The sequence below is a fragment of the Phallusia mammillata genome, chromosome 7 (genome assembly GCF_965637545.1).
Source record: "Phallusia mammillata chromosome 7, kaPhaMamm4.hap1.1, whole genome shotgun sequence".
Taxonomy (NCBI): Eukaryota; Metazoa; Chordata; class Ascidiacea; order Phlebobranchia; family Ascidiidae; genus Phallusia; species Phallusia mammillata.
Genome location: NC_137258.1, coordinates 15,596,504 through 15,737,074, shown reverse-complemented (window position 1 = coordinate 15,737,074; position 140,571 = coordinate 15,596,504). Strand labels below are relative to the sequence as shown.

The window sequence follows — 140,571 nt, the reverse complement described above, 5'->3', positions numbered from 1 at the left end:
CCATACTAAACAACAGTATGGACCCTGTGCCAAATAGCAGAAAAAATATAGTTGTAAGAACGCTATAATTATTTAGAAAGTAACCTTTATGTAAACTTGATTGGCCACATAATGTACAAAAAGATTCAAACACAACTAAAAAGTAAATTTGAAATATGAGGAAACCACAACAAATCATGTTGTATTCCACAATTTATCACACTTGCTCAATGAAACATTCTTTTTAAAAACAAGCCTATATTTTTCAACAAACACACATGCCTGCAATGTAACCATAACTATATTACAAAAATCCACAGTCAAACACAGATACACCTAAACCAACTGCTAATTTAGTCTGTCTCAGTTGTGACCACAGAGTAACCTAGGCTTACACCTCTTGTCGTCTAGGCATACAGGAAGCTATTTTATTATTGTTTCCTATGGTTTCTTCTGAAACAATTACAAGGTTAAATGCAGATTTCATGTTCTATTATCATTCTTTGTGTAACCACAAAAGGCCATGAAGGACAATACAAATGTTATTTGAGGTTAAATGCACTGCAGCTAAACTGTCATTTAATACGCTTGTTTTGAAAAAAGTTTAAAAATTGGAACTAACTTTTAAAATCTTGCACTTTCTTTGAGAGTAGCACTACAATGATAGTGATACCATACTGAAAAGAACAATGTTTGGGAAAAAACTTCCAGACAAAGCAAGCACCTAATCGCGCTCACAAAAGTTGACAATAAATGTTCATGTACAAAGTACACATGACCTGAAAATTTCCAACACACTAGGATATAATATTTAGTTTACTTTTGGCAGACAAAGATAAGTCCAGTAATTGAAACACAAAACAACATTTTGGCATCTCATTCTAACACAAATTTTGTGGTTCCTAAAGTATAATCATATCAATATGATTCACATGTACAAAATGAAAAACAGGGCAATAGGCAGTTGTTTTATTCCACTGAACCAAGTCTAGTACAAGTGAAGCACTGTGGTCAGCAAGGACCATACACTGAAGCCTCACTCCAGGGAGTTCAATAATTCATTGCTATTCAGCATTAGACAGGATATCAGAACACGCTGCACGAGAGCAGCAAAACATGCCACAGGTATAAAAATAAAGTAATAAACCTTATGACAACTGGTTCTATATTAAAATTTGATTCCTTAAAAAATTAACGTTAAGAGAAAGAGGCCTAGTTGTGTAAATCAATTTTATCAGCCTATTGTCTCATTTAAGTAAAAATTACAATTATGGTAGCAGTTGTTTGATCGTTGGATACCACAAGTGTTTAGGCTTTGAGCTGGTGTAAGTAAAGTGTGTCATGGACTGCAACATAACATTACTAATCCGAAACAAATTTAAAACAAAAAACTTACTCATTTCAGTGAGGCTTGGCATGTTTGTTGCTGATTTATGTTGTTCTTCTTGGCTTGACATTACATTTAAAAGTTCAGGAATCAATAGATAATAAATTTCATCAAGTTTTGTTCATGGTTGCTGTGAATGGCCATAGGTCACCACAATATCACTAAGTTATTTTCATCCCTGTCTAAATTCAAGTAATTTTTAAAGAAAGTTTTCTCTGAAAACAGTGAAAAGAATAGGATAAGTTAAGCAAATATTTGCTTGTGTGTGATAGGATACATTCAGTTTAAAATATTGGGATTAGCACTTGCATTAGTAGTGAAAAAAGAAAAAGAAAATTCTGCAGTGCTATATTGTTTTCGGGGTCCAGGACTCCCAAGCCTAGTTGGGTACCGCATAAACTTATATGCTTATGAATAGTATTTTAAATAAATTTTAGCAATATGTTTTTTCTTTGGATTAAAAATTTACCAATAAACCTGTTCAGATACACAAATTTACCTAGATAAATTACCAGAAATTGGTTTTGCCATATATTGCAAGTTGCAACAAGGTTGTGTTGTTCTGTTTGTTAAAACTTTAAATGCCTTTACAACAGACCAGGGGTTGGCAACCTATTAAAAGCAACATGTCCATTTATTTGGTATGTAAATAATGATGGCTTGCAACTTTTTGTGTGTAATATTGGTGTGTGCTGAATTAAATCGAAAAGCTGACATGATAACAAACACAAAACAAGCATTATAATAGTTTAAAATATGAGAAAGTGATTGCACAGACACTTATCTTGCTATACCATGAAATAATCATTATGTGCCAGAAGCTTGTTTGGTATGATTAAAAAAGTACATGTGAAGGAAAAAAGTGAGTCCACTCTCAAAAGTTGGTCCCTAGTTTGTTTTATAACATGATTGAGGCTGCAAAAGGAAGAAAAAGAGGGTATATTTTTAGCCAAGCATTTAAAGTAAAAAAATACATAGAATGTGGCATGAGAAACTGACCACTGGAGTAAATTTGAGGGTAATTTTTGAAATCTATCACTCATGTGCACATACTTCTTGATGCAAATAAAACCAGACAAACAAGTATATTCAGAAGCCTTTTTTAGAAATGAATTGATTGGCATGGCATGTTATGTTATAGTTCAGCACATTTTGCACAGTTATGACTTATTACAGTAATTATCTGTCAATTTTTATTTCTCTAGTTGTTAAAATCGAAAGTTTTTATTTCCTAAACCACATCACTTTCATTTTTTTCTATTATTCTTTCTCTAAGCTTCTTTCAAATAACCTTCAATGCGTTGTTGCATAACTTTATGCACATTTTCCAATTTTAAAGCGTCTTTTGGTCTTGGGACAGAGGTTGTCGTCCAATAGAAAACAAACAAGGCTAATGTCAGTTTGCCACCATAACCAAACTTGCTGCTGAATTAAGAAACCCAAAACAATTTAAACTTTTACCAGACTTACATGGAGAACAAACAAGGCAAACGGCATCCGCGTATTGTACGTTACCTTCGTATTCCCTGTTTTGAACTGACCACCGCAAACTGCGATTAACAATCGTGTGATATAAATATCTTGATCTTTGTGCACTGAACCATAACCACCCAGGCTACTGGTCATCGGGACGTACGTAGGTTGAGTTGAGTTGAGTTTGTACAAATACAAATAGGGCTGTCGAATGTCGATACAGGGCTAGCCTAGCCCTAGGCCTACTCTAAAATACGCTTTTTACGCGATCTAGTAATGAAACTTGTGTAAACGCAAACAGATACAAAGGTTAAGTTCGGATAGGAGATTAGAATAAAATTGCATTTAAAGTCTGAGTAGAGAATTGACTGCGCATAATAATGAAGTAGATTCCGTGAATTGCATGTGTAGACTGTAGATAACGTTGACAAAATGACAACCGAAGAAATTCGGAAATCCCGGGATTTTAGGTTATTGCGTGCTAAGTTATTTTACTGGGGAGAGAAGATTTCCTTGCGCGTGAATAGTATTGCTCCAAAGTAAATGTTTCGTGTTGCCATAAACACAACTACACGCAGTATAGGCTATAGTAAAACTATCAAGTGCCGCGTTGCGTATATGTATATGAGGCCCTTTGCTGAAAAAAAAACATAAATGTGATTTTAGCGCAGTATCTTAATATCTGGAAATCTAGAGATTTAGTAAAAATCGCAATCCAGGAATCTTCCAATTAATACACAATACCATTCCAAAAATTGAGGCTATTATATCATACAACAATAAATCAGCATTTATTTGAATGCAATTCGAATTAGAAGTGAATTTTACTAACTTGACCTGTGCCACCGAAAGAATTCAAAAAATTGAAAACGGTGGCTAGGCTACCATTCTTCCGAATACAATTCGAATTGTTTTCGGCCTTTGCCAACGAAAGAATTCGTAAAATCGAATATACATATCAACTACATTTATGTAAGACAATTCGAATTATTGTCGGTTAATTACCTTCGAACGGGTAGTATTCGGTAGAGCTACTAACACTGGACTTTGGCTTGCGCCCGGTCTGGGAATTTCTGGTAGGTGGCGCAACGGAGCAAAGGCGTTTATGGTGCTGATTCAGCAATTTGGGTTAGTGGTAAGAATGATTGCTGAGTGAGCACCATAAACGTCTATGCTCCGTTGCGCTACCTACCAAACCGGGCGCAAGCCAAATTCCAGTGTTAGTAGTTCTACCGTAGTATTCGAATAAACGAGAAGTATGGGCCTAATTACGAACAGTGTCAAAGAGAACTTCGGTTGCTACACAACGTAGGCCGATAATATATTTGTGGCGTAGCCTAAATTAACAATATAAGTGGTCCTAATAGTAAGGCAAAGAAAGCGTGTCAAGTTTTTTTAGCGAATACCCGCTGGATTCAACAAAATGCAAACTTCCATAAGCTGCACCATTTGTGGCTTTACTTTTGTCCGCTTTATAACGTTTGAGTTGCCCGCTGTTTCCGGCTTGTTTATTGTTTTAGTACTTCGATTGTTTAATATAGCCTACTAGGCTACTACGTGTCGGTGTGTTTTCTTCACCAAGCGAAACAAACTTAGCCAGGTGTGTGTCCGTGTCTAGTGGTGACTGAAAAAGTAATGTTCATTTGCTCGCATATCATCTTCGTGGCCAAGTTCTCGTCTTTTCTATCAAAACTATTAAACCGATATTTGTGTGGGCTCATCATTCCACTTGCTCTACATTAACCAAATATTTTATCATGGTTACAATTCTCGATCGATAACAGAATTACCGGATTTTGAAAAATATTTAATAGCTTGCATCTCAATCAAAATACGCAAAGGTAAACCCAATGCAGCTAGGAATAGAAAGACAATCTCGTTTTCTTAATACTAACGATACCATACAACACTACATGCGCAGAAAAAGAGTAATATAAAATATACATCGAGCTATATTTAAATTCTTTGTTTTTACAAGAATGTTTAATTAAAATTTAAAGAGAGTAATAATGGTCGGATGCCATGTCGTACAGTAAGGGGACGTGTTCGTCGGTAGAGCTACTAACACCATACGTTTCTCCTGATCCAAAAGTGCTTAATTTTCGACAGGTGGCGCAAAGAGCACTTTTTTCATTTAAAACGGTATATCTCAAAAAATGCTAACGGTTAGGGCTATTAGGGTTGGGGTAAGGCATTAGCACTTAAAATTCAATAAAACTAACCCAAAAAATTAGTTACTAATGCAAAAATTTTATGTAAATATTTCCCAGCCCAACCCATTTATAGCCGCTAAATAAATAATTCAGCTCTTTACGCCACCTATCGAAAATTAAGCACTTTTGGATCAGGAGAAACGTATGGTGTTAGTAGCTCTACCGTGTTCGTCATTTGTTAAACTAATCCTGGTCCGTTTGATCCGGCAAACCTATTTTTAATCCAAAAGTATAATTGTCTTAAAACTGACAAAATGTATTAGATTTTTACCAACGTACTTGGTCCGAAAAAATACTTATGGCTCGAGTTTCAACTCATAGTGGCCGAAACTTCAATTCTATGTTTGTTCGTATTTGGCCCACACTGATCTGGATCAAAAATTTTATCAGCTGTAGGGCATTTCTCCTAAACGCAAGGAAGCCTGAATGGAATGGTGTTTGTTGTTAGAAATTCTCGTTTGGACTTTTGTACAGGATATGTACTGGTGTTTAAACATCGAAAACTAGTTTACACAGAGTTTAAACTAGGATTTTTTCTCAGTTTTTATTTGTTTTGTGTTAAAAGAATATTTGGATTGGATTCTCGTTGTTTAGTTTCACAAACTGTTAACATGACTGCCCCGTTAGAAGATATAAAAACCATTTTCAAAAGACTTCGTTCAGTGAAAACCAACAAGGTAAGGGACTATAAGGTTTAACCGGAATTCCATAATATTAAAAAAATAACAAAACTGTGTATTGCTTTATCAGACTTGCTTTGACTGTGGTGCCAAAAATCCAACATGGGCTAGTATCACATATGGAGTTTTTCTTTGTATTGATTGTTCAGGTGTTCATCGCTCACTCGGAGTTCATTTAACATTTATAAGGTAAATTATATTTCTTTAAGAAACTTGCTCAATTTTATTGACTGGATTATTACATTTTACATGTCTTATTTTACTTCAAAACATTGCAACATACCAAATGCTAAAATTATTGCAGGTCAGTTGAACTTGATCAAAAATGGACTTGGGAACAACTTCGCTCAATGCAAGTGGGAGGAAATGCTGCTGCCAGAGCCTTCTTCCGATCGCATGGTAGCTCAATTTCCTCTGATGATTTACAAGCAAAGTACAACAGCAGGGCTGCTGTATTGTATCGAGGAAAACTTAACACTCTTACCACGGAAACAATGAAAAAATATGGATCTACAGTATGTGCCTCTGCTCAGATTTTATTTTTACTCGTTTGATATCTGCTTTTTTCTAGGTTTTGCACATTCCATCAAAAATGGACGATCATTTAACCAGCCAAAATAGCAAATCTGCAGAAGAAGATTTTTTTACCAAGTTCAGTGGTAGCTCACTTAGTCCAGCAGCAAAGTTGGGTCCCACCAATGGATCCACAACCAATGGAGCAAGCCCAGGATTAAAGACAGTCACATCATCACCTGCTATAATGTCAATGAAAATTGAAGCAGGTATACACAATATATATAATTCCAAAAAATGCTTTAATAGTAGTTACCGTGTTTTTATTTTATTTTTTTACAATTGCTTTTAACAGCTGAAAATGATCAACTATCCCAAAAGGAAAATGCTTTTTTTGAGAATTTTACCTCACAAAAATCCACCTCTCTAAAATCTTCTCCTGTTACGAACAGAAAAACTGAAACTACATCAGGTATATATTCGTTTTGTCTTTTGAGTGTTTTTTTTCTCCTTGAAAGTGAATTGCATCACATTGCTAAAAATGTAACATGCTGTGATTATTTTTATGCCTTCAATTTAATGCAAATACTGATATGTTTTCAATGGTAGCACCCACAAAAGGACCCAGCATTGACAGTGCTTTAACATCATGGAACAGCTCACTATCTAATGATCAATCTTTGGCAAAACATGATGAAAAAGAAGTGCTCTCCCCAAACACCGTGCGCTCCAAAGAGGATGAATTCTTTAGTTCTTTGGGAGTTCCTGCACCTGTTGTTAAGACATCTGAAACTTTGGTACTCAAAGATTCCAAACAAGATTCACCAGCACCTGATACTGAAAATAATTCTGAGGAATCTGATGACTGGCCTGATATGGGTGAACAAGAAACTGAAAAAGCAAACACAGTAATTCAAAAACAAGAAAGTGTTAAGCTTCCCAAACCATCAACAGTTGTGGAATCAAGTTCTGTTTCTTTGGCAGCTCCAAGTTCAAAACAGTCAAGTCTGCTGTCCAAGAAAAAAAAAGGTAAGAAAACTGGTGATTTTTAGACCTTGTTTGACATGCCTCATAAACAATAGTCCAAACAACCTTATCAATAATTAGTTGTCCAAAACTGATCCTCTAAATCAGGGCTTCTCAAACTGTGGGTTGCGACGGAATATTATTTTGGGGTCGCGAAACATTTTGCCAGAAACTTTTTGCGCGAAACATTATGTCAGTCACAATAAATGGTATACATGCGTACATTTATTGTTTACACATCATTCCCGTGTAGAGGCTATACCAGGGGTGCACAACCTTGCGGCCGTACAGAGACGAATTTGTGCGGCCGTGAACATGTTTATTAGAAAAAATGTACTGGCGGCCGTGGCGTAAATAAATAAAAAACTCTTTTGTCAAATATTTTGATTTTCAAACTGCTCCAAACACCATTTGTGGAACTTAAAAGAGTTTACCAGCCTAATCGATATAGGTGCCAGACTTTTTTCATGCCTACTGTGTGCAAACAATGCGAAAAAGCAGATACCACAAACGTCACAATATAGATTATGACGTCATTAAAGCTAAGACTGTCAATTTGTGTATCAAGTTTTAAATTAATTTCGGCTTTTTAGGTGCCATTAGGCATTAGATAGTGTATATATATATATAATATATATATAAGTATTTCTTTACATCAGTAATTTTAAAACACAAGCACGCAGGCAACAAGCAGCCGCAGGTGAAATAAAGATCTGTGATGCGGCCGTCATAGCGAATGGTTGTGCACCCTATACCCATCAAGGGGTCGCGTAGAAATTTATGTTGTAAAATGGGGTCGCAGAGCAAGAAAGTTTCAGTAGCCCTGCTCTAAATGACCCAGTCGTTCACTCACCACCCACCTAAGTGTGACATTTTAAATGGCTACACTAATTTAGGCAAATGACCCAAGAGTTTCATGCTTTGTTGGTTGTGGCAATGCAAAGTATCATTTAGGCATTTTATAACTTGTAAATGGATTCACCCATTTCACAACTATCTTACTTGCAAATATTTGTTTTTGTATGGGCAGGTTAAGGTTGAAAATTTGCGTTGTTATTTTTTTTGTTTTAGACCCCATGGTCATTTTTACAGCTTTAAATATGTGTTTAAACAGTCATACCTAGACACACAAGAGGTCCCTGAGTGTGATTCCCTGGTTTACAACTGTGGCTGCTTACAGTGGGTATAATAGCTGTTTTTGCGCAGCAGTCAGTAACATGTAGTTTTCAGCCACTAAGTTATGATGTGCATTTTCAGTTTCAGGCAAGCCTACATACGCTATTATTATGGGTCCCTTTCCTAATAAGTTATGTAAAATGTTGTATAACATAAAAATTAACTGCAAGCTACTGAAAACCTCGCCAAATGCCACATGGATGGAGGCTACTACAAGTTAACATATTCGTTTGACGAAATAAAGTTGACTCAGAAACAAATTGTTTGTTATACCATCTAGGTTTTCTAGGAGATTTTTTTGCCTGTTTTAGCTAGAGATTAATTTCTCAAGAGGATTGGCAGTATTTTTTTCATACTTTTTTGCTACCTTTGCAAATTCACAAAGAAATAAAGAATATGGACAAAAAGTTTAAAAGTTTAGGTGGATGCTTTCTGCTAACCTATCCTTGGAATCTAAAAATAATCTTATCATGTTAATTCCATTACTAATTGGCACATATATACACAAGGGTTCATTGGGTTTGCTTGCAATAACAATTATGTTAGTTGTAAAGCCATGTTTCTAGTTTTGCATAAAATCATATATATATATGCATAAAATGATGTTGTTGAACATGAAGGATGAACTGTTGTAACAATCATTGTGCTTAGCCACCATGCGGGGAAAATTTAAAAGTTTGGGTTGATGCTTTTATCAGATTTGTCTTTCGAAAATCTAAAAATAATTGCACCATATTAATATAATATATTATAGCCTATTTCAAAATACTGTACATGTGTGTAAGGACCTATTTAATGACACAAGGAATGTGTCAAACAAATTGGCAATATTAGGTACATGTAGGAAAGCCACCTACCTAGCTTATTGTGTTCCTTTAGGTGCATCATCCAAGAAAGGTGGTTTTGGAGCACAACGTGTGAAAACCAACTTCCAATCATTGGAAGCAAGTGCAAAGAAGGCGGAAACAATCCAGGAAAGCTTGCCAACAAAATCGAAAGAACAGTGGGTTTTTTGTCAAATGTAGATTGTCCATGGCAATTTTTAACATATACACCATTTTGTGTTAAAACAGTGAACTTTCTACAAGACTGTCTTATTCTGACAACAAGAAATCTCCGGGCAATGTCACCAAACAACAAAAGGAAGTTTCTGAAAGACTTGGAATGGGAACAAGGACCACTAACATGTCTCACACTGCAGCTATGCAAACTATTCAACAGGTACTAAAATGTCAGTTTGGTGCTAATTAAATTACAAGGGAAATTTAACATGTTTGCCAAGTCATTAGTTTATTTGATAACTTACTATGGGTCCCCTTTCCTGAATCGGACATATATTGTTCACTGCTTATAAAACCTTCTCCAAATCTGAAAATGTGCATGCTAACTTAATAAAAGCACACAGCAATGGTGCACAAAAACACCTGGTTTCTAATCACCAAAAAGACTGTGTAAAACGCCTCTTTATTCTTGAAGCAGAGACCTCCCCCTCTGCATGAAGTCGCGATAATTGAAACCAATCACTTCACTAGTACTTCTGTCTGTTTGACTGTCCAGTGTACCCATAATATATTGTGTACAAATTGTGGGCTGTCAAGGTCCGATCAAGCTAAAATTGTAAATAACAAGTTAAAGCACATTAGAGCTTGTACTCCTTACTCAAAGGAATGTTGAACCTAAAAATGTATACTTCGGAGTTAAGGGGTAAAAAATGGGTGAAATCAACTAAAGCTTACAAATTCAAGTAATATACTTTACATCGCACCGGCCAACAAAGTATGAAACTCCTGGATGATTTACTTGAGTAAGCCATTATTATGGGTCCCCTTCCCTGAAGGGGACACATATTGTTTTTGTCCGTATTTATGGGTCCCCTTCCCTGAAGGGGACACATGTTGATTTTACTCGATTTGTTTTTTTTCTTTTTTGTTTTTCTTCCCTGAAGTTTGTCCACCCCACTTTGCCATGAAATGTTTGATGGATTTCGATGAAACTTTCAGAGATGGTAGATATGGTTATGCAGATGTGCCATCTACTTCGTTTGACTTGATAACCCCAGTATTTACCCCGCTAGACCCCGAAATGTAAAACGTTTTTGTAGGTTGCTGCGCACCACAAACAGAAAATTTCTTTGGTGTAATAGTATAACATAGGCAACAGAACATATGGTACTTGTGTTTGTGCAATACTTGGTGGACGGTTTTGCACATGTCAGTCAGAGGGGGTGTGAGCAGCCTTATGACGTCATATGTGTTAACGAATGTTGATAATGACGCCTCTAGTGGTCAAAATTTTAAACATTGACCGATTTAGATAAAATTTTACAGGACTGTTGCTTGGGTCATTGTGGTTTCATATTTTATACCTTTATGTGTAAAACCCCATCAGTTACCCCACTAACCCCGTAAAAATGTTGAAATTTTTAACAGTGTTGGAATTAAATGAAATTTGGACAGTTTGCAGAGTTTGTCATTTATAGGTGTCGATTGTTGTGTTTAACCCTGAAGTCCCAATATTTACCCCTCTTGCCCCCTAAAATGGGGGAATTTTTTAAACAATGTCTGAATTGGATGAAATTTGGACAGCTTATAGAGTGTGCCATTTATAATTGTTGATTGTTGTGTTCAACCCTGTCTTCCCAACATTCACCCCACCAGCCCCCCAAAATGGGTCCATGTTTTTAACAATGTCTGAATTGAATGACATTTTGATGGTTAGTAGATTATGTCATTTTTAGGTGTCGATTGTTATGTTTCACCCTATAGCTTTAACATCTACCTAACCAGCCCCCTAAAATGGACGATTTTTTAAAACTGTGTCGGAATTGAATGAAATTTGGACAGCTTGTAGAATTTGCTATTTATAGGTGTCGATTTTTGTGTTTCACTTTATTTTGCCACTATTTATCCCTTCTTTTCTATAAATAGAGCACTAAATAGGACAAACTTCAAACAATGTGTGAATTGAATCAGATTTGCATTGTTATTACTTTTAATAGCATGATTATTTAAGCGAAGATCTGACCACAGTTTTTCTTAAAATACCAAACTTTCTGATGGTTGTCTTTTGAAATGCATAGTTTTTAACTTTGCATGTGTGGGGGACCCATGAGTTTCTGCCTGCAGAAACAACTAAGGTTATAAAAGACAGTGGGTGGTATGGGACCCAATATAAAAAAGTGTAGGGAAAATATTAACGTTTCAAAACAGGTTATAGTGTATGTGCAATTGAAATATGTGCTGAGCCACCCTTCTAGTTTTTTTTCGTTTTTTCTTTTTTTTCGTCTAACGCGGATTTGTTCCCACGTTTTGGTCAAGAAAGAATGGTTCAAACTTTTTCAAATTTACACACATTACAGATATTGGTCTAAAGATGGTCCATGTGAATTTTGACCCCGTTTGATCCCTCGGTTCACCCACAGGCCCCCGAAACGTAAAATTTTTAACGCTGGTTTGTAATGCTCGTGTGGTAAAGAAAAAGTGCTTCAAATTTATTCAAATTTGGACATATGTTAGTTATTAATCTGAACTTGATCCTCCTGAAGTTTAACCCCGAATCACCCAGCGATTCACCCACAGGCCCCCGAAATGTAAAATTTTTAACGCTGGATTTATCGCTCATGTGGTAAAGAAGGAGTGCTTCAAATTTATTCAAATTTGGACATATGTTAGTTATTAATCTGAACTTGATCCTCCAGAAGTTTAACCCCGAATCACCCAGCGATTCACCCACAGGCCCCCGAAACGTAAAATTTTTAACGCTGGTTTTTATCGCTCGTGTGGTAAAGAAGGAGTGCTTCAAATTTATTCAAATTTGGACATATGTTAGTTATCAATCTGAACTTGATCCTCTAGAAGTTTGACCCCGAACTACCCAGCGGTTCACCCACAGGCCCCCGAAACGTAAATGTGTCTAACGCTCGTTTGGTCAAGAAAGACACTGTAGGCAGAAGTACCAAGAGAGTAACTCACTGGTTTACGATAGCGGGAGGGCTCAGCTTGACGTCGGACAGACGTTTTACGAGACGTCGTTTCAGTGATTAGAAATCAGTTGTTTTGCACAGCTATGTCGTTTTATTAAGTTATCACTCACATTTTTGGTTTTGGCGAAGGTTTTACACCTATGACGTGTTTTAAACCTAATAACCGTGCTTCGGTTTTGTATATGTCAAGCAAAACTTTGTTAATCAAAGTAAACATGAAAAAATGAACTTGACTTTTTTGCAAAATAAATGTTTTTTTAAATGCTCGTTGTCAGGTTGGCCGCCGCATGATCACGGGTTACTTAAGGTCAACTAGTAGGTATTACAAACACTGTTCAGAACTTTCTTTCGTCAAAAGGTAGCGTTTTTTTTGACAATCAATTTAGGAGTCAATGCTCAAGACATGTAAAAATTAGGCTTAACGCAGGGGTGCAAAATTTTTTTACGAATCTGGTAGCGCGCCGAAAATTTTAGTAGCACATACGTTTTGTGTATGTGTCTTTTTCTACCCAATGCACAACTATTTTGCTACTAATAGCTATATCACAGGTTCCTATTTTACAAACTGCTACCAAATGTCTCAAATTGTTCACAATGTAACGAATTTTGATTTATCTCACAATATCCCATTTGCTTGTGCCTGAAAGTTTATGGCTAAACTTTTGAACTGAACAGCTTGATGATCGGTCTTAATTGTGAATGACGTCACTATCTCAATTGTTACGATGTTTGTTGCCTGACATTTGGCATTGTTTGCACATAACACCGTACAAAAAGTCTATCACGTATTGCTACCGAGATCCCTTTAGTAGCCCCGCAAAATCTATTTGTACCAGTTTTATACCCTAAAAAGTAAGTTATACTTCCATATACAGTTTCGCGGCCGCACTAATTCGGCTCTGATTACGCATATGACGGCAGGTTGTGTAGCACTGTGCTTCCATCATCACGACATAGCCTGTTGCCATAGGTTTTGGTATTGGGGTTTGCCTGATATCCAGTTTTTAAACCGACACCTGACGAATCGCCGTTAAAACTGGTGATTCGGCAAATCGGTCTTTTGGATCTTCTCTTGTTCTCTGATAGAAGCAGCAAACGTTCAAACCCGACGCAGAGATTGTGTTGCAACGGCAACTGAGTCAAAAGCCCGTGTGAAGTGATTGTTTACAAAATTGCAGAAATAGCAGGCTGAAGCACGTTTTACTCGTTTATTAATGTTTTGAAAATTTGTTCCGATGCCATAAAGAGTAGCGATGCCACACATAGCATCAGGTAATATAGTATTATCGGGCTAACCATAAATACAACAACATGTCTTGATTTATGTGATGAAGATTGGAAATTATTACCTCAAGTTTATTATGGGTCCCCTTCCCTGAAGGGGACGCATCTTGATTTCACTATTTTATTTTATTTTATTTTTCTCCGGTGAAGTTTGTCCATGCACTTTTGGCATGAAATCTTTGGTGAATTTGGATGAAACTTTCACAGATGGTAGATATAGTTATGCAGATGTGCCATCTGCTTTGTTTGACTTGATAACCCCAGTATTTACCCCGCTAGAACCCAAAGTGTAAAACGTTTTTGTATGTTGCTGCGCACCACAAACGAAAGATTTCAGTGGTAGAATGGTATAATAAAGGCAACAGAACATAAGCTACTTGTGTTTGTGCATTACTAGGTGTGCGTTTTTGCACATGCCAGTTGGAGGGGTGTTAACAGCCTTGTGACGTCAGAAGCGTTGACGAATGTTGCTTATAGCACCTCTAGTGGCCAGAATTTTAAACATTGTCTGAATTGGATAAAATTTTACATGACTGTTGATTGGGTCATTGTGATTTCATATTCCATACGTTTGGGTGTTGAACCCCATCAGTCACCCCACTAACCCCTAAAATGGGTCAGTTTTTTAAACATTGTCGGAATTAGATGAAATTTGGACAGCTTGTAGAATTTGTCATTTATAGGTGTCAATTGTTGTGTGTAACCCTGCTAGAGGGGTATCTAGCCCCTTAAAATGGGTGAATTTTTTAAACATTGTCCGAATTGGATGAAATTTGGACAGCTTATAGAGTGTGCTATTTATAGTTGTTATTTGTTATGTTCAACCCTGTCCCCCCAACATTTACCCCACTAGCCTCCCAAAAAGGTTATTTTTTTAAACAACGTCAGAATTAAATGAAATTCAGATAGCTTGTAGAGTGTGCCATTTATAGGTGTAGAATGTTGTGTTTTACCCTGTAGCTCTATCATTTACTCCACTAGCCCCCTACCATCATGTGAAATTTGCAATTAATAGGAGCCGATTGTTGTGTTTTAGCCTATTTTCTTACTATTTAACACTTTTTTCTCAGATAGACCATAAAATAGAAGAACCATCAAAAATGTATTAATGGAATGAGTTTAAATAGTTTGTACTCCTTATAACATATTTATTTATGTAAAGTACCGATCACTGTGTTTGACCTAACAATACCAAACTTTCTCATTGTTATCTCTTGAAATGCATTATTTACAACTTGTGGGGGACCCATGAGTTTCTGCTTGCAGAAACAACCAAGGTTATAAAAGACAGTGGATGATATGGGACCCAATATAAAATAAGTGTAGGAAATGTATTAATGTTTTAAAATAGGTTATAGTGTATATGCAAGGGAAATATGTGCTAAGCCACCCTTCTAGTTTTTGTAGAAAACTTTATTTTGCCAAAATATTGCGTCGCTACAAATGTAGTACTGCAGCTACAAATCCGCTGTAAATGTTTGTGCGGCGTGAGTGACATGTTGTTGAGTGCATGTGTGTTGCAAATTCTTTTTGAGACTCACATGTGTGATTGCCTCATACGTATGACGATTAGCATGTGCCTTCACATTCGCCCCCAACGTGTAAGAATGCTTATTATAAGAGTGAATGTTCTTTTTAGGTTATAAAAGAGTGATGACAGTCATGTAATGTCAATTGATGAAGGCACCTTTTACACAGTTACCGTAGCATCGCGATAATGCCTCATAAAATATGGGACTAACGTAATTCGGTCGCGGCTTAATCCAAGCGCCAAAACAATATTGGCAAATCGTTGCCTGATCTTTGTTTTTCTGCTAGTTGTGCCACTGCATCGGTACTTTATTATTATTCTGAGAAAATTATTTAAAAAATATATAGACCACCTATAAGCGTGACCACAAATTGCGGTCGCGCAGGCAAGTTTGTTGGTCGCGCGACCGTGCGACCGCATTTTTGCACCCCTGGCTTAACGGTATTGTTGAACACTCGGCGTGCTATTGCAAACGGTGTCAAAAGGTCAAACAGTCGTTTGGCGTGTGTACCCTGAGAAGTTACTACAGGTCAATGGTACTCGTTTTGCGAAACAAAGTTAAATGAAAAACAATTTGTTATGTATACACTTGTAGCAAATTGCTTTTTAATTTAAAGTGTCTGTAACACAACTGTTACAGCTTTCTAAAAAAATTGTGTTCAAAACCCGACCTTGGACGACAATATCTGGGTCAAAGCAAGAGAGTAAATTAAAGTATTTGTTACGTTTTTTTAATGTTTTTGTAATTATATGACAATAATAGTGCAAAAAGAATACGAACAATTTTTTTTATTGTTGGGTTAATGCTTTCTAAAAATTTGTCCTTAAGAATCTAAAAATCACCGCAACATTTGTTTACTGTCAATTCGCACAAACATGCGTGTGGGGACCCAATCATATGTGTAGATCAAATGATGTGTATAGTAAATTGGTAAATATCATATAGAATATATAAAATGGAAGTATATCAGAAAGCCACTCTTCTAGTTAAAATTTTACGTTTTGGTGGTTTTGGGTGAAATGTTAGGTCATCCAGAGTGGAACAAATCAATCAAAAAATTGGACAAACTCAATACGATTACCCTTACAGCCCTAAATTTGTGTAAATATGATAACTTTTGTTTCCTCACTGTCGCTCTTTTCCAACAAGGCGCCATGTAAGTGATTAATAGGTTTATAATTGAGTCTCTGCTACATACATGACTTTGCATTGCTCTTGCGAAAATTTTGCTGTTATGTTTTAGATTGTCCTTACAAACTGTAAAGCAGGGGTGTGCAACCTTTTTCGGCGGTGGGCCATATAACCAATTTCGGACATCAAGCGAGGGCCACACAATTTTTTTCATGTACCGTATTTACATTTTTTACACTACTGTTTGTGTGGCTTGCATTATAATTCATGTCGATATTATTTCCACACCCCTGCGTTTTGTTTTATTTTGCTTTTAAAATCAACTTTAAAATGTTAGGTGCAAGTAAGTTTCGTCGCAACACTGCCTTTCACAACAAAGTAATTGTTTACTAGACATAGAGGTATATTACGTCACATTCGGTATAGATACACAACAAGCACCTAGTACGAATCGAAGACCATAGATCTGGGTGAATTAAGTTCCATGCGCTGGTTTAGCTTATTCTTGTTACATATAGCAACAATTTACCGAAAATTAATCAGAGTGTTGTTGAGGTCCACACTAAATGGCTTGGCGGGCCGGATTGTGGCCCACCCCTGCTGTAAAGGGTAGTGGTTGTTACATTTATAATTGGACTTGGTATTCTGCTGCAATATAGAGTAATTGTGTGCTGTACAGTTGTTTGTTTTGCAGCAATAGTCCAAAAAGTTCCAGGTTTAGTTCTACCACATTTTTATGTTGTCATTGACAGGAAAATCCAAACAGCCGAAAATCGCGTAATCAGTTTGGGGGAAGGAGAAAGAATCGATATCTGGATTACGATGATAGTAGTGATAGTGATGGGGAAGTAGATGATTTCTTTGTTGTCAAAAAGTCACCATCATACTTGCAAGACATCAAGAGTGACTACAGTAAACCAAAAAATACTTGGTCAAGTGAAAACAATGGTAGTGGAATGGACTCATACAGATCAAAGTGAGTTTCCTGCATGTTATTGATTAGTTAGAAAAGTCAGTGTTGCAAGAAGTAGAATGGGGAACTTATCTAATTCACCAAAAATATAAAAAAATAAAGGAATTCCTTTTTACCCTTTTACAGTATTGCTAGGGCAACAGATTTTTATTTTTCATTTGGACATTTGCTGTAAAAAATGTTTGCTTGTTTTGTAAAATTGTTTAAACTGCACACTCATTTTTCATCTGTGATAATGCTTAATGCATGCGTGCTTGACTCAACAGGCAAGCAACTTGATCAGAAAAAATGTTGACATACATTACGGCGATTGTGCTTAACATTTTTCAACATTATAATAAAAAAAATTGCAGGCCATCCAGACCTGACACTCTGAACACTGGGATGCAAAATGACATGAGAGATAAACTGAAAAATGCCAAATCCATCTCATCAGACATGTTTGAAAACTCGGCAGACATTGAGGTAAGCATATTTGTTTACTGTTCTGACAATTGTAGATCGTCACTACATGCACCACATTGTTGCAAATTGCCCCTTGGCAAATTGGACCAGTTGGTTTCATCAGAAAAGAAGAGTTTCCATTTTATATGTTTACTAATTAGGCATTGGATATTGTGAGGCAGCAACCTCACAAAGCCATGCACAGACGAAGAATGACTGTTGCTGGTTTGGTTGTGCCTTTATCTGATAATGTGCAGGAAACAGAGGAGGTATATTTTCCACAATCTGGGGTGGTTGGGATAATTAGTTTAGCTGAAAAGTTCTTTTCAATCTTATATTTGAAAAGAAAAATTACTAAACCTATTCTAAAGTTTGTTAGTACAGTACCTCCAAATTGTGCTCTTTTGGTTTTGTCTTCAGAAATATGAATTAAACAGGTGGTGGCAATGTTAACAAATTTTTTTATGCACATTTTTGTTGGTTAATGTTTATCATACTGCTACTTTATACAGTAAGAAAGGTACTGCAAGATTTGTCACAAGATTAACATAGCTATATATTGTATATCTGTTATTATAGTACAATAGTTACATTATAATGCAATGAATAACATTGCTTCCAATCCATCACATAGTCTTGTCAAGTTGCTGACAAGTAACACAAGTTTAGTGTTGTTCTGTAGCTGTGGGTTTCCCAGATTTTTTTGTTTTAGCTTGCAAATTGTTGTCATAGTTAAAACCAAAATCAGTCTATTGCTGATACACTAAAAGGTCATCAAGGACGTGTTGTTTGATTGGCTACCATGCAGCCCTGAGGCTGTTGCATGTCAGGATCAGTGTTTTTAGATAGTATTTTCAAAAAGTGCTACAAGAAGTAAAAAAAATACAACCTAAAAACCAAGCCAAATTATACTGTATAAAATAAGTTGTAATGACTGGAGCAGGTCAAAATGATTGCAAGATAAACAAAACTAGTGTCATCAAGATTAGTGTTTATTGAACAAAAACGTTAATACTGACAAAAAAGACTTCATGTTTCATGTGAATTAAGGATTTATAAACAGGTGTTACTGATGTAGCTTCACTGATGATGGCATAAGAATTTGCCAAAACGTTAAATAATAAAGCATGTCGCTTTTTGGCCTGTTTGGGCCAGTATGTTCAGCAATAAACTTATGAACATATCAATGTATAGTGTTCAAAAGTCTTCATACTATATTTGCACATCTAAAAGTTAACAAGATTATTACTAACTTAAAAGGTTTAGTTCAGCAAATGTGCCCTTTTTTTCTTTCCATGGTTTTGGACTTTAAATCTGCTTTTATATTAAATTGTGAAAATTAATTCCAAATACTAACAATGCATATTCTTGTCAAAGGACTAACATAAATTTGCTTGAGATTATTATGCTTAATCTTAAAATTGTATCTTTGATATTTAACTTTTTTTATTGTGAACAAGTCTCAGCATTTTTCATGGAGCAGTGATCGTCCACAGGTATTATGTTGCATGGAATTGAAGAAAAGTGGCCAAAGCTCATTTTATGTTTTATGTTTTTATCCTCATTCTGTGATTGTGTCATGTGTTCAAAGATTTTTGGTATTTTTGTGCCCAGAAATGGAAAAAAAACTAGTGATTGTAGATAGAACATTATAGAGTATACATTGCATGCACAAACAGAATTTATAGAATGTAAGGTGGTGGAGGAATGTGTACAAATCTGCATATTAATACTTACGGCTTACAACACACTTATGTTTGATTATTTAAGTGCTTAATAATATTTTATCAGGCCCGAGCTCGTTTGAACAAGTTTGAAGGGCAGTCTTCCATCAGCAGTGATGCATATTTTGGCAGAGAAAGCAAGTATGTTCCCAGTTTAAGTGTGTCATTATTATCATGCCTCTTCAATAGGAATATTACTTACTGGTGTCAAAAATACTAAATTTATCAATGCCTTCATGCACAGTTTTGTAATTGGTTTATGAATGTTAGAACTTCCTCACATCACACCTCATCACCCAACCTTCCCTCACCAATCTTATCTACTGACATCACCCAGCTTCGAGAAGGAGTAAAAAACATGGCAGGCCGTCTATCAAACATGGCCAGTGATGTCTACAATGCCATACCGGTATGTAAAGCAAAAGTTATATGAAACTAATTCTTTTTATTTATCTGCCCTATTTTTAAGGAACATGTTAAACTGTGCGAACAAACGGTAAAAAATCCATTTCATCACTAAATCATTTGTTTGTTCCATGCAACGTTATTCTTTAGCAGTACAATGTTATTTTTTAAATGCTACAAAAAGGGACTGGTTTGAAAGCTAACTCAATGCATAAATTATATGTCACCTGAATTTTTTAAAAAGCTATGTGAAGCAACCTGTATATATACTTGGTCTGAATTTCTGTTTTCCTTGCAGATTAACAGATGAATAAGCATTTTATTGAATTTCATGAAGAATTATCAGCATGAAAAACAAGCTCTGGGCCAACTACATCATGACACTTTTTTGAATGCTTGCTGCTCTGCTTTGTTGAACTTACTCCTACAATTTTATGCTTGTTACAGTTTTTGAGATTTTTATGACAAACCTGAACATTTTCATGTTGTCTTCCAACAAATGTTTGATGGAATTTATATCTGTGTGTATGAATTTAAATCCTACTGTAATTGTTGAATTGCCAGTCATGTAAGTGATGAAGCCTGGAAGTAAAATTCTGTATATTTGGTCATAAACAGCACAGCGAAGATTTGTTTCTTTAAATTGCTTTTATTTTTGCCAATTTCATCTTTTAGGCTATTTTATTTGCTCTTGTCAACCACTTTGTTGTACATATGTTTAAGCCCCCCATGCCTGTTTATTTTATAACGGCAAACTTTTCCACCGGTTCGGAAGGCCATTCTATCATTGCTGTTACTAGTAATAACATGTTTCCGGAAACATACTACTGAATATATCATTGGACATTTGAAAAAAAAGCATATGCTTAGCAGCCTTATATGTTTTCTTGCAACACGTTATGTTTTTTTAGGTGAATTTATACTTAATATTGTTTTTTTGTTTGTCAAAAGCTGGGTGTGCTTAAGGTGCTATATATGTGGTATTAGGGAATCGTGCATCGCGTAGAAGACAAGTGCCACACATTCTTGTTATTTCCTATTTATTCTGCGATAGGACCAACATAAAACAATCGATGTTAACGTTCTTTAATTACGGCGTCGAGTCAAATTCGACTGTGAATAAGTTGTCAACAATTTTAGGCAGTCTATTGAAGTTTTCTTTGTGTATCCCTTACGTACATCATGTTTGGTCGCAATTGAAGACCTATTTTCGTGTATACTTGGAAACTGCGTTTTGTGGAAGAGAGAAGGGTTATTTGATTGTACGTACAAGAATTGTTTTTGTTATTTATCTTTTAAGGTGACAAATAAATCTTGTTTAGGCTGTGGAAAAATGTTTTATGAACGTGGTAGCAGGTACGACATGGACATATTCCTATAAACACACACACACATCGAATATTAATCAAGGCATACAATCAAGGCAGACTTGTAAATTTTGTTAAAACCATCCGTTGCGTGGCCGGTCGTCCACCTTGAACATTCGTTTTACTAAGTATATCTGCAAAACAAATAAGTTTGGGGTTTTTATCGTACTGATAGTTAAGTTATGTACAACCAACATGCACTACAACAAGCCATTTTCACAGAAGACGCGCCTTTTAAAAAAACTCTTATTTGTAATGTAGCTAAGATTTCTAAGCAGTTACATTAGTGGTACTTGCCTGACCAAAAGTTACCGACAGGACGAGACAGATCGTAAAAAAAGAAACGACTGTAATCATTTTGTTGTTGTACTGCACAATATTCCAATCCTTGTCACCATAAACTTTTTCTTTGATGATAGCAAGCTTCATCAGGGCAACATCACGAGCTCTTTGGTAGAGGTTATCCTGGATTTATTTATGCTTAAACTTAAGTGCTTAGAGACAGCAGTATTTAAACGTGCCACCAAAATGTAACAAAAAAACTTTTCATTTCTCAATTTTCAGTTGTGTTCTTGTATCTAATGTACCACTTTGACTGATACTTTTTCAGTTGCGTCGTATTATACAGTAAACATCGCAACAAAACAACAAATAACTTAATTTCAGCTTTCAAGTTCGCTTTACAAGTTGTCCAATTCATTGTTACGAGATAGAGCTTCGCAGACGAAGTTAATATTATGTTTTCATGTCGCATTTAGATCCAAAATATTACAGCGGGTAAGGGAAAAACACTAGTGCTGCACCGAACCCGCCCAAACCTCAAAAGATTCGGACCGAAATCGAATATTCGGCCACAATACCGAATAGCCGATCCAGGTACTTAACTTAATACTTGTTGTCATAATAGATATTTGGAGTAAATTTATATGTTGGAAATACAAGCAAACTGGTTCATGACGCTCCGACATACCTTTTTTCAATGGCATAAGCTGCACAAACCAAAAAAATATTGTGCAGAGAATAACCGTTCGTAAAAATAATGCACTTCATTACAGTTCAATTTGTCGGTTGTGAAACTTTAGGTTATTCGTAAAAGATACACGACCAGTTGTGTATATAGCTAACATGTGGGCAAATTTACTCCCAAAAACAATTTAGCTTACAATATTACGTTCAAATGTTTGAACCCCAAAGTTTCATTTAATTTCGCCAATCAAAGTGCGTTTCCGATCACCAGTTTGTAACATCAGTTATGCGTTTTTTTATGCCCTTTGTATTTTTTGAGGCACTATAATGACGTCCATTACTGGGGTCTTTCGTGTAACAATTGGTTGGAAAACTTATGTTTTAAATCGAGTTTGCTCGCCGCCAATCCACCTGCAGCCACAAATCGAGCTACCAATTTATGAGGCTTAATTTAATTATTAGGCTATGTTATGATAGAAAAACTTACATATATGTTGTACATGGTGTCGTTTTCGACATTTTCTTGATATTTGTAGTGGAAGTCCGTTATATCTTGGTGATGTATGACAATTATCTCCAAACGAATTGTTTTTTCGTTGCTGCTGCCGGGAACAGTGTTGTGAATGCAAAATTCATACGTCCCTACCATGAACACAAAAATATCGTGTGAATTCGAATCCTTTGCCTGAAATATTGTTTGGGTACAAATTGTACGCATTGCAAAATTAAGACTGGGAAACGTTCTATCATAAACATAGTTGGAAAAAAGAATTGATCATGTTTAGATTTGAATTAACGTCTGAGTGTCTAGCAAAACGTTTACTGCGAGAGAATTAGTATCTGTATGAAGTGTTGGCTATGTAGGCTACACTTCATTCACGTTCACAAACCTGGTAATGTACAAGTGTGATCAAAGTCAGCTTTTTTTCCTGGTTCTTTCAGCATTTCTACAAGAGAGCCATTGGGAAATCTTAAACTTGCTTGCAGCAAACCGTTGGAGGTAACTGACGGTTTAGTTTCATCCTACAGCATTTTATGAAGTTTATTTGAATTGCACTTCCCATCACTAAGGACATTGTGGAAAATTATATTAGGATAACAGATAGTAAATTACAGTAGCCTAACTTAGAGAAAGTAGTTCATAAAAACCTGGAAAGAAGTGAGAAGCTGGGCATCCTCATCACACTCTTCGTAATAACACTCTTCTGTACTTTTAGGTATGGTTATTCTGACAACGAATTCATGAGTAATGTCCTTTTTCATCAACTTTTCAAAAAACTTTTTTGCCGATGCGGTGTTGTACATTTTTTCATAATGTTCGTGTTCAGTTACTACACACAAAAAAGACTGATAACTTATTGAAAGCTGATTAATTGCTAGTAGGCTACCAAGCTCACGTAAAATAAGTGCCGATGACTAAGCCAAGTAGGTCAACGTTGATTTACTTTTGGTAAGTGACAACTTTGAAATGAATTTCAATTTTGAAATCAATACCGCAAAAAAGCATAGTTTTCTGTCGCTCTTGAAAAGCTTTTAATATACCAAACTACGCGTGTTTCCTGCGCTGAATTCCTTATGGAAGCGTCCATGAATAACTTCTTTTTAAAAACATATGTTTAAAGCTTGTTTACTATAGATTTTTACAGCTTACCATGTCCTTTTTGTGCAAAAACGATGTTGTAGTAGCAAAGTAGGAAAGTAAGTCCGTAAACGAGATTCATCTTTAGATGTTTTTATTCCTTATCGTATATTTACTTGTTTCAAACAAAATCAGCCCGTATGAGCAAAACCTTTATCCCCTAATCAATACAAAAAAGGCTTCATTTCTCAAAAAACCTGTCACACTTTATTAGAACGCAATACGACTTAATACATAAAAACTAACAGTATAAAACGCAGCCTCGTGTTCAATAGAACGTCTACATATGGAAGCTTTGATTAACGTCCGCTATACAGATGGAAATTGATGGGAAATTTGCTTGCAGATACAATGGGAAACAACGATTAGTGATAAAACGAGACAGGCTCAAACCGGGGTGATTTTTGTACAGTCGTAACTCTTTAATCAAGGAAGTCAAAGAAAAAAAAGTAAAGAAAGGCAGTTGTTTGAAAAAAATCCCGCATTTAAAAAAAACGAATAGAAGCAAAATTTGCCTGGCAGCATAATTACAAATGTTGAAACAAAGCGATTAAGGTCTGGATGTTATGCAAAGTTATGTTTGTTATAAAGGTTGTTCTTGATTCATCACAACTTCACTGTTGATCCGTTTCTGTGCCGTGTATCAACGACAAATAAACGCTTGAGGTAATACACCTGTAGAAATGAAAGCAAATTATGGTATCAGATTTACATCGTCAATCAAAACAGATGTGAAACAGTATACACCCTACAACAGTGCTCTTTAACCGGGGTTCCGTGGAACCCTAGGGTTCCGTACAGCCCTTACAGGAGTTCCGTGAACTAGTCGCACAGGGGTGCACGGCGGTTTGGTGTAGCAATTCAAACAAGAATGATTCATAATGTCATTGTTGTGAACAGAAATGCTGGCCTGTACGATCTATTTCAGTGCTCTTCAACCGGGGTTCCGTACAACCCTTACAGGGGTTCCGTGAACGTTAAGAGTTACACAGGGGTTCACAGCATTTTGGTGTAGCAATTGTTGTGAACAGCAATGCTCGCCTGTACGAGCTAGTTAACCTTGGTTACACCATTGATCAATTGTGACATAATAAACACAGTTTTGATACACTTTGGCTAAGTTGCGAGATAAATGTACAAACGACCGGTCCAAGTAACATGGCAATGCGTTCAGTGAATTGTTTAATTGAAGTCAACTTTTGCGCTTGGGGTGTGTTAAGTGAAATGTATGTTTTTTCTTTGATACTTGTATTACATTAAAATTATTTTATGGGGGGTTCCGCAAAGTTTGACAAAACACCTTGAGGGTTCCGTGCCACTAAAAAGGTTGAAGAGCACTGATCTACAAATAAGTGTGATTCATTACCTGGCCGTACGTCACTATGGTGATTACGATGATCATAAAGATCGACACTTCAAGTACAAGGTCATTGTTTGATCTTAGTAATTCCCAATCCCGCCGGGCCAAATTCTTCTCGTGTCTCACAGCAAGTTTCACCATTGCCACGTCATGGAACACTTGGTACATCTTGTCCTGAAAAGGTATTTAAATACGTTCGAAGTGTTACAATTATAGATTGTATGAGATGGAGGTAGTTTTCGGAACAGCAGTAGTCAGTGGCGTATCTAGGATCGTTTTTAGGGGGGGGGGGGCAATAATACAAAATCATTTGCGCCACCTTGCGGCGGAAAATGCGCCACCTTGTGGCAGAAAATGGTTTTTTAAGTGGTACGCGAGTAGCTTTCGTTTTTTTTTCACAAAAATTTGGATTCACAACTTTCTATTTTGTTTATCTGGTTTTGTTTACAAAAAAAATTCCCCAAGCCTCCTCTTATTGTTACGTAACTATTTCTGTTGTTTCGTATCATTACGATCTACAAACTACAGGTCATGTCAATTGCCAACAAGAAGCACAGTTGCTTTGAAAAGCCGTACAACGCTGTGGGACAGTGGGCGTTGATTACGGCAAATGATTGCTCAGCCAATTGGTGGACAGTAAACAAAAGCAAAAATATCATTAAATTTGCTTTAGTGTTATTTTAGTAGGCCAATATTATTATTCTTAATAAAATATGATTCGATTAAATAAGTTGTTCTGCAAGAAGTGGTACGCGTGGCAGTACAAAGCGTCGAAGTGGTACGAGATCGAAAAAAGGTTGGGAACCCCTGCGTTACGCACATTGCTATTTACAGTTTTGTCTGAAATTGCAAGATTCAATACTAAAACAGCCGGTCAAAATTTCTTGAGGGGGGGCCATGGCACGTTGTCCCCCCCCCCCCCCCCCCCCCCTAAATACGCTACTGCCAGTAGTTTATCTAATCCAGGTCGGGAAACTTTTTAAACGCCGCGTGTCAGTTTACTTGTCAAATTAAATGTCAAAATGTCAAGAACTTCGGATGCAAACATTTTGTTAAAAAAAAAACTCAACAGTTTTCTATTCTGAAGATGTAATTGTGTCAAACTGTTCTTGAATGTGCTGTCGAAAATCGCATATCGTGACATAAAAACACCCCCCGCACACAATAGGTTGCTGACTTGCTGATCAATGAATGACTTGGTCGGCTGTTTATATCTTCGTTATTATATCTTTGGGTGGTTAACTGGTCATACCGAGTGAAGAATTTGTGCAACTTTCGTATGTTTACAAGGCAATGGCTGTTGTTTTTCAGCGAATGCAATCGAATTTACTGACAAACACATATTTTTTCCCGACATTACAATAAAACCTCGACTATAATTGTTTAATAATTTAACTTTAATTACTACCAGTTAACTGTGCAAGTCTTTAAGATCATCTTGTTTGGCCTCCTTTCGATAAACACCGTATTTTCTGGAAGCAGCAGCACTTAAATAAATTCTTACATATAAATTGTAGAAGGTGTCGGTTTCGTTGTCTTCTTGGTGGGCTCGGTGAAAGTCAACAACTTCCGAATGGTGAAGAATCATTAAATGCATCTCGACTTTTTTAGCGGTCAGGGAATCAACAGTGTTTTCAATGCAGAATTGGTATAACCCTAAAACAGGAATGGACAAGTCACAGGTTTGGGTATAGGGTTAATACTCGGACCGAAATTGTGTAGGCAAAGAAATGCGACCTTTAAAACAATTGCACAGCTTTTGTTTCAAATATATATATTTAAAAACTTTTAACTAGATATATAATCGTTCATGAACAAAAATGGTATATTTATTTTAGTGGCATTTTACCTAAGCTTTGACAAAATATAGCCTATTTTTACAGTACTAATTACAGTGTATATTTGATAACTATATGAACACTTCATTTGACTCATGTATTATTCTGCTGGTATTTTAGAACCTAATTGGCTAAATTGCTTCTGACAGCAGAAAAAAATTGATAATTGTGAGGCTAGATGGCGTCAATTTAATCCTATTTTTGACGGAGAACAGTACACAATTAAAAAATAGCATCCCCTGACCACATTTTTAATGCAATGCTCTAATATGACAGAAGAATTTGCCTGAAAAGTTTGTACCTTCAGTGGGACAATACAGCTGCAAACGACCTTCAATCGCCGGCTCTTTTAACCATGTGGCAAGGGAGCCGTTAGGAAATCGTATACTGGCACGAAGAAGGTTCTTTGACTTTACAGATCCGGGTGTTTCTGACTAAGCAAGAGACGTTCGATTAACTTTAAAAATTACATAATGTTAAAATTTTACAGTTTAACCGCGAAATTCAAAAATTCTAACTTCAACAGAATTCACTTCTTGTTTTAAACACAGAAATATACCTGAAAGGAGGCCATAAGTTCCGAATTTTTCTCGCAATCCTCTTGATAGCAGTCGGCAGTTCCACGCGGAACGTGAACGGTTGCTCTAAATTCGTGAAAAGTAATATCTTTCATCAAGTTATGAAAAAACTCTTTGGCTACAGGTCTGTTGTATTGCTGAAGATGATCTGCAAAAAATGTCCAAAATACAAACCGCGTTTAAAAACAAACCAAAATTCACTTTTTGGGCATTGCCGTTACAATTTACGACAGCAGGCTAGCATGTCTGATAGCTGAATTGGTTATTTGTTAATTTAAAATTAAAGCTGTGAAATTTACTGTTTTTTCGCACGTATATCGTTTTGCATATTTGAGTTCATACATATAGAAATTGATGTTCTTAATTTAATAGTAGCTTTGTTTAAAAACATACTGGGAACTTATATGTGGTGTATATAGTACGATGCAACCGTTTAAGCAATATATCAAAGAGATAACAACTGAATGGTCTGTAATTTTAGACGCAATTCAGGTCAGGTTTAATTTTCCGTCAATCATTCCTACCATATTCTTTCCTATCTTTATTTCCATCCAGGCGTTGCGAATCTCTTTCATCTCTCAAGTTATTTTCCTCTCTTGCTACAGATTCCCGTGCCTCCTTTACACCTAATTTTTCAGCTTCTTGACCATGAACGTACAACAGCAGGCTCATTAGCAAGAAAAACTTTAAACCATTCATTATACCAATCTGATTGTCCTAATTACTGAAACAGACTCAATAGTTAAAATACTTCATCCATATCTGCGGTTTTGGAACAATTCTCTTTTGGTTTCACACCGACTTTATGCAACGTGTCCATGTATTAACAACTAACTGAAGCCATATGGGAGATGGCTGGAAAAACTACACTCCGGAAGCTGGCCAGCCTGTGATACGACAGCGTCAGGCGTTTTAATATTCCACGGATAGCACCGACAAACTAATTCACAGCCTAACAGTAGACCGCGGTATATTGTAGTGCTTAACTGTTATGACATGACATGTGTTTTCCTCGACAAACGCAACCAAGTTGGCTAAGTTGTTCGCTTAACCGTCTTGCGCTCACAAGGCATATTTGTTTCATTTTTATCCTTGGTGGGGTGGCCAACTTTTGAATGCATCATGTTCACAAAAGTCCGCCATCAAGCTTCTTGTTTCATTGCAAGTAAATTGAATAATTTTAAGATATTTGTGACTTAGGGACAGAAGTGGGTAAGACGGAAATCGCAGATGTAATGATGGGAAATAACACTAGTTATTATTCTGTCTTTTTTATGTCAGATGTTATTGCTGTATAAAAGTGAATTTATACCAACAACATGTGTCACCTGGACCAAACAAGCAGCGCTTCTTTGTTTGCACACATTAGTAACATTTGTTTTATTTTGTCCAGAACCGCATTTGGATCATTACTTAGATATGCAAGAACTACTTTCAACTTTTGTTTCAAATTACAATGTGTTGGTTGGGTTTAGTAGAAAAGAAGCCTAAATTAATTCTTTACGTTTATTAAGGGTTTGCTGTTAGTGGTGCTGTTGCAAACTGTTGGTATAAAATAGATTTATAATATATCACTGGTATGACAGAAAGGGCACTACTGGCACATTTTTCTAGCCGTCATATTAGATTGCTTAGGCAACCCTTTAATAGGCCTAATTGTATAATATGATTCCATAACAATTTAGGTTCAAACAAAATAAGCCTTCTTTGAAGATTGTGAATTGGACTGACTCTAGTCCAGGGGTATCAAACCCGTGGCCCGCTACATAATTTATGCGGAACATTTATTATGAAAAATTTGCATTTATTGTTTGCTTTGTTTCTTTGTTAATAGAGTAGTTATACACAACTTTGAAGTTACTTTTATTGCGTCCCAATGCGCATTGTTACGCATCACAATTTTCATATTTTTATGTCACAATCTGACTCGTGCTTCAAGAGTCAGTCAGTAATATTTCTTGGTTCATTGAGATACATCTGGTATCAGAGACTCGCGCAAAACGCATTTAACAGTAAAACATCTTCCGCACTCTGCAGTGATATAGATTATGCCAAACGGGAAACAAAAAGCAAGTAACGCTAACAGAACTTTCCAAGAAAGGTTGACATGTGACTTTAAATCAGGGAGTCGAACCGCTTGCCATATGGGTTCAGGTTCGGTTTTGGTTCACTTGGTTTTGTTTTTAAGGGTTCGGGTTCGGCTCCGGTTTTAAAAAATGTATATTTTCGGGTTTTGTTCCGGTTTGGGGAAATTATCCGGTTTGCGGTTTTTGAACCGGTTCAAATTTGTATTTGTTTCATTAAATGCAACCCATCATCTACCTGGCCTAATCAAACTCCAAAAGAACTTTGCCAATGCACTATTATTTTTGACACGCCCTGTAAGTGTTATCTCGTGTGTTCTTCAGTGCGCTGTTTTTAAAAAATCACAAAATTTAGAACAGACTGCAATTTTTACTGGTTCGGTTCCGGTTCGGGTCCAACGCCAAACAAAATATGGGGTTCAACTCCGGTTCGGGTTTTTAGAAAATCGTAATTGGCGGTTCGGGTTCGGGTTTAACGAAATTAACCGCTCAAACCGGTTCGCGGGTTCGGGTTCAGTTCCGGTTCGACTCCCTGCTTTAAATCCCCTGCGAGATCAGTAATTTCTGACAGCCATACGGAAAAAAATCGCTTCGCATTGCTCCATCGTCCATCTCACCGAATATTGCCAAACTTGTTAGAGAAAAACAGTGCCAAACTTCACATTGAAATCTCGACGTGTGGGAAAAACTTTGTTGACTTTACTATATCTTGGTGTGGTTATTGTTCTTATAACTGTAAACGAGGATAATACACATTTCTAAGATTAGAATTTCGGTGTAAGGATTTTAATTAGAAATTATAAGACAGCTATTTTTACGATTCCAAACTAGCAGTTAGCCTGTAACACTTAAGTGGCCCGCGCAATCATTCGTAAACCGCATGCGGCCCTTTGGCCAAAAAGGTTGGACACCCCTGCTCTAGTCTATCAAAACAGTGTTTCTCAGCGATTTTTGCTCATGCCACCTCAGATGTGTACACCAATTTTCCAGGACCAGAATGTTGTATTTAAAAAGGATGAAAACAAATTCAACACACAGGTGCAAATTACCAAGTTTTGAGGCATCAAAATAAATGCCCAAGCTTCAGAAAAAGTGTTTCTTCCATGTGAAAAATATGGTTATATGCAATTGTGTTGCCTGGCCAATAGAGAAACATCATCTGGCATCAAAGACAACCACTAAACACAAAACAAATTCCATCCAAAACATTGTTATGTGATTTGCATTGGCATTAATATAATGCCATAACTTACTTCTTTTTGTTCTTTTTTTGTACATTATCCGACAACCACACTCTCTGCATCGGATTGGGTCTCTTGCACGAATTTCATTTTCCTGGTGACATTCTAAATGTACGTGGAAAAATGGGAAATGGATTTCAAAGCATTAGATACAATAAAAGAAATGATTACTCAATATGTGAGTTATTGCTAGTACAAAATATATCAGTTGGTCATACAAATGCACATTTTTGGATGAAATGTTTGATTGGTTTGAGTATGAAACCATTGTGTCTTTAAGGCTGCATTATAGTTGCACTAAATTAGCGCATTAAAAGAAAATTTCCATAATGGTCTATTGCAGTGGTTCTCAACCCTTCATGGACTGTGCCCCTTAAAAGTAACTTTCGGACCTCATTGCACCCTTCAAATAACCAGGTAAGACCTGTAGCTCCCTATTAAAAATGTAGATGGCAAACTCAACTAAGTCCAGGATCTATCAGCACAAGTATTTTTGCTACATATAGGCGAACAGTATAAATTGTTTGAGATGAGTTAGGGCCTACAAAAAGGATTTGGTTGTGTTGTACTAAAAATAAATCTGGATATCTTAAGTTAGATCTTTTAAAAGACGTAGAATATGCATCATTCATTGCATTAAAAACTCATTGTCAAGAACAGTTTTAAAATACAATATACATTTCTTGGTAATTACCTCCACAAATATAAACCATTGCCTTTGGTTGGCCGGGAACTGGAACTTCTCCTGGTCTAGGTGTACGGCCCGGTGTTCGACCGGACGGGGTGCTCATCATTGAGTTTGGAGTTTCTGACATTTTTACACCTATTTTTGGCACATCTGCTATAATATAAGTACACGATTAAAGCAGTATCAAGCACTTATAATTCCGGATGCAATTTTTAATTTTGATAAAAACTTATTGTGAACATATCTTACGTAAATATGAAACTACGACTAAACGTACAGCACAAAAAAATGCTTTCAACCGAAAATAAATAAAAAATGTGCACACTTTCAATCTTTTCTGTATTTGGACACAATTAATAATATATTACGGTACATGATTAGGTATATTACATTGCAGGTTGGAAAATTTCTCTCTTTTCCCACAAATCAGTTTCCCATTTCAGAAAATGGAGAAATACACAACATTTTATATTTTCCTTCGTCACAGTGTTGTGATTTAGTACATTTCATTTTCCACAAACCAAAGTCTAACTCTAACAACAATAAAAAAAAATGTAAACACTATTCATGTGTTTTAAGTGATGACTTTGACCTGTCCATTACGGTAACATCAAAACAAAAGTCCCTCGTTATGTTCTTCAATGTGTTATGTTTAAGTGATTATGTCAAACCATAATAACGGAGCTTAAAGATCCGTAATTCTTCTGATTTCATAAATAGTTTCTTTAATTGTGTGGAAACTAATTCACATATTTGTGCTTAAAAACACTTTAAAATATTTTCGGGAACATAATCAGAACTCCAATAACAAAATATTGCTCCAATTTTCAAGTCTAAAAATTCAGTTGAAGCGTCACGAACCGAACATTTAAATAGTTTGCGACAGCCTTTATAAACATTATGCCAGAAATTTACTTTTTTAAGGGTGGCTATATCTTTGTTATTGTTGTCTTTACATAATTTGTTTCGACTATGCACAGATATTGTCCATAACAGAGTAGGACCAAACCAAAAGAAAAAGGTATGTTGTTGTTGTGGTTGATAATTATGTTTTGAAATTTATTTGTTTTGTAAAATTGGAACTCTTCATGCCATTATTTTGTTACCTTCTAGACTTGCAATTGCCTGGTGCCCATGTATTTGGTTCTGTTTAATGCTTTTGTTCTGTTAAAATTGCAAGTATGAGATTTGCTCAATAGCATTTAGCATTGTAATCAAGATTGAAAATTGAAATTTTATTGCAGCCTAAATTCTGCATTTTTTGTTTGTTGCCTGTTGAAACTGATAAAAAGTAATGATTCTTACAGCAAACAACTTTGAGTGTTTCAAATGCATCGCACATGTTTTAACAAAATGTTTGGACATTTATAAAATTGATAGTTTGCTTTTTACAAAAATTGAGGCCAAGTTACATAATTTATTCAAAAATTCATTCAAGTGGTGTATTTTTTGCAGTTTGGTACAAAATTGAACAGGAGCAAGCAACAAATTTGTCAAAAGTTGTTGTAATTACCACTTTGTAAACTAAATGCACAGAAACAAAATGTAATGTTTCTAATTTACATGTGGTTTAAACCATGGAAAATATGTGCCTGAAACAAACATCAATTTGTACACACATGCACACGCGATTTTTTAAATCCTAATGCCAGCTACCAGAATTAATCTATGCTAAGTTGGAGCGTTCGATATTTTTACCCAGTCACTTCTCAATTTACTTGTATGCATTGCTAAAAAAAGACTGGAGTAGCAATTAAGCTAACAAATGTGGTTTTGGATTGTTTGTCTACTTGCGTGGAATTTGGAACTAATCACTGCGGGAGAGGGTTTACAGGCTGGTACGTTGTCACGAGCCTGGGCTAAAATTAGTTGGACAAACAGCATACAGCACTATGCCATACCCCCGGGCGTCATGTCTCAGGTCTAGCCTACGCACAAGGTTATTGTCGCTGTTTACACGCGCATCATTTGTGTCTCGTTAGCGAGCAGTAATTTGCCAGGTTTTTATGCCATTGATCAGTGACGCATGTGTACTGTGAAGTGTGAACTGCAGTTCGATAAATACAGGAATGCATAGTGAAACGCTTGGTAGGATGGATTTTACTTTCAGACAACGTTGCGAAGTAAAGGACCGAACGTTTACAAACTGTTACTAGTGAACTCTTTGGTTCGTAGCGTTATACGTTTATCGCATTTAATTTCCTACATGGCAAACGTAAAAGTGAAAATTGCGTCATCGAAATAAAAGTGAAAATCGCGATTGATAATTTTGCTTCTTGTGAATAGAACTGATGGTGGCCGACGATAAATAATTTACAACGACCAGACAAATGCTTTCCAAACGCGTCATAAGAACACTGTTTGTTTTTTTAAGGATATTCTCGACTCTCGCTAGACAATTGCGTGGTGTGATGATGCTCAAATTGATATCACGGTCTTCTTATTTATTCTTAAAAACTCTGAAACAAGAGTAATGTAGTTACAATTCCTAGGTATGAATTATTATGTGCGAAAGCAGCGTTAAATGTTTGAGTTTTACGACGGAAAATCGTAATGAAATCGATAAGCGTTGCGCTAACCCCAGCCGCCCCGCAAACAATGACGTCAGCACAGTTCTCGCCAGATTACCTGTGATCGGGTTTCGCAAAGCTTGTCGCGTTTCAGTGCTAGACTGTACTGTCTGATCTCGCGCTAGCTCTGCTGCTGCGGTCGGAATGCGACGCAGTCGGTTTCCGTCCGTGTCGTCTGGTACAAACTGTCAATTTGTGCAATCCAGGAAGCGATCAGCTTTCATTTGTGCCCTATTGTCGCTTGACTGATACCACTTACCAAGGTGTCTGTGAACTTGGGACACAAAACACCTGCTAGGGCGATTGAAAAACATTGCCGCTTTGGGAAAAATCATATCTCACGGATAAAATGTTGTGTATCGTAACCAAGTTCCAACAACATCGCGTCGAATTTTTTGTCGGCATCTACACAACAATCGCCCCTTTTATGACGACAGAGGTAGCCAAACCCTCTCGAACATCGGAAAGTGTCTGAGTGTGACGTCAGAGCGAAACGCCCGTAGTGTCTCCTAACGTAGAGGACGCTTGGGCACAACAATCGAAGTCAGGGGTCTATTGTTTTGGTGTGTATCGCCACTAGTCGTTGTAGCGTGGAAGCAGACGTCGCCCTCTCACTCAAGCTAACTGGGCCCGTCACGTCTGAGTGCACCTGACTGGCCGTGATCCTTGTTTACCGATGATTCAACTGCTCTGTTGTTGTAGCGAAATGAAGTCGTTTATTTAGGCGCATTGGCCGCACGGCAAGGCGCGTTTCGTTTTTAAAAAAATTGACATGCCAGACAGCGCCTGACCGCACGACAACAGACAGTCAGTCGTCGGTTTACTATTGATTTTGGTAGACTAAACGATGACGTGTGTAACATAAAGGAGAGAGTGATTAATACTACTTAGACAAGCCATCAGTTATCACTTAACCTAGCATGCAAACGTCTTTCAAGAACGTTTCCTTTAGGCGATATGCGAGTCGGATTTGTTGGTAAATGTTGGTAAATGTTGCGTATGTTTTGTTTTTTCGTACCACTGTACGGTGCTATGTCAGGCACGACTGTTAGTTGGGTTTTTCACGCAATCAATAACACCTGCGTGCTGTAAAAAGCCAGGCGTCTAAAGCCAATCAGGCAAACAGCTAATTGCACGTGTTGACTGCTTGTGGGTATTTGCGTGTTGCGAGTGAAAATCACCTTATGTGGTGGTCAGCTTGATGGTGTAGTTATGTAGATTGATGGTTTAGAGAAGCATTGAGAAATAGCTAATACATATGCAGGCAAGGTCACACAGCAAAAAGGTCATTTTACTCTAGGTTACATGGCTAAAACTGATAGAAAGTTTGCAGCGAATTTTTAAATACCTTAGAATTTGTTCACCTATTTGGTAAGGCGGTAAATCTATGACGTCACAGTAGGGGTTACAGGGCTTGTGTTTTCTGTAGGCATATTACGTAAATCGGGTGTTAGTTTCGTTGTCTCGGTTTAGTATCCATTGTAACGACACTTCGTTTATTTCAGCGTTTGTCATTCCATACCTTATGTCGCGAATTCCTGGATGTCAAAGCATCATTGAGCGTGTTTGCGAAATTATATCCGTGCCGAACATTCCGGCTTTGTTATGGTGTTGTGAAGATAAAGTGAAGGTTTTGTTATGGCACGAGTAAGGTGTGTAAAATGGAATAGGTGTTAAGAACAAAAAAGAATCTGTTATCTGGGGTTGTTTGTTTTTTGTCTAAAGTGTTTTATTTTTAATATCTAACCCAGCAAAATTTAGTGCCTTGTAACAGTTTACCTACAGGAGAGCTTGATGACGTAGTGTTTTCCTTTATTACGTTGCAGTATTTTTAGGCGTCATGTTTGAATTCGCCACCGCGAGTAACATGGTATTCAAGTTTCATCGCGCCTTGTAACGTTTTTTTAGCAGTTAACGCGCTTGTCTGAATACCACTTCTCAAAACATACACGTCGATTTGATGATTACGGAATCAGGCTGATCGTTGCCTTCATTGGCCCCTTCTCCTCCAGCTGCTTGTTTGGACAATCTTGGTATCGACGCATTCAATCTCATCACCAACCATATCATACTTTTCGCCCAAGTATCATCTCATGCAATAGATTGCCGTTTATCTTGAAGTTGGTTGGCGCATCAAGATTATCATCACTTCCATTTTCCATTACCCATTTCCAGTCACGATTTGATTGCATCTTTGTGCTGATTACTTCATTTGTTTTTAAAAAACTGCCTGAATAATGTTCGCATAATTTATCTGCAAAGGCCCTAACATTTTCGACGGGACATTGGCCTTGTTCTCCTCAAGTTGACGTAAACTACGACTCTATGAGGTTAACTGTTAAGTGCATCCGAATCATTCTGTTTTGTGCGAAACTATCTTTCTAAATCATGGCATGCGTTTGTTTGTTTTTGTACTTGCTTATTTTTGTTTCAAAAAATCCCCAGAGCGTGTTAATGTTTTTGCAACTGAGGTAGTGGATTAATAACCACTAAAGCATATAGCTAGATAAACAATATTTGCATTAAAATCAGCCCCCTTGACTTTCACGAAATGGTACATATGGCTACGTTTTCGAAATTTTGTTTCGGTTAACAAACATAGGCCGAAGTAATAATTATGGGTCCCCTTCCCTGAAGGGGACACATATTGTTTTTGTCTATATATATATTTTTTTTTTCTTTTTTCTTTTTTTCTTTTTTCTTTTTTCTTTTTTTCTTTCTAACGCAGATTTGTTCCCACGTTTTGGTCAACAAAGAATGGTTCAATCTTTTTCAAATTTACACACATTGTAGATATTGGTCTAAAGATGGTCCATGTGAATTTTGACCCCGTTTGATCCCTCGGTTCACCCACAGCCCCCAAAACGTGAAATTTTTAGCGCGGATTTGTTCCCACGTTTTGGTCAAGAAAGAATGGTTCAAACTTTTTCAAATTGACACACATAATAGGTATTGGTCTAAAGATGGTCCATGTGAATTTTGACCCCGTTTGACCCCTCGGTTCACCCACAGCACCCCAAAACGTGAAATTTTTAGCGCGGCTATTGTTCCCACGTTTTGGTCAAGAAAGAATGGTTCAAACTTTTTCAATTTTACACACATTACAGATATTGGTCTAAAGATGGTCCATGTGAATTTTGACCCCGTATGACCCAGAGATTCACCCACAGGCCCCCGAAACGTAAATGTGTCTAACGCTCGTTTGGTCAAGAAAGACACTGTAGGCAGAAGTACCAAGAGAGTAACTCACTGGTTTACGATAGCGGGAGGGCTCAGCTTGACGTCGGACAGACGTTTTACGAGACATCGTTTCAGTGATTAGAAATCAGCTGTTTTGAACAGCAATGCCATGTCGTTTTATTAAGTTATCACTCACATTTTTAGTTTTGGCGAAGGTTTTACACCTATGACGTGATTTAAGCCTAATAACCGTGCTTCGGTTTTGTGTATGTCAAGAAAAACTTTGTTAATAAAAGTTAAGATGAAAAAATTAACTTGACTTTTTTGCCAAATAAATGTTTTTTTAAATGCTCGCTGTCAGGTTGGCCGCCGCATGATCACGGGTTACTTAAGGTCAACTAGTCGGTATTACAAACACAGCTCAGAACTTTCTTCATAACGTAGCGTTTTTTTAACAATCAATTTAGGAGTCAATACTCAAGGCATGTATAAATTAGGCTTAACAGTATTGTTGAACACGAATGACGGCGTGCTATTGAAAACGGTGTCAAAAGGTCAAACAGTCGTTTGGCGTGTGCACCCTGAGAGGTTACTACAGGTCAATGGTACTCATTTTGCGAAACAAAGTTAAATGAAAAACAATTTGTTATGTATACACTTGTAGCAAATTGCTTTTTAATTTAAATTGTCTGTAACACAACTGTTACAGCTTTCTATAAAAAATTGCCCGACCTTGGAGGACTATATCTGGGTTAAAGCAAGAGATTAGATTTAAGTCTTTGTTACGTTTTTTTAATGTTTTTGTAATTACATGACAATAATAGTGCAAAAAGAATACGAACAATTTTTTTTATTGTTGGGTTAATGCTTTCTAAAAATTTGTCCTTAAGAATGTAAAAATCACCGCAACATTTGTTTACCGTAAATCCGCACAAACATGCGTGTGGGGACCCATTAGTTTTTGTTTACAAAAACAATCATATGTGTAGATCAAATGATGTGTATAGTAAATTGGTAAATATCGTATAGAATATATAAAATGGAAGTATATCAGAAAGCCACTCTTCTAGTTTTGCATGCGAAAGCCTGCCATGTTTGTCGTATGGCAAAGGAACAGGATGTTGCAGTCTTCACAATGGCTGCTGTTTAACAGCACAGTGTCAGTTGCAGCGCCAGCGTAGTGCAGGCAATTAATTATTACGGAACAAAACGCATACGCTGTGACGATGCAACACTTCCTTCGTGAAATAGGAAGCGGTTTTGCGGATGTGATGAGCTCACTCCGCTTGTTCTCCCACTCGCTCTTTTCTTTCCTGTCGTTTTGCTCATACTATTTTAGTTTCATGCTTTATCTTTGCCTTCATTTGTTTGCGTACGTTCGATTTTGTCGTATCATGCAGTCCCATTTTGCTAAAAAAGAAAACAAAAACAACTCGTTTTAAGTAGGATTGGATTGCCGCCACTTAATTTTTACGCTTCAAGGTGGATTCGCAAAGTAATTTTTTTTTAGAAACGGAAAGCCGTCGCATGATTTGTGCCAAACCGCCTTGGTAATCACCCTTGTATCCGAATGCTTTGGCCCCGAAACCTGTCATTACAGGTGAAATTGGAAATCGTTGGTCGGTTGGTAAATGTAAGTGGCGCTATTTCGGGTAGCAATCAGCAATCTCCGTGTAGTAATCACGGTAACTGTCCATGCCACGCGTTCACAGCACAGCCGACGAAAAACACTCCTTTAACAAATTGCGCAGACGAGGACGCAAGCCTTACGTAACATGTGAGCAAACGCCCCAATGCAAAACAAATGCAGTGCAGGCTGGCTTAAAATTTGAGCTTTGCGTCAAGTTACAAAAGGCTGCACAATAACAGTCACGTCGTTTCCTTCGGATTGTGACGTAGTCTATCTGCTTCCTGTGCCATTCTCGTGAAACCGCTAAATAGAGGCCTCGTATTACAGACGCGTTTGGCGGCACGGTATGTCGACACCCACACCGATCCTGTGTTTAAAAACTTGCTTGTTTTGCTGCGCGTTTGTTTTGGCGGATTTCGGGCAGACGTGGTTAGTGAAAGGGCCCACTCCACGTTTTGGGATAGGCCAATGACCTAGGTCAATATACTGCATATACATGCTAGATGTGTAGTGTTTAGATTGTTAAAGTGATAATAAATGATAGGTTTTGAATATGTTGCTATTTGTTTTACAGATATGTTATAAATGTTAAGTCATGGAAGTAGCCATGTTGACCACAACACCTTTGTGCAGTAGACTTTGTTGCTTTGCTGGCAAGTTATGGCAGAATATGGTTTAAATGCAGATGCTTTGGCAGGACCAAGTTTCAAGCCAAGAAATGGTATGGATATGCTGTTCTCTGGAATTCCCCGTGAAGGACAGGCTTCCAAAACGCTATCAGATCAAATAATTCATGGTCCTGTGGAACGGGGTTTAAAGCATCATGGCCAAGGTGTAGAAACTTTTCATAAACCTGATGAGAAGATCACCAGTGATACATCAAAGTTGACTTCACTCTCAACCACATTACCAGGCTATTTTAGACAGGGGGGTTATTCCCAGCCTTCACTAATGTACCCAATGTTTCCCTTGCCTGGTCAGTCCATGTTGTCCACTCCAGGATCAGCTCTGTCTAGCACCATGTTCCCTGTTGCACCAGGAGCTAATGGAATGTTCAACCTCCGCTGCATTGCCTGTGGTGTCATGTGCAAGTCAATGGTGGACTTGCACCAGCACATAATGAAGAAACATTTGAACACTGAAAATTTTACCGAAAATGACAAGAGAATGGTTTCTCAGGAGAGTCAAAAATCTTTACACAATAAACAAAGTTATGTTAAAGATTCAAACAACATTGCTCCTCAAGAGACTGGACCAAGCTCAAAATCAAAAGATTTTGCAATTCCAAAGCCAAATTTTGCCTTGTTAACATCTGGTCAATCACCAAAAAATGAGTCCAGCAAATCTGTAACACCATCAAAATGTCCAGATGTAGTTGCAGAGAACCAGGAAGAATACATAAGGGCAAAGATACCCCAACTCCCAAATCACCTCAAGACGATTCCTTATCCACAACTGCATAACTCCTATGGCATCATGAACCCTTTTGTTGGTTTGCCATATCCAAACATGATAAATCCAAGTAGCATTTATGCCCCAGCCTCTGTTTCAACTGTTGTACCCTCTGCTATGAGCATGGGTAGCATAAACCCCTATCTGGGTTATTCACTACCCCCTGGCAGTGGAATATTACCAAACCAATTTCCTTACATTCCTGGTTTACCGATGTTACCCAACAATCTACCTAGAAGCAATAGCACAACTGTTCCTAAAGACAACAATAAAGTATTGGATGAAGATTCAAAGTTGACAAGTCATCTGTCAGGTAATGCCAATGGATATGTAAAAACTCCTGAAAAGCAAATGTATGCGGATACCAACACTCAGCAAAGTCGCCATGCAGAGTTGCTGAGAAGAAGAATGTCTGCCCCATTGATAGGTTTAAATAAGGACTATAGATTCCTTCATCCGTACAATAGGTTGGGAAAAAGCACAGGGGCTCCGGGATTTGAAACAGTTGCGGAGCAAACCGAAATTGTTGAAAGTAATCCAAACAGTGTAAGGGACAGTCGAAAGATAAGGAGAGAGTCTGTGCCTGACAAGTCTTCATCAAGTCGCATTAATGCCAAGTCAATTGAACAACATATAAGCAAACTGATTTCTAACAATGAGAAAGTACTTTTAAACCCTGTTTTGGAAAGAGTAAAACCAAGAAGAGTTTTTCGAAGAAATAGCTTGGATCCTGCTTCCCTCGCATCATATTCATCAGCAATAACTGGAAAAAACAACACTGAAGGATTACCTATAAGGTACATAGAAGAAAATGCTAAATATGCAAACAAGCCTTTGGAATCAATGGGACCTGGTATTGCACAATCACATGGATTTTCTCAGGAACAATTACCTGTGCCCCCTGGCATGACATCTTCAGAATATAACCAAATGATACAACTGACCCGGGCACCCCATTATGGTCAGGTCCACATTCGTCACAATTCAAGTGTTGATGATCAAGCTAGTTATGCTCACAACCATCAGGGAAATGAACATGGAAATAGTGATGTGTTTTTGGGAAAGCGTTCCTTGTCCACTTCGGTGGCACCCAATTTTCAGAAAAAGGCCAGAAGAACAACATTCTTTGAGTGTAACGATTGTGGTGTCCGATATAGAAAGGAGGAAAACTATGTCATTCACAAACAAGTATACTGCAAATACCGTAAAGAAAGCACCAGCTATTCAGTTACTTCTAATCATGATGGATTTGGAAACTTAAAACATCCCATTCAAGCAGCTGCCACTGAAACAAATATCAGGCAAAGTGTAATTCACAGAGCTTCTGAAGATGTTGAATCCAGTGCATCCAGCAACTTGCCAAAAGCGTACAGTGTGAGTGACAGTAATTACACAAAGATTGTCCCACCATTTATGCGTAACAACTTTTTAACGGATCCTATGAAGTTCATTCACCAAGACCTTTGTCGTACAAAGAGTGCTGATGCTGCATTGCAGTCTGATTCTGCTCAGGAAAAAACAAAAGATGAACATAAATTTGGTGAAAGCTCAAACTGTGTGGAACCACAACATCAGTTGCTTTCAACGGAAGCCGAAAGTTCACCAGCTCAAAGTTCTGTCTGCACGATTCCCACAAATAAGTTGCCACCAAATAAACGACACATGCATTTAATGCGCTGCTCTGACTCTTCTAAAGAAAGACAAAACGAATCAAGTCCTCTATCCAGTGACCAATTACACAACAAAACTTTGTCACCACAAGCATCAAATGCTACTTTAGTGCCACAAGTAACAACTAGACCTATCACAAGTTTTGCCAACAATTTTGCTAGTGCACCAGATGGTGGTACAAGCATACTTGGTTTCAATGAAATGTCTGTGCCAAGAAGCAACTATAAGTTACTGCTACATCAGATAAGCTTAAGAAACATGCAGGATATAGGACTCATGAGTGATACTTCTGGAATACAGAAAACTCACTACCATAGTAGACGGGTGTCAATGGACCAAACAGCCTCTCAGCACACTCCACATACTGACAAACATTCTAGACATTTTCGGTCATTCTCTACATCCATCCCTCCAACTCCCAGCAGTCTTATAATCCCACCACAAAGCAGTCAAGGAGACCTTTTACAGAAGCCAATCCCTCTAAAGCAAGATGCTCATTCACACTCTGTGTCATTTGGAAGATTATTAAAAAGTAATCGAAACACGGAAAATCATGAAGCTGTTGTATGTGCCAGTGAAAATAAAATAAGCTGTGCCGATGAAACCAACCCAACAACTGGGAGAAAATGTTCAGTTTTGCAGCACATAGGGTAAGTAATTTGTAAATAAACCATTGTGATAGCCTATTGTGTGCAACTTTCCCACAGTAAATTACAAATGATGAGTAAAGTGATTTCTATTAAATATTTTTCCCATTCTTATTTAGGTCTAAAAATGGCGATGGACAAGAATTGATTAAAGACAAAAACGTGGTGAGTAAAGTGGGGCTTCTGCGAACGCCACTAATGCAAGGCGATCTGTGTGTATTTGGTACTATTTATAACTCACACGTGATACGGCGAATCAAGACGTCATGGTGCGTTCATGCGAATCGCCAAAAACCACTGTCTGGTCTGTTCGGTAATCAAGAAATATCTAGCTGTTTCTTTTTGCTAACTGTAGCAGTTATATTTGTAAAGATACCACATGACGATACAGTTGACTCTTCGCAAGGTCCAAAGATTGTTACGTTACCTGACTCTAAAGACAATGGAAAAATAAATGGTAGCCCCGCAAAGCATGATCCATGCAGTTCGGTAAGCAAATGTCTACATTTTTTCATCAGCAAACACTTTACGCGAGAGCCGTTTTTTTTTATTTTTTGTGATATTTGACTGAAAAAGCATTTTAAAAAATATTCACAAAATTGCGTCGATCCGATTGGAAGGCTGCAGATGAAAGTGTACTAACGTATTGTATTTGTCCACTTAGGCGTTTTTTTCAAAAGTAATAATTTTTAACAAGCTACATTCACCACAGGAAACACGGACTGGGTCTGCGTCCGCATCGTCACCTTTACTCTTTCCCCATCTCCAACCAAGCGTGGCGAGTGGCAGTCACGTGACGTTTTGTTGTGTGCTGAATCCGCAACCGGCGTACGTTGAAATCCAGCAACAGCAAACCAACGCAGGCGAGAAGAAACCTTCTGGCCAGCAGATGTCCATGTACAGCGAATGGGCTGTTTCGGAACCGATTCTTGTTCCCACCGATTTGTCAATTCTGGACCTGCTCAATGGTTGGAGGTAAGAGGTGTATTAAAATTACCAAATTGACTTTACCACTATTCGAATACAACCGACCTAAATCGTCTTTTGAGTGTGTAGTTACATGTTTAAAACTATATCTCCTGTTTTTTTGTAATTGTGGCAGATGTAAGACACAGCATGTATTTTTGACCAGAGCATAATATTTTTACCAATACCAACGAAAAAAACATTCTTTAAACAAAGTACAGTAGAAGTGGTCGCATGGTGCAGTGCACCGTGGTTTTGGAACGTAATTCTGTTAAGCGGCTTTTCTACAAGTTGTCGGGCAAGCCGAAAATATTTGGTTACATGACTGGCATATCGCCAAGGTAAACCAATAACAAACACGTGGAGTTGAGAAAATCTTCTCTGATCCCGAGTTGGTGAATGATTAAATTGTTAAAAAATCTGGATGTTTCTGCCGTTAATTTTAGGATTTTTAACAAACCGCTTCCTTTCGTTCATATGAGTGAAATTATTTTAAAAAGTGTACTGGTTTGGTAGGCACCACCACCGCAGCAAGCAAGTTGTTTTATAATTCGTGTAACAAAGTCTTTCAAATCGGGGAATTGTTGATTGATTTTGTCGTAATAAACTAATACATATATCGTTTACAGACGATCTAAGCCAAGCTGCGGCGTTAGGAAAAGTATTTTCGTGAACACCGATCGAGCGTCGGATTTGATTTGTACCGACAACAAATCGTACGAAAAGCAGAGGAGCGAGCAGAAGAGTTCAGCAAACCCAACCCCGTCCGACGACCGTAACTCCTTGCCTGAGGCGGATTCCACTGAACAAGTAGATCGGATCTCAGTTCCTGTGCGTTATCCCTCTCACCTCGCCCAAGCCGCATCCGCGATTTTTGCATCATGTGTTGACAATCGCGGCCGACAAAACACTTTCTCGATTGCACGTAAAACATCGAAAACTTCTGCTTCAAGCAAGGATGTTGTTGTGTCCTCTGCATCACAAGCATTCGACTCGTCCCCTCAATATGAACATCGTCATGGCAACGGCTTATCCAATCAGCATCGTCAACCACTGCGCAAGTTAGCTCTCAGTGAATCCGACTCGAATTTGTCACCGTCTCGTCAGTCGCCGCAAGTGGCCAAGATCAAGAGGCGTAAGAGTCGAAAGGAAAGATCTGCTGCATCTCCTAGGTTAGTACTTCGTGTAATAAGTGAAGAGAGAATGTTTTCAAGGCAGATTCTGTTTTGGTTTCAATATTTTTGTAGAATTCATGTCGATAGCTTTAGCTCACCACGTTTATTTTTCTTACCAAACCCACATAAAGATTGTTTTCGACCTTATATATAGGGCCCCATATCTTGACCAAAGGTATTTAAAAACCGCCCAGCCAAAGCTTGCTATATATGTAACATGTTCACATATCAAACCACATGTAAAGATAAGTTCAGGCTATTCACAAATAAGGCAGTGGAATATTTTTTTTCAGGGAACAACGTCGTTTTATGCACAACCGATCACCACCTTCACCTTGCCATCAAGTAAGTTGTTGTTTTCTGGCTTGAACGCCATTTTTGTTTCCACATACTGATAGGCACCGTGCCGTGGTTGTGGACGCTGGTAATTCCCTGGTGACGAAGTCGGGATTAAGTGGCTGTGTGATGACGCTTGTTGTGCTTGGCAATGTAATCCTACATACATGGCGGGATTAGATAAAACGCAACCGTCTTATTTGCTTCAAATATGGATGGGTGGTTGTTACCGGGGGCACTTAGTGTCATTCGACTTTATTTACCTTGCTTACTAACCATTCACAATAAGTTTTCCACTCGCTTGATTGTGAAACAACTAGTCTCGAACTCGAACCATTTGTTACTTGTATTCATGTTTCGAATAATACACACTGTAATGTATTAGTTTTGCTTTTCTATGATATTCTAAACTTGTTCCTTATAGGCGGTTCATCATAGCAAGACCTGTTCCAGCGAACCAGAGGAACGGTTGCGTGGCTGTGCCTTGTGCAGCATTAAAGCGGGACGATCTGACCTCGTACGTGACGTCGCAAATGCTTGTAAACCTTGTCAAGATTCAGCTCAGACCAATGGGCACAACATCGCTGATGGACACGTAGTAAAAACTACCAGTGCTGTTACGACACCTTCTAGCAGCAAAAGTGTCCACTATCTTTCACCACCTGCACAATCCAGTGCATACCTGGACAGAACGAGAGGTGGGTTGCTTGTTATGTTATCGTTGGCTTCATTCTTAGGTGAGTTGCGAAAATGTAGCGGTTCAAGATCGACCTCACATTGGCTATGGGAATGGTCCTAACTACAAGTGTTCTGTTTAGCTCGTTGTACTAGAATGTGACATATGTGTAGCGATCTCGTTGAAAAAAATATGTAGTTGTTTGGTAAGAACAAATAGCGATGCTCAGCACATAGACATATGCATAGTATACACCCCAATACAAACTTTGTTTCAATAGATCAATTTGTTTCAATAAGCTGTAGCAAGCGCACATTGTTTAGACCAGGGCTTCTCAAACTGTGGGTCGCGACCCCAATTGGGGTCGCGGAGTATAATTTTGGGGTCGCGAAACATCGTCCGTTATTATGTCATTCAGGTATTGTCACAGTAAATGCTATATGTGCGTAAATTGATTGTTTAAACGTCATTTCCGTGCTGTATAGTCTATGCCAGGGGTGCACAAGTGCGGCGATAGAGACGAGTTTGTTCGGCTGTGAACATGTTTATTAAAATGTATGTACTGGCGACCGTGACACAAATAAAAACTCTTTTGCCTAATAGTTTGATTTTCAAACTGCTCTAAACACATTTTGTGGAACTTAAAAAGTATTATCAACCTAGTAGCCATTTGCGCCCACTTTTTTGTGCCTATTGTGTGCAAACAATGCGAAAAAGCAGATACCACAAGCGTCACAATGTATATTATGACGTCATAAAAGCTAAGACTGACAATCCGTGTATCAAGTTAGAAACTAATTTAGACTTTTTCGGCGCCATTAGATGGTATATATATAATATAAGTATTTCTTTACATCAGTAATTTTAAAACACAAGCAAGCAGGCAATTGGCGGCCGTTGGTAAAATAAATAGCTGCGATACGGCCGTCATAGCAAAATAGTTGTGCACCACTGGGCTATACCCATCAAGGGGTCGCGTAGAAATTTCTGTTTGTAAATGGGGTCGCAGAGCAAGAAAGTTTGAGTAGCCCTGGTTTAGACCAGGGGTCACCAACCCTATGCCCGCGGGCACCCTGTCGCCCTTTTTGCCCTTTTTAAGTCGCCCGTAGGACTAGTTCCAAAATTGCAAGATTCTTTTGTGATTGGCAAAAACATGCTGCGTCTTATGTTGATTCTGTTGAAAGTAATGCAACATATTTATTTAATGTTCTAAACTTATAACCACAGCCACTTACTACAAAGTTGGGTGACCATCATGACAATTGACTTTTATTAGTAAACGTGAAAATGTTGTATCAAAGGAATCACATGAAACCCTGGTTTTGTGAGCTAATGATTATACGCGCTACAAATCCTAAAATATAGGCACTTGTTTACAAATACTTGTTAGTTTTTGTGTATGCTCTATAATTTTTTAAATATGTTTTTAACTGGTAGCCCTCGAGCTGTTTGGTGATATGAAGGTAGCCCTCGGCGATAAAAAGGTTGGTGACTCCTGGTTTAGACGTTAAAGGTATCACCAGCGCAGCTGTTGACAAGACATTAGGATATTGCAATCAGACACAATAAATTTTATTTCAGTTTCACCATTGAGCTTTGCAACAAACCATTCTTTGCGTAATTTGCAGTCGATCCCACACCCCCATGTCTGACGTCATTTCACTTTGTTGACAGTCATAACCGTTACTTCCCGCTATTGTAGATTGTTATCATGGCTTTTTCAGTGTTAAAATCGATTGCAGTATCAGGGGATCATTCGATTCACACCTTTGATCGTTTAACATAATATTAAAGAAAAGTAAAAGATTGACACAGAGTTACGTGACTAACTTGGAAATTAACATTGCTTTCACATTGTTATAACTTTTTGGTATTATTTTTACAGATTTGCCGTTATACCACTGTTGCCTAACCTACATAGTGGCTGTATGATCACTCAGTTTTGCACAATTGGTGTCAGAAATTTTTCACATTTGTCATAAATCAAAATTATATTTTGTACGTCAGCATCAACGGGCAGTACACAGCACTGGATGTCGACGATCGCACAAGACGCACACGACAACGTATTTCGCTATCCATCGCCCAACTCAAACCGCAGCAGCGTGTCAGACAAGGGTGCTGCTGATTCCGCAAACCCTGTAGTATCTCCTACTGCTCCCAACTCGTCACCTGGAGCCTTGTCGGATGTGGAAAAGAATCTTGGCGAGACAGTGAGCGCTGTGAGCCCGTCGCTAGCCGAAGTTGTGTCTGAGGTGATGCGAACCGCCGCTATGCAATCCAAACGTCACACAAAGTCCCGAAAGCGCCACCCACTGTCTGGAAGCCGGGCATTGCATCCTATGCAAACATCGCCCACGGAATACGTGCTGCCCTGGACTTGCTCCAAGACACCTTCTGGTAGCAAGTCGGACAAACCGTGGCTTTCAAACGACTTCGGTGCACCTCCAGAGAAGAAATCCAAACACCATGGTAACAGACTTGTGATTGAACGATCAGAACCATGTGATATCGTATTGACACCAGCGACACCTACCGACGACAAAGGTCTGGTCGCGGAAAATTGCTTAACTAAAGTCAACGCGGATATTACAGACAAGTCTCTTTTGGAAAAGCAAAGAGTCAATATTGCATCAGAGCGCCAATCTGAGAACCTCACTGACAAGACTAATCGGACTGAGACGTACTATTTATCGAAGGTGAGCAAATGGCCTCACTCATTATATCCCTAAATTGCTTCACTGAAATCCACTGTTGTGGTTTTTTCCGCCTTCCCTGCTCCAATCTAGGGTTTTTGGCCAAAATGATCTTTAACGTTTCTCGGATCCCATGAAATTAAGAGGTGCTGTTGATAAGATGCTGCCACCGATAAGCGATTCGCCGTTGAAACTAATGGAAGTTTTGCGTCAGATTCGGCTGTAGATTGTTGCTGCGAGATCCGAACCACTCTGTGTCGGCTAAAAATAGTGACACGCTTTGATACTAAATATCCACAAATGGATAATATATTCAAAACCATACATATAGATAAATGAAAACCTTAACAACTAGAGTGTTTACATGTGTTGTATACAAAGAAAAACCTATTACTGTACATCTACTGCTATTCCCAGATACTGTTGAAATACCATATGTCATAACTAACAAGTAAGCAAACCTCTCACGGACGTAGCTCATATCCCATTTGTTGGTACGTTACACCGAACTTTACTCTGCTATTTACTTTCTAGGAAAAAGACCCGAGCTCCCCGCGTCAACATGGCGCATCCAGTCAGGGAACCGATGTTGGTGAGTGATAAAGCGAATCAATGGAAAACTGCGTGCTCGGATATAGGCATCTGTATAACTGATTATCACACGATTCGATAATGTGCGCAAAAGTGGTCAAATTTGGACGTTATGTTTTTTATGGGCAACCGTATGTCCCTGGAGTGCTTATTTTCTGTTAAACTGGGCATCTAAATAGACTTGTATGTCTGTCGGCGAATTTGCAGCAACAGCATTCTGCTTTGAAAGCATTATTTCAAGCTGGAAAACAAACCTGAATGTCGTCGTCAAAATAAACTTTGCCGTTAGACGGTTTGTAACGTCACCAAATACGGCATTCAACCAAAACCGCACTGCTTTGCTCCAGCTCAGGAAATGCTACACAGGCTGTGGTAAATAAAAGCCGGAACACGTTTAACGGTGGGGCGAGTTAGTGACGTCACGACGGCAGTGAGCAGACTTGCAAAGTGCACGGTGTGACGTAGATTGCCGAGCGCAACTGTAAACATCAGTGTGATGATTTAAGTCACGAGTTGACACATTGTGACAAGGTCGGCTACGTTGTATCTGCTGTAACTTGAAATAAAGTAGATCGTGTGAATCTTTAGCCATCACCCAGCACCTGTGCTTGAAAAACGACCCACTGCATCTATATACAATTCAAATCTTAATATTAACAATATTGACGTTTTTTTAATCGGGAGATAGAATTAAAAATAAATTGGGTAAAGGCGAAAAAACTTGTTTAATTCAGTGGGAATTACGGTTAAATTTGTTTACTTTCAAACTTTCAATGGGTTAAAAATGTGAAACATGTAATAAACGGTCATAGTGCCAAACGAGGTCACAAAAATATTGTTATATTAACGTGCTTTCCATCAACGAGTGTAAATAAATTGTGAAAGCAAATTCGGAAAATGACATTTTAACCCATGACATAATATAAATGCGTTTTTTGTTTTGTTTTTGCATGTTATTCGCCTTATAGCGGTTACATTATATGCATAGGTTATGTTTCATGATACGGCCTAAATCTGTCTCCAAATCGTTGTAAACCAAACCTTGCACATCACGAGCTGATATCAACTTGTGTCTTTTATAGGGAACGAACTAAACACAATGGCGACATCTGGTGACGAATCATGTGGTGATGAAGCATCGAGCGAAGGAGAAGACGTGAGGGTACGATTCTTGATTTTTATTTATTCTGCACGCAATGATACTTCTGTCACATAAAAGTATTAGCTTGTCAACAATTTGCAAACAGCCAGTGAAGCAACAATCGAATCTAACACACAATGCATCATAACCAGACAACAATGAAATTCGTAAATTTGCTTCCGTGTTTCGATCCTTGATCAACGTTCAAATTTACACATACAATTTAATCTTTTATGTCTCAAATTGTTTGTGATGGAACACAGTTTTGAATATTATTATACGGCAAATACGTATCTGAGTTAAAAAAAACGAGTTGCATAATTGAACAAAATATTCAACCTCCCTAAAGGAATTTACTTTTTCTTAACTGTTTGTTTAAGTACCTTTGTGTTATACTACGAATCTATCTAGTTGCTTAAACTCGAATTTGATAAATGAAGGAGGAATCGGATGGTTGCCAAGCAACAAACAGAGTGGCCCGACCATACCGCTGCAACGAATGTAAGGTGGCTTTTCGAATCGGCGGACATCTTGCAAAGCATCTGCGTTCAAAAGGTCAGTTCACGAATTCGTTGACTCACTATGACGCCACTTGCCCCAAACTACAGGATGTAAACAACTGGGGGGTGCAGTGCCCAGGCAGCGTTTTCGGTGACGTAAAGCACACTTTTCCCTGTTTGTAGAATAGCACAGGAAGTAAGTGATCAGTTAATTAGGGTTTTCTTCACGTATGATGTGAAAGAAGTGGTACGTGACTCATTTAGGACTGTTAAAAATGTGCCACACATATCGATGATACAAATGTATTAATAAGTTTAGTTATCACTTTTATAAAGCGTGAAGGAATTATGTAGCTCGTGTTCACCAGATTAAAAAAAATTGTAACATGATTTTTGTAGTTTAACATCATTTTGCTATTTGCACTTGGCAATGCTTTTACGCTAAGTGGGTTCTGTTCTCATAAATTGACCCGATTATAATTGCTTTGCACTTTGCCAACTTAACGACTCTTTGAAGGACACACGGTTGCGATGCAGAAAAAGACCTTGAATCGATTAAAGCAACAACAACATCGTCTCGGTTTGACGCCCTCGGCTTCTGTGACAGACCAACCCGAATGTTCACCTGCACTTCAATCGCTAGATGGCGCTGTACATATGAATGGAATCGAGACAAATGCAGCACCGAAGCCTGGAAAACCTACACAACCCACCGAGGTATAAAGTAAAAAACAAAGAAAAACGATATTTATCGAATGTGTTTGTCGAAGAACTGAGGTATTTACGTCGATTTATGTGACAGATCCTCTCTGGCACCGAAGGTCTTGCTCGCTCTCAAGTAAAGGCTTTATTTGAGGGCAGCGATGAATATGCGTGTGTTCCCCCCGTGGCTTGCGATGACGTGTTCTCCACTGACGTTACTGACGAGATAGTCGGCTCGCAAGATCCGCGACCATTTAAATGTATCGCTTGCAAAGTTGCGTTTCGCTTTCAGGTAACTGTCTAGGTTTTCATAAACCAACTTTTCTTGACACTCACAATGTGTGTGCAGAGTATGTCAACTATGTCTTTTTACGATAAATTTTACTGATTTTGTGACTTTTGTCGTTAATATATGCGTTTTTCCACATCAGGGTCATTTAGATCGTCATTTCCGTTCCAACCTCCATCTTATAGCGGTCGGTCATTACGAACAGGAAGGTTGTCCAACTAGCAGCTCCACTTTAGAAGAAAATGGTACGAGTGTTGCCACTCTTCCACTTGACCCACGCGAAACCCAATCATCAGGTACTAGTTTTTTACATTCATTTATTTGTAGTTTAAAAATTGCAAAACAAAAGTGACACGTGATTGTAGGTTATTCAAGACTCGCCTGTGGATTGTGGAATAACTACAAAATATTTATGTTTTGTTCAGTTCTTTTTCTTATTTTTGGACAAAATTTTTTTTAATTTATTTTCACATGAAATAGGCGCCGAAGTTGTCACTATAAATCTCAGTTGACACGTCAATTTCCCGGCAATGTACCGATAATACTGACAAACGTTTTTAAAAAAATCTTCGCTGTAAGCAGTCTCTAGTAACCTAAATATGGATGTCATGTGCTTGTGCTTTATATTCTCCCGAAACTAATTGATTAGTGTTTGAACAAAGGTTGATCTTCCGAAAACCCTAGCAGTAACGACAAAACGAGACTGATTTTTGACATGAATGGCACAAAGCATGATCAGTTCTGACATTTTGTTTTCTTTACACAGAAAACCCACTACAGAGTGGCAGCAAAGCCAGCACAAGCAGCGCAAACGACGCAGGCGATTCTGTCGACTCATGTTACCGTGGAAACCACCATAGTTCAAGTACCTCTGACCAGGAGATCGAGGTGGTAGCAGTTTCCTCTGAAGCTGAAGACGAATCACCTTCCAAAACATTCAACATGAAACCGAGCCTTGCTAACGGTTTGTCATTGCCCCGCCAATTCCATCTACCGCACGGTGGCGCTGCGGCGCTGGACCACAGGACAAATGGACACCAACTCCTAATGCGATACCAGCAAGAGCGAAGCGAGCTTTTAGCCTCACAGCAGTCGCCGCATGGGGACGCCTTAACTAGAAGGAAGGGCGATGAAGGGGTTTCAATGCGTGTGAGCGAGTCTACGGCACAAGCGCTCATAGTTCCCCTGTAGCCTACCTCGTGCTGATACCTCCTCCTGACTCCCCGTGAATGTACAAAGGTGTCTTATTCGTTTTTTCTATTCTGGTACTCGCCCCATTTTTGTGAGCTTGTTATCCAAGAGCCTGTGTTTATATTACGTCAATGGAATATCGGAGTTTGTTAATTTTTTCTATCCTGAGAAAGTGTTTTGAAACGTGTCTTCCTTGTATGCGAATGGTACGTTGCTTTTTTCTCGCCATTTTGTGAACCGCCACTGGGAACGTTACAACCTAGACCGCCATACAAAATTGCCATACACTGGAATTCACCTGTCGTGCGCCACAAATGATCTTATACCAACACCGGTTTGAGGCCACAGTCGCCACTAAATCACCATTTAACTATCGTGTTTTTCACACTAACACAAATCGTTCCTAATAAGGTGCAAACTTCTGTTTATAACCGGTGTTAAAAGAGATCGAATATTTTCAAGTAAAATCAGGGTGCTTTCGTTCAAGCGTAATCTTTTCAAGGTATTATTTCACTGATTTTTATCCGATCACCTTTTTAATGTAAAACAATTCAATCTTCTTATCCTACATCGAACCATGATTAAACTGTTAATCAACATTGTGTTGCGTTTTCCATTCGTTGTATTCTGGCGGTTACTTGTACACTCTGTGCAATTACGCATGACATGTCACGTGACTATTGCAGCAACAAATCAGTTCGTTTTCGCCTTGCCATTGGGGCGTTCAGGTACAGAAAGCATTTTCTAACACGTGTATGTTGTTTTTATTTCGCCATTTGCCTCGAGGTGGGGCGCGTGTTTTTGAGATTAGGTGTGCTTTAATTGGTGCTGTGGAATTCTCCCCAAACGCCCTGACCTTTTGCGGCGAGTTCTCTCGTTCAATGTAGATGTGCCACATCCCGTGACCGCTTTTGGGTTAAGATAAGAAAAGTTTGTTTTCGTTTCAAGCAGTTCCATCGTGTTTCCATTGTATTTGTTCAATCCTTAGAGCAAGAGTTCCCATTATTTGTCACCGCCCGCGCTCTTCCATTGGTTCCCTTGAGATCACGTGGCGTTTGCGTCACTCTGATCCGTCAACACCCGTTCCAAGCGCCTTGTTTGTCTGTCTGTCAGATGTGTGCTTTTTTGTACCCGAAAGAGATTCCCCATTTGCATTTCCTATTCATTGTTGTGAATTACTCTTGTGTACGTTTATTTGTGTTTTTGCGCTCAGCGTGATGCAGTTTTTGTCTATTAATAATAGCGACTGTTCCAGATCACCGGCGTGTGCTAGTTATTTTTTTATTTGTGTGATAGTTTTGAAAGGCGTGTCTCCGTTTTGAGAAAAACGGCCAATTGTCATTAAGAAACGAACAATACTCTTGTGGAGCAAACATGTCTACCCGGACTGGTTTAACACGACTCATACGACACCAGCCTTGTTCTCATTCCGATAGAAGTAAAATCTCAGTGCAGTACGATACCACATGGCCCTGGAGCGTTGTAATGTATCCTAATCATGCAATGGGCGGAAATATTACTTGAGGGGCCTTGTGTAAAAAAAAGGCCCTTGAAGGGCCTTGTGTAAAAACTCGTTTGACCTGCGGAGCATTGAGCAAATTAGCTGTGAACAATCAGTTATTTTTACTTTAATGCCAGCTTCAGTTTTGTAAACCCAAACGATTATAAGTCATTACTGATTTCAATAGTTGTGATGCATCAAGGTAATCACAAGCAAACTGTTGTCCAAATGTTTCGTTATTAGCTCCAGCTTGATTTCGAAGTTTGTGGCAAAAGTCCAAGTTTATACGTTTTGCAAAAGGTAGGTTTTAGGAACTGGAAGATGTCAATAGTTCCATGACTAAAGTCTCTATAGGCCCCGCTGAATGCCTCTGGTATTGTTTGTATATATTTTATTGGTATGAAAGTAAAGTTATAATAACTATGATTTTAAGTGCAAATTTGCCTCTCAGTTTGGTGTAAATTTGGTTATTTGATTGGCATGACAGTAAAGTTATAATAACTATGATTTTAAGTGCAAAATTTGGTGGTAAAATGAAGATAAAACGGGCCAATTTGCTGAACATTCATACATTGCAAAACATTTTCTGTCGACATTAGCGTTTGCCTATGTAAATAGGATGTTGCAACACGTCACTGCGTCCTTGTGTTTGACTTTGGTTTGTACTTGTTTGCGTAACTTTGGGCGTTTCCAATAATCTGACTTTGCAAGTTACACTGTCGATAAACCAATCCTTAACTTTTGAAAGAAGGTTACCCCACAAATTTATTTTCAACAGATAAGTATCAGCTAAATTGAACAAACTAAATCAGTTTAATTGCATCTCTTGCTGAATTACACAATGTTGTGGTAAAGTTAAACAATTACAGAAAATCTCACAGTAGATGATAGATTAACAGACCGATTTTTAACGTGAGAGAAAATTCCCAATGATAAATATAGAAGACTGTGTTCGCAAATTACTAACGTTATAACCAAGTTGTTAATGATTCGAATACGTCCGCAGGCTTGTGAAAAGTCACATCTGGTGTGCCAAGCGTTCATGATGGGTTTGACAAAACAAGCCTAATTAAAGAACGATAGATAAACCAGCCGTCGGCGACAAGCTCATCGCCGAAGCAGTACAGAACAATGTGCTTAATAGCCCAACACCCTGCCACGCCCCATTTGAGAACCAATCAGCGCACAGCCATCTTCTGACGAAATTGGCGTAGGTCGGGTAGAGGAAAATGATGACTATAAATGCTGTAAGCAGTACGCTACTAGTTTTATTTATGCGCGTGTTGTTGTTTGTCGTAATTCGAATGGCTCTAGGCTAAAAAAAGATTTTTTTGTTGTTTGTAGATCATTGTAGCTATTATAATGAACGATGTACAGTATAATGTGCTGCGTCGTGTATGTGTTTCTCGTAGTTTTCTCTTAAAATAATTTTAAATGTTTGTATTTGTTAAATAGTAGAACATTATTATGTGGTATTCAGGATGCCAAAGATTTGTTTTGGGCAGAGCGTGAAGGAACGACGTGCGCACATTTCCTGCGAAAACAATGCGTCATAACCGCGTGATGCGAGCAAATGATAACCAATGCATTGTTTCAAAACAGTGAGCTTGTTCAGTCTGGTTAACATATAATGCTTGTTTCACGCCTCTAAGTTTGTTTATCTTGGACTGTTTGAAGTGTACCAATTTGTTCAAATAGCGTTTAGACAGTTTTTCGTGTACCAAATGTTGTAACAACAAGAACAGATTGTCTTGCGAGGATGTCCGCATCATAATTCGAAGCAACTATAATAGGACCAGCAACAGCAGTTATACTGAAAAGTCAGCCAGAAATAGTATGTTCGTCAACATAACAATAAAAGTAAAAGTACATGCTGGGTCAGTGCATTATGTTGTGTTGATGTGTTTGTAGGTATCTAGTTTATTTTGACGTGCGCGAATTTAAATATTGTAATGGACGGTGGAAGTGAATCAACAGCATCTGTTGACCAGGTAATTATGAAAAACATCCTTGAAGGTCGTAAAGTGTGCATTTACAAATATAATGCAATTTCAGACATCATATGTTAAAGATGTGCAACATAAGCCAGTATCATCATTGATGTTTTCGGTCAAAGAAGGCGTGGGTACTTTAGCAGGGGCTCTCAAAATTTTTAAGGTGATGATTTAGAATTATTGTTGTTAACCTTTTACTTGCACAACTTGGATTGCATGTTTTGGTTCAGCATGAATCGTCATGTCATGCATAAGTATAGTGTCAGCTTTTCATTACTTGAACTATAACGTTTTTTGGCAGAAACATGGCGTAAGTTTAAACTACATCGAGTCACGAGTTTCACAAAGCAAAACTGATTCCTACGAGTTTGTGGTGACGTGCCAAAATGTAAATGGACAAATGAATGACGTCATCGCCCAGCTAAAAAGCGACTTAAAGTCTGAGGTTCTATTGCTTACTTCAGACAAAAAGAACAAAGATGGAAGTAGGCAATTTTTTTTAAATGAATATTAACCTTTTCTGGAAAATATTTTTTCTTCAGGTTATTGTGCAGCGGTCGTATTCGATCCAAAATAACTTTTTTTCTTGAGCATATTTGTCGTTGCTCTCCCAACGATATTATAAACACATTTTAAACGCATTTTGTTGAGTTCGAGATTGATGTTTTGAAAGTGCCTTAGATATCAGTGTTGACCCTCAAAAATGTGTTAATTGGTGTCATAAGAAGGTCATAAGAAATGCATTTACTCTAGTACTTCTACACTGCATATTATTTGGCGTGGACATAAAATTATTTTGTTGCCATTCTTTGTATCCTATGTTCAGCTCTGTTTTCTGATGGATCGTCATCAAGATCATTTGCCGGTATGTGCTACAGCAGGGGTCTCAAACACGCGACATCTTATTAGTACCAGTTACAAATATATTGTTTTTTTTGAAGGATCATTGAAATAGTCTACTCCAGTGGTTCTCAACCTTTCATGGACCGTGCCCCCTAAAAGTATATTTTGGGTCCCGTGGCCCCCTTTAAATAACAATGTAAGATCTGTGGCCCCCTTGCAAAAAAAATTAATGGGAACCTCGTGAGTACGCTAAACAACAGTGATAAAGAGTGTTAGGGAATAAAGATGTTTGCAGCACATACTCAATTCTGCCCATTAAAAAAGAGAATGACTCACTGTTTTTCAGTGGGTGTTTCTGGTGAGGCTACACCCTTGTTCCCCGGAATACAGCTCGTGCCCAAGGGGGGGATGGGTCGAGGGCCCCGGTTGATAACCACTGGTCTATACTCCATTCTATTAAAAATTACCAATTGCGATTGTTGCGTCATTTGTATTATTGTTACGTCATTGTATGCCATTGTTTTCACACGTAGTTTAGCACTGCTGCTTCTTTTACTTTGCTATGATGCATTTATTATTTTATTTAAATATAGGTAATGGCGTGAATGCACAATTTAAACTATCATCATAAAACAGTTTTGTTGTCATGTTATCACTGTTACAAAAGTTCCTAACGTGCGGCCCTCGACTTATCTTTGATTTTTTGGTGGGGCCCAAAGAAGTTTGAGACCCCCACGCTGCACCTTGCCTTGGCTTTCGCTCATGCTATCCACTCATGTTCAATTTCTAAATGCCTGTTCACGTTTATCAATCTACGTGGCATGTTTAATTTTATTGTGTTCAAAACCTTACACATAATTTTTCATCAGTTTGGCTTCCGTTACAGCAAGCAATGATTTTACTTGATGGTTAAAAAATGTAACTTTGCAGCACCGTGGTTTCCCAGAAGAATCGAAGATTTGGATCATTTTGCTAACCAGATATTATCCTATGGCTCTGAGCTGGATTCAGACCACCCAGTAAGTATTGTCTTAACTGAGCGAACTCGGAGCACTTTGTGTCTATTAGTACATAACGTACACACAAATAAATTTATCAAACTATAAGATCATTTATGAATAATAAAATAAACATTGGTGTGGTTTTATACAAAATACTTTTGAACAGGGTTTTACTGATCCGGTCTACCGAAAACGGAGAAAGGAATTTGCAGACATCGCTTTTAATTATAAGCAGTAAGTCACGTCACACAGCGTATCGTTTAAAGCAAACCCAAAACGTGTCTAAGTGCTTGTTTGCGTAGACTGGTGTTTCCCAAAGTATGGGTCGCGATCTAGAGTTGGATCGCCTTAAAGCCAATTTAGGGTATCTACTTTTCTACTTTGTTTCGAAGCGTTTTTATTTTCCGGCTTTAAACTGTTGCAAAATTTTTTTTTGCCTTTTTTGCGTGATAACGGTTGAATTTGTTTGGGATGTCATACGTTTTTTGTCACTGCTATTTTTGTTTTCTGGCCGATAAAGCCTTAAATTCGCTTTAAAGTTTAGGGTAAATACTGTTTGGTCAAAAAACCTTTTTTAAGGTAATCGTTTTTTTAGCCAGACATCTCCAAACTGGAGTGGTAATTTTCAAAAACAACAAAAGCTTTTCTGTCTTGCAAACAAAAATGCAACCAATTATGCTTATCTATGGGCCACGAGAAACCATAAAATTAAATTTTAGAAGCATTTGGGTCGTCTCCAAAAAAGTTTGGTAACCACTGATAAACTATCTCAAAATAATCTAAAACCACACGACTTCATTCACGTGCCTTGAGGTTTAGAATTACTTTGTTATATTCGGATTTTTTTATGGCACAGTTTGGTAATCACTTATAGCGTCTAATTCTAAAATCTAATCGATCAAACAATGTGCTGCTTATACATTTCTCTTTCTGTCTCTTTTTTATGGTGTCGTTTTTATGATCATGGCACATCACTTCTACCGTTTTTGTTCAAAGGCAATGTCAAATATTACATACAGACACGTTACAAACGAAAGCATGTCATTTATTAGCGCAATACCATATGCATTATTGTGCCATTTTTTATGTGCGTCATATGTGCCATTTAATGCAATGTCCAAATCGCTCGTCGGCATTGTAAAAATATAATTCTGTTTAGGTCTATCTATACTCCATAGCATTACAAAATATCTTCTTGTTTTTAGTGGGCAACCTATCCCAAGCGTTAAATACACAGATGAAGAAGTCAAAACCTGGTGAGTGACGCTAGACTAGAGCTTTAATTCGCTTGGGTTTGTTGCGAAGAGTCATGACCGCTTAATTGGTTGATATATAGTAAGTTACATTCAAGGCCTTGTTAGGTTTTTGGGGATTCGGGACTGCCGTTACCCAACTGTTTAAACTCTTTTTGTGTATCATTACTTAGGAACACGATTTTTACCAATCTCAAGAATCTGTTTCCAACGCACGCCTGTCGCGAGTTTAACCGGGTGTTTCCCCTGTTGGAGGAACACTGTGGTTACAAAGTGGACAATATTCCTCAGCTGGAAGACATCTCAAAGTTTCTGCAGAGTAAGTAAGAAAGGAAATAACTTCGGTGACTCGTCGGTAGTAACTATTTACAAACGAACGTGCGTGTTTTTTTTCATGTTTTTACTGTAATTCCTCATTTTACTGTAACGTTTTGTTTACGTGTTTTGTTGCAGAAACCACCGGATTTCGGTTGAGGCCAGTCGCCGGACTTTTGTCGTCACGTGACTTTTTGGCGGGTCTCGCGTTTCGAGTTTTTCATTCAACTCAGTACATACGTCATCATTCAAAACCACTCTACACCCCAGAACCGTAATTTTGTTTTTCAATTCTCTTTTTCTATTTTCCAAAGTATAGATTAGGTTCGTTATATCTGCGGAATCGCTTGCTTTGGGATGGTGACCTGAACGTGCAATGTCGAATTTGTAGCAAGTAACCTGGAGATTTGATTTATTACCATTATCTGTTTTTTTTTTATATATGAAGACGCACAACATTAAAAAAACATAATATTAGTGCAATGCCAAGCTCGCTTGCTCATTGTAGCGTCTCCAAATGAATGTGCGAAAACGTACACTTAGTACCTGTTGGCATTGGATGGTGTGGACAACATGAGTTAATCTTATTGGAGAACTATCTAACGGTTTGCGTTATGTACACATTGGATGCTTCATGACTAGCTGTTGTGTACACAGACAGCACTCGTCTGTAGTTGATCCCATAATTCGTTTATTTTACTGCTGCAGCGACATTTGCCATGAACTGATCGGTCACGTGCCATTGTTTGCCGACCCGTCGTTCGCGCAGTTCTCGCAAGAAATTGGTTTGGTATCCCTCGGTGCCCCGGACGATTGGATTCAAAAGTTAGCTACGGTAGGGATCTAATTACCAAAAGTTGAAATTGAAGTGTATATTCTAACGCCAAACAATGGTGCATTTCTGAAAATAAAATAAAATGTTGTTATTTTTGCAGTGCTACTGGTTTACAGTGGAATTTGGCTTGTGTCGGCAAAATGGTGAAATAAAAGCTTACGGCGCCGGTCTGCTTTCCTCGTTTGGCGAACTTCAGTACTGTTTGTCTGACAAACCTGAACTTCGTGACTTTGATCCAATCAAGACCGCGGTGCAGGTAAAAATGTGTGTAATGCTAAACTTCACATTTTTGTTGGTTTTGAAAGAAGTGCTACCACAAAGACTGATATAAGTTCACTTTTTCCACCTCGAAAAACTATCTCTTATTGACTTTATGCCAACGATTTTAACACAATGTACTTGAAATGCCCCCAAAAACTTCAAGCAATATTAAACAAGTATTTCTGCTTTTCGGTTAGGCTAGGCCTACTCACCTTGATGAATATTGATTGTTGTTACAGACCTACCCAATCACACAATATCAGCCCATCTACTACGTGGCCGATTGCTTTGAATCTGCCAAAAACAAAATGCAAGCTCTCTGCGAAAAGATCCCGCGACCATTTGCTGTTCGTTACAACCCCTATACACAGTCTGTCGAAGTTATCGACTCTAAAGAGAAGTTACTTCACTTGGCGGACTCAATGCGCGGTAACACTATTTTAACCTATTGGGTTTGTATTCTTTTTATTTTTTCCTCTTGCTCCATTCATCTAAAACACCTAAATTGGGAAACACTGGGCAACGATAAAATGACTTTAGTTAATTTACTTTTCATCTGGTCATTTATTTTGTGTGCTTTAAATAACTGTAAAATATATTCGCTTATGTTTCAAAATGCATAAAGATTAATAAAACTACAATTTTCTTAATAAATATTTCCTATTATTGTTCGTCTGCAGGAGAGTTCAATGTGTTGCGAGATGCGGTTAGCCGAATCAACTAAAAGACGAACAATGACTTTTTGCATTGTATATTAAAGATGAAATGTTCTCTACGGTGTAAATATGCAATGTGTTATGTGTAAATAGTAGGCGCACTGTTGTTGTTGTATGTCAAACGCTGGTGTAGTTTGCGCTCATGGATTTGGTAGCCTATATTTTGGCTGAAGAATTGTTCTGTGTTTAAGATGCTGCTTTTCTAAGAATAAATGATTGGTTTTTAAAGATTGAAAACATATCAAAGGAAGTGATCGAGTAAAATTAACATACATTCAAAATATTAATCAAAATCGAGCAAACCACATATTTTTATAAAAATTCCGGATTGAGTTCAGTTTATTTCGATCCAATTAAATTTCAACCGGTAATATCCACCTCCCATCTAAACTAACGACTTGGACAGGAGTTCACAACCAGATACAAAATTGTCTCACATACTTTTACCTGTCACGTACGTTCAGCAAAAGGTGCCAAATTTTGTATTTGTGTCATAAAAGAAACACACTGTGGCGAAACACTTGACATGGGCTTTTCGTCACTTTTCTCACCAATAATCATCGTAAAATACACACGATACAGCGACAAGATTTACAATACAACATGGAACTAATGGCGTTAAAGTTAATGACACTACTTAATGAAAGCAGGAGTAAAAATGTATGAAATGTCAAGCTTAACACATTGTTATACTATATGGAAAGTTAGATCAACTTATCTATGATGTGAAAATTACACAGTTTTACAGGTGGCAGCAAAATTATTTTAGACTTACAAATTCGCACTGCAGCACGCATTTTGTGTTCAAAGTTTTTTAATATACAAAAGATAAACGCAGTGATGGGGCGCCGATACTAAAAAGGAACTCACCGTGATTTCTTAAAAACAATCACAAACTAGAACAAAAATTAACCGAGCACCAAACCAAGAAAAACTTGGTCAACTTTGTGTACATTTGTTTTCTTCACGATGTTTAATTGGCATACGTCACTCCCATTGGCATCCAAATATTCTTGCATTGCGTGGCATGGTAGAGAAATTCCTCACCTTGACCCTGATCAGGATCGCTCCAGTCACGCTGAATGCCGTAATTTACCCAAGTCCTCTTTACGTTCTCTGCTGACGAATGCTCCACAAACTTTGAACCCTTCAACACACAAAATAACAGTTTAAATACAACATTATTCTGAACAAAAACGTCAATCAGCACATTTCTGCAATTGTTTTTAAAAAAATTGATGGGTTCGTGCACGGTCAAGAAAGAACTGTGATATAGTGATGATTTGCAACACACCAACAAATTCGGTTTTACCTATCAAGGTACACAAATTGGCTGCATTTAAAACTGCGTTTGTTTTTGAAAGATCACAGTAGCATTCATTAGAGATTGGACTAATGTTTTGAAAATGTTGTCACTAACTTCCGCCGATCCGAAATACCACATCGCCTCCACGTTCTGATGCTCCACCAGATACTTGGTCACGTGATCACGGCCTCCACTAAGAATATTTACCACACCTCCTGGCAAGTCAGATGTGTCGAACACCTTAACATGGCGGTAATTAGTAAAATTTGTCAATCACTGTGCGTAAAATAACCATAGCTACCATAAAGAACATGAAAATATTAAAATATAGTTGACAGTTTTTGTTTTAGAGTAACTGACTTGGTAGAAGTCCAAGGCTGGAATCGGGTGTCGTTCGCTTGGTATGATGACAACACAGTTTGCACGAATCACAGCTGGAGCGAAAAGTGAAACAAACGCCAGGAGAGGATTTTGATCAGGACAAGCGATACCAATTACACCCACCGGTTCCCTGATACAAACTGTGCAACCATACAACTGTGTCTCCTGCCAATACAACAAAGGAATAAGATCGCGAAACACCGAGAAATGAAACAACGTGAAGTTGTTTTCCACGCAAATTCGCCACGCTTGAAAAGCGAAAAAGTGTACAATGGATTTGGGGTTTTAGTTTTTTACTATTATAAATCTATGTGTAATGAGCGATGGTAATGCCACAACACTTCAACAACTGGTGGAGCGACTTGATACGCTTGGATTTTGTTGAAAATGTCACACGTATGAACAATTGTTACGACTTTATTTTCCGACAAACAAGTGGGTTGTACCACAGTTGTGCCGATCCTTCGGTTGGGGATCGGACTTGAATTAAAAAAAAAAACATTCCTGACGTTACACTATACACCAGTGGTTCTCAAACTTTCTTATTGTCGGGGCCAAAAGGTATTTTTTAAGTGTGTAGGGAGCCGCAAAAAAACGAAACCCTGAGAAAATCACTAAAGATTATGACTTTAAAAGCTAAAATAGCAATCTTTGGTGGGTTTTCTGAGGTCTGGTGCGAGCCGCAAAATAAGTAGTTGGGAGCCGCATGCGGCCCCGAAAACCGAGTTTGAGAACCACTGCTTTACACGCTTGTAGTTTTAGGTTCAGGCCGGGAACGGTTCCCTATCATCAACTTACTTGAACACTTCCACCGAATTTATCTGCGTAAGCTCCCCAATAAAACAATCTCTGAATTGAAAGATCAACTTCGCGCATAGAAGATTCCAAGCTTTCTCCTGTACACATAAGTGATTTCAGCATAGGAATACCAAAACACACATTGTACCAAAAGTAATTTTATACATAGTTTATGTTTGTAACTCCATATCTACCTGAGACTAGTTGCATCCTTACTATGCTGATTAAACGGTAAATAACTTTTCGTTTTCATCATATACGTTAAAGTATTTTGACTCACCTGTAAGTTGGGTAAGGCGGTTGGCTACTTCACTACGACGCATTTCAAGGTTTTCGGCCATGTAATAAACAATTTGGGCTCTGACAAAACACATTGACAAAAATAAGTGGTAGTGTTTAATATTGCTTCTCATGACTACAGTGGATTTATAATCATAAAATGCGATGATGTAACTTGGCGCTGATAAAAACAAAAGCGAGTGTTTAAATGTCTGGTTTTGTTTTCTTAACCGTTTTGTTTTCTCGACAAACCAGTTTTGGACAAACATGATTCTTTGCGACTTCCAGGCCAGCAAAGAAACAGTAAAAATAGAACAGAAATTTGATGCAAACCTGTTATGAGCTGCTCTCTTGCCCCACCCTGGGGCGGCTTTATGTGCAGCTTCCACTGCATTTCTCACATCCTTTCTGTTGCTGTCCCCCACGTAGGCCGCAATCTGTTTGTTAATCGCATAAATTGGACGTGAATAACATCCATCAGGACGTTTTTGGGCACCTCCGTAATATACTTTGTATGTGTGGTCGACCCTGTACAATTTATCATGAATTGAATATTTGTCGTTTGGATTTCACAACATCTCACAAGCCTGTAAGCAGTTCATCGCTCAACAACGAAAGCAAGTTTGTTTGGTATAAGTGAAAACACAGACGTGCAATTACAATGCCCGCAATATTCGGGTTACACTTTGCAGCAACACCGTGAAACCAGATATGGTAAAAGAAGCAAAACGAAAAAAGTACTTACTTTGGTAGCCGGATACCATTCTGTTGTACATCGTTTGCAGTGGGTTGACCTTGACCGGGTGCTGGTATGATGCTTCCTCCGAACGTAGATCCGAACGACTTTACGTCAATCTAAAAAACAGTTCGAAACCGGGTTCCATTGTTTCTTAACTCTAAACGTGTGGTAGAGTGATACTAAACTACTGAAGCGTGCAGAACGGTTTGCAAACGGCTACATTCGCCAAAAAACGTTTGTAAACACTAGCGTATTTAGGGGGGGGGGGGGGGTGCCCCCCCCCTCCCCCTCAAGAAATTTTGACCGGCTGTTTTAGTATTGAATCTTGCAATTTCAGACAAAACTGTAAATAGCAATGTGCGTAACGCATTGATGCTCGTCACACATCTCAATAAACAATGCCAATCTAGGCCACTTGGCGTCCAACTGCGCGTATGACGTCACAATGGATTTTATAATAGCTTTGTTATGTCACACTCATACAAGTGAAGATAATTCTCAATATGATTAGGAGGCAACCACTGTTAGAAACAACTGTGTCGAGTTTTAAAAAGTGTTACATGTATACGATCGAATCGTGACTATACGTTCGTTACTTACAGCAAGAGTAAGGGCTTCACAGGGCCTTAGGCCAGGGGTCCACAAATACTTTTTGGCGCGACCCTAAAAAATTGGTTTAAATTCTCGCGACCCAAGCATTTTGCAAAATTGCTCTAAATTCTCGGGACCCAAGTATTTTAGCATGTACGTTTGTGGAAAATGCTAATCAACTAAATATCAATATTAAGACTGCTATTATTTTCGCATAAAACAGTAGGTAACGAACGTATTTATTCTAACAAATGAGAACTGTGGGCTCTGTGTAGAGAACACAGCTAATCAGAAAACGGATGCTTGCATAGGTGCGCTTATCTTTTTGCATTGTTACATATACTTTATGTCATAGTTATTAGTTACGTAGTCATACGTAAAATGCAATAATAATAAAAAGGTTAAAAAAGCCGAAATTCATTAATACTGTAGATGCGATGGTTAAATTCATGGGAAATTTAATATATTTCGCGACCCAGACTGGAAGGTCTCGCGACCCAAATTTGGGTCGCGACCCACTATTTGCGGACCCCTGCCTTAGGCTAACCAGCATTTAGTTGATATTGCGAGTTTAGTAGGCACAATAGGTGGTAACAGAGAGGTCTACACAGCCTACCTCCATATGGCGCATTTTCCGCCGCAAGGTGGCGCAAAATATTTTGTATTATAAAACCAACTTACTTCTTTGCACTCGGGACGAGGTCTCTCCTCCCAAGCTGGTCTCACGTATTCAAACAAACCTTCCTTTCCACCATCACGACCAAAACCACTTTCACGATAACCACCAAAACCAGCAGCGGCATCAAACAGATTGTGACAATTCACCCAAACCGAACCGGCTTTGATCGAGATTGCCAATTCGAGTGCTACACACAAAAAGATGGGTTTTGAAACAAAATTAATGCAAAAATATATGTAATATCGTTTAAGGTTAAAAAAGATCGCGTTTGAAGTAAATAGTCTTTTGGGTTTGAAATGGTACGCAACAAAGACAGTTTTTCGAAACTGTGCCATCGCAAGTTGGATAAAGTCTTGAATTCCGTTTGCAAACTATTTTAGCTCCGTAAAAATATAAGAAAAACATTTTTTAACATATTTTTAAACTAAATGCACACCTATTCCGTGATTTATTTTCCAGACCCTAACTCGTGGGTTCTGAGACTTAGAATTCCGCGTGAGCCTAAGTATGTTTTCCAGATAGGTGACGCACAAATACAATAGGCCTAATCTTATTGAGCGCAAAGCACCACGATCTTCATGTAGATTGATTTAAGGCGGACGTGTCGCGTTTGATTAAATATCGATAATGAATTTTACCTGTGGGCAGATGATCGGACCATACGCTGGCCGCAAGACCATAGTTAGTATTGTTTCCGATTGATTGTGCCTCTTTCGCAGTGCGAAATGGAAGTGCCACCAATACCGGGCCGAAAATCTGCAAATCACGGTATGGCATTGATAAAACACTTAAAACACAAATCCTTGCATTTTACAGTAACGATTTATCTTACAATGCAGAATGCACTGAAAACATGCAAGACGCACTCACTCTGTACAAATAAAAGTGATGTAGGAGCAGATAAATGAGGGATTTATTGCAAAACAAGTTTAATATCGGTTTAGTATGGTACTAGATTTAAGGTAGTCATGATGCACCAAACACACCTTAAAAGGTACAGAGTGTAACCAAATATTTGGCGGAAAAACAGCCGAATTTCTCAGATGTTATATCCTATGCTGGCAACGATAACAGCAGCTAAAACTTGGAAGTACCCTGAATCGCATTTTGTGAGAACATTTCTGTTAATTGAAGATTACGTTTCTCTCCAGTTGTAAAACATCAGGCATTGATTTTTATACATTATATAAAACACTTTTCCTAAAACTTCAAGAGTGTCCAAAATGTCTGCTAAGTTTGTGCACCACACTCTTCATTATCATGCTCTTTTTCCCTCCAACAATTTAAGGTTTATTGCTCTGATGATGCCCACCTTGCTAGTGGGAAAAACGTTAGCACAATATCAAGTTCCTAAACAAGTGTTCTGTATAGATTTACACCAATGGAACAAAAACTTTGTTAAAGGAAATACTCCATCGAACTAAAAGTTCACTGCTAGGTAAAGTCGTAACAGAACAGGAAAATAGTAGTTTTTAAACTTTTAAATTCTGCAAGATTTTAAAACTGAAAATCTACACAAAACTGAATACCCATTAAGATCTATCAACCAAATCTTACCTCTTCCCTGACCACCCTAGACACAGTTTGCACTTTTGTGATGAGTGTAGGTGGATAGAAAAGACCTGTTTGTGGCACAGGTACTGGGGCATGGAATACTTCTGCACCTTCTACCTTTGCCTCTTCAACAAATTCTGTAATTGTTGCCAGTTGTTGTTTGCTCACAACTGCACCTACATCAATACCCTAAAGGGCAAAACACAACATTATGTAATATTAGGGCAAGTTTTCTTCTTAAGTTCCAACAAATCACATTAACACTTCTTCTAGAGCTGGGGTTCTTAACCAGGGGTGCACGCACCCCCACGGGGTGCGAGAACTATTCCTAGGGGGTGCGGGGATGCTGAATCATTAAGGTTGGTTGGGTCTATTATATATAAATACAAAAATCCAGGGGGTTGCGAAAAGTGGCTGGTTTACCACTGTTCTAGAGAGTACTGAAATTGTCATGATTAGGGCATTGAAAACATACAACCTAAAAAAAGAAACCATTCCCTTTCATATCGAAGTTGAAAAACACACCTTGTCAAGTGAATGGCCCAGTCGAAAATGTGACATTCTTTCCTTGAGTCGAGCTATAAGGTCATCATAGATATTTTCTTGGACAATAAGTTTTGAACCAGCACTGCAAACCTACACCGAAGGTTCATTACAGAAGGATCAAAATTGGTAGTCCTATCACATTCATAACCACAATCTTCTCAAAGATTTATGTCAAGAACATTCAACCTATATAGACTTTTATCTACCTGTCCCTGATTAAAATAAATAGCATCAACAATTCCTTCAACTGTGCTGTCCAAATCAGCATTTTCCATCACTATCACTGGTGACTTTCCACCAAGCTCAAGCGACAATTTCTTTCCAGTCCCAGCGGTTAATCTTCGCAAGGTCTGACCCACCTAATATATGAAAATGATGTTAGAAAAACATTATTGATAGACATACATGTAACAAGTTTTTAACATATGAAAAATGCTTACAGGGGTTGAACCAGTGAACGCAACTTTGTCAACATCTGGATGCATTGCTAACTTGCTACCAAATGCCCCATTTCCAGTCACAACATTAAAGACACCTGTTAAAATAATATTTAAAAAACATACAAAGCAAAACCTTGCAGCAAACAAAAAATTTGGACACATTTATTATAGCCCTGTCAATATTAACATATTGAATACTATTTACGACTTGACAAAGATAAAAAAAATGTTATCGGTTAAAAGTGTTTGGTAAAAATTGTGTACCTGGTGGTAGCCCAGCCTCATGGCAAATTTCAGCAAACAAAAGAGCAGACAATCTTGTGAATGTTGCTGGTTTTAATACCACTGTGTTTCCCATTGCTAAAGCAGGACAAACCTATACATATTTTTGTGATTATTTTTTTGCTTGCCAGGTGTGTAGATTTACATGTTGTGTTATGCTTGATTTGGAAATAGCAAATGCATTAGGGTTTAATGTTGAATGTCTAGTTGGAATTAGTTCAGGTTGTTTTGACAAACTGCTGCTGCCACGCAAGCATCACTTCTGTTCTGCCACACACACACAGCTAAATAAACAATAGGTAGTACTTTATCATACATAACATTCAGCATAAGTGTACTTCCTACCTTCCAGGTTAGTAACATGAGAGGAAAATTCCATGGCACAATTGCACCAACAACACCTACAAAATAAATTGTTTAAAGCAGGGAACCACAACAAATGATTTAAAAAACCTATAACATGTGGGACCTCATATTTTTCTTGCAAAATAAATGACATACCTATTGGCTTCCATCCTCTCATTTCTGTGTCTGAAAGTTGAGCCCAACCAGCATGATGATAAAAGTGCCTTGCAACCAGAGGAATATCACAATCCCTTGTCTCTCTAATTGATTTACCATTGTCAAGTGCTTCCATCACTGCTATAAGTCTGTGGTGTTTTTGCACATTTCTTGCGATGGCATAGAGATATCTAATCAAATATAACATACAAAATTTTGGTTTGCAGGACACTTTACAGGTGGAATGAGAGTGCTTTTAGTGACAAATAAGATCACAATCCGGTTCTAGAATTGTTGTGCAAACTGGACAATTAAGAGATGATAGTTGGCACACACAAAAATGAAAATCTGACACTAGTCGGTTAAAAAACACTCCACTAGCTAATCTGTGGAGCGTTTATATTAGGACATTAACCATAATTTATAAGTCCAGATTCAATTGGATCGACAAATTAGTCTGGACTAAGCAAAGATCTTGTGTATAAAAAAAATTTGTTTTAGGCCAGAGTTTATCTAGATCAGTGCTTTTGAGATTTTGCTGGGTACACTAACTTAATATAAGGTCACCTGTACAAATTGAGGTTTCTGAACTTTAATTGCATAAGTTATTACTGATGCAAAACACATACTTTTTTACTGAAAAGGTCTTCATTAAAAATTAAGAAAATATAGCATTTTTTGTACGCTTTTGACCTGAGCGTATATTTTATGATTGTTTTGCCAACTTGCAGTGTTATTGTGGTATATTTAATACTTATTATTGTGGTATGTAAAGGTATACTATAGAGCATAGGTGGGCAACCTTTTTGCATGCGCGGGCCAAAAAGTAGTGTTATATTGCGGAGGCGGGCCGCAACGGTGGTCATGCAATAACATAGCAGTGCTAGGCAAAGTCAAACACACAAAGATTTTGTCTTTGTACGTAACAATGCCTTCTCTTTGTAATAAACCAATAACCATCAACGTTTAATGTAACAACCTTTTGGTATAAACTGGGCTTTAACACATACAGTTCGTCCGGCCGATCAAAATAAAATACGAGTTGCGGGCCGCTCAAAAGTTGCTCCCGGACCGTAGGTTGCCCACCCCTGCTATAGAGTAAGACAGTGCCAGGGAATTTCTGGGGTGGCAGCATAGCTATTTCTGCATGCCACTCCTGGAATCGACACCTATGCTCATGGGGTAAATGTTGACAACAATCAACCAATCAATGTAACAAGTTATCCAAATTTCAGCCAATTCAGACACTATTACAAACACTCACCCAATTAAGAGGGGTGGTGAGGTAACTGACATAGTAATACACTCATACTAATAAAATATGAAACAACAATAACCCAATCAACAGTACTGTCAAAGTTTGTCCCAATCGGCCAATGTTCAAAATTTTGACCACTAGATGTGTTTTGAGCAACAACCATTAGTGCCTTTGATGTCATAAGGCTACAAACCCCTAAATACCATTGTGCAAAAACACCACCAAGCAATCCACAAACACAATAGCATGTGCCTGGTCCCTCTAAAAATGATACAACACCACAAAAGCCTTTCATTTGTTGTGCCCTGCAACATAGGGGGATAGTGCAAAGGCTTGGCCTACAGGGTTGAACACAACAAATGACACCTATAAATGGCATATTCCACAAGCTATCCAAATTTTAGCCAATTCCGACATTGTTTAAAAAATCATGCATTTTAGGGGGCTATCAAGGTAAATACAAGGGTTATCAAGACAAACGAAGTTGAGTGCACATCTACATAACTATACCTATGATCTGTGTAAGTTTCAGCCAAATTCATAAAATATTTTATGGCAAAATGAGCTGAACAAACTTCGGGAAGAAAAACAACAACAAATCAAGTTGGAAGTGGACCCATAATCACAGCATTGATTTAACAAACATGTAAATCTATGGTAAGTATAAAAAACAGCCTTGGAGTTACCTGGCTCTTGAATGAGGCGGAAGTTGAGACCAAGATTTAAAAGCTTCCTTCGCACAAGACACAGCATTATTTACATCTTCTTCTTCACCCTGCATGTTATTAAATGAAGATATAAGTATTTTCCCTGCTGTATTTTGTTAATTTGTAGAGATAAATACCTGAGTTGTTGAAGCTAAAACTTCTCCTGTTGCTGGACTACAAGTGTCATATGTTTTTCTATTTTCTGGTTTTACCCACTTTCCACCAATAAAATGTCCCAGAGCATTATCGTGTTGCTGCAGCCAAGCCTAATGATATTTACATGTTGTTAATTGGAGCAAAAAAGCACAGATGCAAATAAAAAATACTTATAGCCGCTTACTCTAAAAAATACTAATGAGAACAAATGATTTTAAATTGAAAATAAACAAGCCCTTTTTTGATGGATTACCTTTGCAACGTTGGATGCTTCTGGGGCAGGTCCATATTCCATATTTTCAAAAATTCTTTTCACCTCACTTTTCCTTTCTGGAACTGAAACACTTGCTGCCATTTTTACAACTTAAACAACAAGCTGAGTTATAAACTTTGTGTGTGAAAAAAACAAAACAAGACTAATGCGGTTATTTTCAACAACGCGCCTGATGTTGGACACAAGTGGCGAACGATCGTTTTCTCGCTGCAATATTATATGTGTCGCAACCGCGGTTTGCCAAGAGCAACTCTGCGTCTGCTGCACATTGCCGAAAAATGCCCCGCCTCCTTAATTGTGAACAACGCCCACATTTACCGAAACATAATTAAAGTGTACTCAAATCTGACCGCGCTTGGAAGGTGTCCATACGTTGTGGGAAATTTACCTGAAAATTGACAAAAACTAAAACTATTTTTTGGCGTTCTTCGGCTTTGACACAACTTAACATAAGTATTGTTTAGCTGCAACAACACACCACACATTTTTTATTTAATACTTTTAAACCCCGAGGGTCAATATTTTATTTGTTGTGTTATGGGTAGGCACAACCAAACTGCAACCATCCCAGGCATAAATTTTTATTGACGAAACTAACGTTGTTTCATGCATTCGAAATCATTCGGATTTCGGACCAGCCAATAGCACTCGTTTCAGGTTTCTTGCCCTGCAGCATCTTTGCATTACTGTGTTGAAAATTCGGTTCTTCAAAACATTTCAAATCCACAATTTTAGAATTTGAAAACTCAAGACCAATACCAGATCCACAAAATACCAATCACCTCTGCACATAAAACCTAAAAAAAATATTTTTTTACAAAATACCTAAATCCTCCAAAATAGGTAGAAACATCTGGCCATTTCAAAGGTTAAATTTCACAATATTTCTTTAAAGACAAATTAAATATCGTTGCAACCTCGCGCTTCAGTGACATCATCAACTAAAATAGGATCAAACAAAAGTGAATCAACATTTTTTGTTTCTGCTTTTCCAAGAATTTTTACATTTTTTTGAAATGAGCTTCCAACATCTATGACAGTAAGTTCAACACCTACAGCAAAATACATAAATTCCACATGCACAAGATGCTTGAGGTTTGACTATATAAAACAAAAACAGGGACCTGTTTCTTGGATAAACTCGGATACTTCTTCACTATTGGTGAATAAATTGGCATTAGTAATGAGAATTATCAGCCTCCCTGTAAATGCCTTTGGTCTTCCCACTGCCTCCAGGTAGGTTATTGAGTGTAAAAATGTTATGGGTGTTGCAGGGCATCCGCCAGTCTGGTGAATATTATCAATAATAAACCTAATTTGGCTCATTTGATGAGTTGACAAATCAAGTTCAATCTGCAAATGATAAAATGCAATGTTTCTCTATTTAAATTTCCTGCACAATTTGCATAGTATGACAAATCAAAAAACACATATGTATCTTGTTGAAAGAACAAAAGTGTGTTGTGCAACTTAGAATATAATATCTAACCTGGAACACATCCTCTATGTTTCCAGAACCACAAACAACAACTGGATTGCCTCCAATCTGCACAATTCCAAGATAAATACCACCTTCTTCAATCGCACCCACATATTGCTCAATAATTGAAATAGCCATTACAAGATGTTTTTGGAAATCTTCTTTTGGCATAGCACCAGAGATATCAAGAACAACAAGAATATCCTTGTCACATTGAACACAATCTAACAAAACCAAATGACTACCTAACAAATCACCAGTGCTCAAACCATGTCACTTTTTAACATTAATAGTAAATTTCATAATGCTGGCTCGGTAAATTTGCTACGGTTTGAATGCACTGATTTTGATTGCATCAGATGCTGTGCATATTACAGCATCTAATTTAAGTTTAAATTCATTTTCGGTCTCAATTTTTGTTCAGTAGTTGTATGTTGTCTAGAAATATACCTTCACATGTCGGAACATTAGCATTCCATAATACGGTACCATCAGGTTGTGGATTATTGCACTTCAATGTTTTGTGTCCACGCATTGTGTATCCATCATCACAAGAAACTGTACATTCAGCATTGTAAAGATTACCATCAGGACAAGTGAGTATAGCATTACTTGGTTGAACAAGTGGTGGTTGGCATAAAAGACCTGTTGCACATTAAAATAAGATTTCAAATCTTTTGAAATGGCGTATTTCAAGATCCTTGCCTGCTTTGCATGTAGGTGACATATCACTCCAAATTAAATCTCCCAGTGAGTTTTTGATACAAGTAATTGACTTGGGACCTATGAGAAAGGTTCCTTCTGCACAGGAAAATGTGCACTCGGATAAAAACTGATTTGTATTGGAACATTCAACTGTCATGTCCTCACCAGCTACAATTTCTTTGCAGAACTGGCCTAAAAAATATTTTACTATCTTTTGACCAGAAGAGATTCTACCAAATTGACTTCAAACTGCAGTACCCTGACAAATTGGAGAACCAAAGTCCCATCCAAATGTCTGTTCCCCTGTTTGCAAGCACTTAAGGACACGAACTCCGTTCAACATGTAGCCAGTATTACATTCAAACTCACAAGCTGTACCAGAACCAGGAATAAAACTACACTGCACTTTTCCCTGTTCTATCTTCAACTCATTTACATTACATCTTGGACCTAAAATGTTTGTTTTATACAGGTCAATGCCTACATTGCAACATGTGTATAAGACACCAACCTGGACACTGAGAAGTTTGTAGATCACTTGCCAGCTGGTGAACAACAGACTCAAACTGTTCTACTTTTGCCACATAGTGTAGGAAATTGGGATGAATGTGAAGGGAAATGTTACTGTTAAGATTTAGCATGGAGATGCTAGCCCCTGCAGATAAATCTTGTAAACAGCTAAATTTGTTTGAATATTTAGATGTTTAAATTAAACGGAAGTAACTGTTTATAAACTTCTTGATTTAAAATGTGAGATATTTTTTCATTTTTTTTGAGACACAACAATATATCGTTTTGCTTCCACCTTCTTTACTAAGCATTTCAACTTCAGATAGGATATTGGGAGTTACTTCACCAAACACTATATTAAACAACACTGGTTTTGCCAGAGGTCTGCTTGTGTATGCCAAGAAATCAAATGCAATCCTTAAGAAATGGGGAGGTGTTCCACAGTCAGCAACTTGCACAATGTCTTGGAAAAAACTTTCAAGCCCAACATATGTAGAATCATCCATAGGCATTGTCTGAAAATTCAAAATGTTTTTTAAACATGTTTAATTCATGTATCAAATTAAAAATAATACCAGTATCGGGGAAGATGAGCCACAAAAACTTGAATCAGTTTTAGCCAATCTAAACCAAATTCTTTCAGATATTGCTAAAGGAAACAATCTGTCAATGAGCACTGTCACAACAGAAATGGATTGTTGAAATTTGGTTGTTGATAATGATCCATCAATCAATATCAAGACATCTAAGTAAGCTTTATCGCATGCTGTGTTATAAATTCATGTATTTAAAGAACGTGAGTTGAGGCAATTAGGCCAGAATTTGCAGTAAACTGCACTTACCAATATTTGTAGCACCTTCCACCTGTCCTGCTAAAGAAAAAACGCATATGAAACACTAGAAGGGTGGCTTAGCACATTTTAATATTGCATGTACACTATAACCTATTTTGACTTTGGGGGGAAAACAAAACAAACAAAAATTTAGTACATAATAAGAATATATGTGATTAAATTATACACAAATGTGCATTTAAAATTAACAATTTACCCTTTGTTTTGTTTTTCTGAAAATTTACCTCAACAGTTTAAACTGCAGATAATTTAAGGTAACTTACACATGCATTTTTCTGTAAGAAGTTTCCACTTTCCCTCCCCAGACCCAACTGACTCAGAGCAATATTGTTCTTCAATTTGATCTGATTCTGTACAGCTTATCTTGCAATTAGAATAAAGTTTGTTGGTATCATTACAAGCTACTGCATCTTCATATATCAGTGACAGTGGAGGAGGGCATACAGATGCTGGAAACAATTTAATTTTAGAATTGATGTCTTGTCAAACCATTTGTGAAAAATAATGCTTTTATAAAAATATCGTATAACACAAACATAGTAAACATGGTATTAAGTCCAATTTCTAGAAGTAAAACAATACATAACATACCTACACAAGATGGCTTTGATGCATTCCACTTGAGGTCAGATAAACATTTCACAACTGATGCCCCAACTAGCATGTAATTATTATTGCAACTAAATCTGCATTGTGAAAACATAAGAAATGCATTTGTGCATGTAATTCTTCCATTTTCCAAGTTGCTAATTTCATCACATGCACCTGTACTTTCTACACACAAAAAATCAAATCAATATACTTGACAGTTTTATTAAATGGCCGAATTTTTTCTGCTAAAAAGTGCGTGGCCAGCTGCAAAAAAGTACAACAAACAGTACAGTGAATCCAAAATGCATGTGCAAAAAGACATCCATAATTGACAAATATATTAATATAACTAAATTACTAAAACTGAAGTTGCAGAAGTATTTCACATGTTTCTTATTTCAAAAACATGTTTCTTATATTTCTATTTCCAAACATCCTCAGAGTAGGCCCAGGCCCTTAGCTTTATTTGGAGCCAAATACATTTTTTGCAAAGCTATTTTTTGCTAAAAGGTTATGTTGTCCAAAACCTTCACAAATTGGTGTCACTCCATTCCAATTTCCTTCACTCAAACATGTCAGTTGTTGTAATCCCTTCAACATGAAACCACTTACACAACTAAACTTGCAAATTGAATTGAAAAAGTTTTTATCTGTGCAATCAACCAAACCAGATGACACACTGTGAACTGAACAAACAACACCTGTAAATATAACATATTTTAAATGTCAACTGAGGTCATGTTAAACAAACTAACAAGGTAACATCATATGGTTTATTAGACTAGTCATGATTTAATTGAACAGTTTATTGCATTCAGATATTACAGTAAAATTTTAGAATAAGTTTGTGGTATAATGTGTGTTATTGTAGGGGCTATAATAAATATTTATCTTAGCACATTTTAGAGAACTACAGTGGAAATATTTTAAACAGCTTACATACCATTTACAGCATGTTTTACCAATTGTTTTGATACTGTGAGCTTCTTCATGGGAAGTCATACAAAGGACTACCAATTTTCTTATAAGTAAGTATAAGTAATAAGTACATTAATTTGTCATTACACATACTCTATTTTTTTCGCATTTTAAAGATAATTTAGCCAAATAATGTTTATGGATAATATAAACTAGAAAGGTGGCTTTCTAATATACTTTTATTTTGTATACTGTACATCCAATTTCCCAATTTTCTATACACATCATTTGATCTGCACAAATGATCGTTTTTGCAAACAAAAGAATGGGTTCCCACACACATGTTTGTGCGGATTTACGGTAAACAAATGTTGCGGTTATTTTTAGATTCTCAGGGACAAATTATTAGAAAGCATTAAACCAACTTTAAAAAAGTTTTGTCCGTATTCTTTTCGCATCATTAATGTCATATAATATATAATAATAAATACATAATTAAAAAAAATACTAATTTAATCACTTGCTTTGACCTAAATCCTGTTATTCAAGGTCAGTTTTTAAACACAAATTTTCCTAGAAAGCCTTAACAGTTGTATTATAGACACTATAAATTAAAAAGCCATTTGCTACAAAGTTTTACACAACAAATTGTTTTTCACTTAAATTTGTTCTGAGAAACGATTACCATTGACCTGTAGTAACCTCACGGTGCACATGCCAAACAACCGTTTAATGACCTTTTGACACTGTTTTCAATAGCACACAGTCCTTAGTGTTCAACAACACTGTTTTGCCTAATTTAGACAGGAGTTTTGTATTTATTATTTTTAAATTGATATATATGTCAAAAATAAAAAAGCTACAGTAGATTTGTCATACCTACAAGTTCACCTTTAGTGTCCTGCGGTCATGCCGCTGCCAAGCTGACAACGAGAATTTAAAGACTATCTATCACAGCTTTCGAAAAAGTCAAGTTTATTTTTTCATCTATATGTTGATCAACAAAGTTGTGCTTGACATATACAAAACTGAAGCATGTTTGTGTAGTTTAAATCAGTGCTCTTCAACCTGTTTTGGTTTGGTGAACCCTTAAAGTTGTTGTGACGAACTCATGCACCCTGTTTACTTAAAATCAAAGCTTTTAGTGTAAATATGTTTGATCAAACACGTTTGGTGTAAAAGTCAACCACAATGAAAGTGTTAGACATCAACATTTTAAAAAAATACAGAGGTTCATTTATACATCAGTTGAAAGCTACATTTTTTTCTAATATTCTGAAAGTCAAATATTTATGGTTCAATAAAAGTTTGTGATGCAACTGTGTATACCGTTTGGTACTGGTGCACTCCGTGCATATTTTGGTGCATCCTAAGGTGCACCGTGCACACTGGTTGAAGAGCACTGGTTTAAATCACCTCTTAGGGGTGAAACCGTTTCTAACCGATTATTTCAGTGTTTAAGAGGTGAAAAATGAGTGATTCTATTAAAAGTATGAAAATTCTTTTGAAAAACCTTACATTGCACCAACCAACAAAGCATAAAACTCCTAGATGATGTACTTTAGTCAGTACAGCCGTTTTACAAGTTTTACATTTTGGGGGCCTGTGTGAATTACTGGGTCATTCGGGGTCAAACTTCAGGAGGATCAAATTTGAATTGATAACTAACATCTGTCCAAATTTGAAGCACTCTTTCTTGGCCAAATGTGTATCATAAACCAACGTTAGACAGAAAAAAGACAAAAATATGAACAAAAACAATATGTGTCCCCTTCATGGAACCCATAATAACAAACTAAGCCACAATAAAATGTATAAAAAGTAAGGGTGTTACCATAATGGGAGATAGTGACGGAGTCTAACTGGCCAAATAACCAAGACATGCTGGCTAATTTTGGGGGAAGTCAAAAAAGGGTGTTTATTGTGGCTGGTTTGCAAAACATTACATGAAAGTAATTGTAAATAATCCTACGTGTGCATGAAGAAAATACATCTGACCAAAAAGATAAACATCTTATGCTTTTACTGCCAACCAGTAAATATCCAAGATCACAAGTATATGTACAAATCGAATTTTGTTTGTTGTCATCTGTACATTCAACATTTCCATTTCCCACAGAAGGAAGAGCTTCACATGGCTCGGATGATGAAACTGCACAACAGTTGGTTATGGATGTATGGGGTTCTCAAAACCCATGGGCATGCATGTTTGTATTGTTTATAGAATTAAATCACATAAACTTTTATGATTAAATCTTTTTATGTGTGCAATTACAGAGTTGACAAAAAAATTTGCTTCAAGCATGCTTCATGTGACAAAACCAGTTAAAACCAAAACTAGACAAGTGAAATTACACATAATATATTTTCAACCTACCCTTACAAACTGGTACCGGTTCTGACCAAGTCAAATCACGATTACAGAAAATTGCAACTTCACCATCTAAATCAAATCCATCATTGCATGAAAATGAGCACAAAGATCCAGTACTCATACCAACAGTGCAAGTCACTTCACCATTAGTTGGGGGTGAAATTACACTGCAACCAAGTTCTGTATCAGCATAACATTACAGTTTTTAACACAACAGTATTATTCAACTAAAGTATTTTCAAACTAACCAAAAACATTAAATTATTTTGATATAAAGTGGCTGACACCAAAACAGGTAAATATGACCATTTTTTCTCATTACTAACTCATATATAATAGAAAGATTATGATCAATAATAAGTTTTGTTTGAAGTATGTAATTGTTTTGTAAAATGTAGACATTGACAATGTTTTGGAAAGATGGAAATATATATACCAGAATGGATTAGGGTGTTAAAAATAAACATAAAAAATACAAATAATGTAGTATGATCTAGAAGCCCACTTCAGTTTCAATTAGGTAGATGTATTTTTACAGTGGCTTTTTTCATGTGTCAGCTAATAATTTAAAGCAGAAAGCCAAAGAGATTGAAACACAAAACTCCATTACTTGTGCATTTCGGCTCCACACCAGTACTCATAACCCATGTGTTAATTTCACAAGTTGCCTGTGGTGACCCTTCCAAAAGCCAAAATTCATCACATGAGAATGTTATAACTGATCCTGGATTTGTTCCATTGCTTGGAGACTGTTTGACAGCTCCTATACTTAAAAGTGGAGGAGTGTAAGGCCCACATTTACCAACAGCACCTGAAAAACATCACTCTTTTCATCAGCTGAATGTTAATCAATTTCAAATGTATTAAAGATTACATGCTTTAAAACAACAAAAATAAAATAATCTTTAATAACAAAATAGTTAGCATGACTTACTATTTGTTCAACAGGTAAGTTGGGAAAAGCCTAAATGGTCTTAAAGATATGAACAGAGAAAAAATATAAAACCATAAACCCGATAGCAGGGGTCCAGCATAACATGACTGATGGGATAAGTCAAGGGGGTCCTACAAGCTAACCACCCATGTTAGGAAAGAAGGTCGGGCGCTACAGGAAAGATAGTTTCAAACACTAGCAGGAAGAGTACACACACAATGCACTTATTATTAGTTTAAATGACAGAGGTTTTAATGGTTAATAAATCATTAACAGTAAAAGAGGTTAACAATTAAACAACTTAAAATGGTAACAAAACGCTTATGAGGCATGGAGAGCATAACTAATTTTTTGAAAAAGAAACATAAAAAAAATTTATAAATAAAACAAAACTTGCCTAAATACTGCTGAAATAACAGTAGCAAGAGAACTTTCCAAACCATTACGCTGTAACTTGAGTTTCTTTATCTCCAGCCTCAGTAAGACGCATTAGTACATCCGTACGTTGTGGACGACAAATATACCGGTGCCTTCGAAAACAGCAGGTCCGCTTGGTGCGCTAAGTGCGCTTAGTCCGCTTGGTACTTCGCTAGGTATACTACAGGTAACTCGTTTTAATGCAACAAAGCCCGGAAATAGTGCAGGTAACCTTTTTTGAAGCGAGTAAACTCGTAGTTACTGCGACGTAACGTAATAATGCTGTAGGTGCTGGTTTTAAGGTTGAGTTTGGATTATGGTTAGGGTTAGGGTTAGGGTTAGGGTTAGGGTTAGGGTTAGGGTTAGGGTTAGGGTTAGGGTTATGGTTAGGGTTAGGGTTAGGGTTAGGGGTTTAGAGTTTCAGGTTTTGGATGTGTGATGGGACTATCGTAACACTTTTTCAGCATTATTTGCGTGGTTTAACGTTAACTGCGGTATTTACGGTTTGTCGCATAAAAACAGCACAGCTGCAGTATTTTCGAGTTACGTCGTACCTATTATGAGTTTAATCGCCCTGAAGAGAGTTACCTGCACTATTTTTAAGTTGCGTTGCACGAAAAAAGGTTACCAAGCGAGGTACCAAGCGCACCTAGCGCACCTGTAGTATTCGAAGGCACCCCAAATATACATATATTTACAAACAAGCCCTTCGTTTTAATTCTGCCACTTGTAGCGCTATACACCCAAAACTATTTTCATGCGGGTCATGTCTAAAACTGCGACATTCACGTGTTGCGCTCGTGGAGTGCGGAGCTAAAAAATGGCGGACAAACCAAGTTACGCACAGGCGGTAAATAAAACAGCGGTAGGATTAAGAAGACCGAATTGTCTTAACTTCAAAACTGGAAATGTATGCAAGCGTCATGATGCAATCGAGATTTTGAAAAATTTGGATTTCTCAATAAAAAAAGTCATTGGAATAGCTGAAATGCGAGGGAACAGCATAGATGTTACTTGCACAAGCCGACAAAATATTCTTGAACTTTATGCAAAGTTGTCAGGTAAAGTTAAACAACTTAAACTTTACGAAAGCGACAGGATTAATGTTGCGATTGGATGGGTGCCGGTGCCGTTTCCAAATGAAATTTTAGCTGAAGCACTTTCTGATAGATACGGCAAAGTGTTAAAAATAATACACAGAAAAGGTAAAGAAGGGCTGCTATCTGGAATGCGCATCGCAACTATGAATGCTGAAGATGTGGAGAAAAAACCTATCCCAAGCTATATAAGGATTGGAAACTGCGAATTTTATGTTACCTACAACGGTCAAGTTTTCACTTGTAAATACTGTGGTAAGGAAGGTCACAAACAAGCTGAATGTTCACAAAGAAAAAGCGATTTTCCTGTGTTAACTGGAACTGTAGAAGGAAAACAGTTGGAAACTGGACAGCGTACAAACGCTGATAACACTTCCCCGACTCGCCCTGAGGTGGCCGAATGCAATCAAAAAATCACAACAAATGCGCCTGACCTAATTGTTGGTGACCAGCAGGAAAATCGCGAGGATTCGGGCAACCTACCTGTAACAGAAAGCGGGATGACAAGCACCCCACAAGACAAGAAGGCACCTTTAAAAACAGCCAGCAGGAAAAGACTGGAACGAAGCCCTGAGGAGTTTCCACAAAGCAAAAGCTTTTGTGAGAAAACTATTTCACTAATCTGTCCAGGGTGCCAAGCAGAAGCGCATCTAACTGAAGAATCAAAGACGTTTATATGTTGGAGCTGCTCAAAAAAGTTTTTGGTAGCAATTAAATGCTGCATTGAAGAGCTCTTCCTGGTCCAGGAAAACACGAAAACGTGTCAGTGCCCGGGCTGCAACAATCGAATGAGATGGATGCCGTGTTGCAGAGACTTCCAACCGGAATTCCAAGTGGAAGGTAATTTATTTGAATGTGTTGTGTGCCAAAAGTTTTCATTAACTTGTTTATGTAAAACCGTTAATTTATTGCCGAACGTGACAACGAGCCAAGAATGTTCTAACATAGAATGTAGATGCAAAATTATTAATTGTAAGTGTGGTAAGAAATTGTCTCGTCTTATCAGTCCCAGCCAACCGTTTTTGTGCGAATGTGGCATAGAATATGAATGGGACATTAATATTGGAGTACAAGTGCAAAAATGAAATATCACTCTCTCTCTTTAGATTTTATGGCTCTTAAAATTAATTCTCTCAATGTTCGAGGTTTAAACCTAGCTCTAAAAAGGAAAACTATATTTAAATATTTGCACCGTAAAAAATGTCATGTAGCATTTTTACAAGAAACACATGGCTGTGAGAAGAATGAAAAATTGTGGGGAATGGAGTGGGGCGGTGAAGCGTTTTGGGCACACGGAAGCACCAATAGTCGAGGGGTCGCAATTCTCTTTGCCAAACATCTTTCCTACTCTTTAACGAATATATACCGAGACGTAGACGGTAGATTTATAATGATAGAAGCGACCATCAATTCGCAGCCACTATTGTTGGTAAACGTTTATGCACCAAACAAAGATGATCCAGACTTTTTTGAAAAATTATTTGCCACGCTTAACGGATTTTCAACCGCGTCAATTATAATGGGAGGAGACTTTAATCTTGTAATTAATACAGACCTAGATAAAACCGGAAAATCAATCCACAGTAACCAAAAAGCAAAAGCTACCTTACAACGTTACATTAATCATTTCAACCTCACAGATATCTTCCGCCACAAAAACCCAATGCTGAAAAAGTTCTCAAGGGTTCAGAAAAATCCCCCAGTGGCATCTCGAATCGATTTTTATTTACTTGGTAATGATCTAATACAAAATGTAAAACAGGTCGACATTGTTCCTGGGACCATGTCCGACCACTATATGCTCGCCCTAGAGGTCGCCGTTAATCCCTTACCACGTGGAAAGGGTTACTGGAAATTAAACGCGAGTTTCCTAACCGATTTGAATTATATAGAAAAGATTAAATCCCTCATTGACATGTATAAAACGGATAATCAAGATTCCGCTATCAATCCGCATGTTATGTGGGACGCTTTAAAAGCTGTGATCCGAGGGGAAACAATCCGGTATGCATCCGAAAAAAAACGGAATAACAGCGCCAAACTAACGAAAATAGAAAAGGATATCGTCACAATTCAAAATGCTGTTTGTAACACGACGGGTACGGAACGTGACCAACTACACGACAATTTATCTGCCCTTCAAAACGAACTAGATAAACTTCTAAAGCGCCAAACAATCAGCGCCATTACCCGTAGTCGGACTCGCTGGGCTGAAGACGGAGAAAAAAATACGAAATACTTTTTAAACCTGGAAAAACGACAGGGTGAAAAGAAAAGTATAAATCGCCTAATTTCTGGATCGGAAATCCTCACAGATCAAGAAAAAATTCTGAAAAGCTTAGCGAAATTTTATGAACAACTGTATAGAAGGGATGATAAAGTCCAACATAAAAACATCAATGCGTCTAAACTAGCATCGTTGGGACTTCCCCAAATTCCGCTAGAAGCCATGGAAAAAATAGAAACTGAAATTCTGGAGACCGAGTTTTTAAACGCACTAAAAGACATGGGCAAAAATAAGTCACCGGGACTCGATGGCTTCCCCGCCGAGTTCTACCTAACATTTTGGGAAAACCTAAAAGGTCTTTTTACGGCGGCGTGGAGTTATTCGATAAAAATTGGAAATTTGACTCCTTCGCAGTCCAGAGCTGTTATAACTCTTCTTCCCAAAAAGGATAAGGACCCGCTTCACCCAGGTAGTTATAGGGCAATTACGCTACTAAATGCTGATTATAAAATTGCTTCTAAAGCAGTTAACAACAGATTACGGTCGGTTTTGAACCATGTAATCTCTTCTGACCAAAATGGTTTCATACCAAATAGATATATTGGTACTAACATTCGACTTCTATTTGATATTATAGACAGTGCCGACCACCAAAACATTCCAGGGGCAATTTTGTCATTGGACATATTCAAAGCTTTTGATACGTTAAGTTGGGATTTTATGTTTTCTGCATTAGAAGCTTTTGGTTTTGGCCCAACAATTATTAGATATGTTAAATGTTTTTACCAAAACCCGACATCGGCAATAATTAATAACAGTTTTGTATCTGCGCCATTTAAAGTCGAAAGAGGAGTGAGGCAAGGTGATCCTCTGTCTCCCACGCTTTTTGTTCTAAGTATTGAATGCCTTGGAATAATGTTAAGACAGGGGAACTTTTTAGGTATAAAAGTACATGACAAAGAATTTAAAGTTTCCATGTTTGCGGATGACACCGTTTTGTTTCTCTCCGGCAGCGATAATGATTTTCGCGAAGCATTAAGTATAATCACAGAGTTTGGCGATATGTCGGGATGCAAAATAAATATGAACAAATCAAACGCATTTTTTGTTGGTTCCAAACGATCTTGTTGCCACAAACCGATGCAACAATCCGGGCTCTTGTGGCCTTCTGAAAAAACTAGGTATTTGGGGGTTGTAATTCCAACCACGACGTGCAGCGATGAAAAATTGCTAGAATACAATTTTTTACCTATACTGCAAAAGATCAAAGTTATTGCAAACCTGTGGTCGACAAGGGGTCTTTCCTTATTGGGGAAAGTAACAATAATTAAAAGCCTACTGGTGCCAATGTTGACTTTCAAACTTTGCGTTGTGCCCGTAACAGTGTCAGCAAAATATTTGAAACAACTAATCCGTATACTGTTCCGTTTTTTATGGGGATCAAAATGGGAAAGGGTCAAACGAACAACACTGTGCGCAAGTATCGAAGAGGGAGGGGCGGGAATGATTAATGTAGAAAATTATATTCTGGCACTAAACCTTAAATGGTTTCAAAAACTTCTTGATGAAAGCGTAGTTGCTGATTGGAAGCAAATCGAGGCACCATACTTAAGGGGACAAAGAGTTAACGCTTTTCTAAATGCAACTATATCGCTCAATCGAGCCGAGGTTAAACGTGTTTTACCCTTGAGAACCCTGCGCCACACCCTTGTCAGTTGCATACACACTTTAAATCTGCTAAAAACAAAATCGACAGAAAGGACACTTTGGCTAAACAAAAAAATTAAGTACCAATCTAAAACTTTCTGTATGAAACCCCTGATCGACTCTGGCGTAATGTTACATAAACACCTATTGACTAAGGAAGGAGAGTATGAAACTTACGACAACTTGGCGTTAAAATTTAATTTTCAGGCTAATAACGCAGAGTTCATTCAATTTATAAAACTTGTTTCAAGTCTGCCTGAGCAATGGGACTCAGAAAACTATATCGACCCACAAACAACTCAGTCAGAACATTTATTGAATTTTATTAAAGACACAAACAGCGTCAAAACAATTTACACAAAGCTACAAGACAGCGTGGCTCGCGTGCCAGTTAAGTCCCAAGAATTTTGGAAAAACAAGCTTTTCATAAATTTTGAGATGCCGTGGCGAGAAGTATATATTAACAACTTTAATTCCACTATTGAAAATAGGTTGAGAAGTTTTCAAATTAAATTAAATCTGAATGCCATCGTGTGCAACCAAATATTGCACTCCTTTGGGAAAATTGACTCCGACTTGTGCACATTCTGTAAAAATGCTACAGAAAATGTTTACCATGTTTTTTATTCTTGTCATGTAACTAGACTGTATTGGGAAAACGTCTGTGCATGGATTAGTGCTAGAACCCGAGTCCCACTGACGTTACCTCCCGTGAACTTACTTTTTGGTGTCCACAATGGTGGATCCGGCGATAAATTGGTGAACTGTATGTTGTTATGTGCCAGATATGTCATTTACCAATGCAAATACAGTGAAAATAAACCGACGGTATCTAGATTTGTACGCTTCCTTAACTCAGTACGTGTATCAGAATGTCATGTATCAAAAAAACGTGGAAACTTTCTTGCTTACCGCAAAAAGTGGTGTCGCCTGTTATGTACTGAAGTGTGATGTAATTTGTTACCGTTTTTCGCTCTATTTTTTTATTATTTATCAATAAAAAAAAAAAAAAAAAAAAAAAGAAAAAAAAAAAAAAAAAAAAAAAAAAAATGTCTAAAACTGCGGGCCCACTTGGCCCGCTAGGCCCAGCACTTTGTACGCCCCGTGCAATAGAAAAAACTGCGGGCCCACAGTTTTTATATTTGTGAGAGACGCGACAAGCACTGAATATAGTGGGCCCGCAGTTTTTCCTTGCGAGGGCCGCGACAAGCACTAGTTATAGTGGACCCGCGGTTTTTCCCTGCGAGAGGCGGGCCAAGCACTAGATATAGTGGGCCCGCAGTTTTTATACTTGCGAGAAGCGTACCAAGCGGGCCCGCAGATTTTTAATTGCATGAAGCGAGGCAAGTGCTGGGCCAGGCGGGCCAAGTGATCCAAGTGGGCCCGCAGTTTTAGACGTGACCTTTTTTATGCTACAATTGTCTTTTCCATCACTTTTTCACATCAAATTAAAGTACATTTTTTAACACTAGTGCGTGCCAGCAGTTATTGATAGTAAAGAGAAAGCGGAGTGTTTTGTGCATGTAAGGCTAAATTTTAAGACAATGGCATAGTAAAAACAAGAAGCAAGCAGTGTAACATGTTAAATTGTTACTTCAATACAAACATGCAAATCAGTTGGCGTGCCATGAAAAACACTCTCGCGTGCCAACGTTGGCACGCGTGCCAGGGGTTGCCGACCCCTGCGCTATAACAACCGCCTTTGAACTTTCACCCAGTTCACACGCAGTTCTTATAGCACCAGACGGGACTACGGAAAAGCGTTTGTTCGACATGACTAAAAGACGGGACTGGGTGAAAGTTCACATATAGTTCTTATAGCGTTCGACGGGACTACGGAAAAGCGTTTGTTCGACATGACTAAAAGACGGGACTGGGTGAAAGTTCACAGACCGTGATTATATCGTTAGACGGGACTACGGAAAAGTAATTGCTCGACATGACTAAAAGACGGGACTGGGTGAAAGTTCACACATAGTTGTTATAGCGCCAGACGGGACTACGGAAAACCTTGATGGCAACCAATGGGTCTGTGACCTTGTTCTGGGCACAGATGTGAAGTATTTTCAACTCAATTTACAAACCGCTGGCAACAAGTTTTTGGTGTTGGACTCAGCTTTTATGACTTGTGCCACGCGCCGCGCCCCTTTTCAACTGGCATGCTTTAGATGTAAAACAAAAGCCCTAAATTATGACAATTTGCTAATTATTTCTCGCACTGGAAATCATTGGGTTTTGTTTGTAGTGGATTTTAAAGCAAAGTGGCTGATTTCAATCAATTCATTGACATCAATTACTGTTGAAAACCTTGTTGAGGGAGTAATTAAACTTATCCAGGCCTGCTATGCCGTTGCCCAAAAAGAGTTTAACCCTGTTTGCGAATGCAATGGGTTGGACCAGTGATTCTCAACCGCGGCTCTCAGGGCCGCATGTGGCTCCAAACCACTTATTTTGTGGCCCTCATCAGACCTCAAAAAGTCACCAAAGATTATAATCTTGTGAATACCAAAAATAATAATTATTATTACCATAAAAGCTATCGATGTTTCGAAATGGGCTATTTGAGAAGTTTGCAATGCAGTATATTTAAACACTATCATTATTCAACCCAAACAACTCATTACCGAGCATAACGTACAAAGTTATGTGTTTGTTATATTATTGTGTCTCATCAGTCAGAATAAGTATTCTTTCTGCAGAGAAGTGTTATCAACGGAGCAGCTATGCAGATTCTTTTAGTTTGCTGCACCCTTTTTTATTCGTTTTTTTGCGGCTCCTTACACTCTTGAAAAACTACCTTTTGGCCCCAACAATAAAAAAGGTTGAGAACCACTGGGTTGGACTGTTTGCGAATGCAATAATGTACCACAACAAACAAACTCAACGGATTGCGGGGTTCATGTTGCCCTAAATGCTTTTTCCATAATTAACAGCATTCCCCTTGCCAAATCTGTTGCGTACAAAAAAGCTCGGAACTGGCTAAAGTCTATTCTCAACACTGATACCACGGTTATAAGCGTCCTGAAAACAAAGTCCAAAGATCAACTTTTATGTGCAGTTGCCAATGTGGAAACAGCTTGGAGTTTTGATTGCCCAATATTTCCCCGCTCGAACAAATGCTTTTCTGGCCTTTTTGAGATAAAAGACCAACCTACATTGTGGGACAAATGCGAGGATGAGCATTGCCAAGGAGGTAAAGCTGTAGAGGATCAGATATTTTGCGTGACCTGCAGAAAGTGGTATCACAATTCCTGTTTACCTGATCAAAACACGGGCTCTGCTACGTACTTTTCATGCGGACACAGATATGAAAAATGAGGAAATTTATATTTATTTTAATGGATTTTGATTTCGGTTTGTGGTCGTGTGTTTAATTCGATTTTAGTTCGTGCTTACGTGTTTCGTTTCATTTCGGTTCGTGCTTCTTTCAGTTTTGCATTGTTTATTACAACATTCGAAGATACAACTAAAATTCAAATGCAACCGCAAACATATATTGAAGTGCTGTGTTGAACTCGAGTTGTTTATAAAACCTAGATGTTTAGAAACTTTTTTTGAAAAAAAGTGATATTTGCATAAAAATTGCGAAAAACAATATGAAAAACGATTAATGAGGTATATAGACCCAAGTTTAAACGGCAGAATTATTACCATTGGTAAAACGACTTCAAATGTAGGCTACTGTTCGCACATAAATACGTTTCTCGACCAACATTGTGCAAGAAATTAGACTCCCACAATTGAGGCACCCTATTGATATAGGGAGCAAGCAGTTGGTCGGTATCGACAAGTCGATCAATCACGTCAAACCAGAGTTGCTCCCCTTTTCGCGCATTGAAAATGCGTCGAGTGCGCTTTTCCGTAGTCCCGTCTGGCGCTATAAGAATTGCGATTGAACTTTCACCCAGTCCCGTCTTTTAGTCATGTCGAACAAACGCTTTTCCGTAGTCCCGTCTAGCGCTATAAGCACGGTCTGTGAACTTTCACCCAGTCCCGTCTTTTAGTCATGTCAAACAAACGCTTTTCCGTAGTCCCGTCTAACGCTATATGCACGGTCTGAGAACTTTCACCCAGTCCCGTCTTTCATTCTACTTGAATATGCGATTTTCCGTAGTCCCGCCTCTACCGTCTTTTAGTTTGGCACTTTTCCCGTCTCTCCCGTCTTTTAGACCTCAATTCCCGTATTTCCGTCGTCCCGTATTTCAAACATGTCCATGATATAAGTTTTTTGTGAAATGATTTTAGTTAGATTTACAAATTTTTCACTGTTTTACCTGGAATATTTGTTCTTTAGGTTTATACCAGTCCTTTTAACCAGAAATACAAGATTAAATGTGTTAAAAATGAAACATTTGTTTGAAGGTTGTTTCTGGTTTGTTCCGTTACGTTTACATCCTTTAACGTGTGTACACTGGACAGTCAGACAGACCCCACCTCTGTTTCACGCATGAATATGTTACTAGGCAGTCTTTTTGTTGATTATAGAAATCAACTGCTTTTGCACTGCAATACTATTAAGTTTACAATGTGCATTTTTACTTTTGGCATATTGGTGATGGGGCAGTACCCGGTATTGGTATCAAGCGATTTCAGTGGTATCGATATGCCTCAGTTTTCGATGCTTCGGACAGAACAAAATCGGGAAAAAATTCCGCCAGGTTAAGTATATATTTTTTTGCTAACGTGTCGAGAGTACATTTTCTGCATGTGTGTGTTTGCGCACCTACGCGATCCTGGCAACCAGCAAAAAACGGCGCCAGCAACCACGCAAAGGGTGCACTTTCGACCCCAATATCTCGCGAACCAAACAAAGCTGAACAGAAAAATTTGCACACAATACTTTTCAAGGAATTAACAAACCAACGATGGCACTTGCTTAAAAAATAATATTGGGGTCGAAAGTGAACCCCTTTTGGACATTTTGAGCGGTCGCGCGTCATTGATTGCTGGCGAGCGGGGACTGCGGCATTTTGCGCGAGTTATGAACTTCAAGTTAATATTCGGAGCAGAGCCCCCGATAATACAATAACGAGTTAGGGCTTTTTGAAAACTGCATGCTCTGCAGAAACAGAATATGTCAGTGGCTTTTATTCTGCGAAACGCGTTAAAGAGCATTAAGCAGTCATATTCATAAGCGTATTAATATTTGTGGTTTTTATATTTTTTTAAACGAATGCCATTGATGGTTTGTGAATGCTTACAAAATTACTGTGTTAAAATTTTTTGGTTCAGCTTTGTTTGGTTCGCGAGATATTGGGGTCGAAAGTGCACCCTTTGCGTGGCTGCTGGCGCCGTTTTTTGCTGGTTGCCAGGATCGCGTAGGTAAGTACTCGGTAATCAGTATCGAAGTCACATACCTGTGGTACTTGTACTTGGTATTAGTACTCGGCTACTCGCTTCAAAATCTGGTATCGTCCCATCACTACTTCATATCATACTAAGGTTTTATATCCTATTGCTTTTTGTTAGGTTTTGTATCAGTGTGGAAAATAGTTGTTGATGGAGGTTAATAAAATAACTACATGTCTCCAAAACCCTTTATAGCGGTCAATGAACAGTCGACTTATATGTATTGATTTGCTAGAGATTATACATATTGAAAGATTGCTTTTTTCGAGACCTTTTGTTTATCATTAAATTAAGAATACGAAGGTTTCAATTTTGTCAGATGCTTCGTATTATTTTGTCCTGTTACAGAGTACTGAGTACGATTACCGAGTACTTAAGTGTAGTGTTGTACTTAGTTGTATATCACTGGCTAATTTATCTGCCATGGTCGGGGTACAGGTGTGCACACACACATGCCGAAAAATGTAATATACACATGATAGCTAAAAATATATATGTAAACCGGCAGAACTTTTTGGCATAAAGTTGCCCGTATTCTTATGATCTAAATCGGCCTTCGGTACTCGCACATTGGTATAGAAAACTGAGACAAAATATTTCGATACCGAGTATGAGTATCGATACCACTGAAATCGTTCGATACCGAGTACCGGGTAATCATCCCATCACTAGTAGCCAATTCGCATAAACACGTATATATGTAGGAACCCATTGGTTTTTGTTTGCAAAAATAATCATGTTAGTTGGACAAATAGTGAAAATAGTATATGTTTAAATCAGAATACATAGCAGAATATATAAAATGGCAATATATACGTTAAACCACATTCTTAGTTTTTGCAGACCATATGTTTTTAGGTGACCCATTCTTGTGTTGTCATAAATGTCACATTGGTTGCCTTGATTATGAGTGGGAATATACGCTTGTAAAGGACTCTTGACAGCAAGCTTTAGGCTAAAAGTTTATGGTGAATTTGTTAAAAAAGAGATGCTTACGCTGCAATTCTGAAAGATTAAATCGTTTTCCTAGTTCCATTTTAGTAGTTCAATGTATGTCAGCATAAATATGTGATTTTTTTTAGTGTATTATTTAAATACTTTTGGCTTTTCTCAATTAGGCATAATGGCTAACACTGACAGCAATATTAAAGAAAACCTAATGCTTGAAATTAAGGTAAGCAAAGAAAGTTTCAGTTTTTGTGGGTTTTTATCCTTATTTTTTTCTTATTTGGGTCTAATGTCGGTCTGTTCCACATGTTTGGTCAGAAAAAGAGTGCTTCAAATGTATTTAAATTTATACACCTCTTAGTTATTGATCCAAATTTGATCTTTCAGAAGTTTGACCCCTCATGACCCAGTGGTTGACATACAGGCTCCCAAAACGTAAAAAAATGTTGTTTGTTGCTGTCACATAGTCTTACCTCGAATGCTAAGTTTGATGGTTTAAAATATTATCAACTTCACATACATTATGCCAAAATAATAGTATGGCTATTTATGAATTACTTAAGTTAGTAAACCCACGAAAAAACACAAATATGATATGTTTCTGGTACAACTACAGACATCATCAATAACTGACGAATATGATGTGGACTGGAATCAAAAATTGGGTACTGGAATTTCTGGACCTGTGCGAGTTGCAACAAAGCGCAATACTGGAGAAAAGTTTGCAATCAAAGTTGTGGTGGACCGCCCCAAAGCACAGCAGGAAGTATTTAATGCCGTGTTTATATATTATCAGTAGGGCGATTATTTTTTGACCTAAAAAACTAAAAATTTTGACCTACAAGTTAAAAATTTTGACAAATTTTGACTTTAAAAAACTTTTTTTGACAAAATTTTGACCTATGAGGAATTCAAGTAGTTAAATTACGCATTAATGTTCAAAAAGTTAAAATATGGCTAGGCTAATCTAACTAGAGCGAAAGAATGTGCAAAAGTCTAACAGAATGGCAAAAATCTGAGCACAGACCTAACCTATTCTGAAAAGGGAATGAGCTAGTTAAAAATCACTGCCAAAAAGCTGCAGCGAAGACAAAACGAAAATTATTCAATACATTGGTCTAAATCAGGGGTGGGGAACCTGCGGCCCGCGGGCCGCATGCGACCCGCTTGCCTTTTTAAAGTGGCCCGCGTCAACATTTTGTTAAAGTACAGCATAAAACTTAACATAAAAAAAAAACAATAAAATGTTTATGTACAAATATTTACTTGAAATGACTTCGACACTTCCACGTTTGACGCCAAACGTACAAAAATTGCCACACATTCAACCACTTGCTGTATTTGTGACGTAACAGTCACTTGGTTCTATTTGTGACGTAACAGTCACTCGATTCTATTTGTGACATAACAGTCACTCGACCTCTCCTTGCAGTATTTGCCATGTGGTGTTAGTTTTAAATTGATTTTAGAGCTATAAAATGTATTCGGTATAACGGTGCTAGGGTATTCCAGAAGAATGGAAAAATGTTAGTCGAATTAAGTGATAAACCTGAATTCCATGTTTGTTGCAAATAAGTAACAGCAAAGAAAAAAATCTGGAGCGATGAAATAAAAAAAAATCCGGAGCGATGAAATATAAAACACTTGTGTGCTTAGGGCATTTTTACACGGAATTTGAAAATAAAAAAATATTTGGCCCGCCCGAAAATGTTGTGCAATTCATGCGGCCGGCAGTACTAAGTAGGTTCCCCACTCCTGGTCTAAATGAAAGATACATGAAGTATCTAAAGCAAAACTGAAGTATCAAAATTTTGAGCATCACACCATATCAACCTAATTATTTCACTCACTTGATAGTTTATGATCCGTAATAATTAGGCAATGGGCCAATTGCAACAGTATAAAGTAGGCTACAAGGTGTAAAATGAACAGTTCACTGACGGTGCAACCTCTACAACACCACGACAATGCAGTTTGTAAACAATTTTAACTTTGTAAAAAAAATTGACTTTGTGAACAATTTTCACAACTTTTGACCTATTCTAAAAATTTTGACTTATTTTGACAAGTCAAAAAATAATCGCCCTAATTATCAGTATGCGATTGTTTTCTACAGCTTTCAAATCTCTGTTTTTACAATAAAGTACTAAATCTGGTTTGTTTTTTTGCATCTTCGGTCAACTTTGTTTGGTCAAGCCGTTTCATGAGATAGGCTGCTGCTCATTAGGCTGTCACTATTCAATAGGTATACCTGGGTCCAACAGATTTTGGCTTGCACAGCAAATTTGCTCAACCCTTGATTATCCAGATATTTGGTAAAGCAGCACAATTTTTTTGCTAATTTCTAGGTTCAAATGCATTGGAACTGCAGTGGCCATCCTCATGTGGTAACATTGTATGAAGTTTTCAGAAATGATTTGCAGTTTCCAGGAGAATCAGAATCACAATCTCGGTTGTTGTTAGTCCTTGAATTAATGGATGGTGGTGAGCTGTTTTTCAGAATAAGTAAACAACATGGATTTACTGAAAGGCATGCTGCTGGCACAACAATGCAGGTTATTTATTTGTTTCTTTAATACTGAATGGGTATAAAAATAATAAATAGGTTAAAAAAGCAATAAAAGGTTATCGGCAGGATTCTGTATGTTACACAAACTGTTGATTTTTAAATGTTTAAAGCCAGAGGCTTGTTTTATCAGATATCACATATTTAATATTTACATACATTAAACTTGCTATGAACTTAACAGACAGATTGTATATTTGTCTCCACCATTTAATTGGTTTCTAGTAAATATTTATTTCTGCAAGCAGAAACTTAAGGATTTCCACACACATACATTTATTAAGTGACACATTAATATTCCATGATCACTCCATGTTCTTTCTGTTGAGTTGTTTTTATCAATTACTTTGTTTTGAAATGCATATTCATGTTAAAAAAGTGTTTTGTTCAGATTGCAATGGCAGTTCAACATTTGCATGGCAAGAATATAGCTCACCGCGATTTAAAACCTGAAAACTTACTGTACAAGTCATCTTCGGAAAACTCACCTATTAAGTTATGTGATTTTGGTTTTGCCAAGCTGGACAAAGGTGACCTGATGACACCACAGTTCACTCCATACTATGTATCACCTCAAGTATGTATGATGTTTCAGAAAAATGTGCTGGGATGCAAAACACCCAAAAATATTTGTAGAATTCGATTCAGAAATTGCTATGTTTCAAAAAGTGTGCTGTCAGATTAGGATTTCTAGTTTGTGTTACATATTATAACATTTTATAAAAATATTTTTCAATGTATGTCCATGCAAAATATTCAGTTTTCCAACTTTGGAAAATTAGGCAAATCTCTATAATATTACTTTCAAATAACAAATACTAGTAGTAGTAACAAATGAAAAGCAATATTCTACAATTTTTCAAGGTTCTTGAAGCTCAAAGAAGGCATAGAAGGGAAAGAACCAGCATGAATACCAATGTTCCCTACACATATGACAAGGTACTATAATTTGTATTGTAACCCACACATGGTATAAGTAATTATGTTACAGAGCTGTGACATGTGGTCCCTTGGTGTTATAATATACATACTCATGTGTGGGTATCCCCCTTTTTATTCTGAACATCCCTCATCAAGAAGGGCCATAGATCGGAGCATGAGAAGAAAAATCATGAACGGAACTTACAACTTTCCTGAAAGAGAGTGGGCAAGAGTATCAGACCGAGCAAAAGATGTAGTAAGAAGGTAAGCACGACGGTTGAAATACACAATTGAAACAAACTTGCACAAATTGTTGTGTGCCTTTTCCTTCATAGTTGGAGTGTACAACTTGCAGGTCTAATGTAACCCATTGATTAAAGGCTTTTTGGCTCATGGAGGTGCTTGTTTTTCAAACTATTTCAGTGCAGTGAGGAGATCAGTACACCCCAAAATACCCCTATTGTAGCTGTTATATATCATAGTATTGTTTTTTTTGATGTAGTTAATGGCAATAATGAACATTTTACTTTTAAATCATGCAATTTTGTTGTTGTCATTTAACACTGTAACAAATGTTTGTATAGTGCAGTCCTTGCTTTACTTCAAAACAATGTAGTAAAATATCCTCATTTAAAAGTGTGTAGTTAAATCCCAGCATGCTTTTAATTTGAGGTTACTGTGTGTTGATCCTCATGAGCGAATGTCTATCGAGGAATTGGTTCAACATTCATGGCTTACTGAAGAAGCACCGGATACACTGTTGCAGTCACCTATGTATATGGCAAATAAGGTGATAAATGATTGTCTACAACATTTTGACTATAATTATTGGTCCAAGTGGTTTTATACCTTTTTACACTGTTGTTTTCTGCTGAAGTAAACACATTTTTCTTTATAGACCAACCTTGAAGAAGTTGCTGCACTGCATGAATCGCATCTCAGAACAATGAGAATAATGGAAAGACCTATTGACCTCAAACCATTTGAGTCTGTCGTTAATCCCATTTTAGTTCGGAGGCAACAGTTAACTAGGTTTGGTCAAAACTATTAGTCTTGCAAAAATTTGTGTTTCCTTTCAAAAAAAAATAAAAAATTTAGGCAAGGTGAAAACAACTCAGTTTTCTGCCCAACCCCAGTTGAGGACCCACCATCAGTTGAATCGCTAAGAGATGTGATCGCTGCTTGTTTGTTTCCTGTTGAAGATCATGCTAAAAGCAAGTTGACTTTAGAAAATTCTGTCAAGGTTGCATTAAGTAAAAATGCTGACAATCCTTCACTTAAAGAGGTGAAATACAATTCCAAACATTAGAATAGTCCACTATACCCTGTAACTAAAAACTTTTTTTTAACAGTTGGTGAAAAAATTTTCTTGGAACGGAGACCAGTTTGAAATGGAAGTCGATTTTAACCAAATGTCACAAGAAATTAAAGAAATTTTACTGATCATAAACAATTCAAGAATATAGCTGTTGTTGAGACACTTTTCATTATTTTTTTACTGATACAGCACTGCCGAGTGAACAACAAATCTAATCATGTGTTCGGCCAAATTGTGTTTTTATCCCTGTGAAATGTTTTGCCATACTGCTTTCACTGTGTTGTTTGTGAATAGGTGCTGATCAACACGAGAGTTCTCAAATTATTATTTTTTGCTGGTTGTGAGCAAAAGGTAAACTTTGCAATGCTTCTAGATGTTATTGGTATATTTGAAAATCAAAACAGTAATACAACATGTGGTTTTTATAAAAAATAGTGATAGCATGGAAAACATTTTTTTTGCTCCACAAAGAAAACATTATTATTGGAACATTATTCTTTTCCTCCACAAAGAAAACATTATTATTGGAACATTATTCTTTTCCTCCACAAAGAAAACAATACTAACAGAAATAAGTAGCATGGTAGTACAGAACTTGGAATCAAACCACTGTACCCACCATATTGTTAATATTAGGGTCACAGCAAAGATGTTTTGTTGTAAAGATTAGCAGAATCACCACAACCATTCAATAGCTTGCACCAAGTTGCAATACTTCCAAATACAATGACTGCTGGAACCTTTATGACAAAGATTTATTTTTTACAGGTTGTTTCAGATTTAATTTAAGTTTGTGTGCAAGTTGTCCTAATGATTGTCTGCAATTTTCTTTTACATCAAATGCAATGTCTTCAGCATTCACAGTGTATGTCAAATTTCCCACTTTCTTGATGATTTTTGTGATTTCTTCGCCCTGAAGTTGGCTGGAACTAAGTTGCAACTGGTTAACCTTTTCCTGGGAAAGCAGCAGACAATAAACCAAAAATACATATTATAGTTGAAAAGCAAAAAAGTATTGCTAACTTGAATTTCTGGTGTAAGTTTTAGTGCAGTTTCCGCTTTTTTGCCAGTTAGACAAAATATTACCGTCTTGGATGTTCCTTGGTGCTTTACTTTGGTAATGCACAACTTGCCTTGTGTATCACTGAATAACACAAATGATTTTTTCTCATAGGCTCTTCTGGTTTGATAATATAAAAGTTGACTAATAAATTTACAAAATCCATTTCACTGGGAAAATAACCTTAAATCTAAATCAAAGCTCGTTTGTGGAACTTTTTTTAAAACATCCTTCCACAAATTGACAATGTCTTCTGTTGTTTGGTAACCTGCTACTTCGACTCGGAATGCATCAAATCCTGTTCGCGATTTAAGAAGCACTGCATTGCTTATTTTATTTCTGCCAAAAAAAAAATTCGATAAACACTTTTTTGTGTGAATAGTTTATTACATTTACTGTTATCTTTACCAATACTGTATGTGAAAACAAAAAACGTATGAATTAGAATGGTAAATTTCCTATATGTTTTCTAAAAACGCTACATCCTATTTAAAGATTATCCACATTCGCAAACATCACTGTAATGTACTTACAAGCAGAAACAAATATTTATATTTCTGTCCTAAAGGGTGAGCATGAAAACTGAATGTGTGGGAGTAAAACTGTGAAATTACCTACAGTTTATTAAAAAAAGAATTAAAATTTACCATGATGAACTTCAGATATCAATTTATTACGTGCAAAAATGTAACTATGGTAAAAGCTCCTTTTTAATAGAAGGGATAAAAACATTAAAACAAAAGAAGTATTCACAAAAACACACCTCAGTACATCAATAAACAACTGAGTGTAAAATATGGCAGATAATGCCGAATCCCACTTTTGCTGTTTAATGATTATCCTAATAGTGTGATATGGGGCGAGGATTAAGCTCTGTGGATATGTTTGTGAAGGCAATATCTTGTGAATAATCCAACCATCAATATCAAAGGTTTTCTCCACTGGAAACTCCTTAAAGATGCAAACATTTGTATTTAATGAGCAAAACACAACTTTTAACTATTTAGGACATATATACTTTACTCTCAACCTCTGGCAAACAAAGTCTTTTTACCATGTTGTTAATTTCCAAAACCATCATACTATTTACTAGGTGGTTCATTCTGGAGCAATTTAAACACTTGTTCAAAAGAATGTACACAACTTCATTTTGTGAGTTCCATTCAACTTTACGTGCACAAACAGAGCCATTTTCTAATACAATTGCTTTGCAAGTGGATGGAACAAATCCACCTGTTCAATATTGAAAATTGTGTCATTTTAATGCTACCTAGGTAAAACACAAATTAAGCAAACCTGCATTTTTTAAGTCGGATGAAGAAACAATTTCTGTTTTAGAAAATGCTAAATCTTTTAAAGATTTCTGGACTTTTAACACATCAATTTGCACAGATTGTTTTGTTTTTTTGGTCTTGTCCAAGGTTCTTTTTTCAAGAAGTCTGATAAATATTGTTAATACACATTTTATTTAATATACCCTCTACTGTATTTGCAATAACTTTTACCAACTTTTTCAATTCAGGTTGGTCGACAGTTACTCCTTTATCAGAGGTTAATCGCAACAAATATTCTTCAGGATATCCCCACAACATCAGTTTTCGCATTGTGTCAACTGGTAGCAACAAAATATTACTTTTTTACTTATGTTTGAATGAATAAAACAAATACCTGGAAATATGGTTTGATCAGGTTTCATTTTGGACATTGCAAACATAACTGTGCCAGTGCCTTTGTCAATCAGGTCATAAAATTGTCTTTCACTAGAATCTATAGTGTTTATAATTTCATTTTGTTTGTTTTTAAGATCAGGATATGCGCTTGCCTGAAAATATAACATGTCCAATAGATCAGATTTATAATATATTTAAGTAATTAATATTACCAGAGAGGAGACAACGGTTGGAACTAAACTTGACAAAAACATACGTGGTGCTTTCAATGTGTCAATCCCTGATTTAACAGCTCGACGCAATACCTGAACAATGCAAAAAAACAATCATGTTGAAAAAGTTTTTATGTTTTTAGAGTGAGACGAAAGACGAAACAAATTGTTAATTTTATTTGTTATGAAACTGTCAAAAGTTTTTTGCAACTTACCTGTCGAACAATTAAGTTTCTATCTCTTAATCCAGGATAAATACCATCAGCAACAGCAATGGTAAGCATTCGGATGTGGTCACTTACAACCCTGTATGCACAGTCTATACCATCTAAATCCTCAGAACCAACTTTTCCTTGATATGGACGACTGTTACATACCTGAAAAAGCAATTAACATTGCAACACATTGTACAGACTCCTTATAAAAATCAGCTTTTTTCACCTAACATACTTCTCGCAATTTAGATATAAGAGGCATAAACAAATCAGTATCATAGTTGGACTTGTTTCCTTGCAAAATTCCAGTAATCCTTTCCAATCCCATTCCTGTATCTACATGGAAAGAGTGAAGTGGCTCCAAAGACTTTTCATTTATTCTAAAACAGCACAAATGTAGCTCTAATCAGTTTTATTTATGTTGTATGGCCACATACCTATTGTATTGCATGAATACAATGTTCCATATTTCCACAATGTCTGAATTGTCTACATTTACTTCTTCAGGTGCGAAGCGGTTAGCAGGATTTCGATCATAATGTATTTCTGTGGAAGGTCCACAAGGACCAGTTTCTCCCATTTCCCAAAAATTTTCTTTTGGACTACATGGTAAAACTCGTTCTGGTGAAATCCTACATTTTTTACAGATAAACCAATTATAAAGTAACATTTGAGATAAAACCTAATTACATTAACCATAATATGCTAAGCATTGGCAAGAAAATGGGTTTTTTTAGGAAGCCTGCAAATATTTTAAGATTTTGTCACACAAGTGAATCCCACAAAGTTGCCAAACTTTTAAAAAACTAGAAAAGTGGCTTTCTGATATACTTCCATTTTATATATTCTATACGACATTTACCAACTTACTACACTATACACAATTTATCTATATATATGATTGTTTTTGCAAGCAAAAACTAATGGGTCCCCACACGCATGTTTATGCGGATTTACGGTAAACCTATGTTGCGGTTATTTTTAGATTTTGTAGATAAAAGCATTAACCTAACTTTAAAAGTTTTTGTCCATATTATTTTTGCATCATTATTGTCATATAATTACAAAAAATCAGTAAAAAAAGAACGGGGAAAATTCTTTCAATTTAATCTCTTGCTTTGACCTTGATATTGTCGTTCAAGTTCAGTTTTTAAACATAAATTTTCCTAGAAAGTCTTAACTGTTATATTAGATACTATATAAAAAAGTCGTTTGCTACAAAGGTATACATAACAACTTGTTTTTCACTTAACTTTGTTTCGCAAAAACGACCGTTTAATGACCTTTTTACACTGTTTTTAACAGCATGCAGTCCTCAGTGTTCAACAATACCGTTTAGCCTAATTTATACATGACTTAAGTACTCATTCTTGAATTGATTTGTCAAAAATAAAGAAGATACATTATGACGAAAAATTCTTAACTGTGTTGTAATGCCTACAAGTTGACCTTTAGTGACCCGTGGTTATGCGACGGCCAAGCTGACAACGAAAATCTAAAGATCATTTGTCGCAGTGTTCGAAAAAGTTAAGTTTATTTTTTCATATTTATGTTGATCAACGACGTTTTGCCCGACATAAACGAAACCGAAGTACGTTTATTGAGATTAAATTACGTCTTAGGTGAGGTCGTGTAATAACTCAATAAAACGACACAGCATTGCTGCACAAAAAAACAGCTGATTTCTAATCACCCAATTGACTGTCTCGTAAAACACGTCTGTCCGGACATCAAGCTGAGCACTCCTGCTCTGCGGCCTTAATCGTAAAACAGTGAATTCCTCCCTTGGGACTTCTATCTGACTGATAGCGTAAACATATTATGGGTTGTAAGGGTAACTGGCAAAATTGTAAATACTAAACGAATAGCCTGCTTAAACAATTGTTAAAATGTTTAAATATTTCTGCACCATAGGGCTTGTATTTCTGGCCTAAAACTAAAACCGATTATTTTGGGGTTTGAAGGGTGAAAAATGGGTGAATCCGAAAAAAAGATACAAAATTCTTTAAAAAACCTTACATTGCACCAAACAACAAAGCATGAAACTCCAAGATGCTGTACTTTAGTCAGTACAACTGTTTTAAAAAAATTACGTTTTGGGGGCCTGTGGGTGAACCGCTGGGACAACTGGGGTGAAACTTCAGGAGGATCAAATTTGGATTATTAACTAACATCTCTGAAAATTGGAATAAATTTATAGCACTCTTTCTTGACCAAACGCGTCTCACAAACCAGCGTTAGACAGAAAAGAAAAATACGGACAAAAACAATGTGTCCCCTTCAGGGAAGGGGACCCATAATTACCCAAATACTAAAACATTATACTCATATGACGTTTTTCACACATCTTTCAATATTAATTTTTATTTCTTAGTTTCTCTCAGTTTTTCAAATAACATTTACAATTTAAGCTGAAAAAGGAGGGCTGGGGAGACACTTACTCCTTATTTTATTTGGATTATTAAAAAATTCGTATTTTTTGTGTGCAAAAATGTTTTTAAACATTACACTCATCAGTTTGCTGAGAAATACATTTAAATCAAGCAATTTTGAGTAGGAAAATTTTCTCTTGTTAATAACAAACAGGAGTCAGCCCATAGAAACAATTCTATTTGAATAAGAACGACTGATGATGCCCTTATGGGTGAAATATATATCAGTAAACAATATTTGTTGACTGATTAGGAAGCTTTGCCAACTATTCTTACAGATAATTCCATATGTAATCCGTAGAAAACCTATTATTTGAGGAAAAGATCCTGTAATAAACAAATGTTTGTTTGTAAATAACTGATAAAAGCTGGTTCGTGTATTACATTGGTATCCAAACATTCTCTGTGAGTGAACATATTTTTCAGGATAGGGCTTGCCTATTTCCCCATCTTTGCCAATGTGGCTTTTGAATTAAATTTTGTTATTTTTTGTTGTTGTTTTTTGTGATTAACTTACCCAATTGAAAGCCATATATCTCTGGTTTCAATGTCTGCTTTAACACCAAGAATGTCACAACCACCAAAATAGGTGACATAAAGTCTATCAGAAGATAACTTGCAGATGTCTGTTAAAAATTCCCAAGCAAGTTTACATGCCACATCCTAAAATAGAAAAATAATACCACAACACTGATCTGTTAAGAAATCTATATTTTAGGGGGGATTAAAGTAAAATAACCCCAGCTATTCTAAATCAGCTCCGATATCCTCCAAATCTTTATGTTTTATACAAAAAAATAGAAATGAGATTTCATTATGAAATCCTGGAAATATCCAGTCGAAAAACTTCCGGTAGGAAAACTTAAAAAGCATGTTAAGACTATCTAAAAGATGTCTAACAAACCTAAAAGAATTTTTAAAAGATGACCAAAAAATTAATCAATAGCTTCACTCCTACCTTAAAATAGTCTCCAAAAGACCAAGATCCCAACATTTCAAAAAATGTATGATGACTTAAATCAGCTCCAACATCATCCAAGTCATTATGTTTACCTCCAGCTCTTATACAACGTTGACTGTTAACAGCTCGTTTAAGGTGAGAAGAAAACCTTTTATCATCAGAATTGCCAAGAATGATAGGTTTGAACTGAAAAGTGGCAATGGTGCTTGTGATTCAAATTTTGATCGCTCACCATTGATCATATGTAACTCAGTTGGTAGAGTGTCAGGCAAAGGATAGTGCTGTGGATTCATATCCCACCACAGGCTAGATTTTTCTAGCTTATGCCTTACCATACAGCAGAGGTGAGCAAACTACTGACTGCGACCATCATTAACTTATTAATTGGCTGCACACCACTTTCTATTTTGGGCAGAGAGATGACTCTTGACGTAAGATGCAATGAAAAAAAATTGCATCGAAGTAATATTTAGAAACTAAAGCATTTAATAGCATTGACCTCTTTGTTTGCCGACCACTACTATATGGGAATGCTTGGGAAACCGATTTGATTCGGTGTAACACCCGCAATAGGTCTGCTATACCATAAGTTACAGTAAAAGTTTAATCAAAGAACAGTTTTACAATAGTGAAGTACTGCTGATACATACAGACTTTTTGATATTTAAGTATTAACATAGCATCCTTTTGTTTTGTTGTATTTTTGGTGCCATCGTAATTACAGTTCCTTCTCGAGAAATTCTCGTCGAGAAATTCTCGAGAAATCTCAAAAAAATTGAGTCTCGATTCTCGAGAAATATATAAAATTTCTAGAAAAAAATACGTCATGTATCTTAAACAAAAAGTAAATGCGACACCTCTTATTACGTGTATTTTTTGTTTCAATTCGCTTCTAGAGCGGACTGGGCACATAACTTTCTTATTTTGCTTCCGAAACAACGATTTTTAGCGTACGTTGCCGCTAAACTTTTACCTTTCCCAGGCTGTAGTCATGCCTGGTTGCGTAAGATCTATAACAGTTGATTCGTTTTTTGCTGGTTTGCTAGCGAATCACTACTTGCGATCGCTACTAGAAGCGAAAAAACAGACAATTGGATATTTTTTTGTTTGTTTTTGTTAGAAAAGCGGCTTAAACAAAAATTTCGAGACTCTCAAGATTCTCGAGAAATGGATTTTCAATTTCTCGTTTCTCGAGAAACGAAAAAGTCGAGAAATAGAGGAACCCTAATCGTAATCATAACATGTACCTGATTCATCCCAGCATTTACAAAAAGAAGAGACTGATCCTCAGGCGAAAAAACTTTTGATGATGGTACAAAAGTGTGGTCTTTCTCCTGGTAAAACTTGATAAACGCACTTCGAATATCTTTGGATGAGTGAACTCTTCTCCATTTTGTGTACGAGTAGTTAAAGATATCGATAATGTTTGACTTTAAGGTTGTATTAAAGCGCAACATTGTTTCTCATCACTTAAAATATATAGACCACATCAGTCAACATCAAAGACTATGACTTTGGTCAACACTCAACAATCAACATCTGCTACACACGTGCTGCTATTGTTTTTGTTTTTGACGCATTAATGTTACGGTTGAACGGGAGCAGTCCACTGTCAGTGGAGCAGTCACGCACGTAAATAAATTCGGATTTTAAAAATAAACGAAATAATCGAATGAGAACAATCACCGTTTATGCTATTCAACGAATAATTTGAAACAAAAATCTTTTTAATTTTAGGGTAAATATTTAAAATTTAAAAAAGTATATCCAGGCGCTTTACTTTTTTCTCAATCACTACAATGTTCACGTCTAGCCCTTTTTCATTGACTTGATTTAAATATTAAGTATTTAGTCTAAACTTTTGCCTGGTTTTTACTGTGATTGTTAAGAGCTAAATATACATTGTCTGTGTGCTCGAAAAACATAAAATTCAAAATAAATTACATACAAAGCATAACTTTTCCTAAATAGGGGATTACCGCAATTCATCTCGCGCTCAGGTCAGCAAAAAACACGAGGTGTTTGAGTTGAGTTAAGTTGAGTTTATTTCGCTTGGTGAAAGAAAACATAGCGACACAATAGCACTAAAACAATCACCAACCGGAAGTAGCTGCGCAACGTTAAAACGTTATTAAGCGCAAAACAGTAATGGGCACAATTGGTGGACGATACCAAAACGCGCTGCAGCTATAGCCGTATACACCGTATTTTGTTTGTTCCTTTGCTGTTTCAGCTTTCAGGGCCAGTCATAACTAAAAAATATATTTTTAAGGTAACAATGCTTTAGACTTTAGTTACCGTATAATTCCAGCTGGGTGGTTTGTACTAGATGTTAACAGCTATTTCCGGCTTGGTGATAGTATTAAATAATGCAGTTGTGTTGCTACGTTTTCTTTCACCAAGCGAAATATATAAACCCAACTCAGTTGGGTGTGAGTCTGTAAGTTCTTTCAGGACGTTGTATGTCTCAGAAAAAACAAAATATTTTTAGCAATATAAGATATAGGATAGGGATCTACTAGTACACAACTGCACAAAATTATGTTAAGCAGTAACAGATTGGATAAATGAATGAAACTCTGTGGCTGTGCTGGGGTCGTTGCGGTGAGTTTGTAAATACCACTGTGGCCAGCCTGTAACGTGAATATCATGTGACCCAGGTGCCTGCTGTGGCCAACCTGAATAAACACTGCCTGACTGCTGTCATGTTCCTAAATACTACAATGTTGCCAAGTTTAAGCATCCCTTTGTAAAATCTGGTTGGTCACTGCGGTCAGATGGCCGCAGCGGTCAGTTTCCCGCAGCAGTCAGCTCATCACACAGTAGTTACAGGTTGGCCCCAGTGGCCTAGTGGTATTTACATGTCGGTTGCAGCAGTCAAGTGGTATTTACAGACACCAGACACCGCTCATTTAGAGTTTTTTGTGGTAAGGTTGTGGCGATTAGCTCTATCAGTCCCTAATCAGCTAATTAGTAGTGTAAATTAAATTGTCATGCCTCGACCTCTTCATAAGTTGCTTCACCTGTATATTGATATTATATTGGTCTTACTCTTACATGTCGACTTACGGGAACTGCCACACTCTGCAGTTTGACTGGTCAGACTGCTGAGCCCCTGGCAATAAAGTTTTTGGACTTTTTCGAAATAATTAGGACTGTTGGGTGGGGGAATGCAGTGGACTTGTACTTTTAGGTGGCACTCTGGCTCACCCTATTCTTGCTTGTAACAGAGAAGAACACTTGGACACTTGTTAAGCCAGGTTCAAGAGTTTTGAGTTAAAATCTGTGTCTTGTATCAAGTCCCTAAATAAAGTCATGAACGCTTTGCAACGTATAGATCAGTTCACTATGTATTGAATATTTTAACATGCCAGGACTACAAATGTTGTAAGTGGGTGCTGGCTTTAAACATGGAAACAAGTTACCAAATTCTGGAGGCATTAGATCCAAGTTTACTGTATCAAGAAATTTGTTCACTGGCTGAGGAAAGTGAAGATAGTTCAAGGTAAGAGTTTTTCAGAATGTAGCATTTTGTACTGTACACATTGTAATTGGCTATAATTGATTTTGAAGTGAAGACGAGGAACCTTTTTCAAAAGTGTCTCTAAAATCTTTAAACGATTCTTCATCTCCATTGAGAACAAGCCCACGAGAATGGCTGAGGGTAAGCAGGAATGTCTCTAGCAGTTTATGTAGCAGTGATACAATTTTGACATTTGATTCTTTACAAACAAGTAAAGCATAAACAAGAATTTATCCTTTTTATACATTATAGCAGGGCTACCCAAACTTTCTTGCTCTGCGACCCCATTTTAAATCAGAAATTTCTACGCGACCCCTTGATGGATAAAGCCCAAGGATGCACAACCTTTTCGCTATGACGGCCGCATCACAGATCTTTATTTCACCGACGTCCCCCTGCTTGCTTGTGTTTTAAAATTACTGTTGTAAAGAAATACTTATATATTATATATATACCATCTAATGGCACATGAAATGCCTAAATTAATTTCTAACTTGATGCACAGACTGACAGTCTTAGCTTTTATGACATCATAATCTATACTGTGTAAAGAAATACTTATATATTATATATATACCATCTAATGGCACCTAAAGTGCCTAAATTAATTTCTAACTTGATGCACAGATTGACAGTCTTTTATGACGTCATCATCTATACTGTGACGCTTGTGATTTTTGCTTTTGTGCATTGTTTGCACACAATAGACATAAAAAGTCTGGCACATATGGCTACTAGGCTGGCAATATTCTTTTAATTTCCACAAAATGTGTTTTAAGCAGTTTGAAAATCAAAATATTTGGCAAAAGAGTTTTCATTTACTCCACGGTTGTCAGTACATATATTTTAATAAACATGTGCACGGCCGCACAAATTCGTCTCGTACAGCCGCAGGTTGTGCTCCCCTGGTGTAGCCTATACATAGGAATAATGTTTAAACAATAAATGTGCACACATATGCCATTTATTGTGACTGGCATAATAACGCATAATGTTTCGCCAACCCTAGAATTATACTTTGGGGTCGCAACTCACAGTTTGAGAAGCCCTGCTTTATAACATAGGCATCAATTTATAAGCATATATTTTCTTGTACTGAGTGGCAAACTTTGGCGAAGCCAAGTTGTTCGTCAAACCACATAGCATGTACTTGTTAAGGTTGTTGTTAAAGATACTAAAGATATTGGCACATAAACACATACATGTCTTGCAAATTTGCTTAACTTAGAGGTTATACTTATCAAGGTAATGCCACCTTCAGTGGGTTTGGGGTATTGGTGTCCCAATATGTTTGTGATGTAATGACAGCAGTAGCACTGTTTAGTGACTGGGACAGTTAATGCTGGAGTTATTAATTAGTAATTGAGTGGTGTTTTGTTTTAAAAAAAATATATGACATAAATTTAACTGTGGAGAGAAAGAGAGAACTACAAATGGACATCGCAGTTGGAAAGGTTATTTATGCACACACGTGGCCAATAGACTTTGAATTCGCTATTTCTGATGCATGGAAATGGGGCACCATATGTAACAATAACATGATGAACTCAATAACATGACAATTTACATTGTTATGAAATATAATAAGGCTTTGCAGTTTGCAATTCATTTTACAGCACAGCGAGGTTGGATGTTTTAGGCAATGATGTGTGTTCAGTGGTTACTTTAGCACAAAACCACGCTGTTTTAACTTCAAAAGCACTTGTTTTGGCAAAGATATATTCTTGCTCTGGCAGAGTAACTTTGACAAAAAATGCTGATGAGAGTAACGCACAATGGGCCATGCAATGTTTCCACACAAAATAGAAACACATACCAAGAATGCACAAATTCATGTGACAGTGCCACTGTGCCAGGGAATTTCTAGGGTCGCAACATAGCTATTTTGTATTGACTGCCACCTGATAGATATTTAAGTGACTTGGCATGCCGCCCCTGCCACTAGTGATGGGATGAGTACCCGGTATTCGGTATCGATACTCATACTCGGTATTGAAATATTTTGTCTCGGTTTTCGATACCAACGTGCGAGTGCCAAAGGCAGATTTACACCATAACAATACGGGCAACTTCATGCCAATATTTGCTTCGGACAGCACAAAATTGGAAAAAAGTTCCGCCAGTTTACGTATATCTTTTTTCGCTATCACATGGAGATTACATTTTTCTGTGCACGCCTGTACCCCGGCCATAGCAGATAAATTAGCCAGTGATATACAACTAAGTACAACACTACACTTAAGTACTCGGTAATCGTACTCGGTATCGAAAGGATATTCATGTGGTACTCGTACTCGGTATCAGTACTCGCTTCAAAACCTGGTATCATCCCATCACTACCTGCCACCCCAGGTATCGATGGCTTTGGCTCATAGTGAAGGGTGGTCTGTGGTTAAGGGCAGGAAGGACCACATGCTTGTAAGCTAAGAACTCTTTTGTGTCAATAGACTGAGTTTACTTTTCAGAGCAACCTAATGTTCTGATCTTTGATTTTTACTTTAGAAGTTTCTGATAGTGAAAAATGTTGTGATAATGACTCACTGATATGTTTGGTTGAATGAATTGTGTTTTTTATGTTGTTGTTTATTTTCAAGGAATTGCTACAAGAGGAGTCTTCTGATTCGGATGATTCATGTAGTTTGGACACATACCTACAATTACACCAAACATGCCAGATGCATGAGGATGAGATTAGAAGCAATCCTTCACTTTCCAAATACATGCATTACAGGTTTAAACACTTAATTATAACCTTTAACATGCATTTATAGTTAACATGCATTTACAGTTTATAGGCATAGAGTTTACAGTTTACTTGGTGTGTGACTTGTGGCAATCCTAAATATGTTGGTTGCTTGTATACTGCCCTACATGCATGTAATAGTCAGAGATGCCTTTTTTGTTTTGACTGGGATGTTTTTTTTTGTTTTCTAAAAATACAAAAATACAACCAATATTTATGGGTCCCCTTTCCTAAATCTTGATTTCGTCCTGTTTTTTCTTCTTTTTTCTCCGTGTCTGTCCATGCACTTTTGGCATGAAATCTGTGATGGATTTGGATGAAACTTTCAGATATGGTAGATGATCATATAGATGTGCAATTTGTTTTGTTTTTTTAATCGATAACCTCAGTATTAGCCCCCTAAAATGAGTGAATTTTTAAACAGTGTCCAAATTGGTTGAAATTTAGACAGTTTGTTAATTGTTTAAACAATGTCCAAATTGAATGAAATTTGGACAGTCTGTCCAGTTTGCCATAATGAGGTGGTAATTGTTGTGTTTTACCCTGTAATCCCAATGTTTACCCCACTAGCCCCCTAAAATGGGTGATGTTTTTAAACAATGGCTGAATTATATGAAATTTAAAGAATTTATAGAACTTATTATATATTGATGTGTTTTACCCTGTAAGCCCCACCTTTACCCCATCAACCTCTAAAATGTGTGTAATCTCTAAACATTGGCTAATTTGGATGAAATTTTGACAGTTTGTGCAATGTGTCATTTTTAGGTGTCAATTATCATGTTTTGCCATGCAGTCAGTTACCACATTCGCCCAAGATTTTTTTAAATTTGCAAAATTCTGAATTTTATAAAATTTGGACAGTTTGTAGAATATGCCATTTTGATGCGTTAATTGTTATGTTTTACCATGTAGCCCCACCATTTACCCCACTAACCCCTAACATAGGTAAATTTTGCAAGCAATATCAGAATTGATTGTCATTTGTATAGTTTCTTCCCTGAAGGGGACACATATTGTTTTTGTCCGTATTTTTTTTTCTTTTTTCTGTCTAACTCTGGTTTGTTAAACGCATTTGGTCAAGAAAGAGTGCTTCAAATTTATTCAAATTTGGACAGATGTTAGTTATTAATCTAAATTTGATCCTCCTGAAGTTTGACCCCAAATTACCCAGTGGTTCACCCACAGGCCCCCAAAATGCAAAATTTTTAAAACATGGTTTGTTATATGCGTTTGGTCAAGAAAGAGTGCTTCAAATTTGTTTAAATTTTGTCAGATGTTAGTTACTAACCAAAATTTGATCCTCCTGAAGTTTGACCCTGAATGACCCAGGGGTTCACCCACAGGCCCCCGAAACGTAAAATTTTCAACGCTGGTTTGTAACGCTGGTTTGGTAAAGAAAGAGTGCTTCAAATTTATTCAAATTTGGACATATGTTAGTTATTAATCCAAACTTGATCCTCCAGAAGTTTGACCCCGAATTACCCTGCGGTTCACCCACAGGCCCCCGAAACGTAAATGTGTCTAACGCTCGTTTGGTCAAGAAAGACACTGTAGGTAGAAGTCCCAAGAGAGTAACTCACTGGTTTACGATAGCAGGAGGGCTCAGCTTGACGTCGGACAGACGTTTTACGAGACGTCGTTTCAGTGATCAGAAATCAGCTGTTTTGCACAGCAATGCTATTTCGTTTTATTAAGTTGTCATTTTCAGTTTTGGCAAAGGTTTCACACCTATGGTTAAACGGTGTTGTTGAACAGTAAGGACGGCATGCTATTGAAAACGGTGTCAATAGGTCAAACAGTCGTTTGGCGTGTGCACCCTGAGAGGTTACTACAGGTCAATGGTTTTGCGAAACAAAGTTAAATGAAAAACAATTTGTTATGTGTACACTTGTAGCAAATTGCTTTTTAATTTAAAGTGTCTGTAATACAACTGTTACAGCTTTCTAGAAAAAATTGTGTTTAAAACCCGACCTTGGACGACAATACCTGGGTCAAAGCAAGAGATTAAATTAAAGTATTTGTTTCGTTCTTTTTTAATGTTTTTGTAATTATATGACAATAATAGTGCAAAAAGAATACGAACAAAAATTTTTTATTGTTGGGTTAATGCTTTCTAAAAATTTGTCTTTACAAAAATCTAAAAGTCACCGCAACATTTGTTTACCGTATTCTAGTTTTTGCAGACTTTTTTATCACCCTATTTAAACTCATAGCACCAAAATTTATCATAGTTATTTCGTACAATGCATTATTTACAACTTTGTATGTGTGGGGGACTCATGAGTTTTTGCTTGCAGAAAAAACTAAGCTTATAAAAGACAGTGGCTGATATGGGACCGATTATAAAAATGTTGGTTGTATATTTATGGGTCTCCTTTCCCTGTGGCATTGTAGAGTGTCAATTCTTGTCTATTCTATGCCCTGCCAGTTAGCCCCTCAAATATGTCATTTTTGACAGTATTCTATTTGTGTGGAATTCAACAAAAAATAACATGTGATGAGGCCATTAACAGCAAAATTGTTGTGTGCCCTGTCCAAGCTGATCGTTTTGGTTTTGCCAAGTTAATCTGCTACCTGTGAAAAGGTTTTAGCAGAATAACTGCATTAAAACATAGGACAGATTGGCCTCAGTGATCTTCAGCAACAAAATTGAAGCATTTGCCTCTGGCATGCATCAAGTGGGAAAGACGGAACACTGTTGATGCAGATAAAGCTAAAACATATGTGCTACTAAAAATTTCAGGGCGCTACCAAATTCTGAAAAACATTTTGCACCCCTGATTTGTTGTTACACGCTATTTCAAGTCAAAAAATGGCATGTTATTCCAGGCTAGAGTAAATCTGACTCATGTTATAATTCCTGTATAAAATTAAAGTTTTAGCTGAACAAACTAATTGTTTTAAGCTACCTTAGTTTTTAGCAGGAAAGCTTGTTTTAATACTGACAAAGTGAAGCAAAGATGTGATTATGTAATAATGGACTAGTAAAGACTTGAATATGGGTCCACATGTACTTTAACAAGTAAATACTGAGCACACACTTTAGTTTTTCTTTTATTCAGTTCTGATATTATACTTGGTGAGAAAAAATGGAACAAAAACAGTCATACATCCATAAAATCTAAGAAAATCAAAACAAAAGGTAACAGGTGTGTGTTGTTGTTTTCCTCAAAGTAAATGTTATAGCATCTGTTTTATTAAAAGGTAAAGCATGGAAAACAGGACTTACAAAGTTGAAAGAACCAAGTGAAGGGGAAAACATTTTTAAGAAGAGAAAAAAGCTTAATGATGATGCGCAAGACTGGCCATCAGTAAGTGGAGAAAACATCTCCATGGACACAAATTTGTTATTTAAAGGCAAGATTTCAAACAAAAAGAAATCTGATGTCATACGCAGGAAGTTATGGAGAAGCATTGCAAAAAAAGATATTCCTAAGGTGCATATAACCTCTTAGCTTAAAGCTAGTTATGGGTCCCCTTCCCTGAAGGGGACGCATCTTGATTTCACTATGTTTTTTTTTTTTTTTTTTTTTCCGTCGTGAAGTTTGTCCATGCACTTTTGGCAACAAATCTTTGTTGGATTTGGATGAAACTTTCACAGATTGAAGATATGGTTATGTAGATGTGCCTTTTGGTTTGTTTGACTTAATCACCCCAGTATTTACCCCACCAGCCCCCTAAAATGGGAAAAATTGTAAACAATGTCCGAATTGGATGAAATTTGGACAGTTTGTTCTTTGTGCCATAATTAGGTGTCGATTGTTGTGTTTCACCCTGCAGCCCCAATATTTACCCCACCAGCCCCCTAAAATGGGTAAAATTTTAAACAATGTCCGAATTGGATGAAATTTGGACAGTTTGTTGTTTGTGCCATAATTAGGTGTCGATTGTTGTGTTTCACCCTGCAGCCCCAATATTTACCCCACCAGCCCCCTAAAATGGGTAAAATTTTAAACAATGTCCGAATTGGATGAAATTTGGACAGTTTGTTCTTTGTGCCATAATAAGGTGTCGATTGTTGTGTTTCACCCTGCACCCCCAATATTTACCCCACCAGCCCCATAAAATGGGTAAAATTTTAAACAATGTCCAAATTGGATGAAATTTTGACAGTTTGTTCTTTGTGCCATAATTAGGTGTCGATTGTTGTGTTTCACCCTGCAGCCCCAATATTTACCCCACCAGCCCCCCAAAAAGGGTGATTTTTAAACAATGTCTGAATTGGATGAAATTTTGACAGTTTGTTCATTTTGCCATAGGTGTCGACTGTTGTGTTTCACACTGTAGCCCCAATATTTACCCAGCTGGCCCCCTAAAAACGGTTAATTTTTTAAACAAAGTCTGAATTGCAAAAAATATTGACAGTGCAATGGCTAAATTTTGCAAACAATTGCTGAATTGAATGTGACTTGAATAGTTGTACCTCATATAGCATGATTATGTCTGCAGACTTTTTATCGCCTTGTTTAAACAGATAGCACCAAAATTTTTCATAGTTTTTTTTGCAAAATGCATTATTTACAACTTTGCATGTGTAGGGGACCCATGAGTTTCTGCTTGCAGAAACAACTAAGGCTATAAAAGACGATGGCTAATATGGGACCCAATATAAATAAGTGTAGGAAATATATTAATGTTTCAAAATATGCTATAGTGTATGTGCAATGGCAATATGTGCTGAGCCACCCTTCTAGTTGAAATTTTATAATGCCACTTGGATGATTACATTTTGCAAATGAGGCTTGTATTTATAGTAATATCAGTTTTGCTAATGTATTGATTTAGTTGTGTGGTAATCATTTTTATCTGATTGTATCTATGGTTTAGTAATTATTTTTAGATAGATCCTAATATGTGTGTTTATTTTTAGGCATATAGACAAAAATGCCAAAACAAGTCAATTAAACATTTGCATCTAAAAAAGGTAAGTTTATTACTTTGACCTAAAATAATTTGTGTGAAGTAACCTGTTTTTTTAGGTTGCCAAAGAATGTTTTAAGAAAGTACGAGCACGAGCTATTGATTCAAGACAAAGATCAAAAAGAGAATCCAAAATAAGTTGTGCTCGCAGAATGACAAGAGAAGCTCAAGTTTTCTGGAAAAAATATTACAGTGTAGAAAAGTCTCAGAGAAAGCGAGCCGAAAAACAAGCACTGGTTCAAAGAAAATTAGATGATGAAATTAGAGAGGTTGGTTTACACACAATTTTTGCAATTTTAAACTAAATTCAAGTGTTGTTTTTGCAATTGCCTCCTTAATGGTTTAATTCCTTGGAGTGCTTTAATGTAATATGCAGGCACAGCGACAAAGAAGAAAATTAAACTATTTGATCACACAAACAGAATTGTATGCCCATTTTATGTCGAGAAAACTGAAAGCTGGACAAATGGCAGGTTGGTTTCCACTTTTACAGTAGGAAATAAACATATTTTTGATTATGTTTTATTGGTGTAGATGACATAAACAAAAGAGAAGTTGAAATTTTATCTCAAATTAATGATTCGGATATATTTTCTGATGAAGTATTGGAAAGTTTTGAAGGTTTGTAGCTATTTGTATCATTGACTGTTTGATACAGTACATTCTTTAAACTTCTGTTGTATGTTTTTAGACACTTACTCAAAAGAAAATGCATTCCAGGCAGCACAAAATGCTTACCACATTCACCAGAACAGAACAACTGAGTTTAGCAATAATGCTTTAAGTGGTAATTTTTTTCTGTTTTTTTAACTCTTTATCTTCACATTTTGGTAATGGTATATACCAGAAAAAACAAAAGATATAGGTCAAGACCAGGGGTGCACAAACTTTTGCAATCAACAGCGTCATAACAGGTGATTATTTCACTAACCTACCATTGTCTGGTGCTTTTTTTCAAGATAAAAACTGTGAGAAATAGCATTTATTTGATGATATTATATTTACTTATACCCATATAACTATATATTGTTTTTATTCCTAACTGTATGACTTCATACAAAATACACTCAAAAAGAGCAACAGACGATCAGCGTCGGTGTAATGTTTTATTTTTTTAAAACAGAAATATTAATTTTGCCTATTTGGGCATCGTCAGTTTCCGTCTAAAAATAAAAGAACGATAAAAACACATAAAAGTTTAAACATTAAAATACTAACCAAGTAACACCCGCAAAACCAGATAAAAGCGATAAAAACAATGGAGAAGGTCTGTAACTAACACCGAAGCTGACGAACTGCTAAAAAGGGTTGCAATAAAGTCGCCGGTAGCAAGCAAATATATATGTATGACTTCACTATCTGTTTTGTTATGTTTTGTGTTGATTCTAGCCTGTTCATATATCATTTTTGCAAATGTTAAGCTTACAAGTCCTAACTTTGTCAACTGGGTCTGTAATAGATTTTTTTACTCCCCCTACAACCCTTTCAAGGTCGTTTTAAAAGTCTAGCAAACCAGTTTTAATCCATGTATGCTCACAGTCTGTCTATTTTGGTGTATTCTTTGCTGTCGCATGTTGTGTACTCCTGGTCAAGACCAAATGTTATCAATCGAAAAAGGTAGATAACAACAGGTTTTTTTTAAGGTTTGGTTTGGGTGACCGCTAAGTAGTTTTAAGAGAGCGCAAGTGTTTCATTTAAATACCAAAAAATAGCCATATTTGCTTAAACGAATTATTTATTAGGCTACTGGCAAATTTTGGGAAACCGCTGGAGAAATTTGGGGGACCGTTTCGGTCCCCCAAAACACCTTAAAAAAACACTGGATAACAATATGACAATGTTACATGTTTATTACTAAAGTAAACATTTCTGAGTTATATGTTTGTATAATTCTTTACTCAACATAACAACTATTTTACCAGAGTTTTCTTAAAGGTCACATAAAATGATAAAAATATTCATTACAGGCTAGTTTATTTTGTTTATGTGACATAATTTGATGTCAAATCTTGCTTTAATACAGAAAGTATTGAATCCTCAAATTTACCCCAACCAGTCAAGTTGGTTGGCAAGTTGACTGGTTACCAGTTGGAAGGTGTAAATTGGTTGGCTGGTTTGTATGCACATGGTTTAAATGGGATTTTAGCTGATGACATGGGTCTCGGCAAAACTGTTCAAGCAATTGCCTTTCTTGCTCATCTAACAGAGGTACAGTTTTATTATGTTTGTTGTGAATATTTGTAACACCCCTTTTGAACTTGGTGCTGCTGCAGCCACATAAGTGTGCAGCTGTACATGAAGAAAGTGTTAAGCTGTTTGTGAGTTGTTGTTTTTCGTGCAGGGGGAATGGCACTAACTGTTCCAAAAAAGGTGGAAAACCCTGTTTTTGATTTTGGTATACTTTTGTCTTTGTCATCATCACGCTCTATAATTATGTACAAACATGATTTTAGTTTTTAGGCCAAAAGTTTTTACAGTAATTTCATTGCAATTTTGTCGAATGTTATTTTTTATTTCCAGAGAGTTGGCATCTGGGGTCCTTTTCTAGTTGTTGCTCCAGCTTCTACTTTAAACAACTGGCATCAAGAGTTTGCCAGATTTTTGCCTTCTGTCAAAGTTCTGCCATACTGGGGAAATACTGCAGAAAGAAAAATCCTAAGACTGTTTTGGAATCAGGCAAGGCTTATGAATAGATAGATAGATAAATGTCATATATAACCACATCTCACTTGCAGAAACCTGGAAACAATGATTCTTCTGCTCCTTTTCATGTTCTTGTGACGAGTTATCAGCTGGTCATATCAGATGTGAGGTATTTTCAAAGAATTCAGTGGCAATATATGATTTTGGATGAAGCACATGCACTAAAAAGTACAAGCAGGTAAAACCATATGTTCTAATAATGCAAGTACTCCCTCAAAGGGGATACAAAATTACAATTGTACCCTTGCTAGACCTTTTTTTACTTCAAGCAAGATTTGAGTAATTAATTGGTTTATAATTGAGGAATGGATTCTGCTAAACTCATGGCCTTGCATGCATACAGACAATGTTATTACTTTCAAATAAAATAAACTTCGGTACACAAGACACAGACTTAAATAGATTTTATTAAAATATGTTTGTTACTATACATCAGTCAAAGCAACGTTATATTAGACTATGAAGAATTTGCTGTGTTTAAATACTTGGGTTAAATTTTCTTATTTCTTATTTTCTTGTTTACATGCTAAAAAAATAAAAAATAACACGGACAAGAATTTTTGAGGCTTTGGTTTAAATTGTTAATTAGTGCATTGTGCGTTTTACCTAATTGTCTTTACAGATACAAAAAGAATCATACCCTATTAATACTGCTGCCAATTTGTGTATACATAGGTGTGGGTAACCATTTCTACTTGTAAAAACAATTATGTTGTTAAATGTTGTGTAAATGTAGGGACCCAACCAATTATAATTGGGTAACCAAAATACATCAGTTATAAATTTGGAAAATTATGTGTGAATAACTAATAAATAGAATGCAGTATATATATTTAAGAAATATGTTTTAAAAACACAATTATTTGAAACTTATTTTTATTGTGCAGTATTCGCTGGAAAACTTTGTTGGACTTTAATTGTCGAAATCGGCTTTTGCTTACTGGAACACCTATTCAAAATACAATGGCTGAGGTAATGTCATATATACATTTTTTAGTACTTTTTCAACAAAATGTTAATACTCTTTAGTTGTGGGCGCTTCTTCACTTTATTATGCCTACTTTGTTTGACAATCATGCAGAATTTAATGAATGGTTTTCCAAAGATATTGAATATCATGCTGAAAACAAATCCACCATTGATGAAAGTAAGTTCTGCAGACATGTTAGGCTTGAAGTTAAATTATTAAACAAACCTTCTTGATGATTTGTTAGAACATCTGTCAAGACTTCACATGATTCTTAAGCCGTTCATGCTTCGACGGTTAAAGTGTGAAGTTGAACATGAACTTACTGAGAAAATTGAGATTCGTGTTTTGTGTCAGTTGGCTCCTCGCCAAAGAATGTTGTATGATGCACTCCAGAAAAACATTACTTTTGAAGATTTACTACGGTAGGAAGAACTAGTGTGTTTAACAATTTGGTGTTCTTCCAATATGTGTACTGTGTTATTTGTGCAAACCAACATTTTGTCAGAAAAATTCATGCTATTGTACAGCAAAAGCAACTCACAAACATCAAGTACTGGTGGAGGCAATGTACTGATGAATCTGGTCATGCAGTTTCGCAAGGTTTTCTTTTTATTACATTTTTGTTTTTCTGTTTGCTATTCAAATGTTATATATTTAGACTGTTTCATGAAGAACAGGTACAAAGCATAAATCATTTCTTTAAAAACAGAAATATATATTTCGCCTAGAATACACAGGCATCGTCAGTTTCTGTAAAAAAGCAGACACGTGGTGGACTGTCGATATAAAGTGGTAAAAAAATAGTAAAAAAATAAAATATGTAAAACACCTGAAAAAGTTGTAGAATCTTTCTTTTTTACATTCTATTGTCTGCGGGAGATTCCTTAGGTTACAAAAAGTTTTTCAGCTATTCAAATGTTAACATTCTTTAGATGTGCAATCATCCAGACTTGTTTAAGTCACATGATGTGTGTTCATCTTATCTTTTTACTTCTCCACAATATACTTTTTCCAAACTCTGCTTTCATGCCTTTTTTCATCAAAGTATTTCATCACGGAGCAAACTATTATATCATGACTTCAATATTCACTCAGAAAGCAACGTTTACAGGTGAGTTAACTTTGTGTAACCTTTATAAATTTACTGTTAAGCAAGTTGTGTAATTGAATCCAATTTTTCAGATCTTTGCAGGAAGCTAATTCTTCTCAAAGTCCCTCTGCATTTTCATTTCTTCCCTTTATTGGTTTGTCATTAACGGAATACAAACAACACTTTTCTAAATCAAATGTATTCAGGTAAGAGTACATCTGGAAATGTACATGAAAAAAATTGATCAATTGAACCTAAATATTAGTTAATTTCTTGTACTAGATCAGTAGATGTTACATCTTTTAATTTGTAAAAATATGCTTTGCTTTAGATTGAAAAGTCACTTTTATTTCATAAACCTTTTTTGGAATTAACGCCGTATTGATCAAAATTTTTTTTAGGTGCCAACAGGCAAGCAAGTTTCAAGAGTTTACCCAAAAATGTGTTTACCGAAAACTGACGACGTCAAAGAGCAAAATAGTGTTTCGATCATTTGCCGAAAGTTTTCGCAGCAGCAAAAGTGACGTGAACACGTGTACGTCATGTGATGCAGAGAAAAACGTTTCGATTGTTTTTCCCACCCTTCACAACCAACTGCACATGACACTATCACGTGACAGGTTGCGCGGGATTTTATTTTGTTGTTACATTAAAGATTTTTTCAGCCACGTCGACTTCACTGTGACCAGTCTACTTCACACCGAGCAAACTGGTCATGTGACTGATAAACGCAAGTCGACAGGCGAAAGCACCATTAATCTAGAAAAGCAAGTAAGTACATTTTATATGCATCAAAAATGGTGCACACTTTTTAAGTTTTTTAGGTAAATGCATTAGTGATGTATTATTTTAGTCATGTAACGTGGTTTTGTAATGTAGTAAGGAAATGTTTTAAAGGTTTTTTTTTAATGTAATTGATGAACAATCAGTTTAAACTTTGCGAGGCTTTTTACGATTTGAAAACAGTCTACATTTTGTAACCTGTTAAAGATTTTTGCTTTGCATGCTTAACTTTTTTCTTATGTGCCAAGGAAATATGTAGCAAAGCAAAAATGGTAACGTGATATTAAACGCATTCGCCGCAGAATCTGGACGAAATGTTTCAGCAACGCGTCATTACTGGTCACATGCATTGCCAAGCATCTAAACTTTCTGAAACCTTTCGAAAGTTGTATCTTCCCAAAGTAAGTTGATACCGTACTTGCATTTGCATAAATAACACCTATGCTGGTTAAATGACTTAGCTTTCGAATTCGTTTTTGAAACTCTCCAGGTACTTTACAACTAACCTACGTCGTTGTATCGCTAGGTGTCACTATTGCATTGTAGCGCTTTCAAAAACACGCACTTAATGCTGCTTGCTAATTTATTAAGTCAACTAGCAGAGTTTTCAATGCAACTTTATAGTCATGTTAACTTTACTCGTTAGCAATGCTTGTCGAGGTAACATAAAATTGTTTACTATGCCTTTCCTAACTTAGTAAAATGTCCCCGATCTGTGATTTTTTCTCGCCCCTAATATGAAAATTCTGTTTTGAAATAGTTTTTTACACAGCGAAGTTTTATTTTTATGCTTTGCATCGTAAGCATTGCGCAAAAATGTCTCAATGTAGTGTTAAATCGTCGACCCAAAAGCCCAAATTGTTTGATATTTTTTCATCAATATTAAAAGATAAATAATTTTGATATTCTGATAACTTATACATCTTATACAGAATTGTGCTATTGGCATTTTATATTATCGTCAATTAGAGACCGTTTTTTGTTGTTGTTTAAACCTAGGCCAAACATAAACTAAACGTATTGTTAATGCAATTCCTGATCACGCTTTGTAACAATGTGTGGCTTCTAAAAGTAGGCAATGTTGTGACACCATAGTGCAATACGCGTTTCAAATAAGCGCATTGGCTTTCATGACACCAGACACCGACCTTATGTAATTGTGTTTCATTTCCACCTACATCTCATCGAGTCACCAGTCCTACAACGTGACGTAATTTATTACACATGTGAATCATGATTCTTGGTTGTCACGACACGCCCTATGCGGAGTAGCTTAAAATCAGTTTAGGAAAAATAGCAACATGTTTTCACTGACATAATCCCCCCAAAACGTATTTTTTCCAGGTATACAGTCTCATGCCGGAATTGTATTGCAACGATCGAGAAGCAGCACATGTTCTTGAGGAAATAAACGTGCAACTGAAGTGTAGTTCTTTCCTGACCTTTAACCCCATTTCAATTCCAGGTATTTGTCCCCGAATCACATCTCAATATGTTGTGAAATATTGTACAGTACAGTGGTTAAAAAAAATCGATTCCGGTTTTAAACCAAATGTTACCAACACTTTCATTTTTCCTTTATAGACCGTGAATGTTTGGTTAGTGATAGTGGCAAATTGAAAGCACTCGACATGTTGTTGAGAAGATTAAAGGACGGCGGGCATCGAGTCTTGATTTATTCACAAATGACGAAAATGATCGATATTTTAGAGGTGGAGTTTGAAATGTACATAGTTTTTAGGGAAATGGAAATGGAAAGGGATGCTCTGAAAATCTATGACTGGTCAATGTTTATTGTTTATTTATGGTGTGTTGTTTTTTACTAGGGTTAAAAGTCCCCGTGTCAAAGCGACCCAAAGTTGCGCATTGTACTCACTTGATATATTTTCATGATTGCATTGATTGAGCGTAATCACTGATAAAATCTAGATTGTTATGTGAACATATTAAAGAATAATTGTATTACACAAACACAATTTTGTGTGTTGTAACGAATAGTCTTTTAACGAACAGTTGTAAAACCATATTTTATAAAACCCATTTAAGCACTGACACGCTTCTGAGAATCTTGCCTTGTTTTAAAAAGGAATATATGGTGTTGCGTCGTCACACATACGTGAGGTTGGATGGATCATCTCGTATATCCTCCCGTCGTGATACAGTTGCGGGTTTTCAGGCCTGTAATGATATTTTCGTTTTCCTCCTAAGTACTCGGGCAGGCGGACTCGGAATCAATCTGACCGCTGCTGACACGGTGAGATAATGGTCCAACTCGCTTTATATTGTAGCGGGAGACAGCTTTCAAAGAGGCTGAATCAACACCTAATTTGCCGCGGGCGAAATCAATTATGCAATAACACGTAAATATTTAAATAATTGAGCAATTTAAGTTTTAGCGTTGTTAGTTTAAACACAAAGAAGACATAAGTTGTAAAAATCTACCAGACGAACTATTGCGATATTAGTGAAGTGGGATGTCTGACAACAAGCGCTTTATAAAAATAAGAAACACAGCACACTCCTATCAACAAAACTGTCTTTGTGATTTCCTTACAACTAACATGTCTTGCTTTACAGGTGATATTTTTCGATAGCGACTGGAATCCTACTGTTGACCAACAAGCGATGGACCGAGCCCACAGGTTGGGTCAGACAAAACAAGTTACCGTTTACCGATTAGTTTGCCAAGGGACTGTGGATGAACGTATTCTGCAGCGAGCAGAAGAGAAAAATGCGGTAGGTTTCGTTCATTTACGTCGTTGAACGAGATCTGTTGGTAATTTTAGGTGTAAGTGTAATTGTTTTTTTTTTGCCCACTTAAAATGTCAATTAAAACGAACCTTCCAACCTCTCATTTTTGACCTGCCAATTTGTTCACTTCAATAATTTTAAGTTTAGTTTCGACAAAGATAAAAAAAATATGTTCCTGTGGAATAGATGCTACTAAAAAATATGTTTCGCATAGATCCAGCAAATGGTTATTTCTGGTGGAAATTTCAAAGCTGACAGCCTTAAACCGAAAGAAGTTGTTTCCTTGTTGCTCGATGATCAGAACATGGCCCGTGAATGTAAGAATTTTATTTAACAAACAAATCTTTATGTCAAAAGCATTGTAAGCACTAAATCTCACAAGAGGCTGCATGGGACGATTTATGGTGGCAAACAAGTAGGCGGAAAATACTGGCATTAGGGTGTAACATTGTCACGCCTCCAAAAAAGGAAAACAATTGCGCTAGGAAAAATGATAATTGCGTGACGAAATCAGTAAAGGGTCAAACATAGACCATCAATTCATTGACATTAAAGTTAAAAACATTAACTTAAATCCGGCCAGACCAAATCTGCTGCGGAACACTTTGTTTCAAGGCTTGTATGTATGTAAAATAAAATGGATTTTAGCAACCAAGTATATTTCAACCTCTGACACCTCTGGTATATGTGTTGCAATATATGTGCAGTAAACGAAACAGATGAATCGGCCAGTAGAAAGCATGTGTTTGGAGATCAACCACGGAAAAAGCGGGGACGCAAAAGCAACAGAGAAAAGGTGGTTTTCTAAAAATGTTTAATATACAGTAGTGAATAAGTGCAAACGAATTGATCATGTTTCAGGAGCTTGAACGAGCAAAGCGCATCAAGGAATTACAAACATCGGCACGTAATCCAGAGCCTGCTTTTCCCTTAATATCTTTGGGTCGCAAACGAATGAGTAGCAAACCCGTGTCAAGAGAATCAAGTCCTATATGTTTCATACACTCCAACTCACCCAGCGAAGTAAAGCTTTTCTACAGTATAGTTATAGTTGTATTTATTAGTGTGTGAGAAATGTAAACGTGTTTTTAGTTATCGTGTAGTGGAGATAGTCGCGGTGGTGAAGATGAACCTCTTATCGTAGTTGACGAAATTTTAAATGAGCCAACTGAACCAAAAGGTGGGAATATCATAAGAGTATAAAGGATAACTCGAAAACCGTGTTATTGTTTTATTAACAGCAACACCCAGTGTTCGTGCACGACGCGGAAGAGGACGTCCACGAATTCGTCCTCTTATTCCAAGAAAATCTCCGATCGCATCTGGAAGCAGAATGCCGCGGTCACGTGCTGGACGAACAAGAGGTGAATAAAACCATGCGTTATTGTCGACATCGTTTAGAGCAGGGCTACTCAAACTTTCTTGCTCTGCGACCCCATTCTGAAACAGAAATTTCTACGCGACCCCTTGATGGGTACAGCCCAGGGGTGCACAACCTTTTCGCTATGACGGCCGCATCACAGATCTTTATTTCACCAGCGGCCGCTTATTGCCTGCTTGCTTGTGTTCTAAAATTACTGATGTAAAGAAATACTTATATATTATACATATATATACTATCCAATGGCGCCTAAAAAGCCTAAATTAATTTTTAACTTGATGCACAAATTGACAGTCTTATCTTTTATGACGTCCTAATCTATATTTTTCGCATTGTTTGCACACAATAGGCATAAAAAAGTCTGGCACATATGGCTACTAGGCTGGTAATACTCTTTTAAGTTCCACAAAATGTGTTTAGAGCAGTTTAAAAAACAAAATATTTAGCAAAAGAGTTTTATTTACGTCACGGCCGCCAGTACATAATTATATTCCAATAAACATGTTCACGGCCGCACAAACTCGTCTCTGCACGGCCGCAAGGTTGTGCACCCCTGGTATAGCCTCTACACGGGAATGATGTGTAAATAATAAACGTACGCACGCATACCATTTATTGTGACTGACATAATAACGTATAATGTTTCGCGACCCCAAAATTAAATTCCGCGACCCACAGTTTGAGAAGCGCTGGTTTAGAGTAGACGCTTCTCTGCAAAAAGTGAATTTGCAAACATGCGAGTATTGTGAGCTGCGAATAAGTTTGCCAGTAAGAAATACAAGTGATGTAATTAAACAAGAAAGACTGGGTTATATGCTGTTTTGTTCGGAAAATAATATCACGAATGGGTCATTTATAAGCAAGAAGTCATTTAAAACGTCACAAGTCAAATCGTTATTTAAGTACAAGTCGTGTTTAGGTCATTATTATATTGTTAACCGTATTCGGGAATACTTGAATAGTAAAACGTGTCCACAACCAGTGAGATCTACTTTGCACAACGAGTCACTTATAATTAACATAAAATAAAAAATAAAATAAAAATAAATGTTATTGTCGGTAGATGTACATTGTTTGCGCTAGTGTGCCGCAGCGTGTGCGTTGTGGTTAGTACCAATAAGATTTGTTATGTAAGTAGAGCAGTGGTGAGTAATACTTTGCTACTGTTCATCTGGACCGAATAATTACCGGCGCCGAACATAAGCCGCTTACACCACAAGTAACACGTATGTAATCTGTGTTGATTGTTTGTACTATAGGTCACAGCCACCTGTTCAGTAACTCACATTACCGACTTGTTTTCATTTTTGCCAGGCAAAAGAGGTCACCGCGCATTCAGTGGTCGAGCAGCAGCTATGGCTGGTGCAAGGGCTGGAGCAGCTGCCGCATCTGCCGCTGCGTTTGCTGCTTACGGTTATAACTACTCAGGTACATTTATTCTTCTACTTCTGCTTTGTTTCGACCAGTTGGTTTTACAAACTCATTGTGTAGCTTGTTTACGCGCAAAGGGGTCAAACTCCCATCTGCACAATATTTTGAACATTCCCCCTCGACAACAGTTGTCCGAGAGCACCGCTCCACTAAGGAGAATTGTTTTTCACTGTACGAGTGATAATATTGACACACACATGACGTCACACAGTGTAGAGTGGCTTGTTTGGAGCGCGGTAAATTTAAAAGCATTATTGTTTGTCAGGTTACAGCGGAACATCCTGACCCTTGCTGCCCGTTTCAAACATGACACAGCAAAAAATATTTTGTTTTCTATCGATGTTGATCAGCAATTTGCCAACCAGGAAAACAAAAGTGGCGTTTGGAAGACAACGGACAATTGCATCGCTTAGGGCGCTGTTTTCGGGTTTAGTTGATTTTCTAAACGAAATTTTTTCATGTTCCACGATGCTTTTTACAAAACAACTCAATGCTCACCAAAATGTTTATTCAAAAACAGTTTTTGCAAAAATGATAATAAAATATAAAATAGCTTTGGAAATTTTACCGGGACAAGTTGTCTTTAATACACTTTTTAATAAAACAAAGTCTTGACGAAATGCATTTCAAAACATACTGATCGTCATCTCGTGCCTTTTGACCTAAGCATTTGCAACAATCGTCCCACCGTTGGCCACAACCGAGCGCTACATGGCGCCGTAATAAAATCCCACTGAGATGTTGGTGGCATGCATCTTCTAGCGATGAAAGGTGACTGTCAACGCCGTGGGGGGCTTCGTTGCGGAGTGCATCCACAAGGTTAAACAAATATTCTAGGTTGTGGCCGCTTTTTCCTCGAGAGCTCATCATTGTTCTTGCCACAGAGTCTATGGTTGCAGGGCCAAGGTAATGTTGATTGCTTGGTGTTGCAACAAACGTCACCACGTTCATATCGCACGGCGAATGTTCGGTGTAAAACTGGACGCTTTTGATGGCATAGCCGCCCTTTGAAATTTCCCTCGTAAATAGATGTTCCAGGGCAAACTGGATTTGAGATTTCCCTTTCAGTTGGTATGCCACTCCCCAAGTCTCGCCCTACAAACAAATGACGCATTTATTCAGTGTACTGACAGATATACGCAGTTTTAAGCTCCTATACATACCTCAGCGTCTTCCACGAGGGTTGCAACTCTGCCTGGCTGAAAAACAAGTCACATAATTGATTAAAATGATGTAAGCTAATGGTTTTAAAAAGTGATTTTTTGTGGGTTAGTTTGCTTTCTGATTATGAAACAAGAGCAGCATTTCTATTAGGCAGAGTTACGAGAGCAGGTGTGTTTTTCGTGTTAATGTGTCGTTCAGCTATTTCGTGTTAAATGTGTCGTTCAGAGTTCATTAAAAATAACGAGTCGTTAATTCATCATGTCAAACCAATATGTAGCATCATGATGGTTTTAATTACAAGCGTACGTGTATCCTGGTGATTTCACTGTGCTCGTAAAAGTGGGTAGCTGCAGCGAAGTAATCCACTGCATCATAAATAATATTTAAGGGCCTCTATTTTTATAAATGGCAAATCAAATTTTTAGGCACTTACCGAACCAGGCACTCCACGATGAGTAACGTTTCCCTGCCAAAATCTTCGGACAAATCCACGCACATGACCAACTAGTCGAGTTTCGTATTCAAAGTTTGGTTTCCATATAAGCGATCCATATCCAAATACCAGCAACTGTGGATTGTCTTCGTTTTCAACAGCTGAAATGTGGTTTCCTTGAAGTCGCGCACATTGAAGAAACTGGTGTAATGTCGATTCAAGTGTCTCTTTGTACTCATTATTATTGGAGTTAAACGTGTTCATCCTTCCTGACTTGCAGTTGTAGATGTTTATTTACATTCAGGTAAAGCTACACTAGAAATGTCGAATAAATTTAATTAAAAACAAAATTAGTTTGTACAAAACGCACATTAGTTACAGGCCAGCAAAGAGACGCCACGCTCGCCTCGACTGCGCATTTCTGAAATACGCTCGCTTTTATAATGTCAATAGCTTTGTTATTCAGACTATAACTTCTATTATTTCTCCTTTCCCAATGCCCCGAAGATGACGTAAATATTTCCTGTGACGTATCCAGCAGTAGTAAGAACTCTTAAGTTACATGCTGTTTTTGGCACGATACTATGTCTTCTTGTTCACTAATATGTCTGCCTGCCATCGTTTCGGCTCATTTTATTACGAAACTTAACTTTCATTATTGCTTTATGGTGAGGACAACTCAACATTGACCATCCAGTACATGCCACATACGCTTTTGAATCGCTGATCAGCTGACTCAATCGTAGGTCAGCTGATCACAAAAGAAAAACAACACTATACCGTCACAACTGGCTGGAAATGGGCGCAACAAATTTTTATTAATTCTTTTTACAAAAACAAAACACACTTATGATGATTGTTAATGGTAAATTGTTTAAAAAAATAATGTTTTTTCAAAAGAGGGTTTTACTTAGATTGAATGTGCAAAGAATATTAGCCGTATTTTTTTATTTTTTTATCTGCTACAATTTTGATACGCCGTATAAACATGAGGCGAGATTGCGTCATGTTTTGTTTGACGCGTATGATGTTGGTTTGGTTGAGCTTTCATAGATTGAAAATCCACACGGTTTGGTATCGATTTATTTTTGCAACAAAGCTGCACAGATGGAGAATTAGGAATATTGTTGCCTCTATCTTGTGCAACTTGTAATGTTATTTTAGGCACAGGGTTCATGAAATCGTAGCCTTTTTGTCTTTGCCGTTAAGTTTCTCACGGTAAAGTCCCGACACGTGATACTGTGGAAAAGATGTTTCAAACTTTCAATACGACATATTGGCGCAACGCGTGTTGTAACTTGCTTACACCTAGTACTATTTATAACATTTAAATGTGCAAGTTATGTGATTTTGCAAGGGTGTTTTATGGCCACTTCTTTTTTATAGCGGCAATTTGCATCACCATTTGAGCCACATTTAATTTTAATGTATTTAATGTATTTCGGCTTTCAAAAAAAAAATTGTGGGAGAAGCAAACGCTTTTCGCCAAGCAGCTGTTGCATTGAAAAACTGGTTACTCCACGCGACTGAAAAAGTTTACGTGGACCATAATTACACTAATTCACAAATCCTTTGGAGGCACGAAACAGCACTCATAGAACCAGATTGCCTCATGACCTTCTAAATGGGTGACATTTACTGTGTTTATATGGCGTTTAGCCTTCCACGGATGATATAATTCAGCTAATTTAGCCAATATGGCTTGAACTCAAAGTAGCTAATTTTCGAGATCGAAAAGTAATACACACGTAATATAAGTCAACAAACCTTTAATTAAGTAAATCAGTGGTGGGATTTAATTGCACACAATGCGTTTAGACCTTGTTTCGCATCCCTTGCAAACAAATCTTATTCTTTTCAATTAGCTGAAGAAAAATTGCTAAAATTCTTTAAAAGTTCATGAAAAAATAAACAGACGGGCGTTATTACTTTGCAAGGGATGCGAAAATTTATTTTGACAAAAATATTCTGCTGAAACATTTTTACGAACACAAATTCAAAGCGCAAAACGTGTATTTTTTGTCTGGTAACGTGCCACAATAACTTACAACAGAATAGTTCAAACTGCATAAAACCTAAATTCACGTCAACAAACACGATTTTATCAACATAATCGTCTTGCCAACCCAAAAAAATAGTAATTCATTGGCATGCTACATCAACAATGGCAACTTTAAAACCCACATAAGTACAACCCAACTATGCTATTGGTTGCGTGGCAGCAAACCATACATGATTATGTTAAAAGTGTGATGTTGGAGTTTGCGTAACGTTACAAATATTTCAATTAACTCGGAATAATTTATCTGGGTCAAAATCGAATTTATAGTCGAATTAGTACATTACTAGTTTTGTGTCTTGATATCTGTCGACAGCTTCGACGCGCCAAGCAATTGTTTTAGAAAAGCTTTGTGAGCTCTTTAGCGACATCCTGCAAACAAGCACTAGAATAAGCAGGGTTGCCATACCGTCCTTATTTATAAGATTTGTCTTTGTTTTGAAGGGCTATGTCTTAGAAAAGTTCATTGTCCTCTTTTCTAAGAATAGTCCTTATTTTTGACTTGAGTCCTTCTTTTGTCTTATTTTCAACAATTACTGGCCAAATCCCTGCTATAAGTAAAAGTAAACCTAGACCTGAGCTGTTGCGAGATGCACGAAGTATTCTTTTACGAACAAGAAGTGGCTGGAACAGATTGTTTCTGCCAAAATATTACGTATAATATGTCACGGCTCGTATAAATGCAAAGATTTGTTCAAAAACGTTTGTTTTATTTCGTATAAAAATTATTTTTTTCGGTTGTCCTTATTTTTGGTTTCAAGTCGATGGCAACCCTGAGTATAAGCTACTTCTTTTTTGAACATGCTCGGATCTAGGTATGAAGTTTTCGCACAAACGTCAGTAGAATAAAATATCTTACAAGTACCATTTAGGTCAGTGCTATTACCAAACTTTTTTAAGCTGGAGAACTACAATGAACATGTGGCCCGGTGTTTTTTTTTAAAACGTAAACGTAAAAGTAATCAACAAAACATGAACATAACTGGCATGACAGCAGTACTATAAATTAATTTAAAACAAACTTTAACATTTTTATACGTTCTAAATCGACGCTTCCTATTATTTGTAGATTATGTGTACAGCTTAAATTCAAAGTTATTTTATTTCTAGCTAATCTTTAGTTTAAATATTTTGCGAATGGAGTGTAAAAATTATGTTTTATGAAAGTTCGCCGGTGTTCAGAGAATTATATGCAGTACTAGATTTAGCAAAACACAATTGTTGTTTATTTCGACAAAACAAAAGTCCGCAAATGCAAGCAACAACAAAATAGTTAAACAACGAAACTAATAACTGACGCTTTATTTCAAAATGGAAAAAACAAGCAAGGTGCCTGTAATCCAGAAAAAATGTCAAAACCTCGTTGGCTTTGTGATGCACGCAGCAGCAACAGGTGATTTGAATTTGACAAAAACAATGCAAGCAGTAACAAAAAATAAAAACTATGTTTGGCACGTGCGAATATAATTACATGGCAGTAAAATTAATGGTTCTGCATCATCAGTAAATTAAATGGAAGTTGCTAACCCGTTAGTATACATTATTGATATTTGTGGTTGCTGACTGAATCGAACGTGAACGTAAACAGGTATTTAGAGATTATCTTGTGCATAAAACTTTATCACAATTAAATATTTAGGGAATGGTAGAAGCATAGCGAAAAAAGAAACACTCAAAAACTGCGGTTTGCAAAAAGAAACCGAGTTTTGAAAAAAAAATAAACAAAAAAGTTATTTTCCGAATGACTTATGTACTTGCACAAGAATTTTCACCAAGAATCACGTCACACCTGCAAACAATATAAACACAGTCATTACCAGCATACAACATTGCATATCCTAATGTGGATATCTAAATGAACACACTAAAACGGAGTTACTTTAACGAACATTTCTGGTTTGTTGTTTTACACTATGTATTAACATTTGACTTACATCACAAGAACGAACGATGCTCAGTTCCTCGTCGGACATCGAAACATATCGTGACCTTCGAGAATTTTTAGATGCCAAGGGACTAGCTAACCGTTCAGTGTGATTGCTTTCTCTGTGATAAACAAGTATAAAGAGGAAAAAATGGGACAACTTCAAAATTTTACAAGACCGTAATGTTTTCTTTCTGGGAACTTACATTTGGTGTAGCAAAGCGTCATTTTCTTTGCATGCTTCTTCATACGTCGGTAGACGGTTGTTGGCTTTGTCGGGAGTTTGGAGGTGCGTCGATCGGGAGGAGGTTCGCTCTGTTTTACCAATCGATGCGTGAAATGATGTGGTTCTGGGCACAACATAACCACCTATGTCGTGTATTTGTCTTTCGTCTTCGCTGGCGGATGTTGATCTTGCCATTGAACACTTGCTGTATCTCTTCGGTATTTTAGATTCGGTTTGACTAACAGGGCTCGCAACAACGTCGCTTTGACTGTCATACATGTCCAATCTACATACCTCGTGAAAGGAATTGTCACTACGGTTTGTTTTTTCGGCAGACACACAAATTTGGGCTTGAGGAAGCACGTGATTTGACGTCACGTCCCCGCTAAACCGATGTTGGTTGTTGGAATTGGTCTGCACGGTTGGCAAAAGGTTTTTCTTTCTTTGGTAAACAAGACAAGTGGCTGCAAATATCAGTAAAAGAACTAATATTCCAGCTCCAAGACAGATGGCTATCCACTGAGTTGTGTTCAAATCGTTTTGGTCATTCGACACCATTATAATTCTCGTCGATGGCTGATTTTCTGTGTCGTCTTGAATGTGAAGCGGTTTGTGACTTCCTTGTGTCATTAAGGATTTCACTATTTCACAGCGATTGCCTTGAAAGCCATTTCTACAGCGACATATAAACTCATTGCCCAGTATATTACAGCTTCCACCGTTAAGACACGGGTCACTGATAGAGCAACCGTTGGTGTTATGGCGACAGTCTTTGCCAGTGAATCCTGAAGGACAAGTACATTGGTAATCGTTTACCAGATCAGTACAAACTCCCCCGTTCGCGCATGGTAGTGACAAACAATCGTTTATATTCTTCTCGCATTGTTTTCCTGCGAAGCCGGGAATACAACGACATTTGTAGTCATTCGGAGCTACGTCGTAGCAAGAGCCACCGTTGTAGCAAGGTGAGATGGAACAATCGTTGACAATCTCTTGACAATACCGGCCTTTGAAACCATTCAGGCATTGGCATACGAATCCTGATGATGAGCTTTCACATGACCCACCTAAAACACGGAAAAGACTTGTGTAATTTTTTAACAATTGATTGGTGGTAACTCTACATTGTAATATAATGCCGGGACCCATTTCTTATTTGTTGACAACTTTCCCACGACCTGAGTGCGTACAAGAGATACCTGACACTTAAAAATACATATATTGCCTAATTGAGTGGGCCAGCGTTCTCTCCAAAGCCTGGACCAAGCTTTAGAAACCCGCGGTACACATTTAATCATTTCATAATAAAACAAAAAACAAAGACATCCATTAGTTCTGTACACAAACCTCTGGCTTAAAGCATTCAGTCGTAAGTATACAAGTTACAGCGGAGCACGCGACAATCCATGAAAAACGTGGGAAACAGTAACACTATATCTCTGAAAAGAGCCCTTCTCGTATGATAGCTAACACTTTTGTCCATTTGGCACCGGTTAATTTACGTTGCTATAAACGATATAACGTTGTAAAGCTTGTTTGTTCTTACCATTTTGACATCTGTTGTGCGAACAATCATTGTCAATATTCTCGCATTGGTCGCCAGTCCAGCCATCTACACATTGACAATTGTAAGTTCCGTCGATATTAAGGCACGTTCCATCGTTTTTGCATGGCTTATAAACACAAGTCAAAGCCTCGTCGCAGTTTGGTCCGTAATATCCGTTGGGACAGATGCATTGATATTTGTTTATCAAGTCCTGGGATAAATAATACTTTTACTGTTTTGCTAATAATCGGGTGCAAAATTTAATGGATACTTTTTCAACATTTAAACAATAATTGGACATTCGTTTATGTAAAGAAATATAGGCTACATTTGTTTAGACCCATGGGAACCAATTTGCTTATATTTGGATATTGGAGACGGGGAGATTAAGAGGTGTCTTTGCCCGGTAATATAGAAGAAGGGGAAGTGACTTTTTCTTTGTTTTCTACATTTTTTTCAGGAACCCAAGTACCGGCGCCACCTGTGCGCCATTTTGACTGGCGACTGCAGTTCACTATAAAGGTACGCCGCACGTAAATGCAAGTGAACTGTTTTTGAAAGGAAACGTCGGTGACCAGTGGGTGGCATTAGTTGTTTAGTGTTAACTTGTTCGTGATGTTATGCTTGAACACCAGGAAACCACATAGGTCTTACCACACACTGGGTTCCATTTGTACACGGCGAGGACAAACATTCGTTGATTTCGGTTTGGCAATCTTTTCCGGTATATCCCGGCTTGCAAGCACATGTGTAACTTCCCTCACCAGTGTTAGAACATAATGCTCCGTTTTGACACGGCCGGTGATTCGTGCAGTAATTTAAATCTGTAAATAATAACTTATGTTACCCCCCAGCTAACTTTAATATGAAAGCTGTAAAAAATACACTACTGCTGTACACTGTACTATATTTAGTAACTATTATTAAAACCAGAAATGACTTTTTAGCAAATTGCCCACATTTTATCGATACTTTAGACATTTTGTACAAAAACTAACCTTGGTTACAATACAGGCCACCCCATCCGGGGTTACAGATGCACTGATAACCTGTCTCGCATCTTCCATTCTTGCAATTAGGTAAAACTTCGCACTGGTCACACAACGTTCCATTCCAACCGAGTCGGCACCTGCGGAACAACAATATAAACAAGTTACATCTTTACTTTAAATCATAGCAACATCCAAAGTAAAACAAGCAATAGCATAATCAAGGCAGTAGTTTTTTTTTTTACTTAACAATATATGAAAGCCAGCAGACTTACTTGCACTCATTTGGCCTGTCGCACATTCCATGTTCCGGATGACAGCCCTTCATGCAAATCGCTGAAACGAAAAGAACAGTAAAGGATTTTGAGATTAGGACCACGAAATTCATCACGTGCTTTGGATAATCTGTTGGTTTTCCTGGGGTTTAAAGCACCTCGCAGTTTCAAAGACGGAATATTGGCTTTAAACAGCTTGTGGTAAGTAGGGCGGAATTAAATCGATTAAGCGGCGCCACCACATTGAATGTGAGTCCCAGAGGTCTTCTGTTTTCTTTAAATTCCGTGATTTTTACAAGATGTCTATGCGCCACAACGTCTATTTCGATGATACTTGAGTATGTTTGCCCAGGCAGCTTAAATGGTATATGTGGCCTAAGAATAGTTTTGAAACCGTTTCAAGTGTAACATTTCAATCACACCAAGCCAACAGTCGGCAGGACAGCAGTCTGGCACGGGCATGTTTTTCGTGCTTTTTATTGCGCCGTTCATTGCTCGTTGACAATTATCGGGTTTTTTGGGACAATTACGACGAATCGGAAAGCATTGTTTTCTTGGCGTCTGACAACAATACAACTTTGGGAGGGTCTTTGTTAATGTCCACATTTGTCGTAAAGGTGATGGATGAGGCAATTACCACAAAAGAACATTGGTCGTGCGACAGTTTTGTTGTAGCCACAATAAAACATTTGTCGTGCGATATCGTATGAAACTTACGTTCTGTGCAATATTTTCTATCCTTGTTACCAGTCCAGCCTGGCAGACAAACTTTCTCCCCATTTTCGTTGCAGGTGTAGTGACCAAACATATCGTCTCGCGGCTGACAATAAATGCTGCACCCATTGCCATATTGATGAGGTTGACAACGTACTCTGTACGAATACTGCAATTCACTGTCTCGGTGTCGATATGGTTGAGGCGCAATCCAAGTTCTGTCATTTGATAAAGTAGGCAGGGCTGCGGCACTTTTAATCAGACGTGAAATAATAATGTTGTCGCCTGAAAAAGTAATAAAAACATTAAATTTTTGTATGTGTTGATGAAAACTTAGATAACGATGTTAACGCCACGTAGTTTGCTTCTCAATAAAACAGGGACCCAAGAGAGCAGCTGGTAGACCCGGGCGTAATCTATTATTGAATTAGACAGACATATGGCGCCTTTGTGTGCAATTGAACAATAATTGAAACGTTTAATCGATGTTGTTTGTACGTATCTGTTCAATGTTTGCCTAACATACAGTCTGTATTTCTTTTTGTACCAAATGAATCTAACTTTGAATTTAAACCAATTGAATTTAAAAAATACCTCTTGTGGATAGCAATGTACTTTCGCCCTCGTTTCTAACGTGAAGAATGTCAACAATCAGAGTAAACGTTCCCTGCAAAACAAGAGTTAGTGAAACCTCATTCTACAATTAACCTACAACAAGCTTTATTACAAAGCCTTAGGACTACTCGAGTATTCGCTTGCTATAAAATATTCATTACACGACGAGTCCTTGCCTGTAACGTACCAGACACAATACCACAATGGTAAGCTGTTGTACAGAGCGTAAATTCAATAGATTACAAATGCGCAGTAGAACCCATTGCATGAATACATACTACTTACCGGCCAACGTAAAGTAAAATTAAATTGTATTGGATGCTGTTGAAAGTACTGAGTCTGTTGGGGATCAAAACTGTTTTCACCAATCACGGGCGTTCGAATATCTCCAAAGGTACATTTGTAACTGGAATCGACTGCTCGTTGAAAGTGCGTCAAACAGATTCGGAAAGCAGTTTTGCAGGGTTGCTGACAATGCTCGGGTTTTTCTCTTATCTCATTTTTGCTTGAGCAACAATTTCCACCTCTATCCCTCCCTTCGTCATTGATAAAACGATTCAATCGAAGTTCGAACATTCCTGATGCCTGACACTGTTTTCATAAAAATACAATTTAAAACTGTAACTAACTAATAAACATACAAAGTATACATTGTACTTACTGTGGATAGATTTGTGAGTAAATATATTCCGAAAATGCAAATAGCTGCTAGAAATCGCGTAAACCAGCCACTTTCCATTTTGTTTTAACCAAGTCAGCAGCTTATTGAATCTCCACCAGTATTCCGCAGGGAAGGTGCAACAGAACACGCAACAGCTGTGATATGTTATACGAATTTCTTGTTGCTCCTAATAAACGGTATCTGTCGATGCATGCACATATACCAATAAAAAAGAAATTACACGCGAAGAGGTTAGTATCTGCTGGTTGAAACTAATATAATCCTCCCTAGACGAATGAAACATTAATCTGCCGACAGCCCGACTGCCATCTACGCGACAAACGCTCGCGATTCGAGGTTAATGAGCTTTCTAAACGCTCCCTTCTTCTTCGACTCGTTTTTTACAACATTCGAATAGAACAAAGTTATCGTGAATTCGCTCTGTTTATTTTTCGCACTGTATGGAGAGTTGTGTTGTATCATAACTGCCACCAGTTGTTGATTAATGATACATACACCTTTGGGTGGTCCCAAACACACTGAAAATTACATCTTAGTATTGGTTTAAAAAAGTAAAAGTATACCGATATAATAAGCTCATAGCGAAAAACGGTAAAAAGCAAACTATTCATGGATTTACAATTTTTTGGGAATAGCTGATCTAAGCCTGCCAAAAACTCAAGGGTTAAAAAACGCATTTGTTCCGAACACTGTAGTTCAGGCAACACTATCACATTGACTAAAACTCCAAATGCGAACTGCTGTATTGGGCAGAGCGGTTTTAAAACTTGGGGGCGCCGCACGTTGATTGCTAATTACAAGTGTGCGCTGTGTTATGGAACTGTTTGCTCGAGACTTATTGTAGTCGGACAGACGTCTGTAACCTTTCTTTAACACGCCCCTCGAATTAAACGACGCAAGCCAGGTGAAGCACCGGGCTACACAACCATGTCTGTCACCAGACATTAAAAAGGATCTCTGTTATTAGGCGGAATAGTTCAAATGATTTCCTACGAAAAAGAACTGAGGGAAATTTGTACTTAACGAATAAATTTTGTGTGACGAAAGCTTCAGTTTGAAGAACATGTTGTTGTCACATTTTTATTCGTACAAGTCAAGCTGAAACAACACACATTCTTAACAGCGATTTTGATTTCTAAATCCTGCAGCAGGACAAATTGTGAACAGGCAACACAAATACCTCAGTGCAAAACAAGACCCTGTTTCCTTTGGACTATCAAGAAAGGGTGCGTGTTTGGAACAGCGTTGTTTACTTGATCGTTTAAAGTAGCATTCAGCTTGTGCTGAAACGCAGAAACCAAGTAGGTCTTAAACCCCTTGAGAGTGATAGTAAGGCCGACAGCTTGTAGGCGTGTGTTAACCGGCCGATTGTAATAGTTTCACTAATTCAAGTCATTATACATCCAGTTCACCGTGCACAAGACATGATACTGTTTGTTTTTTGTGTACCAGCACTATCAGAAACTCCAATAAGCTTTTGTAAACGTAAAAAGACTAAATCCGTTCTTTTATGGCAGCTGCCGTTAGTTTCTTTTATGGCCCAAAGTTTCGACCCGCGCGGCAGCTGCAGTGGGGGCGTTTCTAGTAATGAGTGTTTATCAAACTATAGCGCCATAAAAGCGACATAACGTCTTAACTTTACTTACAGCGACGCGTGCTGCCGCCAACGCCGCACGCCGTCCGTTCTGCGCCCGCCATTTCAAAGGTTTTAGAGCTCCTTTGTTTGTTCAAACAACAAGAGCAGTCAACAGCCGGCGTGCGATCGTCACCCGCAGGGCACGCGCCCGACAGCATACGGTGCTCGCCAAAATTTAGGTCAGATTCTCTCATTACATATTTATCAATTGCTCAAGGTTTACCTTGCACTGAATTAAACACCATAAAAGCTTAAATTAACGTGTCAACAGCAACAAGTTTCACCTGTTAACGAAATTTAAAAATGCACTATATTTCCCACCTAGCTTACAAACAGCACCTGGTCAATGATATCTTTTACATCCTTATCAGTGTGGATAATCTGACTGAGCAAAGTGGCTACTAAAATACAAAATGGCATAGTAACAGCCCATTGCCTGATTGCCAGGTTGCATGCCGCCTTACGAACAAGTTCAACTTCCGAAACGCTAATGATTACACGGTTTTGAACAACTGTAATTTTAATACGCTTGTTTCGCAGAGATCTTTAATACCGTATCCGGATTGCTTTTACCGGGCGATAACACGAGCTTGAACTGCAGGTGAAGCAGTTTAATATTTTATGACCACTCTTGCTCTTTGGCATACGGGAACAAGGTCTTCGAGGAGCAGTTGGGTTGATACCCCAATTTACGCCTAAATATTTTATGATTGATTGAGTCCTCACAAAATGTGCCTGGAAGTAATACGCATTATTAAGCCTTTTTGCATAAAACGCAACAAATATTAAAACGGTAAAATTAGTTGATGGTTATAGTGCCAGTCAGGTGCTTATTAGAAAGCATGTTGTCAGTTTTTATATATATTTTATGCAAAACCTCATGACGCCATCTGATTTCAACTTGTTCGCAATCATTTCTGCGTTTTACCGAAGATAAATGGCGCCGATGACCCAAACAAATATTTCTCTTTACATGTCTAACATGTCCCTTGCGTAATATCCGTAAACATTTCTCCCAAACAATACAAGTTCTGTCGCCACAACGACTGTGGGAATTAAGAGATATGGAAGTTCTCTGGCAAGTCACGGAAACATAAACTTCTAAGAAACATTTGTTCTGAAACACACTTCTAGCAGTAACTCTACAAGTAAGGAACAGGCGCACTTGCTCCGTGAACCATAATTCCTCATAAAAGCCTATTCGCCATTTAAACTAAGCTTTACAGGTTAGTACCACTACGAAATCTTACTACGTCTAAGTGCAGTTGCATTGAAACTGTTTCCCTGCATGCGTGTTCAGCACCATGTCATACATGTACTGAGTTTCCGGAATAAAGTCAACGAGCAATAGGAGCGTGCAAGAAGTCGAATAAACTTACAAACCGTTTTTTATTGTTTTCAGTTTCGGCCGACCTGTCTAGCCAAACAATTAGGTTGAACAGAATACAAACGTGTTAAAATTCTTCGTGTGAGTTAGTTAAACTTGCTCAGACTAGAACTTGCCACGAGTTTTCAAGTGCGCCAGCTTACCTAAATCTATTGCCTCGCTGCAAGTTTAACAGTCGACACAATGTATTACTTGCATTAAATGTGACGTGAGAAACCGGAGTTGACAGAACCATTTTGTCAGTAGGTAACTGTCTCCAAATTATTTGCTACCTATTTTGAAAAAAGCCTATTAAAACCTATTTTAATGTTTCAGGCAATTCTAATTGAGTTTTCTTTTCTGGAATTTCGTTCATAAATTAGCTGTCATTGAGATATACCCACTTCATAAGCAATAAAAATATTCTGTTTATAGCAAGTTTGGTCTATCTACTGCATAAGCCTTGGAGGTTTACTAAGCTAATCTAAAATACGAGTCGATGTAATCTAGCTTAACGGTTTGTGGCATATGACACTATAGTAGCCTAAACACTATCTCTTTTGTGTTTTGTATTTCGTACTTTGGTTCTTTTGCCTTCCAACTTTATGCATACATCTTGTCATTTAAACTGTGTCTTCTATATACATGAAATATAGATAAATCAAAATTGCATTTCTTTCAAGAATAAATGTTATTGTTTTAAGGTTACTAAAGGTAGTAACTTATATTGTTCTTTGAAAAAAAATATTTGTAGGCCTACCTAGCTGGAGGTATTTCGAGGTGAACTAGGGCAAAGACGTAATATAAATAGGATAGTTTCCCATCAAATTGATTTATGTTGTAGACCAGGTGTCCGCAAATACTTTTGCCTT

General features: G+C 37.3%; 14 protein-coding genes, 1 long non-coding RNA gene and 2 pseudogenes across 19 annotated transcripts in view; 8 read left to right on the top strand and 9 right to left on the bottom strand.

The window, feature by feature from the left end:
• LOC145239196 (uncharacterized) overlaps positions 1-1,601 on the bottom strand; it is a 12,112-nt gene extending 10,511 nt beyond the window's left edge. The window contains exon 1 of the mRNA XM_080102481.1: positions 1,376-1,601. Within this exon, the coding sequence (XP_079958607.1) occupies positions 1,376-1,436 (61 nt within the window). The 5' untranslated portion in view covers positions 1,437-1,601. The remainder of the gene's footprint in view (positions 1-1,375) is intronic.
• Positions 1,602-5,496: 3,895 nt separating this feature from the next.
• Positions 5,497-21,256, top strand: LOC145237879 (ADP-ribosylation factor GTPase-activating protein 3-like). Of its 2 annotated transcripts, XM_080100867.1 has the most exons (14): positions 5,497-5,729; positions 5,803-5,921; positions 6,037-6,247; positions 6,304-6,514; positions 6,601-6,717; positions 6,855-7,274; positions 9,327-9,450; positions 9,521-9,668; positions 17,129-17,352; positions 17,703-17,814; positions 19,254-19,289; positions 19,585-19,658; positions 19,788-19,926; positions 20,221-21,256. In XM_080100867.1, exons 1-14 carry the CDS (start codon positions 5,664-5,666, stop codon positions 20,230-20,232), a joined length of 2,013 nt encoding a protein of 670 aa, XP_079956993.1. In that variant the 5' UTR covers positions 5,497-5,663; the 3' UTR covers positions 20,233-21,256. The 2 variants fall into 2 exon arrangements, with proteins under 2 accessions (XP_079956993.1, XP_079956994.1); XM_080100868.1 differs by lacking the exon at positions 19,254-19,289 and having other exon boundaries at positions 5,547-5,729.
• Positions 21,257-21,363: 107 nt separating this feature from the next.
• LOC145239038 (uncharacterized) lies at positions 21,364-23,976 on the bottom strand. Its single transcript, XM_080102327.1, has 6 exons — positions 23,907-23,976; positions 23,405-23,586; positions 23,146-23,278; positions 22,743-22,897; positions 21,587-21,754; positions 21,364-21,423 (listed from the first exon to the last, which is right to left on the bottom strand). The coding sequence occupies exons 1-6, from the start codon at positions 23,974-23,976 to the stop codon at positions 21,364-21,366; spliced, it is 768 nt and encodes a 255-aa protein (XP_079958453.1).
• A 102-nt stretch (positions 23,977-24,078) lies between these two features.
• On the bottom strand, positions 24,079-28,454 carry LOC145239618 (uncharacterized). The gene is made up of 6 exons (XM_080102981.1): positions 28,195-28,454; positions 27,652-27,818; positions 27,394-27,526; positions 26,759-26,910; positions 25,261-25,428; positions 24,079-24,569 (listed from the first exon to the last, which is right to left on the bottom strand). The coding sequence occupies exons 1-6, from the start codon at positions 28,367-28,369 to the stop codon at positions 24,501-24,503; spliced, it is 864 nt and encodes a 287-aa protein (XP_079959107.1). The 5' UTR covers positions 28,370-28,454; the 3' UTR covers positions 24,079-24,500.
• A 2,282-nt stretch (positions 28,455-30,736) lies between these two features.
• On the bottom strand, positions 30,737-32,214 carry LOC145238159 (DNA-directed RNA polymerases I, II, and III subunit RPABC4-like). The gene is made up of 4 exons (XM_080101236.1): positions 32,074-32,214; positions 31,690-31,836; positions 31,008-31,100; positions 30,737-30,932 (listed from the first exon to the last, which is right to left on the bottom strand). The coding sequence occupies exons 2-4, from the start codon at positions 31,808-31,810 to the stop codon at positions 30,910-30,912; spliced, it is 237 nt and encodes a 78-aa protein (XP_079957362.1). The 5' UTR covers positions 31,811-31,836; positions 32,074-32,214; the 3' UTR covers positions 30,737-30,909.
• Positions 32,215-32,589: 375 nt separating this feature from the next.
• On the top strand, positions 32,590-54,355 carry LOC145237583 (uncharacterized). The gene is made up of 16 exons (XM_080100511.1): positions 32,590-32,704; positions 39,638-42,836; positions 42,953-42,998; positions 43,206-43,322; positions 43,546-43,808; positions 44,429-44,971; positions 45,268-45,319; positions 45,735-46,008; positions 47,994-48,685; positions 49,217-49,274; positions 50,356-50,435; positions 50,855-50,969; positions 51,432-51,631; positions 51,717-51,908; positions 52,048-52,201; positions 52,672-54,355. The coding sequence occupies exons 2-16, from the start codon at positions 39,724-39,726 to the stop codon at positions 53,094-53,096; spliced, it is 6,324 nt and encodes a 2,107-aa protein (XP_079956637.1). The 5' UTR covers positions 32,590-32,704; positions 39,638-39,723; the 3' UTR covers positions 53,097-54,355.
• A 1,984-nt stretch (positions 54,356-56,339) lies between these two features.
• On the top strand, positions 56,340-62,043 carry LOC145237434 (protein henna-like). Its single transcript, XM_080100290.1, has 12 exons — positions 56,340-56,588; positions 56,653-56,754; positions 56,893-57,076; positions 58,365-58,453; positions 58,602-58,669; positions 59,641-59,691; positions 59,862-60,007; positions 60,142-60,277; positions 60,712-60,838; positions 60,939-61,094; positions 61,339-61,528; positions 61,780-62,043. Exons 1-12 carry the CDS (start codon positions 56,550-56,552, stop codon positions 61,821-61,823), a joined length of 1,332 nt encoding a protein of 443 aa, XP_079956416.1. The 5' UTR covers positions 56,340-56,549; the 3' UTR covers positions 61,824-62,043.
• A 238-nt stretch (positions 62,044-62,281) lies between these two features.
• On the bottom strand, positions 62,282-72,457 carry LOC145237433 (aldehyde dehydrogenase family 16 member A1-like). Its single transcript, XM_080100289.1, has 19 exons — positions 72,286-72,457; positions 72,014-72,142; positions 71,856-71,944; positions 69,912-70,102; positions 69,756-69,811; positions 69,393-69,504; positions 69,129-69,223; positions 68,895-69,047; positions 68,668-68,778; positions 68,146-68,331; positions 67,227-67,344; positions 66,591-66,775; positions 65,325-65,434; positions 64,913-65,107; positions 64,581-64,660; positions 64,301-64,398; positions 63,482-63,667; positions 63,236-63,361; positions 62,282-62,962 (listed from the first exon to the last, which is right to left on the bottom strand). Exons 1-19 carry the CDS (start codon positions 72,385-72,387, stop codon positions 62,789-62,791), a joined length of 2,496 nt encoding a protein of 831 aa, XP_079956415.1. The 5' UTR covers positions 72,388-72,457; the 3' UTR covers positions 62,282-62,788.
• LOC145239037 (complement receptor type 2-like) lies at positions 72,457-81,429 on the bottom strand (annotated as a pseudogene). The gene is made up of 16 exons (XR_013862220.1): positions 81,070-81,429; positions 80,349-80,549; positions 79,742-79,918; positions 79,337-79,516; positions 76,974-77,147; positions 76,447-76,629; positions 76,119-76,304; positions 75,844-75,873; positions 75,577-75,767; positions 75,238-75,516; positions 74,492-75,062; positions 74,237-74,431; positions 73,796-74,010; positions 73,431-73,659; positions 73,224-73,358; positions 72,457-73,103 (listed from the first exon to the last, which is right to left on the bottom strand). The product of XR_013862220.1 is annotated as a complement receptor type 2-like (transcript).
• Positions 81,430-81,871: 442 nt separating this feature from the next.
• LOC145237264 (uncharacterized) lies at positions 81,872-86,877 on the top strand. Its single transcript, XM_080100066.1, has 2 exons — positions 81,872-83,026; positions 86,765-86,877. Exons 1-2 carry the CDS (start codon positions 81,910-81,912, stop codon positions 86,818-86,820), a joined length of 1,173 nt encoding a protein of 390 aa, XP_079956192.1. The 5' UTR covers positions 81,872-81,909; the 3' UTR covers positions 86,821-86,877.
• Positions 86,878-87,529: 652 nt separating this feature from the next.
• Positions 87,530-90,014, top strand: LOC145237265 (uncharacterized; annotated as a pseudogene).
• Positions 90,015-92,338: 2,324 nt separating this feature from the next.
• On the top strand, positions 92,339-97,546 carry LOC145237262 (MAP kinase-activated protein kinase 5-like). 2 transcript variants are annotated; one of them, XM_080100064.1, is made up of 11 exons: positions 92,339-92,519; positions 92,588-92,643; positions 93,034-93,183; positions 94,766-94,972; positions 95,375-95,560; positions 95,848-95,922; positions 95,975-96,168; positions 96,577-96,694; positions 96,803-96,936; positions 97,003-97,189; positions 97,257-97,546. In XM_080100064.1, exons 1-11 carry the CDS (start codon positions 92,435-92,437, stop codon positions 97,368-97,370), a joined length of 1,506 nt encoding a protein of 501 aa, XP_079956190.1. In that variant the 5' UTR covers positions 92,339-92,434; the 3' UTR covers positions 97,371-97,546. The 2 variants fall into 2 exon arrangements, with proteins under 2 accessions (XP_079956190.1, XP_079956191.1); XM_080100065.1 differs by lacking the exon at positions 92,339-92,519 and having other exon boundaries at positions 92,534-92,643.
• Positions 97,547-97,585: 39 nt separating this feature from the next.
• Positions 97,586-105,413, bottom strand: LOC145237261 (uncharacterized). Its single transcript, XM_080100063.1, has 15 exons — positions 105,020-105,413; positions 103,770-103,958; positions 103,329-103,474; positions 100,817-101,011; positions 100,615-100,759; positions 100,380-100,541; positions 100,165-100,257; positions 99,951-100,104; positions 99,792-99,894; positions 99,579-99,721; positions 99,337-99,515; positions 99,046-99,233; positions 98,466-98,621; positions 98,246-98,366; positions 97,586-98,177 (listed from the first exon to the last, which is right to left on the bottom strand). Exons 1-15 carry the CDS (start codon positions 105,227-105,229, stop codon positions 97,965-97,967), a joined length of 2,397 nt encoding a protein of 798 aa, XP_079956189.1. The 5' UTR covers positions 105,230-105,413; the 3' UTR covers positions 97,586-97,964.
• Positions 105,414-106,260: 847 nt separating this feature from the next.
• Positions 106,261-126,814, top strand: LOC145237522 (chromatin-remodeling ATPase INO80-like). Its single transcript, XM_080100421.1, has 33 exons — positions 106,261-106,376; positions 107,147-107,277; positions 107,346-107,436; positions 109,890-110,026; positions 113,104-113,183; positions 113,246-113,478; positions 114,912-114,965; positions 115,021-115,230; positions 115,338-115,434; positions 115,496-115,582; positions 115,653-115,748; positions 116,985-117,169; positions 117,482-117,637; positions 117,697-117,842; positions 118,552-118,636; positions 118,694-118,811; positions 118,879-119,056; positions 119,162-119,234; positions 119,567-119,745; positions 119,817-119,930; positions 120,126-120,495; positions 120,810-120,908; positions 121,852-121,972; positions 122,092-122,219; positions 122,594-122,761; positions 123,085-123,243; positions 123,473-123,575; positions 123,966-124,054; positions 124,120-124,281; positions 124,351-124,438; positions 124,500-124,622; positions 125,954-126,067; positions 126,336-126,814. Exons 1-33 carry the CDS (start codon positions 106,344-106,346, stop codon positions 126,353-126,355), a joined length of 4,227 nt encoding a protein of 1,408 aa, XP_079956547.1. The 5' UTR covers positions 106,261-106,343; the 3' UTR covers positions 126,356-126,814.
• LOC145237523 (putative glutathione-specific gamma-glutamylcyclotransferase 2) lies at positions 126,558-128,019 on the bottom strand. Its single transcript, XM_080100422.1, has 3 exons — positions 127,668-128,019; positions 127,234-127,269; positions 126,558-127,165 (listed from the first exon to the last, which is right to left on the bottom strand). The coding sequence occupies exons 1-3, from the start codon at positions 127,929-127,931 to the stop codon at positions 126,635-126,637; spliced, it is 831 nt and encodes a 276-aa protein (XP_079956548.1). The 5' UTR covers positions 127,932-128,019; the 3' UTR covers positions 126,558-126,634.
• Positions 128,020-130,929: 2,910 nt separating this feature from the next.
• On the bottom strand, positions 130,930-137,005 carry LOC145238310 (uncharacterized). Of its 2 annotated transcripts, XM_080101441.1 has the most exons (11): positions 136,677-137,005; positions 136,301-136,606; positions 135,995-136,067; positions 135,404-135,685; positions 134,687-134,747; positions 134,421-134,551; positions 134,077-134,246; positions 133,423-133,633; positions 131,857-132,943; positions 131,661-131,772; positions 130,930-131,515 (listed from the first exon to the last, which is right to left on the bottom strand). In XM_080101441.1, the coding sequence occupies exons 1-11, from the start codon at positions 136,752-136,754 to the stop codon at positions 131,510-131,512; spliced, it is 2,517 nt and encodes an 838-aa protein (XP_079957567.1). In that variant the 5' UTR covers positions 136,755-137,005; the 3' UTR covers positions 130,930-131,509. The 2 variants fall into 2 exon arrangements, with proteins under 2 accessions (XP_079957567.1, XP_079957566.1); XM_080101440.1 differs by having other exon boundaries at positions 131,485-131,772.
• Positions 137,006-137,524: 519 nt separating this feature from the next.
• Positions 137,525-140,356, top strand: LOC145238311 (uncharacterized). The gene is made up of 3 exons (XR_013862095.1): positions 137,525-137,923; positions 138,346-138,512; positions 138,874-140,356. It is a non-coding gene; the product is annotated as an uncharacterized LOC145238311 (long non-coding RNA).
• The last annotated feature ends 215 nt before the right edge of the window (positions 140,357-140,571 follow it).

Coding starts and splice junctions, on each gene's coding strand:
- LOC145237522 (XM_080100421.1), top strand. CDS start 106,344: ATGAAACTCTGTGGCTGTGCTGGGGTCGTTGCG. Junction 122,220..122,593: donor AAATGATCGATATTTTAGAG/GTGGAGTTTGAA, acceptor TGTTTTAAAAAG/GAATATATGGTGTTGCGTCG. Junction 122,762..123,084: donor ATCTGACCGCTGCTGACACG/GTGAGATAATGG, acceptor CTTGCTTTACAG/GTGATATTTTTCGATAGCGA.
- LOC145239618 (XM_080102981.1), bottom strand. CDS start 28,369: ATGAATGGTTTAAAGTTTTTCTTGCTAATGAGCCTGCTGTTGTACGTT. Junction 27,819..28,194: donor TAAAGATAGGAAAGAATATG/GTAGGAATGATT, acceptor CATTTTTTGCAG/ATCATCTTCAGCAATACAAC. Junction 24,570..25,260: donor CCATAGTGACGTACGGCCAG/GTAATGAATCAC, acceptor TCATTTCTACAG/GTGTATTACCTCAAGCGTTT.
- LOC145239038 (XM_080102327.1), bottom strand. CDS start 23,976: ATGAATCTCGTTTACGGACTTACTTTCCTACTTTGCTACTACAACATC. Junction 23,279..23,404: donor AGCTTCTCACTTCTTTCCAG/GTTTTTATGAAC, acceptor AAAATGCTGTAG/GATGAAACTAAACCGTCAGT. Junction 21,424..21,586: donor TGTCGGTAACTTTTGGTCAG/GCAAGTACCACT, acceptor TTTGTTTTGCAG/ATATACTTAGTAAAACGAAT.
- LOC145237264 (XM_080100066.1), top strand. CDS start 81,910: ATGGCGGACAAACCAAGTTACGCACAGGCGGTAAATAAAACAGCGGTA. Junction 83,027..86,764: donor ACCGGAATTCCAAGTGGAAG/GTAATTTATTTG, acceptor TCATGTAACTAG/ACTGTATTGGGAAAACGTCT.
- LOC145237433 (XM_080100289.1), bottom strand. CDS start 72,387: ATGGCAGCAAGTGTTTCAGTTCCAGAAAGGAAAAGTGAGGTGAAAAGA. Junction 69,812..69,911: donor GAGAGGATGGAAGCCAATAG/GTATGTCATTTA, acceptor TTTATTTTGTAG/GTGTTGTTGGTGCAATTGTG. Junction 64,399..64,580: donor CCGCCTTACCCAACTTACAG/GTGAGTCAAAAT, acceptor TTATGTGTACAG/GAGAAAGCTTGGAATCTTCT.
- LOC145237261 (XM_080100063.1), bottom strand. CDS start 105,229: ATGTTGCGCTTTAATACAACCTTAAAGTCAAACATTATCGATATCTTT. Junction 100,105..100,164: donor CAACCGTTGTCTCCTCTCTG/GTAATATTAATT, acceptor TTATATTTTCAG/GCAAGCGCATATCCTGATCT. Junction 99,234..99,336: donor TTTTGGAAATTAACAACATG/GTAAAAAGACTT, acceptor TGCATCTTTAAG/GAGTTTCCAGTGGAGAAAAC.
- LOC145237879 (XM_080100867.1), top strand. CDS start 5,664: ATGACTGCCCCGTTAGAAGATATAAAAACCATTTTCAAAAGACTTCGT. Junction 5,730..5,802: donor GTTCAGTGAAAACCAACAAG/GTAAGGGACTAT, acceptor TTGCTTTATCAG/ACTTGCTTTGACTGTGGTGC. Junction 19,659..19,787: donor TATTTTGGCAGAGAAAGCAA/GTATGTTCCCAG, acceptor TATGAATGTTAG/AACTTCCTCACATCACACCT.
- LOC145237583 (XM_080100511.1), top strand. CDS start 39,724: ATGGCAGAATATGGTTTAAATGCAGATGCTTTGGCAGGACCAAGTTTC. Junction 51,909..52,047: donor AAGTTGCGTTTCGCTTTCAG/GTAACTGTCTAG, acceptor TTTCCACATCAG/GGTCATTTAGATCGTCATTT. Junction 52,202..52,671: donor ACGCGAAACCCAATCATCAG/GTACTAGTTTTT, acceptor TTCTTTACACAG/AAAACCCACTACAGAGTGGC.
- LOC145237434 (XM_080100290.1), top strand. CDS start 56,550: ATGGACGGTGGAAGTGAATCAACAGCATCTGTTGACCAG. Junction 57,077..58,364: donor CAAAAAGAACAAAGATGGAA/GTAGGCAATTTT, acceptor GTAACTTTGCAG/CACCGTGGTTTCCCAGAAGA. Junction 60,839..60,938: donor GGATTCAAAAGTTAGCTACG/GTAGGGATCTAA, acceptor TTATTTTTGCAG/TGCTACTGGTTTACAGTGGA.
- LOC145238310 (XM_080101440.1), bottom strand. CDS start 136,754: ATGGAAAGTGGCTGGTTTACGCGATTTCTAGCAGCTATTTGCATTTTC. Junction 136,607..136,676: donor TACTCACAAATCTATCCACA/GTAAGTACAATG, acceptor TTATGAAAACAG/TGTCAGGCATCAGGAATGTT. Junction 133,634..134,076: donor CAAATGGAACCCAGTGTGTG/GTAAGACCTATG, acceptor TATTTATCCCAG/GACTTGATAAACAAATATCA.
- LOC145238159 (XM_080101236.1), bottom strand. CDS start 31,810: ATGTCAGAAACTCCAAACTCAATGATGAGCACCCCGTCCGGTCGAACA. Junction 31,101..31,689: donor AATGGTTTATATTTGTGGAG/GTAATTACCAAG, acceptor ACGTACATTTAG/AATGTCACCAGGAAAATGAA. Junction 30,933..31,007: donor CAAAAAAAGAACAAAAAGAA/GTAAGTTATGGC, acceptor TTTTGTGTTTAG/TGGTTGTCTTTGATGCCAGA.
- LOC145237262 (XM_080100064.1), top strand. CDS start 92,435: ATGGTGAATTTGTTAAAAAAGAGATGCTTACGCTGCAATTCTGAAAGA. Junction 94,973..95,374: donor CTGCTGGCACAACAATGCAG/GTTATTTATTTG, acceptor TGTTTTGTTCAG/ATTGCAATGGCAGTTCAACA. Junction 96,937..97,002: donor CGGAGGCAACAGTTAACTAG/GTTTGGTCAAAA, acceptor TAAAAAATTTAG/GCAAGGTGAAAACAACTCAG.
- LOC145237523 (XM_080100422.1), bottom strand. CDS start 127,931: ATGAACACGTTTAACTCCAATAATAATGAGTACAAAGAGACACTTGAA. Junction 127,270..127,667: donor ATCGTGGAGTGCCTGGTTCG/GTAAGTGCCTAA, acceptor CTTGTTTTTCAG/CCAGGCAGAGTTGCAACCCT. Junction 127,166..127,233: donor CCCTCGTGGAAGACGCTGAG/GTATGTATAGGA, acceptor ATTTGTTTGTAG/GGCGAGACTTGGGGAGTGGC.